Source organism: Strix aluco, chromosome 2 (assembly GCF_031877795.1).
Source record: "Strix aluco isolate bStrAlu1 chromosome 2, bStrAlu1.hap1, whole genome shotgun sequence".
Lineage (NCBI taxonomy): Eukaryota > Metazoa > Chordata > Aves > Strigiformes > Strigidae > Strix > Strix aluco.
The window spans coordinates 114,191,628-114,331,387 of NC_133932.1; the positions used below are offsets into that span (position 1 = coordinate 114,191,628).

General features: G+C 45.4%; 1 protein-coding gene across 1 annotated transcript; it reads left to right on the forward strand.

Annotated features, from left to right (window-relative positions):
* The first annotated feature begins 62,842 nt into the window (after positions 1-62,842).
* Positions 62,843-106,076, forward strand: KATNAL1 (katanin catalytic subunit A1 like 1). The gene is made up of 11 exons (XM_074815891.1): positions 62,843-62,921; positions 71,948-72,123; positions 80,855-81,015; positions 82,986-83,154; positions 90,702-90,826; positions 91,332-91,437; positions 96,199-96,357; positions 97,215-97,341; positions 98,292-98,426; positions 100,746-100,872; positions 102,373-106,076. Exons 2-11 carry the CDS (start codon positions 71,962-71,964, stop codon positions 102,569-102,571), a joined length of 1,470 nt encoding a protein of 489 aa, XP_074671992.1. The 5' UTR covers positions 62,843-62,921; positions 71,948-71,961; the 3' UTR covers positions 102,572-106,076.
* Positions 106,077-139,760: the final 33,684 nt, after the last annotated feature.

A 139,760-nucleotide genomic window follows, 5' to 3' on the forward strand; every position in this document is an offset into this window, starting at 1 on the left:
TGCTGCAGGGGACAGAGGTCCCCATCTGCTGACGCAGTCTGGCATCTAAGGAGGTTTGCTGCTTGCTGGGGCTCTGGTTTTGCTTTTCCATGAGTCCACCAATGAAATGGCCAGGGGAGACCTGGAGCACATCAAGCATAGCTACCTGTCTCTGGGGGTGAGGGCCAAGGGCATGGGGTCCCTGCTGTTTTTCTCCTCAATCCTGCTGTTGATGGGGAAGCGCTTCAGGAGGAGTGGATGGATCCTGTGGTGCCACTACTGGTTGTGCAGCTGCTGTTAACAAGGATTTTATTACTGTGGGTCTCTTTGAGGACTGAGGACTACTGGGAGGGGATGGGATCCGCCTCACCAAATGGGACAAAAGTGGGCCAGCAGACTGGCCAACCTGCTGGGGAATAACTTCAACATAGGAACAATGGGGGAGCAAGTTGGCAACCCACCATCATGTGAGGAAGTGCTGGACCAGGTTGGCAAGGAAAGGGTTCAGTGTGATGTGGACTGGAGACACATCATAATCAACAAAACAGGGCTGAAGGGGGAGAACCTCAACACTGTCTACATAGATGAGGAAGTCCCTATGGGAGAACTTCATGGTGGAAGCTCTCATACCTACTCTGGGAAATCAGCACGACTGGGTGCCCCTCTGAAGTGCCTGTACACTAATGCACATGGCATGGGGAACAAATAGAAGAAATTAGAGGTCTGTGTGCCATTGCAGGGCTACAATCTCATTGCGATCATGAGTTGTGGTGGAATAGCTCACTGCTATGGATGTTGCCAGGAATGAACACAGGCTCTACAGGAAGGATAGGCTGGGTAGACAAAGTGGGGGATTCCCTTGATTTGAGGGAACAGTGGGAATGCATGGAGCTCTGCCTTGGATGGATGAGGAGCCAGCTGAGAGCTTATGGGTCAGGATAAGTGGGCAAACAAACATGGGTGTCATTGTTGTGGATGTCTGCTGTAGACCACCTGATCAGGAAGAAGTAGTTGAGGTCTTCTTGAGGCAACTGGAGGAAGTCTCATGTTTGCAGGCTGATGAGGACATGGGAGACTTCAACCATCCCAATACCTGCTGGAAGGGCAACACACCAAGGCACAAGCAATCCAGGTCTCTGGAGTATACTGATGATAACTTTCTGACACAGGTGATTGAAGAGACAACAAGGGGAGACGATTTTTGGACCTCAGAATCACAAACAAGGAAGAAATGGTGAGGGATGTGAAGGCTGGGGTGGCCTTGCTTGCAGTGACCGCGAGATTGTGGAGTTTAGGATCATGAGAGGAGGGAGTATGGCAAAGAGCAGGATCACAACCCTAGATTTCAGGACACTTTAACCTTTTCAGACTGCTGCTTGGAAGAATCCCATGGGATACAGTCCTGGAAAGAAGAAAGGTCCAGGGAAGCTGGTTGATCTTCCGGGATCACCTTCTACCAGCTCAAGAATGGTCTATGCCCAGTTACAAGACATCAAACCAAGGCAGCAGGAGGCCTGCATGGATGAACAAGGAGGTCCTGACAAATCTCAAACACAAAAAACACAAGGGTGGAAGCAGAGTCAAGTAACCCTAGGAATATTATAAAGACACTGTTGGAGTGTGCAGGGATGGAGTTAGGAAAGCCAAAGCCCACCTGGAGTTGAATCTGGTGAGGGACATGGAGGGCTTCTATGGCTAGAAAATGTGGGCCTGCTGCTGGATGGGGAAGAGGGGACCTGGTCATGCAGAACATGGAGAAGGCTTAGTGAGGAGAAGGTGATTGGGAGAAGTCATTTTGTTTTTATGAAGGGGAATCCATGCTTAACCAACTCCACAACCTTCTATGATGAGATGACCAGCTTAGTGGATGAGGGAATAGCAGTGGATGTTGTTTATATCAACTTTAGCAAGGCTTTTGACACTATCTCCCATGACATCTGCATAAGTAAAATGATGAAGTATGGGCTAGATATGTGGACAGTGAGGTGGATGGAAAACTGGCTGAACTGCCAGGCTCAAAGGGTGGTGACCAGTGGCATGAAGTCCAGCTGGAGCCCAGGCACTGGTGGAGAACCCCAGGGTCAATAATGGGTCCAATACTTTTTAACATCTTCGATAATGACCTGGATGATGGGACAGACTGCACCCTCAGCAAGTTTGCAGAGGAGGAGGGAAGTAGGGGTTGATGCACCAGTTGCCTGTGTCACCATTCAGGGGGACCTCAGCTGGCTGGAGAAATGGGATGACATCAATCTCATCAAGTTCAATGAAGGGAAAACTCCTGCCCCTTGGAAGAAATAACCCCATGCACCAGTCCACACTGGGAGCTGACCAGGCTGACAAGCAGCTTTGCAGAGAGGATCTGGGGCTCCTGGTGGACAAGCTGACCATGAGCCAGCAATATCCCCTTGTGGTAAAGCAGGCCAATAGCCTCCTCGGCTGCATTAGGAAGTCACTAGCAGGTTAAGGGAGGTGATCCTGCCTATCTGCTCAGCACTGGTGAGATGCATCTGGGGTGCTGTGTCCAGGTCTGGGCTCCCCAGTACAACAGAGACGTGGACATACTGGAGTGAGTCCTTCAAAGATGACTGGGATAACTGACATGAGGAAAGGCTCAGTGAACTGGGGTTGTTGACCCTTGAGAAAAGAAGGTTCAGAGAGGATCTTAACTATGTTTAAGTACCTGATGTTCGGAGAGAGTAAAGAAGATGGAGCTAGGTTCTTCTCAGCAGTGCCCAGTGACACGACAAGAGGCAATGAGCACAAACTGAAATACTTTTTTACTGTGAGGGTGGTTGATCAACAGAAGAGGTTGCCCAGAGAGGTTGTGAAGTCTCCTTCCTTGGAGATACTCAAAACCTCACTAGACATGGTCCTGGTCAACGAGCTTTTGCTGACCCTGCTTGAGCAGCGGGCTTGGCCTAGGCAATCTCCAGAGGTCCCTTCCAACCTCAACCATGTTGTGATTCTGTGAGATTCGTTTTAAATCTCCAGCATAAAGCACAGTTATTTTCAAGTATTCCATCAATTCTCACCTCAGTACAGGAAATTTGGCTTTCAAGTCCAACAGCACATTGAACCTTTGCCAAACCTGTGAGCCCAGGGTTTCAGGAGAGCTTTAACAACATAACAAACCAAGGAGGTACAAAAGGTGCCATGCAAGTCAGATGCTTCTACTACAACAACCATATGATCAGAAGTTTCTCAAACAAACGCATTTGCTGTCAGGACAGAGTGGAGCCAAGTCAGTGTGATTCAGGTTTTTAGAGTCAATTTTGTAAAGTGTCAGAAGGAGTTACTTAGTGCCACCCAGTGTTGGCAGCTAGAAAAAGGAAGGTTTAAATATGGTTACAACTGGGTGTAGCCCAGTGAAATGGGAAAAATATCCCTGCTCTTGCTTTCTGTATCAGGAGTGAGTAATTCCACAGAAGCTCTGCAGCACCGAGGTCCAGGAGATAGCTGTCCTGCAGCTGAAATGTGGCTTATCTGTCTTGTTAAAAAAAAATCTTCCACCTTTTATATTCACTTTTCAAATCAGCTAATCAGTTTGAGAGGTAGATGGCCTCTTTTGTCACAAGACTCACTCCTCTAGTCTGACATCAGTCTAGAAAGTCGTGCTGACTTCTCTGGTTAGTTGTTCAGAAATTTAGACGAGAAACAACTATGTAAGAGGTGTCTCTTTCCTAGGATAAATAGAGTACAGTTAAAACATTACCTTTTTCCCTCTTTATCTCAGATGTTGCATGTGACCTGCCTTTTCCTTGAAGTCTTCCAAATTACACAGGATCTCACATATATCAGACATGGAAATAAATACTCTGCCAGTTATGATCTTTGGATGACTGAATAATTGCTCTTACACTTTTGTCCTTCAAAGGATTATATAAAGCTGGTTAAGTGTCACAGTCCCATTTAACAGACACGGAAAGTGAGGTGCTGAGCAGGCACTGTCCTCCCCATCACAGCGGAGAGCTGGGTCCTGGCCAGGAGGGGATGGAGGGGACCCAGAGCCCAGAACCCAAGTGAGAAAGAGAGGAAGGGGAAAACAAGGCACTGAGATGACTCAAACCTGCCAGACACTGGTGGTTGAGGGGATCCCAGGGTTGTGGTTTCACCTGTAGTGGCCACGGCACAGAAATCCTCCTTCTAGGATTTTCGGGTCCTTTACTCTGCCCTGAAGTAGTCTTGTTGCCCAGAGAAAAAAAAAGACAACAGCAGTTTGAGTGGTTCTCTGCTGGGTTTTATTATTTCAGCCCCTAGAAGACAGAGGTTCAAGGAGAAACTGACACAGAACTTTATCTCACTTTGATACAACAAAAACCAACAGCAAAGTGAAGGGTGGTTGCCCTCTGAAGCAACCTCCCCTCCATGAGGTGCCACGATGGTTATCCATGTTTCTGGGTGGGAGGAATCCCTACTGACATTTTTACTTTTTTCTCCCACCCATGGAGCCATCTCCCAGTCACACAGCCAATTCCTTGGATTTGTGCCTGCTGAAAACAAGCTTCCTTTCTCACTTACCTTTCACTGAGCGCTGGGAAACAGGCCAGGCAGTGAGGCCGCAGGTCATGTGCTGAAAACTCCTCTTCTGTGGGGCCAACACACTCGGGGTGGTTTTTTCTTCTCTTGCCAGTCCCACAAGGTTCCTGGAGGACCTGGGAGCTGGGCTGGCTCTGCTGGCTCCTGTAGGAAGACCTCTACAGTCATTAATTACATCTGCATGTCTCACTAGGGCCCCACATGTCCTAGGTGCTCTCCACAGCTATGAGATTCCCTGTCCTCCTCCGACAGAGCTCACAGTTTAAAACCCAAGGCGGAAAATCACTAATTCCTGTGACGACTGCTCAGATGTGCCTCAGGAATTCATGAAAAAGAGAATTTTCCCAAAGAAGGGCCACAGGACACAGTGAGTACAGAAAGAGTTGGGTGGAGGAAGGAGACCAGACACATACAGCATTCATGGAAATATATCCGTGTGCATCCCCCGAGTTAGGAAGGTTTACAATGACAGACAGTCCCTGCTCCAGAGGTTTTACAGTCCCAGTGATCAGGATGAAATAGCAGGAAGGGGAAAGGCAGAAGCAGGAGACCTGGGAGTCCCTACGTTACACAGAGCAATTCTGCTCAGTTCGCAGGTCTGAGGCATTTTTAAGCCTATAAATAAACTGGGGACGTTAATGATGCCATTAATCTCCATTGGCTGACGTCCCAGCTATTTTCAGTGGCGAGGTTACCTTGCCTCTCCCAGCAAAAGTAGGTCTCGAGGGGAGGGTTGGGCGAGCCGTGGGGACGGATGCTGTGTGCCCGAGGCCTGGGGCCACCGCCCTCGGTGGGAGGACACTGCTGCCGTCCTTGGCAGTGCATCAGGAGGAGGTGTCCCAGGCTAGCCGCTAGCCCTCCTGGCTCCCTGCCTGGAGGGAAACACACAAAACCAGTTGTCAGGTAATAAATGACGAGAAAAAGTGCTCCCAGCTGCAGAGGGAAGTGCATGACTGCTCCTGCCTGCAGCCCCCACAGTGGAGACCCCTTCTTCATCTCCTGCAAGGAGATACCCCTGATGGAGACCCTCTGCTCCTCTGGACATCCTGGGAGCCTGCTCCCTCACCTCTGCCTTTCCAAGGACAGAAAGTGGCAGGGCTCATAGCTACAGGAGATGGGGGAGCACAGGAGGGGACAGGCCAGGGGGCCCCAGCACATTAGCTGAGGGCAGGGAGTGACTGGGGTGCAGGTCCCTGGGGAGAACAAGGTCTACCCTGAGAGAACATCTCGCCCATCACTCACACTGATAGTCAGTACTTCCCTCATAGTCAGAGAGAGAAAAGATGTCCCTTTCCTTTCTACCCAGGGAGAGCAGGAATGTCATAAATTTAGACGGTAAAAGGTGCTTTTCCTCCTTCCCACAAACACCAGGGGAAAAAATAAAGAGGTGGATACATGTTGCTCTTCCATTCTTGTATAAAGCTGATTTGAGGTAGGTCAATATATAGGTGCCCCAACACATCCTTGCATTGTCATGTATTGTATGGCAGAAGAAAAGCTCTTGTCTCTGCTCTTTGCTAAGGTCTCACTGTGGGATCCCCTGAGGAGACCAACACCAGGACCACACCTGCCAGGGACGAGAGTGGCCCAACATCTGCCCTCAGTGCTCACACTGCCCCCAGAACTTGTTTGGCTGTAGATGGTATGAACCCAAGGTTCATCTTACAAGTGTACCTTGCTTTTGCTTATTTTATTATTTCTGTTACAATATGCCAGGAAAAATGAATTCCTAAAAGAAAATGAAGGTCACATTTACTGGAAATAGATGCCTTTGAAAACCAAGTCTGCACGCTGCTTTCCTTTGACCTACCTGCTCAAATTTCCAAGATGGTCAGATACTACCACATGTGGTTAGAGAAATGAATGCTCCTGTACCACCAGATAATAATGCTGACCAAGATTTTCTTTTATCTTCTGCAACAAGCTCAAGAAGTTGAGACATTCGCTACGTAATATCACAAAAGAGTTGCTCACACTCTGGTCCCAGGTGACATTTGGCTACTGTAGCTGTTAGAACTTACTCTCCTGAAGCACTCAGTGGCACTGGACTCAGTTTCCCTATCTTCTCAGAAAGCACACACTGGTTTTTGTTCTTTGTGTTGCTCAGTGTTGTTTCCCAAATTCTTAACACCTATAGTGGTCTGCATGCCACTTCCTTATAACATATCAACTAGGAAAAAATAAGAGATATTTGGGTGTTTTTCTCACTGTAACAATGACATTTTCGGGCCAATTTCACTCTGGAAGATCCATCCCTCTTGACCTAGCTTGCAGCTCGCACATAATGCAACCTGTTCTCCCTCAGGAACTGCTATGAAACACATTTAATTTACTTGAGCTTTGTTGTTTTGCCTCAATTATATCCAGTGGATAATCTGAAAGCACTGTTAATGCTATAGCTTCCACGCTGCAACTGCTGTCTACTCTCTTTTAGGGGTCATGCAGAATATGACCATTTGAAGGTCTCCGGAGGCCTGGGAAGCATGTGCATGGCATAAGGAGGCAAGGTTTGGTGCTGCATATAGACAAGCAGAGACATAACTGGATCCCGCACTGTGCATTGGATCTGTGAAGGGGAGCTATGGACTCACATGCTGATGGCAAGATCTGAGACACCAACCCCTGTGATATCCTACTATATAGTGAACAGGAAGTTTTCCCCCCCTTAATGAACTTCCATAGTGTTAAGCCATTTTTGCTATGCCTTTGCAAAGGTTCCTTTTTGGTCCCTACTGCCCATATCTGGAACTCTGGGGAGCCTCTCAGCCCCATCGCTCACTCAGGACACTGCCCTTTTGGATGTGCTAATGCAGTGCAGCAGGGAGCAGACACTACAACAATTCTTTGTCTCCACGGAGGTGTCTGTTAGTCACATCTCCAGCAGCTTTGGCAGACTCGGTGCAGTTATTATTAACTCCTAATCGCTACTTGCCGACTTTGCTGGGTGGTTGCCAGGATGGGAATTTTCTTTATCAATGGAATTTCATCAGTTGGGTTTGCTTGCCATGCATCAGTTTGCCACATTTAGAGATACAGCCATCTAAATTCTATTGGTATAAACTGGAGCAACATCAATCTCAGTAGAGAAGTGTGGAAAAAAGCCCCTCAAAAACCCTGTTTTACTCCTGGTATTCTGTGTCTGGAGAAACAGCATGTTCAATAAGAAACCAGCTTGCAATTGCAATCTGGCACAAGATGCACAGAGATACTCCAGACAGACTTAACATTCACCTTGACAAAGTAATCAACTTGTCAAGCAAAGGAAGTCATTGTGGCCAGAGTGGTGATGGAAGGTAACTAATATTCTCCATCTGCAGCATCAGGCAATTAAGGATTTAAAATATTACAAGAGAGGAGAGCTGAAATGTTAGAGAAGAAAACATATATACAGAAGTGGAGACATTAGCAACATGTAAAGGCCAGAAAAATGGAAAAAAAATGCCAGAAATGTTTCATATTCAAATGAATAACAGCCTCAAATGAAGTGGTTAAAGCTTGTTGCATATGGTAAAAATACAGGCTAAGCCAAGCAAACGGTCTCAGGCTAGTAGCACAGAAGATATTATCTCCCTAGAGCAAAAAAGGCATCTGTTTATTTATCTTGGTTATGAAAATGTCCTTGTCAGATGTTAACCATGCTGAGGTCTCTCTGGGCAGGTCACTTACTTCCTCCCAGCTGCAGAGGAGACTGGTAAACCAACACATGATGCATCTACCCATCCTGAGCAGTCATCCCCGCTCTTCCCAGAAGTGCTGAGCTCCCCGAGCGGTCTCAGAAGTCCCAGTCCTTCCTATGCCTGGAAAATCCTGCTACAGGAAAATGTGGCTGCTAGTAGTAGCAACATTGGTAGCCTGTGCTCCCCTGAAGCCTCACCTCTACAGAATCACTCTGCAGGGACGGGGTTACATAAAAAGTGCCTTTAATGGCAATACCGGCTAAAATAATTCCTTCCTGCTGACCCCGCTGCTCATTCACCCCAGAGCATGGTTCCTGCTGGCCCAGCCCTTCCTGGCAACAAGAGGGGAGTGCTGAGAACTGGGGCCCAGAACTGACCAGTCTTAAATGAAATCCAGCAAAAACTTGTTGCTGCTTAGAAAAAACCCACCAAACAAAGAAAAAACCTAACTCCGGGAGTTCCCTGCTTGGCACACCAATGAAGAGGTGATGCACTGCAGCTCAGAGGTAGGAGGGAGCAGTTAGAGCAGGGATGGGCATTGCTGCCAAAGGTTAGTCTCAAACTATGTCCACTGTTTCCACATTTCCAAAAGGAAAGAGTGAAGGGTGACAGTGTCTCAGACAGGCAATAGCTGGAGTGAGGTGGAAAAGCTGAGCCCCACACCAAGGCTTAAGTGAAACAATGCATGCAACCACTGACTGACAGCACTCGTGTCTCCAGAAAGGTCTGAGGACCCACACCTGATCTGCACGTTTCAGAGACCAACAAAAGCAGTGATTCATCAAAGTCTCTCTTGTTAATGTTGACAATTAACTCTTATATTTGCCTGGGAAAACAGGTCCTGGTGTCTTTCCTCCAGGAGGCTCAGGTACACCCTGAGTAGGAGCCCATTGTTGCCTTCTGTAGGACCAGGATGATGCTGTGCTGGCCAAGCAAGAAAATGAAATTGCTCCCCTGGTCCTAAGGGAATGTTGAAGAGACTACGGGATTCAAGAACCCTGGAAATGACCACAGCTATATAAACCTGACATTTCAGTATGCCCTGAAGCAGCAGAGCTTCTTACTGCTGCTGGTCTGAACAAGACTGCTTTAGCTAGTTTGGGTTTCTCAGTGTACTAGAGGAGACATTAGACAGTTGTGAGATTCAGTCTCTAATTAGGTCCCTGTAGTGGTAAGATTGCTTCCTTTATAATCACTCAGTGGGAACTCGTACTTTATCCTCTGTACTCAAATTTTTATTTCTTTCACCCTCGTTTTCTATCCAAAGCCTGCAGTCTCCCAGTTCACTGGATGACAGCTGCAAAAGCCTCTGACATTCACTTTAAGGACATTTCGTTTCAGCTGCTTCACATTTCTTTTTGACAAGCTCTTCTAGCGATATTTACTGCAACTAATGAATTAACTCATGGCTGGACCACTTGCTAGTCTTTTCAATCCAGCACTGTTTTAAACCTTGATTAGCTGGTTTGATTTTTAAATCTCAGAGAACTGCTAAGTCCAAGCTGTCCTGCAGCACAGGGTGATCGGGAGATGGTTCCCAGTTACACAGAGCAGCAGCCATGGGCATTAGGCATTAGGGGGGACTCCACCTCTTCAGCAGGTAGCAAACCAGTGTATTAACCAGAGGAAGTAGTTCAGTTCACAGGGAACATTATTTGGATAGCTGGAAAGAAAGACTCTTACTAATTTAAGGGTATGTGAAAAATGATGCAATGCAACATGCACCACATTTCACAAGCATCTTGCACAAGTGATATTAACAAATGCACCTTTCTCCACATTTTTGCAGATCCTCTTTTCTGTTTCTAGCTTCTGAGCACATCCTTAGCAATGAATAGCAGTCCAGAGTTTCAAATTAGGATCCTTATCTGAGTTCCTGCATAAAGTTAGTCTGATCTGTATAGATTCTGTCCTCTCAAGTCCCAAGATACTGACGGGGTCTGCAGGTGTTCAACCGTTGAGGCAGTCAGGTCATTTTTATTTTGGCCACTAACTGTGCGCGTAGGCACCTGATTTTCAGTGATATGACTTTCAATTTTAAAATTCTGTCTTGAAGGTAAGCAGAAAACTGGAATTTGTAGCCCAGAGCCTGGGAACACAGTAGTCATGTAGTTGCCTAAGTTCAGGCTGAAAAGCCAATGCACATGGAGGCAACTTGTCAGACAACTTACCACAAAACAGGAAGTTATTAATATCAGAGTCTCAACTGACTTGAGAGTCAAACAATATCAAACAGAAGGTGTCTCCCCTTTTTCCTATTTATCTCTTGCTATTTTAGAAACCGGGGGAGACAAAGAGTTAAAGAGTTTCTCAGTTTGGTGCTACAAGGCAGTGAAATCGAACTGGCAGACTGCACATCACCACAGTAAAGATATGGCATCTCTCTCCTCAAGACTTTAAAGCTTTTGCTGTCTTTTTAAACAAATAGGCAACCTACTTTGAAATGATGGAGTGGAACACGACAAAATAATGCAGTGCAACTGCATGCAGGAATTTAGACATAGTGAACAATAAATGAAACTACAGGGGAGGGTAATAGGCTGGCTTGGTATAATTATCTTAGGAAAACACTGGAACTAAAGAACTTTCTCCTGAGAAAGTGTCATTTGATTTTTAATTAACACAGGTCATTAGGACTACAGTTCCATGTTGTGTCTGCGTGATGGTTTACCAAAGCAAGATCAAATTACTGGCAGGGTCCTAGGAGGAAGCTCTAAGGTAAAGGGAAAATACCGTACATGTTGGCTTACCACTACACAGTATAGAAATGAGCAAAACTTGCTGGACTCATGGCCCAGCCTCATCATATCAGCACAGCACACGCCAGAGAGCACTTAGCTCTCTGTTTTCACTGCTGCTGAACACAGTATTTTCTTTCAAACAAGGACAATTTGAAAAATTGCCTTTTCTAAAAGGGAACTGGACACAGTCCCTTCTTGAAAGGTGAGACTGAGCAGGAAACCCTGCGCTGAAAGCAGCCAGCGAGGGCAGAAAAGGAGAGCCAGCCTGTTGGGATGCAGGTTCATTGGCTGCTGGTGCTCTTCTGTGTCTCATCAGCCACTGTGAAGGTGATGGGGCCAGGGAGCTGCCTTCCTGGCCCCCACATTCTCAGAGTATTTCACAGAAGACCCATGTTGGTCCCAGGAAAAACTGGCATCGGACAGGAAATTAAATGCAAACCCAAGAATATTTTATTTTTTTCAATTTACAATTGAGCAGGTGATACTTTGAAGTGTAACTTGGCTTTTCTTTGAAAAACAAAACACAAAATACTTAACACTAGCAGTAGATATACAATGTCCCTTGGAAAGATTTCCATTCTCTTAGGGAAGCAGGAGATGTGAGGATGCATTTGCTGGGCTCTTCCACTCTTTCAGAGTTATTTGGGGGTTTGGGCCTGTTTCTTTTTTCCCATCCTATCTTACTTAGCTACTCACAGCCATGTGAAATAAATTTCTAGAAGCTGATCACTCCCACAGAGCCCTGTGCCTCTCAATTTACTCCAGAAAAGCACTGTTTGTAGCTGCAGAAGACAAAAAAAAATTAAAAAAAAGAGGTGCATCTTCTTTCCTGTCTTGGATAAGGCTTCAGCTGCAAATGCAAGGCAAGAGTCACACTGTTTTCTTTCCACTAGGGTTGCAGATGTCAAACAAAAACATTGAGGATTTCATTGCTACCTCAAGGAAATCTGCTGTAAATGACTTGCAGGGTCTGGCACCTCTGACAAGATTTGTTACCTACAGCATTGATGTAAGCAGCATATTTCTCACAGGAAGGCACAGCAGTCAGCTGTCCCCCAACACAGCATCTTTTCTCTCACTCAGGACACTTTGGGGAGTGTTGAATGAATATGGGTACAGCAAGCAGCTGCCAGGCTCCTAGCCAGGCACTTTTGTGATCATTGCTACAGCCCTTACTAGACTTTCATTGTCCAGGCTTCATCCCTACAAGGGGAAAAAAAAAACCTGTTCTCTCTCAACAAGAGGGCACAGGAGCACTGGATGACAAAACGACTGGCCCCACCAGCTGGCAGATGCAATTTCACATTACAGCTGAGTCAAACAGCTTCTTCCTGTAGATGAGGACGGGCTCCTCTCTGGCTCTGGTCCCATGCTCCCACTCCTGCCTTTGTCACTTCGCTGACTCCCACCCTGAGGACACTGTTTCAAGGATCTAAACCAAAGAAAAATAACTCTGCAAACCAAGTAAGTCTCCTGAGTCCCATGCTACTATCTTAGCTGCTAGTCTCTTCCTTGCAAGTAGGGAAAAGAAAAAAGGTAAGGAGAGGGCGGAGAAAGGCTTGAATCCACAGCAATCCCATCCTCTTTTCTTTTTTTCCCTCTTTCTCTCTCCAGCTATCACTCCAGCAAGCTCCTGTTTTGCACCTCAGTGCTTCTTGGAGGCCTGGCCTGTTGAGGAGACAAGCTGCTCCCCGGCTCCTCGCCCAGCACACACTGGCCTCTCCTGTACATGGCAAGCACAGCTCAGAAGGAAGGAATAACCACTCACCTCAGCCTCACCTGGGGAACCGAGTGGGATGCAGGAACTGGGAAGCCCTTCCCTCTTGCAATATACCCTGAGGCCAGCACTAGCCAGCCACTCCTCACTGCAAAGGCTCTGTAGATCCTGTGATTTACCTGCCTGCATGGTCCTAGCAGGTATCCCAGTGATGGATGGCTCCAGCCTGAGCTTATGGATGAGGAGGAGGAAGAAGGGAGGAAAAACAGTTTCAGATTAAGTGGAATAAGTCAAGACAAAAGAGTGGTTACTAGGAAAAGAAAATGAATGATATAAAAATAGATATGAAGAGTTTTCATATTTTAAGCAAGAAATGCAAGAGACAGTGAAATGAGGCAGAGTGGAAGGAAAGCGTTCTGCAGAGTGAATTAGAGAGATTTATAGCAGAACATTAGTTCCCTGTGTAGCTCATGTCAAACGTTGCTTTGCATTTGAAAGTTGGCTACACTGAGTGCTCTGAAGGATTCCCTTTGCTGTCCAAGGCATACAGTCAAAAGCTAATGCAGAGTGAGTCTCTTCAGGGCCTGATATGGCTCTCTCTCATACCATACCTGAATGCCTCACAGACTTTGAAGTATTATTCTCATACGCTTCAGGGGTATGGAAGTGCTGCTTTTCCTTGGAGGGGCAAAAGGCAGAGGGGATGAGAGCAGCTTACCCAAGGGAGTCACTGGCAAGGCAGAAACTGGACGTAGATCATCTAAGTCCCAAGCTAGCACCTGAACTTCCAGACACACCCTCTTCTCCCCCAAAACGTGAGAAAAGAAGAAACAAAACCAAAGCCATACCACAGTGGTTTAAGTCATTTGAGAGTCCTGGCTGCAACCTCCCACACAGCAATCACCGCACAATCCTGGCTGGTTCCACCACTACCATGTTACCTTTCCCCTCTCAGGTTTTCTGTTGCATCTTGACATAAGCTGGGAGCTGCCTGAGGCAGAAACTGTTTAGCCTTCCCCATTACTTTGCATGTGGCACGCAGTATCATGGGGTATCTCGCAGTTTTGGACTCTGAACTGAGTTCTTGACTCTGAGAGTCAAATTATTTAATGCCTTGTGAAGCCTTTCCATCTCTGCAAGCAGCTAAGAGAAGCAATATGTGTGAGCCAGAGCCATCCATGCACACCACTCAGGTTTCTCCCTCTCTGCTCATTCTGAGATTTTTGATATTAGGGAGATTATTTTAGGTTGCAGGCAATAGCTCTTGAGGGTGACAAGAATCTGGCTAGTGAGTCAAAACAAGCCTAAAAGACCTGCACACAGCATAGATCACTTTATCGGAATGAGGCCCTGCAAATTTGTTTATGAAAACTCCGATGTCCAAAGTGTTGCTGTGAAGGATTTACGCAATAGAGATGTGAGTATGTGTTCCTGTTCCACTACTGACTATTTCTATGTATCTCCACTCTTCCTGCCCTTCAAGGCTTTGCTCTGAATATAGGGATGTATACTATTCCTGAGGAGTCTTAGGAGAGAATCTACTGGGTAAAGATTTGCTTCAAAGCAGATCTTCAAACATCTGTTTGTACTTATGGCAAATATTTAGCACACTACAGTGCATAGCTGCCTGAAGCTTCAAGGCAAACGCAAATGCTAAGAGGTATTAAACACTCATAAACATAAACAACATAGCCTGGAGTAGCTTATCGGTTAGGTGGTAATGGGTGGGGAAAGACTCATTGTATATTTAAGGGCCAGTCTTTTTCCCACTGATTTTTTCTGTGTTAGTAATGGGCCAAGGAGAGAAAAAATCTTGTGCATTTTAGCCTGGCAATATTGCTCAGGTCAGAGTCAGTCCTGACTCGCTCCTGCAGTGGCTCCTGCTTGCTGCTGCACCAGGGTGCAAGGGCAGTCTCTGGCTGGCCACCCTGTGAGTTGGGAGAGGAAGGAGACAACCATTAATGGCAACTCCATTTCTGACAGCAGTATCACCTACTCAGCAGGTTACTCCTATAGCAGAATGGAGATTACAGCTGAAGGGTAAGGGGTAACTTCCCTGGCAGCAGAGGCCTTACTAGTTGGCCATACAGGAGCATTGGGGTGAGCCTCTGGCTTCAGAAGACCATTTGGTTGGAAAACAGATGAGCAGATGAAGAGTGATACCACTCCACCACCAAAGGCTAGAGTGTAGCTGAGACACTAGGACACTTGTACCATTGTCCAAGAGAGAGGTATCATGATTAAGCTGATAGACATTGGTGGTGTTTTAGCCTCCCACACTCCCTCTAGGTGAATGAGGAGATCATTTGGCTGAAGTCTCTGAATCATCTCCTGTGAGGATCAGACAACTGCCAGCTTTGGTGCAAAGAAGGGACAGAAACGTGGGGCAGAAGCTGTAAAGACCTGAACCATGGCAGCAGTGCTGGTCTTGATGGGCATAAACCATTATGCACAATATCTCGGTATCTCTAGTTCACAGTCTTTTATCTAGTCTAATCCCACCTCCTTGGAAATTTCAACTCAAATGCCATTTGGAGCAGCTCTGCCCTGGACATATGTTATCTTCTGCCAACTCTGCTGCAGGGACAGTAATCTGAGCCAGTGGAGCAGTAATAAACAGCTGGGTGGGTCACCTCTTCAGTCACCTCACCATCATTTCCTAGAGCTCATTTGTCAGAGCCCTAAATCACAACACAAACACTAAAAATCAGTCCAAAATGGATATGCCTAGACCACAAAACCTGCAAATTCTCTGAAAACATGAAGTCTAGCCCAATAAATAGCGTCTTCCCCAAGAGAGCTAATTTTGGTTCTCCAAGTAAAACAGTGTCGACAAGAAAAGTACTTTTACACTGATATTTTTGGCGGTATGGAAACATCCTTGTATATTACAAGGTACTTAACTACATGGGCAGAAGTTTCCAATGTAGATCTGCATTCACTTCTGCGTTTCTGGAGGTGAGGAGGGCTTTTCAGTCATGTCATGCAACTGAGCCAACAGGGATTAAAGCTATGCCCTTTTCTGCCTGTTGAGACATGGTGAAAGAAAGCAGCCACCTTAAATCAAAGGGTCCAGATTCAGGGAGGTGCTCCAGCTAGAAGTCAGAAGGCAGTTTACAGATACTTTGATAACTTGAGCTTTTATCATTCCACAGGCCCCCAAGATCAGTTGGTGGGGGCTGAGTGAGTTTCCTCATATGGTGTTTGAAGGCAAAGTCAATCTACATTTGCTTCCCAACAGGCAAGCCCAGGCAGTTACAGCATGTTAGAAAAAGAGGAGATTAAACACAAGTTTTGCAGTGCTACTGTCTGAAAAGATACAATCAGTTCTATCGTTAGGAGCTTAGGAGTTAGGATTTTAAATCTGATGTAGGCAGCTTTGAAGCACCAGTTTTGTCAAGAATATCCCATGTTTTGTCCTATCTTGAAAACTGAATTGTTTAGCTATTAAAAGAGATTAATGTAATCTCTGTGTCTATGAAATTGGATTTTGAAACCGCTTGCTCACTGCACTATCTCCAGTGCAGTGAATGAAACCTCTGCTCCTATTCACATTGCTACAAATTATGGGTCACACCTTGTTTGGACCTAGGGCATGCTGGCACTGCCAATGGGACAAAGTGCCTGGCAGGCTGCAGGATGAGGCGCGTAGCCGGCAGGGTGAGGGAAGCTGTTATTCCCTGGAGGCCGCTGGTGATATACCATGTTGCTTTGGATCTCTCGGTGTGAGCGGGCCCAGTAAGAGGGATACTGAGATGGTGGGAGCAGAGCACATAAGCTAGCAGAGCTGGGTGGGTTTAGTCCAGAGATGGGGAGGTGAATGGATGATCTAACAGGAGTCTACCACAAAACATGCCTCAGCTCGATGGGAGTTACATGAGTGACAGAGAACAACACCTCCTGCAAGTGGCAGATGGAAAAATGAGGGGCAACAAGCCCAGGCTGGAGCTTGGAAGAGGAGAATGGACATTAGGGAAAACGTCTCCCAGAGAGGGGGATTCTCCATCCTTGGAGGTTTTCAAGACTTGGCTAGACAACGCCAAGGCTGATATGACCTAGTGTGATAGTCCTGTGTTAAGCGGGAGCCTGGACAAGCTTGGGCCTTCAGAGATCTCTCAGTCACCCAGGACTGCACAGTCCCTCCCAGATGAGGCAGTACCAGTTCTCAGAGTGATCCCACATCTTACATGGGGCCATGGTGGCCACAATTTTGAACTCCACCAGGTCAGTCTGGGCTCCAGGAAGACAAACATATTTACACAGGAGATGTGCATGTGCACAAGCTGAAGTCCTATGCATCCACTCAGAGCAAGAGAATCTCTTAACCTCAAGAAGAGAATTGACTGTATGCCTAGCTCTGTGAGGACCAGATCGTAACAAATGCCAATGTGTGCAAGCTGGGTGTAAAGCAGCAACAAGTCAGGCAAAGGACCTCTGACAGTTGTATCACTACATTGTTTCACAGCACAAATATTCTCCAACATCTTCTGTTCCTCCTGTAGGACATAATGTGCTATCAGAGATGGGGACAACCAACCACCCCAGCCTCATCATAGACTCCTTGCAAGGTATGTCATGGGATCCCCAAAATAGCATCTCTGAACTCCACGCTGAGAAGGATGCTGGGACACAAGTGAGAAATACGAAGACTGCTGGCCCTACACCTGCCTTGGGAAACTGGGGAGCTCAGAAAAGCTGCCTTTGAAATCTGGGAAACCAAAGCTGAGGCTGGTTCTAGTGAATCGGGGGCAGCAAGGAAAGGCAAAGTAGTTCTGCTGTGTGCTGCATGGCTTCACCTCCTGCTCTTCCACCATTTTTCTGTTCTTGGCATTCTCTCTTGCCTTTCTAAGGAGAGTAATTTAAAATGGGTGTCATTATCGTGTATAGAGTGGAAAAAAACCCAGGTTTCCTCTGCTGGTTTAATAAATTGGCAGCTTCCAAGAAACTAACAGTCAAGGTTAAGAAATCCAAGTCCCTCCTCCATGTTGCCTGCCCCTCCCACAGCCAGCAGCAGCATATTGTACTCTCCTCCAACCCACTCTCCACCTCTGAAACATGGCTTGTGGTCCTGTGAACATGGTTTAGCCATGAGTGTTGACAGTCCAGTTGCTTCACTCAGAGGTAAATGGTAGAAGAAGAGATATCCCAAGGCAGGAGTGCTAGAGAGATTTCTGCTTGTCGACAACTAACCCAGACCATGCCTCCTTGCAGCAGCTTCTGTTGACTTGAGGTTCCTAGCTATAGTGACTTTATTACTGCTTCCACCATGGTGTACCCATGCACACCACTCCACGGGCACTTCAGCAGGCTCCTCTTCTGGTAACAGACAGACCATGAAGCATCCTCTATCTGTCTGAAGCAATTGTTCTCTTTGGCCCTTGGGTATCCCTACCCAGAGATTAGCAGCTCCATGCCCTAAACTTTGTAATGTTTGCTAGCCCCTTGCATCCTTCGGATGTCCCCTGCTCAGTTCCCCTCTCTTGGGAAAAGGAAACCTATTTGCAGAGTAAATTCATCATAGCAGCACTGGCTAGAGTTTGTGCTGCGGCTCTACAGTGTTGCCCTGGGTGGGTGGTGGGTAAAAATAGAAACATAGGGTTTTAAAATGGTTATTCATCCCTTTTTGCAGCAGCTGAAAAATGAATTTGTTTTCTGTCTTTCCCAGAAGTATCTTTGACTGCAATGTCTTGAGAAGTACCCTGTCAGTAGCAAGGTTGTTGTTAATGGCTGTGGAGGATTTGATGCTCTTGATACAGGGAAAATAGCAGAAGTGAAAGAAGTCAAATGAGTGGGTGCCTGTGTTTAGTTATGCTTCTGCTGATGCACCTGGCAGAGACTGCAGAAATGGCTGGATAACTAATGGAAGTGCTTGTATAATATGGGGAGCCCCACACCTCAAAGCACCAGAGTCACAGGGCATGTCACCACCAGCAGCAAACTGCCCAACAGTGGTGGAAGGGACAAAGAACTAGCGTCTGCGTCCTCTGCTTTCAGGCAAGAAAAAAAAATCTTTTGTATTTTCTCTTTCTTTTGGACTGTGTAAACAGTTTTAGAGACTGTTTATACACAGCTTGTTTTGTCCAGTTGGATGCATCTAGGTTACTTGTTCTGTCTGTCTGTTCTCTTCAGTTTTAAGCACTTCCCCACTAATTGCTGTTTCCTTGACTAAAAGCTATACTTTTGCCCTCTGAATACCATAATGAATTGACAGCACATGCACACACAGCCCCAATACCACCCTCAATGGGTTCCGGGGCTCTGAGATGTCCCCAAGACCGGATCTGAACCTTAAAGTGAAGACATGGCACAAAGTGCTGCCTCAGGGCTTCTCTCCACCCAAGAGCATGCTGGCAGCCCAGGTGTCTGTGCTAGCTTTCTCACCCCAAACTATATTCAGCCCATGATGACTTGCTCCTGGCAGCTCCATTTGTTCTCCTCACCCAGCAGACAGCAGCCCCACAACCTCTGCTCACTGTCCCAGATACACTGGCAGGGCCAGTTCTGGGGAGCTCCTTGCAGCAGTGGTATTGTGGTAGCTATGATGGTCCTAATTAAAACAGACTGAATGGAGACAAAAGGGATGGCAAAGATGGCATCATGGAAGGATGACACGGAGCTGGTAGAGTTCCCTCAGGGCTGCACTAGCTCCAAATACTGCACCTGGCTGGAATGTGCTGCAATTAGAAAGCCCACCTGCATGTACCACATTTTCAGCTGGTGGGGAGACTGGCATGAGGGGTGGAGGGAGCTGCTACACATACTGGGTTGTATGTATGCTTTGGAGCCAGAGGAGTACCCAGTCAGCACTGGGAACTGACAACTTTCATATGTACACACAGCTTTACATGGTCTTACTGGTATCTGAACATCTGCTACTGCTTAAAAGACAACTCAGTCCTGATCTGCCTATGGAGAACATCTTGGGTACTGTTTTGTAGAGCAGTGGATAGGTCAGAATGCAATGATACTAGGAAAAAGCCCAAGTGAGCACTGTATGTTACATTTGGCTCTACTTGCTCCTGGTGCCACTATCCCGCCCATATCCATCCATTATTACTCACAGTCAACTCACTCGGAGCACGTGTGTTTTGTTCCTTGTTCAGAGTCCAGTGCAGCATGATCCTGGTTATGAGTATTAGCTCCTGGGGACTGTAGCAGTGACATTAGCAAAGTTAGTAGAATTCCTCTGACAAAATGCCTGGTTATATTATTAACAAAAGCCATCCACATATCTACAGAATTATTAGTTAATGCTTCTCTCTCTTTTGCTAGTGTAGAGTATATAATGAGAGATTTGTATTGATAAGGCTTCTAGAGTGAAGAGTTAAATTATATTTGCTGTCAGCAATGTGATGATAAATGTATGAACTAAAAACTCACTAGCCACCAACCAACAACACTGTCTAAGCACCAGAAAACATGGAAAAGTTCTTGACTCTGGCCCAGTAGGGCTGCCACTTAGATATTTCTGAAATTTAATTAAGCAAATGTCATCATTCCTAACACAAACCATCTTGCGGTGAGCATGCTTTTGAATGCTCAGAGCAAAGCAGAAAGGAGCACTGGAACCCTGAGGAGTTAGGAATTATTCCCATATTAGGTACTATTTCCACAATGAGCTGCATTCCCAGTTTATCCATTTTCATTATGCCAATTTATTATATATTATGTACTAGGGATGTGTGTTTAAATTAAAACCTCATTTTTGTAGGTGCTACATGAACAAGTCCTGCTCCTGCAGACTCCAATGTAGTGTCACAGTGACCTGGAAGCAGAGGATAAAGGACAACGGGGAGAAGGTGCAAACTGATGTGTCCAGAAAAAAGCACATTCTTCAGAGTAGGCAAAATCTTGCTTTTCAGGAGAAAAATTGTATGGCATGAAAGTGTACATGGGCTATGCAGACATCTAATTTATATTTAAGGGTGGATGTTGTGCTTATGAAATGAGACAGATAAACAGCCTCAGAAATTTCAGTCCTCTCCATCTAGGGAACAGATGTATCAGGTGGCCATGTTCCTCCACAGTGACCTGCCAAGCCTAAATTTAAAAGGATCTGGGAAGGAGAGCACAGATCAGGCTCTGCACCCGTTGCAGATTGAGCTCTCTGTTCCCACTGCTATCAACAGCAGCATCTTCACCACTGCGATCTCTCCATCCTCTGAAAAAGGGGCTAAAAGAACTAACACTTGCAGACCTCAGATGTGACAATAAATCCACCACTGCCTGCAGCGATTTATAATAGTAACTTGCATTTTCCAAAGAGATTTTGGCATGGATGGGCCTGAATGTCACTGTAAGTGTATGGAAGTCTCAAGTAAATGAGTCTGCTTTGAAAACAGGGCCCAACCATGTAGCTAGAAATCCATGAAGGACTTCAGGCCGTACATACACCATGCCAAGCGAAGGCGGCCTGCAGAGCCCAAGCTGCCACCCAAGTCTAAGATCAGCATAGCCAGGTTGGTCAAAACCTGGTTGAACAAGCTTTGCTCTTTTGCTGCCACATAACCCCATGTTAATGCAAATATAGTCACTCATTAGCACCTCTGCATGGCACTGCACAGCAGCACATGGCGATACCAGCTGGAAACAGCTGCTGCAGGGTGCAGTGTGGACACATCTGCAAGCACTTACACCACCCCATCTATGCTGGGACCTCGGTCACTCTTTACTTCACAGAGATGGCTGAGGATCCATTTTAAAGGAGCTGTTAGGGCCCGAGGGGGCAGGTGGGACAACTAATATAGCTTTAAATTCAGGGAGGGAGGGGAAGACAGCTGAGATAGCAAGCAGAGGTGATACCAGACAGTGGAATTTGAAGGTATAAGGCAACAGATTATTAATGAAGAGACTTGTTTAAGTGTCTTGGTAATTTGGCAATGAGAAAGCTCGTATTACTGCTTCAGTAAACAGCACATATACAACAAGGCATTGTGAAATCTTGAAATCTTTGTACACAAGTACAGTTAGGAGAAGAAAAAAGGAAAACTTGGCCATATTTCTGAATATACTTTCTTCTTCGGGAAATAATGTTGACACAGCCAGAACAGGCCTGCTATATCCAACTCTCGTGCACATGTCCTCATTCCTATGGCTTAATAATCATAATGAACTATGAGGGGAAGGTAAATAGTCTTCATTCCACATCTCCGAGGATAATAAGAAGAGAGAAGAGATTTAAAACATTGGTAATGGCATGTAGAGCTGCTCATTGCTTAAAACATTGACCACGAGCCAAGAAATACCCCTCAAGGCTCTAATCAAAAACTGTTTTTGGCTCTGCGCTGTGAACAGAAATTTTATTTGATCAACAGAGTCATTGCAACAGACTTGCTGTTTAGAGAGTCTGGAAGCTCATCTCTAAAGTGGCACCCCTCACTGCAGCTAAAGCCTCCTGCATGGCAAAGCTTTGGGCTCACGAAATGCAGCTCTGGCTAACAGCTTCAGGTTAATCGTGATGACGACTGAGAATTGTCTTCGACGCTTCTTCCTTTGCTAACTTAGAAGTCTGCATAACTTTTCATGGGGAAATAGGAGAGATCTGAGAGTGGCAAAAATACTCCTCTCTCTTTTTGTGCATGGATGTTGCTTTGGGAGAATGAAATCATCTGGACTGGTTTTTGTGAAGAGGTTCAGCTTTCTGGTCTCAGTAGCTGGACAAGTTTAGTGGCAATCCCTGGCCTATAGACCTTGCAGGCTAAGAAGAAAACAAACGTGTTTGTGTCCCCTCTGCCAGAATAAAACAGCCGCCTGCCAGAGAATACTGGCAGGGAGAAAAGGGATGAACCAAAAACTATTTTTTAACAAAGTTTCTCAGAAAATGACAGACCTTCTCAAAATATTTTAATTTCTTTTTGTTGAAATGTAAAAAGCAGACAACATTTAAGTTGGAATTTGGAAAATTGAAGGTCTATTATTTATATATATATCTGCCATAATAAATATGTTTCCTGATGGTATCACTACGGAAAAAGAAGTTTTGAGAAGAGAGATGGTTGTTAAGAGCAGAAAGTTACTTTCAACAAGCAACAACAAGCTATACTGATCTGAGGAAACCAAAGAATGATACTGACTACTACTGAATACCACACACTGAACCCTATCCAGCTAATTACTTAGGGACATACGGATAATTGGCATCTCCACACTGACAGTTTGGTGATCTGGCAAAACAGAACCATGGGGATATTCTCCAACCATGGGAATAAGATTTTTAAAAAAATAAATCACAGGCTCCTGTTCAGTAAAAAGAACCCAATGGGGCACAGAGCCCCTTATCTGTGTCAGAGACACAGGAGCTTCAGTGCAAACCAGACATGAGCTGCCTGAGATCCTCAGGAGAGAAAAAGGAATTTCAGACAAACGTGCCATAGGAGAGAACTCTAGAGCCCAGAGGAGCAACTGGGTCCTCACACAGGCCATGAGCAAAAGGGCCAGAATACAGCAAAACTAAACAAGCTAGAAATAGACATATTTTGGGTGTGTGATGTATGCTGACTGGCACTTTTTTTTTTTTACAAAAATTGGGGCAACTCAAGGAGTTTGCAATGAGTTTTAGAGTGATAAATTGTTATTATCAAAGATTTACCTTTCTAAGAAGAAGGAAGATAGAGTGACAAAGTACAGAAGAGGGGAGCCACAGGGGAAGAGGAAAAGCAAGCACTTTGTCCACTGTTGCCTCCAGGCTTTATGTCTGACAGAAACAAAACAAACCACCTACAGGAAAATAGTATGTTTATTTCCAGTCAGAAATACACAGCTTAAGGTCACAACTAAAGCCACACGGCAGGGGGAGAGCACAACGGTAGTTTGTATCCTTATCATATGGCCAAGGTGAGCATTTGCTTTCTGCAGAGTGGCCTTGGATGGGCAGAGAGACATCTTCTGTGCAGGGGAGATAGAGATCACAATCACTGTATGACTGTTACACTCGATCACTACTTCAAAAACCATGTAGTGCCTCCATAGTGTGGTGGTGTCTGGAGGTACAAGCACCACCAGCAAGCTAACAGCAGTGAGCCCTGGAGAAAGAGTGGAGGGGCCACCCCGGGCTGCTAGGAACAACTGCTTGAGCAGTTCAAGCCCGTAAGAATGGTTGGCACCTACTACTGTGAACAAAAAGTTCGTTTGTAATTAAAGTCAAATCCCAGGAAGGCTGTGCGTTGCATCACTTGGAAGCACACACAGATTTGGGGCAAACTGGGGAGATCAGTAGTGTTGACACTGTATCTTTCGTCTTCTGCCTCAATAAGCCAGAGAGGTGGTTATCAGTAATTACCACCACGGTAAACATGGGCATTTCACACCTCCTGTGCTTCCTTGCGGGCATGCTGAAGACAAACAGTGCAGCACTGGTTCCCATTCATGCCTCTGTGTAACCATGGACCTGTGTCTGGGCTCCAGGATCATAAATACTTCATCGGAGATCAGGTGCTGGCCTGGCCCCAGGCCAACTCTAGCAGCAGAGGATTGTGAAGGTATCTCAAAGGCTTGCCCCTTCTCTTGTACCAAAGGCACTCGCTGAAGCAGGGGCTCCCTGGAACTACTGAGACCTGAGAAGCAGCCGGGACTTGGTGCAATCCAGTGCACACTGGTCACAGAAGGACACCCCAAGTAGGGCCATGGTTATTTCTACTCCTTCAGTAAAAGTGTGTCCCCTCGCTAAGACGCTTTCCTACCAAGACTCTGCGTGGCCCTCTTCATCCTCTGGAGCTGCTGGCTGCCAAGGAGGGAAGGGGGCTGATGACAACACGGTGGCTCCCCAGCACGGGTAACATTTGACCATTCAGGAGAGCTGGGAACAAACACCAGTCCTGAAGCATACACCCCCATCCAGTCCAGCCATGCAACGTGACTAAACAGATCTGCACAGGCAGAGCCGTGCAGACTGCGAGTGGAAATCAAATACAAAGCACACTGCAGGTTGGCAAGCCCAGTCTTTTTCTTTTTTTTTTTTTTTTTTTTAATTTGAGTGGAGGCTCATCCTTCCCTTTTATTTAAGCAACACTTCCAATGGGAAGAAAGGCTGGAAGAAACTACTGCCTCATCATGGGGGCCTCTCACCAAGCTCCACTGTGCAGCTAAGAGGAATTCTGCCTGTTTTCCTAAAAATGAGTGCAGCCCATGCCTTTACAAAAGGACAGAGGAGAAACCATGCATAAAGGGAGAAGGTAGAGATAGGTAGGATACCCTGGGGCAGGGAGAAGCTCCCCAGCTTGTGTAACTTGCCAGGGTAGAGAATTGCTCTGACAAGTTACACAGGCTTCTACAGCAGCTATGAATTTGAGCCTATAAAAAAACAAGTATCAACAACTTAATCACATGCCTGGGTCACATGGCAGCAAGGGCAACACACAGTAGCAAATGTTGACTTTTATTTTGGTTTTGTTTGTTTTTTAATATAAAGTGGGAGTGAGGAGTGAAACTTGGGTGGGGCTTTCTACTAACTGGGAGGAAAAATAACGTCTTTGCAACAGCTCCTGCCTTGTTTTCGCTCTCCCTGAAGAGCACAGGGCGCTTTGGGCTCCGCCAGGGCTGGTAATGCCGCAGTTTTTTCCAGGGCTCACAGACCCCAGGTTGTTCTGCAGCCCGGGCCAGCTTTGATACTGTCTCACCAGGTCTCATTGAGCTGAGTCGGAGTGGGCTGAGGGCAGGAGCTTTGGCTCAGTGCCTGACACAACCGTGAGCGGCAGGCAGCGGTCCTTGGCAGGGCTGTCTTCGGGAAAAAGATGAAGGTACCAGGAGTGGGAGGTGTCAAGATCGCGCCCCGGGGAGGGAGGCTGGAAGGCTGGGAGGAGGGCTGTGCAGGAGGCTGCGCGGCCAGAACCTGAGTCATGCCAATGCGCCGCGCCTGTGCGATGGTGCAGCCCTCTTAACCTCCCTACAGCCGGGAGCACAGACGTGCCGAGGTGGCACGCAGCTGACAGGGCTCCCATCAACACCGACTTCTTCCTGGCGGCGGTATGAAAGAACTCCTGGCTGGCGGGTGCATCCTGCAGCCAGCGGTGAGGCAGGCCCCCCCTGGAGAGGGAGGTCTCACCAGCAGCTCCGCGTCAAAACCAGATCACTGCCTGGTCAGATTTTACTGGTCACAGTTGGTTATTTTTTTCCAAAGACACATGTCAAAATCATCTTGCCTGAAAGCGTCTCAAAGTGAAACAGTTTGTTTTAACTCACAGAAGCCTCTGGGTTTTGTACTGTCTCCACCTCTCTTCATCTTCTGTGGTGGCAGAGACCCCAAAGACTCAAAGCAACCAACAAACCACTTTGTGTTTCAACAATTTTCAAATGCAAACCCTATCTTTACCCACTTCTCTCACGCAATATCTAGTTATAGATCTGCAGGTCTTACACTTGGGTTCCATTTTCAATAATCCTGTTTACGTCAGTCAGGTTGTTGCAATGGGCCAAAATAACAGCTTCAGCAAATGGTCTACCTGCCTGTTTCATCATAGAGAGTGCAGCAAACCAGCCTTCACAGACATAAAGCAATCAAAACTTTGCTGTCTTTCTTACACCATGAGGTCCTCATGTAGATGCAGCTTTTCCTGGCAAAGCTAAGCTTTACTGATGAATCTTGTGTGCACACATGTAAAACAGCATAAACGTGCATACCCAAGGCTGGAAGAGCTGCATGGGTCCTGCCTTCTCACACCCCGACCCACACGGCTCAGCCAGCAGCCAGCTGTAGGACACGCTTGGCTCAGCTCTTTCCTTTTAACTCCTCTGGTACAATTAAAGCAGCACAGACTCAAATGTGGCTGCAGTGATGCTGCTATAAAAATACAGGAAGGGAAACTAGATTTAACAGAGTACAGCACCTTCATACTAGCGTAACTATTCACACTGGTAGTCATACCAGCATCAATCTCCTTGTGAAAATATAAATTATCTCCCCAGCTGAAAGTCCTGTACGGGCATGGGTGCTGTGGGGAGATAAGATCCCTGTGCTACTTGGCAGGAACAGATTGTGTCTTGCAAAGTATCCTTCTGGTTTAGAGGAACCAGAAATGTAAAGGAGAAAATTTGTTTTCCTTTTAAAAATACCTTGTTCTTAAGGAATGCCTTTTTCAACCACAAGAGGATACAAGATGGAAGGGATACAGGACCTAATAACCCACCTGGAAATACTTTGTATGGAAAAGCAGTTCAGCAAGTTTGGGGATTTTGCCAAGGAATTATCAAACAGGCCTTGCTTGATATGATTCGGGTTTGTGGGCAGGTTTTACAGCCCAGCAGGATCTCCCAAAGCTGAGGTGCTTTTAAGCTGCTTGTGTATGTGCCTGACCCTTATTGCAGTTCTGGCTGTTGGCCAAAGCGATTCTGTTTGTGAGAGAGTGAACAAGTGAGGATCATTATGACTTGGAAGCAGCTCAGTTCTTGCTCACTGAGGACTCTGGAGACACAGAACAGGACAAAAAAAGTAGAGAAATGTATCAGAACGTGGGAGCCAGTAAGGAGGCAGCATGCTTCTGCAAATTTCAGCTATTTAGGACATGGTTTGCAGTCTGTGGGACAACTCATATGCAGAAGTAGGTGAACCTGGATGGAGGAGAATAAGAGGCTTCCCGCAAGATCTGTGTGTATCTTCTACTCTGAGTTGATCACACGTCAGAAGATTTTTATTCTGATCATGGAGTGGTGGATCCACGGCAGAGCCTCCACTGCGCTCTCTTCAAGAGGAGGGAAAAACAGTTCAAGGAAAAGGTAAAGATGGGGACACCCCCCCACACACCCCACCCCATATTTTTTCAAGGTAAAAAAGGACTACTAAAGAAACCATCCAATCTTCTGCAGAACAGGACAACTGAACTCTGACACCCATGGGGCCCCTGGGAAGCACTTCCAAATGAAAATTTATGGATTTTTTAGCAATCTTGTTTTGGGGGGTAGGGGAGAAAGAAAGGAGGAAAGAAGGAAAGAAAAGTAAATTCCATGGAAAGCTGCCATTCTTCATTGAATCAAAAATAGAACTTTTTGGAAGTTTACCAACCAGGCATTTTTGTGTGGAAAACACTAACTCTGCAGATTGGGCACTGTCCAAGGAAAAATACACACCAGTTTTGGACAGGAATAGTGTTAGGGGTCTAGATGTGTTCACTCTAAAATACCTGCCAAACAGTCGCTGCTATGGCAGGACGTGAGACACTCGCAACGCCTGTTATTTTTCTGTAGCACATTATAGGTCTGGCTTTTGGTCTCTGACTGTGTATCCACAGGGTTTTTGAGAGGTGCTGGTGAGTCCTGGAGTGCAGCTTGCCCATTACAGTTAGTGGAGATCCAGTCAGTACACTTACTGGAGTCTTGGGAGCTTTGTATCTGAGTTTGACACCTGCACTTGGACAGATGACTTATGCTTTACACCGCGCTGCAGTGAGGGGACTGAAGGGAAGGGGTGTCAGAGTGTGGTTTTCCAGGGGTGGTAACAGAACTGTTCTGTTTAGTCCAAGTGTCTTTTTCTGAAGAATAAATCCATGTTTAGCATGAGGCAAGGCACAGAAGAAGCAGAAAACAAGCTGGGAAACAGGTCATGCCCTGGGCTGTGATGGATTTGACGTTTGCCTGAATTTGGGGATTGCTAAATTCATATCCACTAAGGTTGGTGTTTCACACTTGATATTGCTGCTTGCCATGAGTCTTTGGGCAGTGGATGAGGACAGGAAATGGGAGCACAGTTTTAGCTTGAGGGGCTTCCTCCTCCCACTGAAAAGTCCCAGACCTACCCTTGCTCTATATTTGATCTCGTGCATGGTAAGGAGAATTTTGAGTTTTTTCCTAGCCCTCTTCAACCTCCCCCTCTTTCTTCAATGCTTTCCATAACAGTATTGGTGCACCCACCTTTTCCATCTGCTTGTCTGCGTACACCTGCCCATGCAGTTCCTCTCCCCTGTGTTTCACCTTGTGCTGAATGCGATGATGTTCTCGGTGAGTCAAATCCAACGAGGCATTGAGATAACCTAACTTTCACCTAAGGAAGGCACAGTGCTGAAATTCCTCTTTGGTTCTGCACCATGAGCAAACCCTTGATCTGGGTGGGTTTATGTTCCATTGCTTCACCTGTCCCCAGCCTCATGTCATTGCCCTTGGAGCCACACACTGTATGTACCCCCAGCGAGCAGGGCCTTCCACCTGGGGCTGCACTGAGAATACCTGATCGTTTCACTTTTATTTGGAGGGAGAAACCTGTGTTGGTATTCTTGCCTGGGGCGTAGCACAGCTCTTGAGCAGGACTAGTATTTCTGGTTTCTTCACAATACCGACTTTATCAGCCAGAAGAAAGCTGAACTCTTGAGTTTTTCCAAAGAGGGTCACAACAAGCTTGGCTAGAGCCTTGTGCCAGTTGGCTGTGTCCTCTGACTGCCGGGGGCTGGGACTGCACTGAAGAACACGGCCACTGGTGCAAGCAGTCTCTCTCACTCATAAACACATAGAGCAGCTCAGTATCCTCTCCCTTCTGTACTTTCATGCTTCAGTTGCTCAGAAGGATGCCAGAAATCGAACAGGAGTCAGTAGAGCCAAAATATGCATGTCTGTATGTGTACGTAGGTAGGTATGTATCTGTGTGTGAAAGGTGGGCTAAACGCAGTTCTTGCTTTTGGATATTTTATACTTTGGATAGTATAAAGCTAACATTTTCACTGGTGGTAGCTTCCACAGGGTAAAGAGAAAGCACAGCAGAGTGGACCCCACATCGTGTCACCACTGATGGGGCAGGAGAACTGGCCTCAGTCATACCCTCATCAGCTCAAAGCTGCATTCCCTGGTGGAAGCCAAGTGAAAGGTTATGTGCCCATTTGGCAGCCTGTCACTTAGATAGGGATAATCTCAAGGAAGACTAACCCAGAAGCTAATGAGAAGGAAGAGACTGGGAATGCACTGCAAAATGCCCTGAGAAGGGAGGAAGAGGACACAGAGGAGCCAAGCCTGTCCCTCTGTCCAAGTGTTGGAAGTATTTAAGCTTGCAGTGTCGGGGAGTCAAGTGATCTGTGCAGGAGTGCAGGCACCTCTCCTGCAGAGAGGGCAGATTCTGCACTAGGTCAGGACATCGCATGGCACGAGGTTGAGTGCAGGGAGAAGGATGGGGGGTTTCCAAGGAGCAGTACAACCCATAGAGGATGGGTCTGGCATGAAGGTATGAGCAGACTGGGATTTTAGTTGCTCTGGAAGAGGTAGAAAATAATGACCGATCAGAAAAGATAAACTAAGTAATTTTTATCAACTGAGAAAGCACTGGAAAGTAATGGCTGACCCTTAGGAATAGGGTGAGCCAGAAAGAAGCTGTGATAAGGGGGTGGAGGTGCTATTAATGTGTCCTGTTGAGGCCTGGCATGTGCTCCCTTGTGTCTGGGTATCTAAAGCTTAGGGAGCTGATTCCCTCTTCTTTTTTTAGGCTGGCAACTTACACTGGTGTAGGCAGGCCTGTCTCAATGTTATGGTAATGGCAGAGGAGTTTTGGGAGAAATGCGGTGTAGGAAGAAGTTTTCTGAAGTGGCCCATGCATTTCTGAGGTGTGAGGATAAGCAAGAGTCAGCTGGGAACAGGTGATATGGTTTTGGGGACCCTGGGTGAGTAAAGGGTCTGGAGGACATCAGTGGGGTTTTGAATTATTCTAGTCAGGTAAAGGCATATCCAGATGTACAGGGATCTTGACAGCCTTGGCATTTGGCTGGAAATAGGGATTGTCTGTTTCTCTCCTTCCCTACATCTCCCAGCCCTTGCTTGATGCCCATTTCCTTAACACAAGATTTCCAATTTCCCATCCCTCTTCCCCAGCAAGATCACTCCTTTCCCCTTTCCTTCTCCCCACATAGTGGCTCTTTCTGCCCTCCATGAGCTGCTGGGAATAGGCAAGGGGCCGGGTGTCTTCTCTTCAGCTGAGGGCAGTAGGCACAGATGAGCTGTTTACACCAGAAACATCAGGTTTTGCCTCTCTGGGCATAAGCAAAATAGGAAGTCTGCCATCTCAGGAGGTGACTTTGTCTGTGCCTTAAGCCAGCTCTGGGCAAAGGAAAGTGAGACCTGCTTTTGGGAGTTCCTGCTGGAACTCCTCCCATGGCTGCAAAGGCACCATCATGCTTCTTGGAAGCCACTGAAGCTACTGAATGCTCATGACAGCCGTGTGCAGAGGACCCTGAGGTCAGGAGGACATGACAGGAGCTGTACAAAAGCTCTAAGTAAGACCAGCTTTCCTCCAAAATGCCTGACATCCAGGAACACAGTAACTGAGAGTTTGGTCATTTGAAGTGTGACAGTATGGGACAGTACGGGACTGCTTCAAAGACCAGTCAAGTCTGGGACCTTGGCTGGGATCCACCAGACACAAGAGGGGCATGCCTGCAGCAGGGCTAATAGTGCCTGTGCTGTTATCTGATGGTGGAAAGGGGTTTTGCTGCTTACCAGCCAGTCTCTCACCAGCATGGGGATGTCTATGCAAGGTGATGTCTTTGTCAGAGAGGGACCTGGGGGTGCTGACTGATGGCTGGCTGGACATGAGCCAGCAGTGTGCCCAGGTGGCCAAGAAAGCCAATGGTATCCTGGCTTGCATCAGAAATAGCGTGGCCAGGAGGGACAGGGAAGTGATCTTACCCCTGTACTCGGCACTGGTGAGGCCGCACCTTGATTACTGTGTTCAGTTTTGGGCCCCTCACTACAAAAAGGACATTGAATTACTCGAGCGTGTCCAGAGAAGGGCAACGAAGCTGGTGAAGGGTCTGGAGCACATGTCGTACGAGGAGCGGCTGAGGGAACTGGGGTTGTTTAGTCTGGAGAAGAGGAGGCTGAGGGGAGACCTCATCGGCCTCTACAACTACCTGAAAGGAGGTTGCAGAGAGCTGGGGATGAGTCTCTTTAACCAAGTAACAAGCGATAGAACAAGAGGGAATGGCCTCAAGTTGCTCCAGGGAAGGTTTAGACTAGATATTAGGAAGCATTTCTTTACAGAACGGGTTGTTAGGTGTTGGAATGGGCTGCCCAGGGAGGTGGTGGAGTCCCCATCCCTGGAGGTGTTTAAGAGTCGGGTCGACATAGTGCTTAGGGATATGGTGTAGTTGGGAACTGTCAGTGTTAGGTTAATGGTTGGGCTGGATGATCTTCAAGGTCTTTTCCAACCTAGATGATTCTGTGATTCTGTGATCTTGCAACACTGCAGGGGCAGAGATGACCAAGCAACCTGAGCTAAGTGTGAAGTAAGGCATCACAGGACAGTGGTGAGATGGTCTGGCACATCCTACACAACCCCCAGAACCAGCAAACTCTATACCAAATAGATTTACTGTAGCTCAAAGGAGGATTATTTACTAAAACCACCTTTTTTTTCCTTTTTAAAGGAAAAAGTGGTGACTCATCAAAAGATAGTGTAAGGCAAACAAATGCAATACAGTAAGCTGCTGTGTCAGGAAGTACAGAACAAACCCACATCCCATCAGAACTAACCCGCTTGTAGCTTTGCATCCAAAAATATTAGTCAATTTATTGCCCATTAAAAATTCCCTTTGTCTCTTCTGAGTTGTGGTGCATGCTTGAGATGTTAAAGCTGGCATTGTCAGTCTTTAAAGTAATGTTTGAGATCTATTTACTCATTAACTTTCAAATGCAGGACACTTTCAAAACCTTTTCCTAAGGGCATCCCTGTGTTCTGTTTGAGAGAGTTACTGTTGTTTTCCTACCTACCCTGAAGGGCTGTTTATGATACCATCTCTCCCTTTTAATCCTCTTTTCCTTTCATGTCTAACAAACAGTGTTAAACAGAACACAGGGGGGAAAGGCAGATCTCACACATTATAATCATCTATAGTTAACTGAAGAAAAGAAATGCTTCGCAATTAGAGGTCTCATTTTGTAAATTAACACTCAAGAAGCTTTTCCCTATGTATTTTCCAGATAAAAACCTCCGTTCTTCCAAGACCTAGGTTTATGTGGATAGTAACTTGGATGAAGGGTTTCTAGAATTGATCCTGTGAGTCAATGTGCACTTTGTAGTGACTGGGCTGCCACAAAATGGATTTTTCTTAGGAGACCCTACACAGAGGGATGTCTTGAGATGTATACACAGGAATGTGGGCAGTACTGAGATGTTGAACTATGACAGAAAATGTTACATTTCAAAACTGGCCACTGTTTCTGGTAGTTTTTTTACAGGATGCCTTGATTTCCCTAGCTCTTTTTGCCCTATATCTGAACATTTTAAGGCTGTGAACATATTTATCTTCACAACTTTTCTGTGGGGCGGTGTGGGACTCCATGTTATACAGATCTAACAGTCTATTGCTTGAGGAACATTTCTTTCAGCAGCACCAACACAAGCATCCCCTGATTTCCCCTTCCCCTCTCCCACCACTCACTCACCCCTCAGCTGTGCCAGTTTCAATGCTGTGTGGGAAACAAATTGCAGAACACATCCAGGTTAAAAACAGCTGAAAAAGAGAGAGAGAAATTAATTCCAGAACCTGGACTGATGTTTTGCATGTACATCCAAAGCCAATACAACAGAACCTTTTTAACTCAGATTCAGTCAGTCTGTCTGGCTCCATCAATAATTTTTACCTGCTTTCACACAGGACAGAAAGGTAGATGTTTCAAAAGCTAGCTATCTCCTTTCTAGATTTTGTGCAAATTGATGGTTCGGTGTAGGATAGAGACCTTAATTAGAGAAATGCAGCCAGCAGCCAGCTGGCTAGTGGGTGTGTGCATGCTGGCCGACCGTGTAGGCATTAGCTGGTCAGCCAATATATATGTGCCTGACAGCTGCCCAGTGAGGACTCTTAGAGCATATAGGGAGGGGAGAGTTGGGCTTGTTGCAGCTATTTTATTCTAGGAGGAGGGGGGAGACGGAAGGCAACTATGAAGCAAGTGTCACAGACCCACAGGAAACCAAGAGCCATTAGTTCCACTGCTCACAAAGCAATGTTTAAAAAAACCCCCAAAATCCTATAAAATAAGATCTCTTTTGCCCATGAGCCTGTAAATCAAGTGAATAGTTTCTCATCCAATTTGGGAGGAAGCTGAGAGCTCAGCCTCAGAATCCAATTCAGACTCCAGCAACCACTTCTGCTTTTAGCACTCTGAACACCAATGGAAACCACAGATACTGATTTCTTTCCCATACTCAAATGTCACTTAAAGCCCTTGCTTCTCCTGAATAACTCTTTTAAGCACTTGCTTCATCTCTGTTCCTACCTGCCTCCTTTCTAATCTACAACAGTTTGCCAAAAGCTCTGCTCCATTCTCTTCTTTCATCCCCTTCGAGCCTTCCCTCTGGCTGATCAATGGCCTCAAACGTTGGTACAGGGTGGTACACAAAATATTCAGCATATTGTATCTTAAAATGATGATTATTTTGGTGCAAACAAAAGTTGGCGCTTCCTGCCCACCTCGTCTCAGGGGAAAGAGACCTTGGGCCTCCTTGCCACTTTTGCTGACCTGCAGAGGGGTCTGGGTGGGATGGGAGCCACAGCGTGGAACAGGAGCCATGAGACACCCCGTGAGCCATGGCTGTAGTCCATGGACAGTAGTGGAAGGCTCTCGATGTTCCTGTGCTCATGTCTTCTTTTCAGCAGCCCTCCCAAATGAGGCTCTTGCCATCAGCTCTCCAGCACTTCAGGGTGTGCCCTCTGCCATGCCCAGGAGACCAAATGCCAAGCACACAGCATCTGGTTGCACATGGGAGATGCAAGCTGAGCTGTGTGGCTGCTTGCCTCTCTTCTGGGGAGGAGAGTAGCAGACTGCCTCTGTGTCAGAAGTAGACACTGTCTTTGATAGGAAAAGCTTTAATCAGAACAAGTCTCTGGTAAAAGCTGGGTCTATTCCTACCATTTGTGGGTTTCTGTAGTCTTTGCTTTTCCCAGTAGCAGAAATTATCATCACCATGGGCAGGTCTTGGGCTTCTCCAGGTGGGAAACCAGAGGTTTTGGGCAGCTGGGGATTTTCCTGGTCCAGGAAATCCCTGTGTGGCAATAATCCAGTCTAATGGGCTCTGTGCCATCACTGCTGTAGACACCCAGGAACATTACTGGGAGTTGCATCCAGTGTGATCTGTTTGCAGATACTCCAGTCTCACCACAGGTATGGAGCAAGGTGAGATGGGAAAGACCTGAGACAGCTGCCAGGGCATCTGCCTGCGTTAATTCCCATGCCATTGCATACCTCCGGGTCTGCTCCAGTCTGCGCACTGGGGTAGCTGCTAGAGGTCAGCTCAGCTTCTGCAAGAGAAGCGCCTTCACAGACCTTCCTAGCATGTCCAGAACTACTTTCTGTAGGGATTTACTTTTTCCCCAAATGGAATCATATAGCCATTATGCAAAGGTGCCACTGGGGATCTGTAAAGGAGATCTAAAGCAGAAGCTAGGGCTGCCTTGCTGGAAGGGAGCGCTAGAAGGTCCCATCCCCTGTCCTCACCACACACAGGAACATAGGAGGTGCTGGTGAATCCTTACCAACATGGAGCAGCCACATGCAGAGCAGAGCAGCCCTTACATTGCTGTAAGCGATGTTAGGCTCTGGCTTTATCCTTGGGCAACTACAGAATTTGGGGAAGTGGTGGCAGGGGGGAATGATCAGAAAGCTGGCAGGAATTGTGTAATTGGTGTATCAAAGGCCTTTCTCCTCTCCTCCAGTCACATTTTAACAGTACCCTATTTTATTCTACGTGTCAGTAAACAACAAAATCATTACTGATAAAACTTGCCTTAAGCAACAAGACACATGTGAACAATAAAGCACTAAGAGCCACATTTTCAAAAGTGTGTGTGCAGAAATGTCTATTGTACAATGTATAAGCAGCATGCGGTCTGGATGTGGCAAGCAGCAACGGGAGAGGAAAAGGGGAACAGATGGAACCTGTACATGAGTGACAAGAGCGGACGCAGGCTCAGATCTAGTTTTGTAGTGTGCAGAAGCTGAGCTTTTGAAAAGTCTTAAATAATAACCACATTTTAAGGAGGACTGCACTAATGGGGCATGCAGATAAGCACGCTGAATGGTGAAACTGCAGAGGACACAGCAGTGGAGACAGTGATATATACAGAACATATGAAAAGTTCCGTCTGACATGCCAGCCATGCATACAATCAAAGGTGTGCACATTTTAGAAACATCAGCCTCCCTGAAACCTCAATGACTTAGCAATAAAACATCAGGAAACGGTAAGTCGGGGTCAGAAAGGTCTGAGAATTCCACACAGCTGAAATAAAGATTGAGCAAGAGGAATTAGCATCAAGAAATGAGATTCAGATGTTTAAAGCTGATTGTCTGAACCAAGTTAATATAATGCACCATGTTTCACTTCAAAACATTTGGATCGTGCAGCTGGGAAGCCCTTCCCATGATTGTGAAATGCAGCAGCTCACTGTATCTGAGAAGGCTGGGATAGATGTGTCTGTCTGGGCACAAGCAGGCTATAAATGATGAATTGGGATTACAGCCTTTACTGTTCCAATCCAGTTTTACCAGTTCCCTGGGCCACTAGCATAGAAAACAAACCCAGCAGCAAGGCTGTATGAAGCTCCTACCTTCACGTATTCTGGACTTGCCCTCTCTTTCCAACTATCTCCCCATGGACTGAAAATGCTCACTCTCTTTTTTCCAACTGCAAAGTGCTCTGACAATCAGCGTCCCTTGCTCTCTTTCAGCATATTCAAGAGAACACCTATTCAGCTATCCAAACTTTCCAAGGGAAATTATCCTCTCTCTGTCACTTCCACCAAGTCTAGTGTTGCAGTTCATGGCTCTAGAAAATTGTATTTACAAACATGCAATGGTCTGGGACAATCACATTTTCACTCCTCTTTGCACACGCACAGAAGGAAGCCTTTACCTGCATTAATGCAGTCCAGTGCCATGACCATCTGAGTCGGACACTGCAAGTTTGCAAAACTTGCATATTTTCAGTGCTAAACATTTTATTCAGGCAAATCTCGGATGGGTTTATATCTATTTACAGATACAGACATATTGCGTAAACTCCTTCAGCCTAGCAAAGCAATCCAAGAATCCAAAAGTGCCCACCTGAAAACCACACCTCACAGGGAATGAGAATCACATAGGTATGAGCGTTTTGCAGGCTGGCAACTCATTTGGTTCATAAGCTTTGTTAAATTATATTGCTGGTGGGAGAGGCTCTTTCTTGGGATAACACACTTATCAGCCCTTGGGTAAGAAACTAATTAACTGGAGACGAGCATAGATTCTGTAACAATACTCTGTGCACTATCTGCTCATGGTGACCAGTTCTCAGTTGGAGTGATGGTGTACAGAAAAATTAGACAATACAGATATTTAGCTCTCATATTGTAGATCTTTTCTCCTGCTTTATTCACATGTGTTTTCATGGCATCTGGACATGTGTGATGCCGTTACGGGCCAAAACTCTCTCTGGTACATCTCTAGTGAAGCTAAAGACAAATTTGACACTGCGATTTATGTTGTGAGCTAAACAGACCAGGGTGCATTCTCTCAGCCATCAGCAAGTGCACAGCAGAGCTCTTATATATGGCAAGCTCCCATCCCACAACCACCTCCCAAGCAAAAAAGGGTGGTCAGTCTGGAGGAACAGAGTCACAGGTTGGGCACAGAGGCAAAGGGCAGGGCTGTGCCAGGGGGTGCTCAAATCTGGGCCTAAACCTGTCCCCTCTCCTGGGGCAGATACAGCCAGGACAAAGTCACTTCTTTCACAGTATCTCCAGCACTTGCTGATTTCAGAAGACTCTGTAAAGTTCAGCGTCTGCTATCACTTGAAGCTGCATGGCGTGGGTTTTCCACCCATGCTATGGGAAGTTGGTTGGGGCTTGCTCTGTTGCTGACGGTTTGGAATTTCCATTTGCAGCTCCTTCCCGTTTCCTTTTCAGACATGCATCATACAGACCCAGAGAGGCTGCACAAATTTAAAAAAACAGTGAGAAGGGAGGACATTCCTTACCACAATGAAGCTTTTAATGTGCCTAGTCAACACTGAAGCAGCAGAGGTAGACATAAGCAAGCACTTCCTGATGTCCTGTCAGACGCCTGTACCCAGATCCTGCGGATATGAACCTTGGTGCTGATGGCTACCTGAACTCCATGTCCACAGGTCCCATCCCTCCTGGGATGCACCTGGCATACTCAGACATCAGCACTGAGGAGCTGGGAAGCATGCGGGGACATTTTGATTTAAAACTTGCAGCACTGCTGCTGCCTCGTAGAGAGTTGGGTCATTTACTGCTAATGGTGAAACGGACTGCATGCATGCTGGGGTGGCATATGTCCCTGTGTGTCCCCAGCACAGGATGAGACCTTTAGGCTTGATATAAACAGGTCTACTCCTACTTCATATGTGGGCCACATGGGAAGGAAGGGCTTGCTGCCTGGGCCCATACTTGCCCACAAGCCTCATAGTCCTGAGACTTCCTAGCCATATGGCACCTGTGTCTGGGGACCTCCTAGCCATACAGCACACAACTGTACCTGGCAGAGAGCTGGTAGAGCCTGTGGCACTGTCCCACCTTGCTGCAGCTATGCACAAGAGCTTTAGTTGTCTCTAGTACCTCCTCTCACCCGACCCCATCAGCACAGAGAGTGACTGGTGCCAGCCACATTGCAGAGGAGCAGGAGATGAGGGATCTAAAACAAGGGAGGGATTTTAACCCCATTTGCTTTCCCCTAGCCCCCTCCATACTGCACCTGCCATTAGAATGACCAAAATTATCCAGTGACGTCACTCATTAGCCACAGAAAAGCTCAAAAGAGGCAAGTTCCCTTGGAAATCACGGGAGGAAACAGGATTGTCTCAACGCTTAGAACATCCCTGACCGGTTACTTCTCTCCCAGGCCTGTGATTCACTCCCCACTCAGCACTAGCTGACTGCATTTTGGGTGCTTTGGGATAAGAATCATGTTATTCTTTGCTCAGATCCAGAAAGGCTCTGATGTGCATTGGAATGTCTCTGGCTTGTTACAATTAAAATTTCTGCTAATTTCATGGGGGAGGCATTTTCACGAACTGCCTTTTTATAGAGGTCTTCAACAGGGTCCACCCAAACCACCAGAGTCACAACACAAAGAAATCAATAAACACCTTGGCATGGTGCTTTCCTTGCCTAAATTTGCATCAAGCTTGTTTACAACCAGCAGGCCAGGAGAAAAGGGTAATTTATAATATGTGCTGTGGCATTGCTTGCCTGATTTTTAGGAGTCAGCAACTTTGATAAATTCTTGACGCAGCTTGCAGACACAGTTAAGAATGTCTCTTCCGCCTACTGCAGGAAGCTGGTCACTGTATCAAAGATCAAAGTTGCTCACACCAACGCAGGAAGGTTATATACAAGCAAAAAGGAACTACAAATACTTGTATTTGGATGTGGGGTTTTGCTGCTGTGCATGTATTGGTCTCTAAACTTGACCATAGACCGCTTGAATCAATTCAGAAAAAAAGACACTTGATGCAGCACCACCCATACTACTCACAGGCTAATCCTCTTGCTGCAGAGACAAGATACTCCTTTATCAAAATGTTTGATATGATTTTGCAAAGATGGATTTATTGAAAATTGTATTAGAGACTTATTTAGAGAGTGTAATGACCTTAAGTGGCTGTGCTTTAAAAAGGTTAACAAAAGAGTATGTAACCTGAAATGGGCATATATCGCAGGGAAGTAATTTCCCTCTGTTACACATACAGCATTTGCAGAACAGGCAAATGTTTATTAAGAACTGAAGCTCATCAAATCAGTTAATTGTTTCATGGAAATAAACTAAGAGATGGCTTTTTATAAATCTCAAAAAATCACAAAGGTAGATAGGACCTTTTCAGAAGTTGTCCCTGAAATCAAGTGTCCCTGGGATAAAACACAGCTAAGAATTACTGTTAAGAAACTTTTGGTTGGCTCTGGCAGTTCTGATGCAAACCTAACTGCTGCTGGAATCACATGCCCAACTGCTGCAGGACTACCATGGGAGAACAGACTGGCAGGGAAATGCAACCAAGTGTGTCTTCCCTCTCTTCTCCTCTCTCTCCCCCTCCACTACAGGATGGGAAACTGGAGAAAAGAAATATAAAGCAGATTTTTAAATTGTTTCAGTGGCTTTAGCAGGCTCTTGCACACAAACAGGATTCACGAGCATTTTGGGTTGACTTCCTTTCATTTCTGGTCTTTCTGCATCTCTACTCTGTTCTGGTTTACTATTCTCCAGCTCCCTGTACAAACAGGATCTTTCCTCAGTGTTCTGCCACATCATCTTCCTTCCTTTGTATACAGGCTGATCCTGCGTGTTACACACCACACGGCTTCCTAAGGCACCTCGTTTCTCAATGCTAGCAAAAACAGGAACCAAAAGCAAGGCAGCAATAAAACACTAAATTCTTGCCACAGTTTAAAACTGAACCCTTGAATGTTTCCGATTCAAGATGACTTTTCAGTTAACGGATTTTTTCTAGTTTAGTGCTTTGTGTGCCGCACTGCATAATATGTGCAAATGAGGCACTCGTACTTTTTATCAGATTCAAACGCCTCTCCTGCGAGGTCTGCAACACTGACCCATGGTTTTCCTCCTTTTTTTTTGGTGTTGACAAGTGAAGCCATCTGAGCAAAGTGCACATTACTTCACTGTTCACCTCTTTTCTCCCGTCTTGTAAGGCTTGCTGTCTGATTTTTTGCTCCAGGGAGATTAGATAGCATGCCTTCAGGGAGAAGAGAAAACCACAGGGTGCACTGCACATTGCACAAATGCTCTTGTTATTCTGAGGCCTGAAGATACGAGGAAGGAAGCTTGAGGCTGGTGGTTTGGCAGGTGTGGGGCCTTTTTTACACAGACATCTGTTTTAAGTGGTAGCTCTGGGCTTGGGGATGAGCAGGGAACGCCTGTTGACTCCCACCCCTTCTCTGTGTCACAGCACAAGGGGTTTTGGGCTCCTCGAGAAGCAATGTCACCCACTTGCTCAAGCTGTACTTTGGGACTCTGCTCTCTCATATTTGTGGGGCAGGGCTGCAAAGTGAGACGATTCCTCCCTGCAAAGTGGCAAGTGGGTAACGCAGCTGCTCCTCTGCCGCCAGAGACAGAGGTGCTGCTCCTGCTGCCGCACCAGCACGCACAAAATGGATGGGGTTAGAGTTCACAAAATGGGTGAACGACAACACGTACGCTAAGCTCGATGCAAAGACTTGATGAAAACAGTCTGGATGATACCACGTACACCACATCAAAACAAACTTTTCTAATCCCACTAGATTATTTCTAGTGGTTTAGGTAACTGTGCTAGTGATCCCATTACTGTTTTGAATGAACTGCTTCCTTTGGCAGGATCTTACAGCACACTCTCTGCTAAGCCTTGCATCATGTTTGAAGGAATTCATTAGTGCTTGGTGGTTAATTATCTATGGAATAACAAATCTGGGATCCCCACTTTAGAAACAATCTAGAAAGAGACTGCAGTTTTTAGGGCTGGATCCTGCTCTGCTAAAACACACGTGTGGGGAGGAAGATAGGGTTTGCATAATACCCTCCTCGGTGGGGATTCTCTGGGACAAGTAAGTGTTGAGCTACATTGTTATTTTAAATGACAATAAGTTCTTTCTCTGGTAGTTCACTGCCAACTTTAATGAACATTTAGCAACTTAATTATCTTTAAGACTGCTGCTCCTCTGTTACAGATTGCTGAAATTGGTCAGTGAATTCTGAAGTTACTGGGGGAAGGGCAGATATGCAGAAAAGCACAGACTGAGACATATGTGTACAGCTGCCCATGCAATCACAGACCCTCATTTCCATAAGAAATCAAGCTGAAGCCATTTCAAGGTGAGGGACTGTGGTTAATCCCTCCCAATGCACTCATTAATACATCCCAAAACATGTCTCCTTGTCCACTGACAAGGAGAGTAAGTCAAGTACCACTTTAATCTGAGTAGGAGAGGAGCTACAGTTTCTGAGATGGGCATCATGGGGACTGCTGGGCTTTATGGCTTCTTCAGAGGTTTTAAGTTGTGCTGTGCTGACCTGCCTTCGTTCAGAGCTGGGTAAGGAGTAGGCGACATGGTGGGAGAACTCGGCTTCTGTCTTTGCTTCGTGTTGCAAGGCACAAAATAAAATCTGCTAATGACCATACCAGAATGGGCAAAATCCTGTCAAAATGAGAGCTAGGAAGCTTTTTGACATTCTTGGAAAGGAAGACAGAATTTTTTACATGAAGAGTCCTGCTGCCATACTTAACGTGGTCTCTAGAGCCACCATGCCATTTGTGTTGGTCACCTGTGAGGAGCATCATTGCAACGCTCGCAGAAATCTAATAAACTTTGGAGTTGGACTCCAAAATAAAATTGTTGTCTTCTGAGGATTAACATAAAAAATAAGAAAAGCAAGCCACACAAGGAAGCCTGATGTTCCAGCTTTGGTATCTTAATTTTTATTTTTTTTTTTCTTTTTCCTATCTGACAAATATCAGCATGACAGCAAACAGAACCTTCCCAGTTCGCATGGCGGCACAGCTTAACTGTGCTGGTAAGTGGTGAATTGACGCTTCGCCCTAGCATGGCCCTAAATTGTACCATTAACATGTGGTTATAGTCAGAGAACACATTCGATAGGAAATGGCACCTTGTTACTTCCCAGATTATCTGCTCCCTATGGGGTAAATATTTTAAACATCATGCAGGGTTTTAGCAGCAACATTCCTATTAAAAGTAAATGGGATTTGAGTGAGGGTAAATCCAAGCACGCAGTGCTGGGACGTTACACCTATAAATCTGTGTCTTACGCTCTCTGCTTTATTCGCTGACAAAACACAAGTGTTTGCTGCCTTTGTAAGGTTCATAAAGCACAAAGGGAGGGTGTGTGCTCAGCATTGCTTCCTGTAGCACTTGCTGCAGCTACAGTGCGACAGCCCGAAGCAGGAAGGACTCGGAGGGATTCCTCAGCTACGCCGCGCAGGCTGCAGCCTTAATAATGGGAGGATCTGGCTTTCGGGTGCAAGAAGTCCAGTTCACTTCCGTGCTGCAGTTACCAAGTGATAAAGTTACTTTTATAACAGCGACTACCTTTAGCAAGGAAGTGTTTTAGGCAACAGCTACCTTACAGGCCCCGTCAAGGTTACTGAGCATGTATTAAGCAATTTTTCTGCAAATTTTGTCTTTTGTTTGTATCTATCCCATCACAGTAGAGGTCAATAAGTGCCCCAGTTTACATAACAACAAAGTTGAGAAAGGCCCTCTCCTTAGGATAGCTACCTTTTAAAACAAGTAACTTGAGCTTGAAAAAAAATAGCCTTCTCTCCAGTAGGCATCATTTCATGGCTTAATACGATAAATGTAACCTACATGTGCACGATATGTCAGGCAGTGTTCTTTGTTACTTCACTAGATGGCGTGTGGCCGTGCCTGGTAGGGGGGAGAGAAGGGAGAAGAATTAATTCAGTGTGTAACTGGCTGGCTGCGCTCCTGACCCTGATGTGCCTTTAACAATGTGGATCTACGAGTTAACGTTTCAAGGATAAGAACTAAATTTCCAGAACCAGGAATAGGATGTCCAGCTGAAAACAGCTTAATTTTCAAAAAGCTACAACTTTTGCCTTAAATCAGCAGTGGGGCAAGATTGTTGGAAAAGAGGTTTATTAGACCAACATATTTTCCAGGCAAAACATGCTTTCATAGACACAAGTTCTTCAAATCTGAAACAGGCCTGAAGAAGGGCTTATGTGTCTGCAAGGGTGTCTGCTTTCTACAATGCAGTCAGCTGGTCTACTAAAAGACCTTATCTCCTCCTATAAATTCTGCTTATAGCCTGACACCATCACTGCTGCAACACAACTGAAACAAGGTCCAAAACTTTGTGTTGTTCTTCAAAAGGCAAGCCATAAGGTTAATCTGTGTTCTCACTTTCCCTGGTGTAAACTGCAGCATAGCTGTCCTCTTTTGTTCTTCCATTAACTATTTATGCCTCCTGCTTTGGAGGAGAACAAGACCCAGTTCTGCCCCGAGGCACTTACTCTCACGGGATAACATTAAATCACCCTCACAGGGCATTGGCAGTGCAGGTGCTGTAAGAATCTGCTCCTTTCTTGCTTGGGAAAATGGGCATTAACTCTTCAAGGTCTCAGACATGAATTGCAGAAGTACCTGGATCCAGTAAAGATGCTACCAGTTCCCTAGCACACACACCAACAGCGAAGCTTGCCACGGCGAGGTTTGGAGGGGTTGGCTGGCTGGCTGGTGGCAAGCACAGCAGTTCAGGGGCTGAGTGAATGTGCAGTTTCACAACTGGCCTAAGCTGACCTACAGCTGGGCTCCTGCCAAAAGGCAGCTCCCCTGCTCTGCTGACACTTGTGCTCCTTTGGCTGTAGGGTCAGCGGTGCTGGGGGCTGATTGGTCTTGGTACAATCCTCCCCTCCTTTTTTTTTCCCTTTTGGTAGGGTTAATTTTCAGTCAGCTCGGTTTGCTGAATAGGCTGGGTGATGAGATGGAAAGTGCAAGACTGGCCTTCCTGACAGCAGTGTGGACTCAGCTGGCAGGAGTCAGTGAGGGCTGTGCACCCACAGTGGGCTTCTGTGGTACCCTGCAAACCTCCCCAAATGCCGTGGGGGGTCGGGGCAGGCAGCTGCCTTGGGATGGGATGCAAACTCTGCTCCTTTGAACATAGAGAAAAGGTGTTTAACAACCATCTGTTAAGGAATGGTGCCATGAGGAAAACACATCTGATACACATCAGTGAGGGGTTTTCCTGTGGTATTTAGGTCTAAGGTGTTTGCTGTTTTACTATCCAGCTATGCACTCAACCTTCAAATGTGTTCAGTGCAACACAGGCACTAGATTTAATACCTGCTACACCATGGTTATACCATGTGTTATACACCAGTGCCACAACATGGGCAACGCTCTCTCCAAGGAACAAAATGATTCCCAAAATCAAGCAGCTTTCCTTGTTGTTTATGGCTGATGGCTGTTCCTGATGGGAGAGTGCATTCGTGGTAGGTGGCTGGCTTGGGGGAGGGTGTCTGGTGAAGTGCCAGTGCTGCAGCTGCATGGGGAGTTGAGGAGAAGAGGACCTAGTGCTCTCACTGTGGTACTGGGAAACAGGGACAAACACTGGCAACTGGATGAACAAGAGGCCTGAAAGTGAGAGCTCATTCCTCCCTTGTGTGTCAGGTTTGTGCGGCCACTGTAAGTTGAAGCTACATGGTAAGACAAGTTCTGCCAGGGTTAACCCACAGCAGCCTCTCCACTAACTATCCCCTGAAGCAAAGGAGGATTAGAGACAAGATGTTAATGGGAGAGGAAAATCAGGGTCATAGGATGGCTTATAATCAGTTCAGCAGGAGAGGCAGATCTCCACCTAACTTTCTTATTATGTATTTCCATGAAATGCACCTTCCTGTCTTTGATCTGCTCACTCAACTACCTTGGCCTCCAAGTGCAGTTGTCTCAGCTAACTCATTTGGTTCCCATTTCCCCATGCCATCACTCAAATTTAGTAAGTTGAAACATCTGGATGAACCCAGAAAAAGATGCAAGTGATGTCCTTACTGTATCTATTTGAAACAGCCTATGCTTTGAAAATCACCATACATACAACACTTCTCTGCACCTAGCCACTGCTTTCCCCTCAGCCCAGACTCCTGGTTCTGTATCCCCTTCTGCTGTTCTTTAGCTCGGTCACTATTGGGCTTCCAGGGTTTAAACCTGTCTTACTGTCAGTATTATTTTGTTTGAATTCCAAAATTTTTCTCTCCCTCTAGTAAACTTACAGCAATGAGTAAAGATCCCATTAAGAAAGAACTGTTTGGGCTATAGAGAAATGCTGCCAACTACTGTAACAGAAAAACATTACAGGTCCCTTTTGCCCCAAAATAACATTTTCTTGCTGTGGGTAAATAGCAATTCCAGTTCTTCTGGGAGCAATAATCGCAGCCCTCTCTTTCTCCAAAGGGAGTGTGCAGTCCTCCGTCCCAGAGAGAAGCTCCTTTCCACGAGGCACGTCCAGAGGGTGTCGGCCTCTGCCCAGGAGCGGGGGCAGCAGAGGACAAAGGACACCGGCAGAGAGGAAACCGAGGGTGACGCTCTGAGGAAGTTGCTCCTTCAAGAGGATCACATGACAGAAACTAAAAAAGCGCTCCTCACTGGAATGGGACTCAAAGGACTTCATCTGGGCTCCTCTCTGGCCAGGAAGGGATCTTATTTAATTTCTTCTCCCTCTACTCCATGCCCTAGAACCTGTAATTCTGAAAGTGAGTCTGTCCCTGTAGATGCCTGCGGAGAGGCAGATGGTGTCTGGGGATCCAGAGACCTGGGCTGTGTGTCATGCAGTGCCTTCTCATTTCTGTTTCTTGAGGCAAGTCCCCTTGCCTCTGCTGTCTCCTTGCCTAGGCTTATTGCATCTGCTGCTCAGGAATGTCACAGAGCCCTGGGACATTCACTGTGTTTTCAGAGCACCCAGTGAACAAGTTCATTTTAGCTGCAGTTTCCAGGTACAAAATAAAGTAACTGTAAAATAAGGAAGGTAACGTCATTTATCAAACTCAAGTTATACCATGAAGAGCAGATAAATAGATACCATAATCAGAAGTTAGCCCTCCAGCTACGGTCTGGTTTTAGTTTATGTGAGTTTTGCCCATAGGACCTCCTTCCTCCCCAAAAATCCACAGGTCTTCATCCTCCTGACTTTCTTGAGGTGTCAACCTGTAGTAATTTCAAAGCAGCTACTTGAGTTCCATTAGTACTGATCTACTTTGAGATGAACATTGGCCTCATTTGGCTTTGCTTTGCTTCCTGCCCCACTGTTCATTAGCTAAGGTTTGGCTGAGATAACACCTGAGAAACAATGCTGGTGCTTAGAGCAAAAAATCAGGATGAGTGAATCCAATCCCAGTCCTGCCACTGACAAGAGATGAATCCCTGACCCTTTTGTTTTCCATCTTCCTCTCTGTAATGAGAGTAATCTCTTATGGCAGAGGCACAACTGCTACTTCAGTTTATAGAACGCTTTGAGATGGTCAAAGCACATCTCAACAAAAGTACAAAGTGCTACTGGTGTTTCTAAAGTGTGTGATGCATTTCCTAAACTAGCCCTTTCTGACCTGACACTTTGCACGTCTGGTCCTCTGTCACATCTCTACTCTAAAACAAGCTGTGTTTTGGGTGAACTATTTACTAAATGCACAACTTTAAAATAAATAAAAAAATACTTTTGAAAGACTCTGCTTATTTTTAAATTGCTGCATATTGCAGATTTGAGCTAATCTGAGAACACCAAATGTATGGCCACAAGCAGAGTTCATGGAAGACTCTCTGACCTTTCTGTAGGTATGCACCATGTTTAGTGCAATATAGCCCAGATCCTTAGTGCTTCTGAAGGCCAAGAAACTGTGTAAGATCTTTTGTCAGAAAAACTACTCGTAGATCATGCCAACAGCATGAACGAGTGGGTTACATAACTGACGAGCTAGTCACATCTTGGTAGGCATAAACCCATTTATTTTCTTGTCACCTAGCAATATGACAACAGATTATACCTGCTTCTTTCAAGTCTTGCTGCAAAATGTGCTTTGTCTGTGGATGCTTTTCCAGCAACAAAGGGTGTACTGTAGAAGGGCACATGGCTCTGGATTCCTAACGTAAGGCCCTGACTCTGAGGCTGCAGATTGCTGCTGTCAGCAACAAAACTTGTTGAAGGTATACCCACCTCCCTTATAGCCCAGGCTGTGCATTTGCACATACTGCTGAACCCGACCTCCACCATGCTCTTTCTCCTCTGCATCACCTTAGCAAAGCGACAGGATCTCCAGCACAAAGCAGATTAACCAGTCAAGTCCGGGATGGGTGTATCTGAGCAGGTCCTCAGCACTGTCTTCTCATCAGCATCATGGGGTGCCATACAGCTCCTCATCACAGACACGGCAGTGGCCAGGGAGCACTTCCATGCCCCTCTCCCTCAGATGTGACTGCATTTACAATAGGTCTTGTGGACATACAGAAAATGTGTATCATGTTCCTAGGAGACACTGCTGAAGCAGGAAATGCCTTAAATATGTATCTGGTCTTGCACCATGCAGTACCAGAGCCACGGTGGTCTGCAGCACACTGGTATGCATGTTCTCTGCTCATCCAGAACTGCTCCACGTTGTCTGTGCACATTACAGCTCAGCCTCTCCAGGGAACGCTGTGTTTGCTGTTACATTTGCACACCAGCCAGCGCTTTGCTTTCTGGTCTATGAATGGTGTATCCAGAAATTGGCTGCTATGCTGGTACGCTTCAGAGAGGATAATGCTGTCCTTTTCCCTGCTGTTTATTGTTTACCAGAGGTGCCTAATTTCTGACAAACAAAAGAGATGGATTCTGGGCATTTTAGCAATAATCAAGAGCAGGATGAGCAGGATGGCTTTACAATATGTACAGTGCTGTGTATAGGGCTCAACAAAGGCCTGCAATACAGGGCAGCTTGCTGACGCCAGGCTCTTACACTGCCGCATTAATGATAATAGCAACAACCTTGTCTGCCCTGCAAATCACAGTCAGAGAGCATAGAAACCTCCAAACTAGCAACAGAACAACCAAATAGGAAGCCTATGACATTAAATACATGAAAGGGAAGCCTTGGGACTATGAGAAGGAATCGAATACATTCAGCACAGAATGGGTACTCTTCAGGGGACTGTTTAAAAATCATTGACTAGTTTTGCCTACTAGCGTAGCTCTGTCAAAGTCAACAGAGACATCAAAAGTTTGTGCAGATGAAGTTTACTCGGATACAGAAGAGCAGAGCAAGAATTTCCACTTTGATCAGTCTCCTGGCTCTGCCCCTTGGTGCAGAAATCCTTCAGAGATTTTTTGATTCTTCTGTTATTTGATGGGCTTGCCTCTGACATATGAAATCATGTGAGCGAAGCTGTACAGCTGAGGCAGGGCGGTAATACTAGGTGCAGTTAAGATGTGTGTGGCAGGGTTTATTTCATGCCAGAGCCATAACACGCGGTGCACTCCCTACCTGCAGCACAGCCCCGGGTGCTCTTGCTCCAGGACCCAGGTGAGAACCCAGGTGATCTGTCCCTCAGCTGCATCACACACGCAGAGCTCAGGACTGTGAACTGCACTGCCCTGCGGATGCCCCAGATACAGATTGGGCCACTATTACTTACCACAGCACATAAAGCATCCTGGCCCGCCCTCCCTCCCTCTGCATGCTTCCTTCCCTCCACCAGCCTCCTCCGCTCCCATTCTGTGGTGCCCACCATCCCTCCATCCTTACAGATAGCTGCTCCTCAGCCCCTAATCTGGCTGCAGTGCTGATGTGGAAGGTCTGTCAGCCTAATGCAGAGGAACGGTGGCAAGAAAGGGAAGAGGCTACAAAAAGGTAAATATACTGCACCCTCTAGCCCTCTCGTTACTGTTGGGACGTAAGCCAAATGGTTTCAGGTAATTTGTCTTAGTCCTAGATACAGAGTGCATGAAGGCATAGCCTGAACACAGCAGAGAAACCTCTACAGTCTGCACTGGTGTAATGCTAGTTGTGTGCATAGAGTTCATTGAGCAAATGTAGATGTTCAAACTGTAGGTGTCCATTTGTGAGTTAGTCACCTTAGGATGCCGTTTTAAGTCAGAGAGAAATAGGTACTTTTGGCATACGATAGAAATTCACACTCAGTTGAGCTAAATTGTGCCTTGTAAGCTCCTGCTGCTCCCCGCTGACAATACAGGGAGTCAGGCATGACTAGCTCACAGGTAAATGTCTGCACGACACACATCAAAAGATGGGCGAGATAAATCACATTTTGTATGGCTTTGTTTTGACACAGGGATGCTACATGCTATGGGGCTGCTAGGAGGGGGCTTTGTAGGGTGCCGGGTAGGGCATGCTCTGGCACGTAACTGCAGAGGCCAGGGAGCCAGATTCAGAGGAGGAACAGAGAGTCGCAGTGACAGACACAGCAAAACCCTTTGGGAACGTGGCTGCTGAAGCAACCATGACTTCATTAGACTTGCTCAAGATGCCCTCTAGCCTAGACCTTTCACCTCATTTAATGGTTTCTTGGCCTCAATCTCTTATAATTCTGAAATGAAAAAAAAATCTCTTTCGACTCCTGTTTTCAAGCCAGGGCTGTTTGATTTGGAACACTGCATTGAAGTCTGTGCTACTGATTGATTTCAGGTTTATTATATTTTCCCCTTTGAAACATGCTACAGGAAAAAAAAAATCTGTACACTTTGTCGTTTTTCATGTAACCCCTCCCCCCCCCCTTTTTTTTTTCAATCTTAGCAAATGCTCAGTCTTTTCCACTTCAATAGCTTGAAATTCTCCCCTGGGAGCCCTAAGCTCTTTAAATATTTTTAGGTTGCCAGATTTCTTATGTTCTCTCTCCAGGAAGCCAATTTTGTTTCTAAGCTCTTGAGAGTAGTCCAGCTTCATCTTTTGCGCACTCACTGCATCACAATAAAATGCTGCCTAATTGCTGCCTCAGCTGAGTCCCTAAGGTGCTGGAGTTTGTCTCTAGGCTACAGTTGTGGACAATAAACTCTTCTCAGACTGGAGTTAAGCCTTTTTATTATTTAAATCTGAGTCATGTAAAATTAGTTTACTAGCAAGTAACCCACAAAGATCTACTATGGAAAGAAACTCCCACATATTGTTTTCCAACACGATGAGAGAACGATCAGATATAAAGATTTGCAAGCAGCTCGTAATACAAGATGTAATAGAAAGACCAATATTTAGTTCGGCCAAAAAGACATGAGAATATTTCTGTGAGCCTAGGAGTTACTCTCAGACCTCAGCTGTTTGGTGTTCTTTAGCTTCAAATTGAAATTGGCAGTATGAAAAACTCTCTTTTTTCCTCTAGCTTATCCATAACCTGAAATACCTATGAAAGAGGAAAGGCAGCTGGAGATAACAAATGCCAGATGAGCAAGAGCTTTCTGTTCTCAGTCTAGCACAACAGCCAAGAGGATTCAGTGAGCATTTAGCTAGAAAATCATCAAGAATATACTAAGACTGGGTGGCTACACCTCCATCAAGCTTGAGAAGACCCCTGCAGCAAGGGACAAATGGACAATACGGGGACTGAGAATGAACAAATCCCCTTTTTCTCACCAGGACCATATTCAGCCATCTTCAATAGTAGAAGAAGACATCTGTGCACTACATACACAGGCATTTTCTCTCTTCATGTTCCTTTTTTAAATCTGTATTTTAAAGTGCTTATATTTCTGTGGTAAAGTATGGCTTCTGATGATAGTGCATACTCCACAGACATTACAGTAGAAAGACTTATTGTTTTTTGAGACTCTAATTCCTTAAGACAACACTTGCTTTGAGAGCATTTGGTGCTATGTGCCCAGATCCAGTCTTAATTAAGCAAAAATGAAGCTGGAAGAGACCCCTAGATTTTCTCAAAACGGTTAGACTGTCCTTTAATTAGAAAAGGTCAGACATGATAGCAGAGACCTGACACAGTCTTTACGGTGGTGTTGGCAGCACACTTGCAACCTGGGACACTTGTGAGCAAGGACAGCACATGTCCACATCAGGGCAAGCCAACTCAAACAGCTCTTCTTAGGGCTCCTTTTGTCAGCACAGAGTGCGTGCATAACAGCCAGATGGATCCATCTGCAGTAACTGCAAAGAGGCTGTTAACCACACACCATACACTCACTGTGCAGAGACCCCTCCTGTTGCTGGGGTCTCTCATTCCTCGTTTAGATTTGTCTTGATCACTTCTTGAGAACGTAATGGCAGACACGGCGTGGACCACAGAAACTTCATTGCTAATGGTGACGCTTAAGACAGAAAGGATGCACAGGTCTGAAGTCGATTTTGGCAGGCAGCAGTTAGAAAAGCTAGGACGCAATTTCAGCCTTATTCAGATCAGTGGGAATTTTGCCACTGATGTCAGTGGGATGAAGACTTCGCTCCACGTCTGCCTGTAATCTGAGAACATGTATTCTGCAAGTCCTGGAGACTCAGTGAAAACGGGACCCCACAGAGTTCATCTTAGATTCATTGTTTGAAATAAAACTACGTGGATTCTTTGTGCCCGTTTTAGTTATCTGTAAAACAAGTATGATAATGCTTTGAGTGTTAAACAATACAAGGTGTGTAGGAAGACATAGTATCTTTTATTAGGCCAACTGAAATAGTTGGGGAAAAACAGACAAGCTTTCAGGCTTGTCTGAAATGCTTTGAGATGCTCTGGTGAAAGGTGTTCGAGCTGTGCAAGGGATCATTAAATGACATTCTTCCTCTCTCTGGAAATCATTTAGTGATATTTCAAAGGAAAGATGCTGTACAGAAATAACTGATTTCTATTGCAAGTGCTGTCTGGAGCTAAATATCTTCCTTCCTCTCTCTTTACGAACTAATCTAAAGAAAAATATGTTTTAAATTAACATGTTAAGAATAATTTTGTGGTATAATGTATAGTCCTGTGAAATGTTTTGTGTTAAGGGTAACTAACTCACCAGATCCTTAAGCATATTTCAGTACACACAAACAAAATGGCTGGATTTCTGTTTAATGCATTGCAGAAATTATGAAGGTATCACCGTAAAGAAATTAGAAAGCATGAAGCTCTGTGAAAACAGCAAATGAAAAAAAAAGGCATGTGTGAGTCAAAAACTACATTACCTTGTAAACACTGCCTAACAAGGCCCCCAATTCTCATTATTGAATGTGGGCATCATGCCTTCAAAAGCTGTGAACCAGTTAGTGTCCATAAAAGAGTGACAGAAACAACCAAATGCTTAACCCCCTCTTGTCCCCGATTTACCATCAAGGACAGAACGAACTGGGAGTGTTCAGTTGAAGTTAGCCAGGGGTGACAGACTAACGGCGTTATGGTGTTGCAACTCTGAGTGCCCCAAGATCTATTAGTGCCACCATGGAGCCAGTGGACCACTGAGGTTACTGGGGCCATGAAGGGGTAGGTGAGGGAAGGTTTAACTGTACATAAATCCTACTAGTATCACTTTAGTTCAGTGTCAAGACACAAATGATGTCAAGAACAGAGAAAACTGCAGGGGGAATCTTTAGATATGTGAAAAGTAGTTGCAATGAAGAATGACAAAAACTGTTGTTTGTGTCTATTAGAACAACAAGCAATGGGGATAAATTGCAGAAAAGGAGATTTACATTAAACCACTAGACAACTGTCCAGGATTAAGGAAAATTAAACAGTGGTATAGACTGCTTAGAGAAATGGTGAAACTTTCATCACTGGAATGTGTCAAAAATGGCTTAAATAAACATCATCAAAAGTTTCACTACTGATGATTGTCCACTGTAGCAGAGAACAGACTTGGAGATTCATCTGAGAAAGTTTACAATGTGGGACCAGGTTTTCCTGGATGTATTCTCTTTTTTCTCCCTGAAGATGTTGAAGATTTTCTGTTTGTGTGAGATTTTGAAATGCATTCCTCAGAAAATATTTGTCTAAGACTGGGGGAGCATTTTTCTTCTGAAGTGCCTGTTCCTCTCCGCTTATCACAGATGCAGTCACAGATGACTGGCTTGGTGTGGACACCTTCTTACCGAATCCATAAAGTCAGATGAGACAATTACCATCCTTAATGACAAACTGTGTCCTTTCTAATATATTCCTAGATATAACACTCAAATCTCCATTATTCATTCCAACTATAATTACTTGTTGTGCACGTATGAGGTGGCACCCATAACACATAATCATAATGTTATTTATTGTCCTGTATTAGTAATTTTATCCCATTATACTTAGATGCCATATGGTGTGATGAAGAATGTAATGAAGGTTTCCTATGCAGTGGATAGAAAGCTTCTAGACAACAATTAATATAATCTATTCCACTTTTGCATTCCATTCCTACTGAGAATATCACTGAAGTGTATGTTATCTCAGGAAGGAAAATTTTATTTTTAGATCTGAGAGCCAGCCAAAGCTCTGCTGAGTTGCAGGTAGAGCTACTAACTGGGAATGTAAGCGGCTTTATTTCAGCAGTATGTATGAAACACTAAGGTGCTTCTGATATATGGTATTAACCACTTCTGTTTTCAAAGTCTGTATACAATTAACATGTGTACTCAGCTAATCTGTATGAACCTATGTGATTGCATTGTACTCATCCCACCACAGGACTAAAACTGGGCACTTAAGATATGTCTACAATATGTCCTACACCAAGGTCAAGGGAAAATGCCTGAGCACCCAATTGTTCCCTCTGCTTAACTGTCACCTCTCTTCTTGGGGACCTGTTTAGGTACAAGATAAGGCATGGATCTTGGGTAGTTCACTCTTGGGATTCCCCCAAATGGTAGCCCTAAGCAGCCTGGTGTGAGTCAGCATGCACCACTGAGCCTTGGGATGGAAAATTGCTCCCTCTCTTGTGTGGATACACACTTTGGAGCCACTTGCAAATAATGGCACAGGGAGTCTGCCCGTATCAGCCAACACTACACCGAACAGTGTGCTGGAGGCTGCTTTTGTAATGTAGGAAGGTCCCAACTGTCTCAGTAAGAGGGTTTTTTTTTGGTATCTTGGCAAAACAGAAACCCAGAATACAAATGGCCAAGGTGACCAGGTGAAACAGCACAGGGTCACCTTCCCCATCTTGAGAAAACAGTAGAATATTATTCTACTGTGCTGTTGTTCTTCTTTTCTAACCTGTAATTATGGAAACCCCAATCTTGTATCTTCTTATGCACAAGTACCCTCATTATACAGGTATTGCTCCACTGTAAAAGGATGTGAAGAGTTAAGGCTCTGTACTGGTTTTGGCTGAGATAATTTTCTTCATAGGAGCTTGTATGGGACTATGTTTTGGATTGTGATGAAAACAGTGTTGATAACACAGGGATGTTTTCGTTATGGCTGAGCAGCACTTACACAGCATCAAGGCCTTTTTGTGCTCCTCACCCCACCCCACCAGTGGGGTTGCACAAGAAATTGGGAGGGGACACAGCCAGGACACCTGACCGCAACTGACCAAAGGGATATTCCGTTCCACATAGCCTCATGCTCAGCAAAAAAAGCTGGGGAAAGAAGGAGGAAGGGGGAAGGTCCAGAGCTATGGAATTTGTCTTCCCAAGAACCGCTATACGTGATAGAGTCCTGCTTTTCTGGAGATGGCCGAACACCTGCCTGCCAACAGGAAGTAGTGAATGAATTCCTTATTTTCCTTCGCTTGCGTGTGCAGCTGTTGCTTTCCCTTTTAAACTGTCTTTGTCTCTACCCAGGAGTTTTCTCACTTCTACCCTCCCGATTCTCCCCCCCATCCCACTGGGTGGGGAGTGAGCGAGCAACTGTGTGGGGCTGAGCTGCCTTCTGGGGTTAAACCATGGCAGGATCATTTTGTAACTTTATTACATTTAAAAATGCATTGAGCATGAAAATTAAACACAACATTTCTCCTCCCCCCCCTTTTTTTTTTCTTTTAAGGTGATATGAAAAATTATTTGAACGAGGAAATGCACACAAGAAGACAACAGCATACATATGTTAAGCTCCAGCTTAGAATATAGAAGTTTAGCTTCAGTTATGCTTCCTAGTGGATTTTAGCTTCTTCCTTACTTGATTCTTTAGGAATATTTTCATTCTTACTTTCATGGAGAAGAACCAGAAAGGAGTGAGTACTTCATCTAAAAGAAGCAATTAGTCAGGTTGAGCTATGGAAGGTCACAGAAAAATACAATTAAACAATCTTTTCACAGGTTATTAAGAAGCCTACCTGATGACTACTGAACTTTAAAAAGCAGCACAAAATGTTGTGTAAAAATTAATAACTATTAAAAACTATTAACAGTTCCCTCACCTCATTGCATTTGTGGCCAGCATTCCTAATACATACTTGTTTTAAAAGATTACTGTTTTAAAACAGGATAGTTAATTCTGTAACAACATGAAATAACTACCAGAGACTGGAAAGGTGTCCTAGTGGTGGTCACTAGTGGCACCAAATGCCTCTGAACTGTAATGGCTTTTAATGATGAGAAAATGAAGTTTTAGGCCATCACATGTGCAGCTGTGTGTGAGTAGTTTTAGAGGTTAGTACACAAGGCAACCGAACCTAGCTTGTTGTAGTCTGCATTTCTCTATGTACAAGGTGAAGCCGCGTAGCCTGTGGGTGAGATTCAGCTGGTCAAATGCAGATATTTCATATCTAATATGAATATCTCATACAGTTCATATGAAGCACCATCTAAAAGGCCAGATTTTCCAAAGATTTTGAAAAGAATCTAAGGCAACTAGCTCATGTGCAGATGTCTGCACTGCAAACCATTCAAGTTAGGTAAACTGCATCCAGCGTGTCTGTTGAACCACAGCAGCTCTTGCTGGGGAACTTCTTAAGCTACTCAAACTTGATTGCATTTGCTCTATGTTAGTGGCAACACCACGCTTTTAGGCATATTTATAGTTTAGCATACCTTGTCATGGTACATTTGTAAATCCCAGAAGTTATTTTGTTTAAATTAGGAGTATTTTTACATGAATAAAAGAGATACAGGGATAGATTATTTCTTTCTTACAGTGAGTGATGCAAACCATAATAAACTTCCATGATATCTGTGGAAATGTAATGGTATAAATATCATGTACTTCAACAGAACAATGCTTAGATACAAGACTCAATCTCCTTAATTTACATCCTGAAGCTGAATGTATCTTTTTCTTGGCGGCACGTTCAGCAAACAGGTCCCTGAGTTCAACAACTCACTTCTGTCTCTTGCTATAGCTCACCACTTCCTCAGGTATGCAGGTTTAACTGTTTACAAGGTCATGCGATAAACCAGATCAGAGACATGATCTAGGTTAAAAGTAACACCTTCTTTCTCCGGGTTCCTTTTAACCCAGATGATTTCACCAACCGAGCTGACAGTGCCACCACATCAACAGCTGTACTAGCACAAGGAACAGAGTGATACTGAAAAGCAGAGGGCAAGAAGTGTTGAGGGGTGGTGACCAGTTAAGTCACTTTTGTTGCCAAGGAAAAGATGCAAATAGCACAGAACAGCATTCAAAGTTGAAGAGGCTCCTCCAGATGATAATTCAGAGCAGAAGCCTAACTAAGATAGTGTGAATTGCTCTCTGGAGGAGCCTCTCTCACTCCTTCAACTATGCAAGGCATCTAGGGAGACAAGCCTCCTAATTTAGGCATCTAAGTTAGATGTTCAAATGTAGGCAGTGAATATTCCCCCCTGAGAATGTGAATGGGATGTTACAATAATTTAAAATATGTTTAACCAAAGCTGTGATACCAATGCCTGTTCTTTTATGACACTGTTTTGTGCCACTGTCCCTCTACTGACATAACCGTGTTTCTCATTTATTAGATAAATGAACAACAAAACACACATCGTCCAAATATAGTCCAAATTTTGAAGTTAAAAAAAGATTCCCAATTTTACTCTCAAAATATGAACCAGATTAAGTTGTTCACATGGAAACCACTGCATGTTCCCTATAGTAATCGCATTAGGGGACCAGAAAAGGAAAAGAGATTCTCACAATGTTCACCAGCGTATCTTATTTAACTTTCCTGCTCTCCTTAAACACTTTTTTAAAGTTTTCAATTAGTAACTTTGGCTAAACTTTCATCTGTAATCACATCTTGCCATTTACTACATTTTCCTACCTATTCAGAACTTTTTACACATTCAGTGGTGGGGGTTCAAGAAGTTATTGATAAGTGACAGAAGTTGTTCTTCCAATGCAGATGCATGGCCTCCGGTGTGCTTACCTCCTGCCCTGCAGGATCTCCCTACTTAGGCACTCACCAGAACACAAATTTTCAGTGCATCTTTCTCCTACATAACCACCTTCATTGCCATTGATCACAGCACTATTCAAAGGACTGTTTGAGACAGTCCTGGGAAGCATTACCAATATGTTAAAGAATGCTCTTTAAATGTAGCTATCTTTTGTCCTGGATGAATGTGTTTACAAGAGTGGATTGTTACAGACAATTCATCTTCTAATATCTCATACTGCAGAACTGGAACTAACATGCCTAAGAAATCAAAAATGCTGGGCAAAGCATTAATATGTATTAGACTGTGCTTTGTTTATTCTAGTGGTTTGGGCATCTAAATGGTGTGTGCAGAAAGCTGCCCAACAGCTCCCTTATTTGAAAGGGGAAGGAGAATAATATATACCAGCATGACTTAAAATTAATGGCTGTGCCTGAGTTAACAGGCTCAACTGATGTAACAGTTTGGTTCAAACTATCAAAGCCTAGTATCCTATGGTTTTATATCCATTTCCACTTAGCCCTCATCAGTTCAATAAAACAGCTGCCTATGGGTCATACATGGTATTGCAGCTGTGCACAGAAGAAGATGCTGCATGTAGCACTAAACGTGGAGCTGTCAGTCACTTCATGCATGCAGACTGGGCAGCTTGTTGCCAGATGAAATCTTTATCAGCTAAGTTCTGCCTATCTTGTGCTCAGCAGAGGCACCAGCTGAGCCCATCTTTTCTACCATGCTACTTACTACAAAACTAAAAGGAACTCAGTTACCATTAAGACCTCCACCCTTTTGCAAATGTAGTTGAAATTGGCCACTGAGGTTCAAAATTAGTGCAGTGGGACAGTGTGCAACTCCAGAAGTGTCTCATCTTTAGAAAACCAGCCTAAAATTCATACCCTGCCATGAAAGAGTTATACTGCCAAACATTTTTTGCTTAATTGTGCATCATGGGAGATTTCCTCTCAGTTGTCAACCCTAGCAGACAGATTAAGGGAACTTTGCCACTTGATACTGTCTAGTGGTCTGCCACAGAACTGAGATGATGTCAATAAACTTTTCTTTCCGTGTCCCAGTTTTCACTTAACAGTTGCTGACACACAGCTCCTTGGGCCTGACTCTACTTTCTCTGAGGTTTCCCAGTCTTCCTCTCTCTTTGTTTTGACAACTGTAAGCTACTTTCTTATTCCTTCTCCAAAGAGTAATGCTCCAACACATGAAAAATGCTTCTGCCTGTTAAGTATACACTGAAAAGAAACTCAGAAAAGAAATATCCTAGTTACTGTTAATTAATTCTTCTAATTTCTGTGCACGGACTCAAAGCAGAAGTACTTTTTTCAACCTACCATGGGCTTGCTTCAACCCATCTCAAAGATCTGTCTCCTCTTCTACCCGTATTTTCTATTCATCTGGCATTGGCTTGTTCTTCATCATTTTAATTAACCTAGTCATAACTGCCATGACAGCTTTCTCTCTATATGGCTCTAACAATGCAACAAACACATCAGGTGGGACTCCTCTCACCTACCTTTAGGCATGTACAATGCAAACACATATTTATGCTGATCAGTTAAGTCTGCTATAAGCACTGGAAAAAATTGAACACATTCAACGCACAGTCCACCCTGGTCAAAGTGGGAATTGTATCCCTGAAGTACCTCTCTCTCTCTCTCCCATGAAAAAACTTAAGAGAAAAGCTAACTCAGAGGCAAAGGTCTACGAGACAGATGTCTACATTTGACCAGAGAAATACAAACACCCATGTCTATTGCTACTCTCACTTTCTGGCTTAATTGAAATCTCATTTGAAAATCAACTGGTTTCCCTTGAACTGTTTTCTATTAACAATTCACAGCATTCTGAGATGTACCTTGTGTGAAAGACGTTGACTAAATCCTTCTGTGCTGCCACTCCATCACAATTTCTCAAGGTTCAGACTTTGAGGTTCTTTCCTAGGAGAGAAATTGGTGGATGTGTCACACTGATAAATATCATACCATAAAAATATCTACACAGAACAATTACACTGTGTGTATGAAAATTAACAGTGTGTGTCTACTGATGCCTTTACGGAGTTGTGCATAACTTCCCTTGGAAGGTTAATGCCCATGAATATGTAACATGCACCTTCTTTTCCCTATTGTTTTTCACCTTCCATTATTACAGCATTTCTGAATGTAGCCTGTAAGACCTTTGGTAAAGAGTTATGTTTGCATGTGAGCATTAAAGATTATTATGAAGGCACAATAATTCCTGTAGTCTAGTTAAATATAATTGCAAGGGGAAGGGAAGACACAAGCAAAGGGCAGTTCATAATTCATAGACATCTCATATGTTTTCAACCTTCTCTGCGGAACTTTGTGTGCAGGAGGAGGTTACAAATGAAGCTCTGCTTTGTGCTAAAAGCCTGTGCCAGCCATCTGAGTTAGACACAGTCTATGGAATTTATGTAATGATAACCAAATCAATTCAGAAGCCAGTTTTGTTAATCTGACACAGACCCTAAGAGTGGATAGCTTTAAACTTATCTGCCACTGTCTGCAATTACTCTAGCTGAAGAGACACTTTTGAACCAAATCAAATGTTCACAGTAAAAGAGTTTTATTAATTTGTATCAGCTTCTGATTGAACTGACTAGAATAAATCAGAGAGAGAGGGCACACAATCAGCTCTGCTGGCAGATTTGCAGATCGCTGGAAAGGGGCATGGTAAGTCTCTGGGGTTTGGCTGTGAGTAATGCTGTTCTCCACCAACACAGCTGGAGTCTGCCTAACCACAGCCGCCGACACCCACCAACATCATGTCTTATCCAGAACTGCTAGGTTTATAGCCTCTATAAAAAAATAAAAAGATGTAAGCTGTGAGAATATACTCATAGTAAAACAAGTTTCAGTGGCTTAAAGTGTCACATCCCCTCCCAGCAATTTCTTACCTTCTCTTTGCCTGAGATTACTGCCTCACAGTCAGAGTCCGTGGAACAAAACACATGCCCTAATCCCAGCTGCTTCAATACAAGGACCAACAAATTAGCTTAAACTGCTGATAAAGATAACTTTAATGTCAGTATTAAAATGGATTAGAAACATTAGTGTTTTCCAATCCAGGGACTGTTGTGGAGGCAGGAACCTTCAGTAAGGAGGCAGAATAGACGGTCAGGGAAGCCATATATTTTGCATCACTCCAGCCAGATTTGCTGGAGTTTATCTGACTGCGGCATTAGGAAAGGCTATGAAATTTCACATTCACGGCTACCATCCTTTTGCCTTTACTAACAAGTTTATGAACTGATTGTCTGGCTGGACTAGATGACCTCCTGAGGTCCCTTCCAATCTGAATTATCCTATGATCCTTACATATACCTAGTGTGCAAGGCTTGGACCCCAGAGATGTCATTTTCTTCCAGCCGATTCAGTCACTTAGCAGATCTTGGCAAACTGTGTAGACCAATGCTTACCAAACTTTCCCTCTGAGGGGCCCAACTAAGGTGACAAGGGTATTGGTCTGGTGTTGAGCTACTTTTCAAAGGGAGGTCAGTGGTAGTATGGGTACTCTCTGCCACTAGGAAGCAGACCCACTGGACTCAAGCATTACTAAAAAAAGGGGTGGAGAAAAAAATCCCTAAACAAACCAATAGAGATTATGACTAAATAACCAGCCTTCTCTGTGTCACAATTTCTTAGCTGGGGGATACAATCCTCAGACAGAGCAGTTAAGGTGTTTCCTAATGTGATAAGCAGTATATAGTCTTGTGGGAAGGGATATTATGGTGGTGCTGGGAGCAGGCTGCTTATGATCTGCTCTTCCCAAGCAGTGTTGGGCCCTGTAAGGTCTGCACAGCATCTATGCTTTTGGGTATGCGAAAAACCAGCAGGAATTGATGTCACGGGCAGGCAAGTTCGAAGAAATCTGGAAAAGGGGGGAAGCCAGAGTTGCAGCTGGTATGAATTCATCACGATTTTGGCTCCAGTTCTAAAATACTCACAAAGGCATAAGAATCTCCACATGATTTTGAGGGAAGCAAGATTTGTAGATGTACGAGTGACACATTCACACATGCTGTATTGTTTAAGAGGCGCACTGAGCTTTTAGCTTCAATCCCTGCTCTTTCACTTGTGTCAGTTAACATTTCTGAGAACCTTATTGTGAGATACAACCTCATCCTGCTACCTTAAGGTAACTACAATTGACATTTTCCAGAGAAATCACGTGTCATTATTGGGAGCGATCACGAGATCATCATCAGTGGGACACTCTCAGAGCTGTCACAAGGCAGTTCCAGCAGTAAGGAGTCACTGCAGTGGTGCAGCTGTATGCAGAAACACAGCTCGGATCCGCCGGGATCTCAACTGGCAGCTCCTGCCTCCGTGTCTCCTCTGCCTTCTTGCGCCTGCAGCAGCTCTGCAGAGTCAGCTAGTTCAGGAACTTGATCCAGCTGAATACTGGTAGTTTTTTGGAGGGGCATAACTGGCTTTCCACTGGATCAGATCCCAGGCTTGCCTTGCCAGATGGCAACATAAGCATTGTTACTGCTGTGTAAGTAACAAAGAGGAAAGCATAGCTATGATCAGAGAGGAAGGCAGGACTGTCCCTTTTGGTGGCAACACAGACATAGACCAGCTTGCATTAACTGTGATACATCCTTAGAGAGGTTTACAACCGCACTGCTCCTCTCGCAGAGACCAGGCTGTTCGTCTTAACTGTGAGATTCACCGTTCAGAAACATGCACCCTCAGCCGAGGATACAAACTGGGTGGTGCCGTCCTGTGAAGCTGTGTGATCACCAGGTACCACTGTGGTCCAAAGAACAGACAAACCCCCAAATCTGTTCCTTTCCTGCTACATAAAAGCAATGAAACCCGCTGGGAAAGATGGTGTCAAGTCCCCTTCTCCGTGCCCATGCAGGACAAACGCACGTTTTGCCTTTCGTAGCCACTCCCCCAGCTGAAGTGGAAGCAGATGAGGTTTGTATTCTGAGCGTGTTCATCCACTAAACCCTAAATACAGATGAAAGAGCACCCAGACGACCGGAGGAGGCTGCACACCCGGCACTCAGCAGCCGGCCGGGACCTCGTGGCGTTTTGCTCTTGCACTCGCTCCGGCCGTAGCGGGCAGAAAGGGGGAGGCTCTCTATTGTATTATGTTTAATACCGAGATCTGCCAGGGGCTGCCGAAACGCGGGCGGGGCGGGGCGGGGGCAGGGGCAGGCAGCGCCCGCAGCCATCCCCGGCGATGCAGCGGGATTTTTCCTTTGTTTTAAGCTCGTCGGGAAAACCCCACCCTTCCCCCCAGCCAGGGCCAGGCCGCGGACGCTCCGGAGAGGCCGCAGCCCCCCCGCCCGAGGCCCGGCACCGCCCGGGGCCCGGCACCGCCCGGCGGCGGGGGCGGGGTAGCGGGATGCGGCGCCGTCCCCTCCCCGCGCCCCGCCGCCGCCATGGCAACCACCCGTCGCCGCCGCCGCGCGCGCGCACCCCTTCCCCCGGCCGCTCCCCCGTCCCCCCGTCCCCCCCCATGTGCCGCTCCCCCCCCCCTCCCCGGTCTGACAGAGCAGAAGGACTGCGCCCCCTCCCCGCGCCGCTCCCGTCCGCGGACACGCACCCCGGCTCTCCCAGGTAACGGCAGGGCCCGGCTACAGCGCGGCCCCTCACGGCGCTGCCCGGGGCGGGCGGCGGCTCGGACCTCGGCCCAACAGCCGCCCTCCCGCCGCGCTGAGAGAGGCGGCGGCGGCGGCGGGGGCGGGGGGGGTAGCAGCGGGCGAGGCCGGCGGAGGGCAGCGCCCCCCCTCCGCGGAGGCTGCTGGGAAGTGTAGTCCGCGCCCCCCGCCGGGCGCTGGGGGCTGAGGGGAGAGGCGGCGGGGGGGAACTACAAACCCCAGCGCGCCCGGCTGGGGGGGGAGACGGGTCCTGCGGCTTTGCCCCCGCAGAGGAGAGTGTTGTGCGGGGGGGACGCTCGCTCTCCGCTTCTCCGGAGCCGCCTCTGTGGGGATGGTGGGGCGAGGGAGCCCCTTTAGTGGGGGCGGGGGCAGGGCGGAAGGGGAACCCGGTGTCTGCGGGGGGCACTGGGGGGCGGGCGGGTGCTGGAGGAGGGGCGGGGTGCGAGGGGAGGGGTAGCGGCAGGCCGGGCCCGGGAGCGGGGCGCGTTGCCGGATGAGGGAATGGAGGGTGGGCGTGTGCGGGGGAAACCCCGGCGGGCGAGTGCGGTGAGGAGGCGCGGCGGGGGCAGGGTGGGCTGGGGGGCGTGTGGGTGCAAGTGGAGGGCTCTGCCGGCGGTGGAGGAAAGAGCGCAAGGAGAGGGGCACATGGGAGCCGAGGGAGAGGGTGGAGAGGGGAGAGATCTGCTGGAGGAGGAGTGGCTGAGCAGATGCAAGGGGAGGGCTGTGCAGCAGGCGGAGGAGATTGGAGACCGGCTAAATGGGTCCGGAAGAGGCAGCGGTGGAAGAGAGCCGGGAGCTGGTGGCCCTGGAAAGTTTCCCCAACCAGTTCACTTTATAGTTTGCAGTTTCATGTGTCCTACGACGCTTGGGCTCCGTTGAGCTTGTTGCGCTAGGTGATCCTTTACATGAGCAGACACACCGTTACTTTTAAAAATCATTTTGCTTCATTTCTGTTGTGCCCACATTTCTGTCATGATGTCACTATTGGCTTTTGTGACTTTTTCCCCTCTCCATTGCCTCTGATGACAGTTCTAGTCTCCTTTATCTTGTATTCTCCAACAGGCATGAGGCTGAATAAAATTACAGTTCCTGTTCCAAATCATATTTAAAATTACATATTTATGATTGGTATTATTTTTTCTTCCTGGAAATCTGTATCTTAAAAGCATCAGTGCATTAGTACTCCCTTGTATATGAATATTGAATGTTTATTCCTAATACAGTTTCAAATGTCACAGAGATGGGTTTCTTTCCAATGGATGTTTGATTTTTATTGCAGTTGAAGGTTTTTGGTCAGTTTCTGGTTTTTTTTTTTTTCTTTCTCCCCACACTGATGTCAGATACATCCTAGGCAGCCTTAGGCTTCTTGCAGCTCCCGGTACTTACCAGACTGCCAAAGTGAACATCGCTGCTGCAGCATGCTTCCAGGGTGCTTTGCTCTTGGAGACTTGGGCTTTTGAGCAGGTAACAGAGAGGAATGGATCCTGCCCTGATCTAATCATAGGCTCAAGGTAGAAAAGTAAATGGAAGACAAGGAAACAACAATAAGCCTTTATCTGGTTTTCTGTGTAAATAATTGCAAACAAAAAAAAGCTGATTCTTCTGGGAACAAGCTGAGAAATCTGAAGGCTTGGTGTCTGTAGTACTAACAGCAATGTACATATAAATGTATGTTTTGAAGAATATATACTATTCATTAGAACAATTTAAAAAGCAAAATTCTGATTAAAACAATGCACATTCATAGTCCTAAAGAGCCAACTCTTTGGCATTCCGAGGGGAATTCAAAAGGTGGAAAAGTATTCAGGCCTAAATTCTGACCTTATGAGTCAGGGTTATAAACACATGTGTGAGTCCATTAAACCTGCAATTATTCATGGAAAGTTTATCTGGGTTGCAGATTGGCTGCGCTAAGAATGTAGCAGCACCAGAACTGAATCTTTGTGGAGCTGACTATGGTCTGGCAGGGCTCACGAGCTGCAGCACTGTGGGAACATGGATATGCTAGATCCAGGGCCAGGTGCAGAAGCAGTTTAACTGCCTTTCTTGGCACAGAGCCCAACCTAATAAACAATTTGAACCCGAGCGGGCTCTGCACAGACCCATCTTGGGAGTCTTTGGTGGCATGTTTGCTCTGCCAGAAGTGCTTACACACATGGTGTGCAGAGAAGCAGGTGACTCACAAAGGGTCAGAGGGATTATTGATTTGGGCCAAGTTCCACTTTGTTGAGCTCTGGACAGGCCCTACAGAAGCCCTGCATCCTGTCAGAGGAGGGATCGGTCACCTCAGGGCTGGTGCCACCTGAACACTGGCTTGGGTTTGATGTGGTACTAATGCCAGAAGCCCTGGAGACTGTGCTGGAGAGAAGAGGGATGTGTGGACCCAGCCTGGGTCCAGCAGGACTAAGATGGAGAAGAAGCTAGCAAGCCTCTCGCTGCCTAAACTGCGTGTGTAAGGAGTTAGGTTCCCTAGAGTGCCCCACAGTGTTTGTGTTAGCTGTTTTTACTTCTTTTACGCAGCCTAGCTGATGAACACCTCATTACCGTGAATAATGGTGATGTGACCGTATGGATATGCCTGAAGCTGGTGGTACATGAGGTGCTCTGGAGAAGGATACATTTTGCAGTCAGGTTTAGGTGAATCAGGTGCATCTCTGATTCTCCTCTTTCTCATTCTTCAGAAGATTGCAGTTCAAAGGCTTTGCAAATGGCCATTTCATTCTCCAGGGTGCTTTCTGTTCGGTGCAGTAGTATACAATCTCTAATTAAAACACCGGCCAACTGTTTGGTGGTTTCTTATGTGTTTGTGTTTACTGTTAACTTGTGGTGAATGTCTTTACTTCATTTGAAGAATTTTTTTTTCACTTGCATTTAGAGTAACATTCAACTCTCTGGTTCAAGTTAGCTCTCAGAATATTCCACACAAAAATAGATCGAAGGCCTGCATGCATGCTGCTTCTCCTTTCCACTTCCATATACATTTCCCCATTAACTCCACGTTTGCTATTTCAAAACAGAGTTTTAGTGCAAAGAAGCCAAAAACTGGTTAACGGAAAGCAGTTAACTGAGTTGAAAGATCCCTTGGTTCTGGGTTTCCTGGACCATGGTGTGTGCGTATGTTTTATCTGGTGTGTGTGCTGCTTTGAAGTGACATGTCGAGTGGGGAGTGAACACTCCAATGGCATTACCTGCTGCAGCCCCCAGTGCCACTGCTGCGGTTGTAGCCGTTCTTGTCGCTGCTGATGCACACAGCAAAAGGAGAAAAAGAAAAGAGCATTGGTGTAGCACACTTCTCATCTTTGATTCAAGAAGCCATTTAAATGTAGTTTAAATTCAAATCTGCTGGAACTGAGCCACGTTCGTATTTATATATATATATTTTTAACAGGAGTTGTGGTCCTGTGAGGTATTGATCATTAGCTTCCACACCAGTCCGTGGGACCACAGCTGCAAGTTTAAACAAAGCCAAGTTAACAGGGAATAGATTGGCTGTGGAACTTGGCGAGCCTTTTGTTTGTTTGTATTTTATCTGACAATGATCAGTTAAAATGTTGTTTTTGTCATGCGAACGTAATGCCTGATAATTGTCTGCAGCATCAGTGATTGCTTCTGAACAGGGAGGGTTAATTATTAGAAATGAAGACCAGTTGTTCTGCATCCAAGTCCAAAATAAAAGGGATAAACTTTCTAATAAATCAGGCAAGACTTCTTTAAATTTTTGGAATAATTGCATCTTTGAATAACTTATTCTTAAAAATCAACTAAAATACAGCAAGCACATGAAAAAGAAATGCAGTCTGTATTTCAGTCATAACTAGAATTCTGTAGGCTTCTAGCAGGAATCGCATGCCACACAGGGAAAAAATGCTTTTTTCTTCCTCTGATAGTGTTCCAGTTAGTGTTGTAGTTTATGCTTTTCCAGGTAAGGTATTGTCATATTGTTATATGTCTCTATTTGAACAAGTTTTAACTTTGAAGAGAAAATGGAAAATAGGATTGTTGTACTATTTTAAGTGAAAACATAATCGAGGGAGAGGAAGCTGTTCGAAACGAGTCATAGCTGGCTTACAAAAGCAATATGGCCTTAAACTAAGAAGGGCAGGTTTGAATTAATTGTAAGGAAAAGCTTCCAAGAAGTAAGAAGAATTTGAGAAAGGAACAACTTCAGTTCATTGCTTAGACTCTGCTAATAGAAATGACTGTACATGAAAAGTGGATAAATCCAAAAATCGAAACCTCTTAACACTGGAATTTGCTTCCTTGCTTTGCTCTGTGTGGCAGTGACCTGTTCTGGGCTTGTGCAGCAGCAGAGGGCCATCCTGGCTCTGTTTTGTATAAATGGAAAATGTACCTCAGCACTGGATTCAGAAGATGGTGCCTAACAGCATGGCGCTCTGTCTTGTGATGTTAGCCCAGTCTCTTACATTGCATTTCAGGATGCCCGACATCATGCTGCACGGTTGATTTACAGAAAATGAGAAACAGAATTAGTAACCAGTCTTCATCTGTATATGTCCAGGCCTTTCCAGCTGTTCAGTTGTCCAGTCAGCAATACTGCACAGCTGCTATGATGTGAGACCATATGTCCAGCAATCTCAGGGAACTGTAGAAAATTTTTGGTCTGCCTGGGTAAAATTTTGGTCAGAAAAAGACACATGTCCAGAAAGAAACAAGTATATTATAGCCCTATCAGTGAGGAATTAACAACTGATTTGAAGAAAAGTATGATTAGCAGCAGTAAATCAGGCTTGATGTGACTACTGAAACAATGGGAGTAAAGCAAAAATGAGTAATTGCTCATTTAGTGTCATCCATCCTGTGCATGAGTCGAGTGCCTGTGGAGAAAATGGGATGCAGTTGTGTAACTGATTGTGTCAAAACACATAGGCATAAAAGAGACATGTAAAGATAGCAGAGATGCCTTTCGTTTTGACATTTGCAGAGTCAAATGTTCAATATCAAGCAGTAGGAAAACCGCGGCTACAGACCCCATCTATAGGGGAGGGCATTTATTGCCTCTGGTAGCACCGTGGTGAGGTTCAGCGGGAGACAGGCTGAAGGGAGGCAGTCATCCTGCATTCCCACTGGTGTTGCACACAAGTTTGAAATAGTGTGCTAAACAAACTGTGTCCCCCCTTTGCTCACCATTCACACAGTCACTGTATCTGCCTGTGGATATGTTTGTACAGTGCTTTAATGTTAAAATAGACTGTCTTTTGGATTTTGCTCAATTGTGCACTGCTTTAGTTCTGGGAGAAAAATTCTTTTCTGACCCCAGATAGGGATCAGCTCAGCTTCTGTTCGAAAGAATGGAGATTAATGTCCCCTGTGACCTTTTAGCCTTGCTGCTGCAGGGTTTTTAACAAGTGGGCTTAAGACCCCATGTGTGGCAGCTATGCCTATATGAATGTGTGTAATGTCTCTTCTTGTCAATGATCCGTGAACTAAGGAATCTCCAAGGATATCTTGACGTGCCGCGGAGCTGTTATGGTCTAGTGCAGGAAAGAACCACGCAATGATAGAATGAAAATCTGGTGTCACAAGTAATGTGTAAGTTGTTCTAAATGCACCTGGCAGTTGTCCCTGGCAGTGTATTTACTTAAAAGATGTGTCTGTGATATGGTAGGAAAAACAAATATTTAAACAAAACCCCAAACAACAAAAGCACTATTTATGACTCAGTTATTTCTCGTTCCTTAGATGTTTGCAATGATGTATGAACTCTATAATGTAATGTAGAACAGATAATAAAAAATAAGTACATAACATGAAAAAGCCCCCATCTAGTTCAAGCTACCTCTTCCTCCCCAGCCATGGCACTGAAGAGTGGGGTTGTCCAGAAAACAGTCGAGGAAGGAATTCCTTCCTAAAAATAATTTTTCCTTAGTTTTGGACTTATTTATTTTGACTTGTTTTGGCTATTCTGAACTAAGGTTACCATCGCTGGTGTGCCTAAAAGGTCTGTAGTTTGTTTAAACCGTTTTTAACGATTTGCTTAAAATAGCCAGTCTTTTTGCAATAGGACCTCAAAGAACAGCCTGGGGGTCAAGGGGAGCACTGATTTAGGACTGAGGTCTACAGTGGCTGTTTCAAACATGTCTTGGGTATACGAGTGATGTTTTGGTGTCAAGGGTAGGTGATAAGTGAAAATTGAAGTGCCTGAATCCAAAAGAAAGATCCAGAGGCTTTTGTCAGCCTAGCTCTGGAGGCATTGACTGCTCAGTAGGTACATACGTGTATATCCACCAACCTCCATGTATGCTCCAAGTTTCAGTGCCCGTCGATGTTAAGAAGCTCTCCAGTGTGATGCACCAGGCATCAAGCTCTTGCTTAAGCTTCGGTGTCACCATCCTGAAGTCCCTAAACTCTTGGTTGCTGGAAAAAATGGGAGAGTCTCATTTGGGTTCTCCCTGCAGTTTGAAGACCATGTAAATTTTTCTGCCTCCCACTTCCCAGCTCGCTGCACTAACCAGTCTTCTGAAGTGACCATGTGTTTGCATGGCTGCTGTGCCTTGCCTCCTGCCCATGGGTTGGCCCAGCTTCCACCAGAGATGAGGTTGTCTCCTTTGGTGAGCAGGGCGCTCTTCTGGAGTTAAGGGAAGCAGGATGTGAGTGTCAGCCCTCTTAAGGCAAAAGGGAGTTAAACTCATGCCTGCAGGGTGGGAAGTAGCTGTAATAAGCAGATATAAGAGACTGTTAAAGTAAGTATGTGTTCTGTTTAATGGATTTCTAGGAATTGAATGCAGCAGTTCCTTAGAAATGTTCTATTTACTCTCTCTGTCTTGCTACATGTGGGGAAAACCTCCAGAGATTTGAGGACCATTTTCCTTACAGGGACAAGCTGGGTGTGTAGCAGATCCTAACCTGGATGCATTTGAAGATGGGGCAATGGATTTTGCCCCAGGTGGTGTTTTGTTCATTTATAAGTTGACTCATCAGATCTGTATGGGATGTAATCTATATTCAGTTCCTATCTTTTTATCCATTTCCAGTGCAATGCAGGTGACATCACTTTTTCCTATCAGTTATCATCTTCTGTATTTTAAAATTAAATGGTCTTAATTGCCACAGAGCTAGAGCTCTCCAGTGATGTATCCTGCCCTTCCTTAGAGAAAACAAAATTAGGGTCATCGCCCTTTCCACCTTAATTCTGCTTCTGCCCAGAAGTTTATAACAGCCCTTGGGGATGATCTGCAATCTGAAATTTGCGGCACCAGCACAAGGACAAGTAAGCCCCAACGCATCTTGCTGCGCTTGGTGGAGTGCCAGCTGTGGGGTAGCAGCGTGTTCTTGCCATCAAAGTCTTCAGCCACATGGAAGCTGTGTGGCCTGTGGGTTTACGTGTAGCCAGTTTCCATGGCTTAGTTGCAGGGAGCAGGAGTGAAGAAGTGGTGGAGCAGACCTGGTGTGCAGCTGCAGGCAGCAGTAAGGACCATCAGTTTGGCACCGTTGAGAGGTAGAGTGTGTGTTTGCTATAGGCAGTGTTCAGGGAGGGCAGAATGGAGGTTCTGTGGATACATGTTTGACTTGTTGTCAGAGGTTTGAATTTTGCTAAGCATGAGGGAATACAAAATCATAAGATACATCCTTCTTAATGCCATCTTGATCTTGTCTTGTCTGTTCTATAAAAATGACTAACATTTTTATAACCCACTAGGGTGTAAAAGGTTGTTTCTCCCCGTTCTGGCTTCTCTCTGCTAACACCTGCTCCGACTGTATGCACCCCCGTTCACGGGCTGTCTTCAGCTGTGCAGCCTGAACTGTGTGCTGCGCCAGACCCCACGCCCTGCTCTCTCCCCATCTGGTTGTATCCCTTCTTCCCTGTTTCTTCTTCACCATCTTGGTCTTGCCAAACCCTTGATGTGCAGTGGACAACCCTCCCGAGCTGGCCTCCTCCCCCTTGGTCAGTGCAACTCTCTGCATTGCATAGCTGTGTATCATAATTTTTAATTTTTGATTTCCAGGGGTTTATATCTGGGTAAATGTCAGGGACTCCACCCATCCTAAGTCAGAGGACAAGGGAAAGGAACTGATGCTCTTTTTCTATGGTAAGGACCTAGACTTTGGGTCATGTGGGATTCAGATAAAAGCGCAGGCACTGCTTTGATCTTGAACCTTAAATACAAACCTAGTTGTACACCATAGCTTACTTTTGAATGTGTGGTTTAATGCTTTCCTGAATGGTTACTGGGAGAAGTTGGACTATGGGTTTGCCTTAAAGTCATGCTGCAATTTACTACTTGTATAAAAAAAGTTAGTGAAATCTGTAAATCTTAAAGTGTTTTGGGAACTAGGGGAAGGTCGTACTTTGGAAATCACTGTTTTAAGAAATCTTAAATTTGGATTGCTAACTCTGCCATAAATCCCAAAGTGACATGTTAAATTTAATGAAAAAAATCCAAGTCAGCATGTGAATGTTGGAGTACTTTGAAAGAATATTTAAACAGAATGAGGCTCTCAACTTTTGTCTGTAGTAGAGCTGTCATTCAACCATATCGTAATCTTATTAGGGTGAGGGCTCTTGAAAGTGCTAAGTGCAGACTTTCCTGATACTGGTTGGCACATTTAGGCACATATGTAATACAACAGTATAAAAAGCAATTTAATGCCTCGTGTGATTTGTGATTCATGGGTTGATGGCTGCTAATATATTGTGGTGATCTACAAATTAAAGTTTGACTTGTTAGGTTCAGTGTGGGCATGACATTTAATTTTCTTGCATTAATTTAGCAGGATTGGGGCCAAAGGCAGAAAAGAAGTTGTGTTTTTTATCACTATAAAAGAGTTATGATTCATGATCTCAGACCTTAGTCTAGTAAAAAGATACTCCAGAGCTAAATGATTGAAAAAGAGGGGGTCTGGATGGGAATGGGGGGTGGAAAGACACAATTCAGCTATGAGAGAAAAAACAAAACTAAAGTGTCACAGTCTGAATTATTCTACAGCATGTAAAATTCATTTTTTGATGGTTATGTTCTCTTTTAGATTTCTGAGTGAAGATGAATTTAGCAGAGATTTGCGATAATGCCAAAAAAGGGAGAGAATATGCACTGCTTGGGAATTATGACTCTTCTATGGTATATTACCAGGGTGTCATCCAGCAAATCCAGAGACATTGCCAGTCAATCAGAGATCCAGCAATTAAGGGCAAATGGCAACAGGTAGGGTGAAATAAGGTTGCCTTTATTCTACTATTTGACACTTGAAAGACACACGATACTTCCCAGACCTTTTAAGATGTAGGGGACGTATATTTCAGTTAAGTTTACAACATTTCTTTTACAATATTTTGTTGATTTTTATGGGAAAATAATTTTCGTGGCATGTTCAAAAGGAATTCTTTTGTTCTAATTGAATCAATTTTTTTCTTATTTTCACTTAGGATGTCTGGCTAATCACTAGTCTGTTTGTGTGTGGTTGTATACTTTGGAAAAACTGTTTTGCTGAGCACTTCCTTTTGCTGTTCTATCTTTTGACCCTCCAGTAAACTAAGATGTGAGTGGATGGGTTAGCGTCGCTAGGATGGTTGTCTGAATAGCAGTTAACTATAATGCTGCAGTGTGCAAATTTGGATCAGGTTTCTAAAACTCCAAGTAATACTCTTAGCCTGAGTCTTGCGCACATGCATCTCCCTGCTAAGCAGAGTACTGTCGAAGCCAAGGAGTAATCCACAGGTGAAATGTAAGAACCCTCATTTAGCACTTCCAGTATTTAAGTCTTCCTTACATTTTGTGGTCCCATTTTTCATTGTACAAAATGTGTTCCATCAAAAGAAATAAAATTGGAGGCTAAGCACATAAAGGTGTCTTCCAGAATAAAGAATTCATGTTGCATAAATATTATGTTCTGAAAGAAGAACATATCTCCTATAAAAGGTATAATTTTGCAGTAAGTAGCTGAAGAGATGATTTCAAGAAGAGTTTTTCTAAATATCGTATGTTTAACTGATGTCACTTAAAACAAGCAAATTTTTCCTTTTTATTGCAGCAGGTTGCTTTGGTTATGGTTTTGTGCTTGAAACATCTGACACTAGCATGCAGTTTTTTGTGTACTGATAGGTGCAACACTGTTAGCGATCATTTTGTAATGACAGTACTATTGATAGGTGTTTATCATAGAACTGTAGAAGTCTGTCTGCTTATTAAGAGCTTGTCTGCAAAGCATAAGTGTGTACAAGCAGCAGTGATAGTGCCTACCTTTCCTGGTGATGTAATAAGCCGAATGTTGTGTAGGAGATATTCACGTTCAAGTATTTGTACTCAAGCTCTTCCCCACCCCAGGGCATGCTGATACAAGGTGTTCATGCCCCGTGCGTATCCTTAGTTCCCGCCCAACTTGTAGCTGACCTGAAGGTAGAACATGAGGCTTTCCTTGTTCTGCAGCTGCATCACTGCATTGCCTTCCCTTCTAGTCTTTAGTGTTTCCTCTGATGACATTGCTTCTTCCATTAAACTTTTAACAGCTCTTATCTTGTGAATTTTACTTCAAGTCTCCTGATGTTGTGTGTTGTTTGAAGTGCTTCAGAGAAGCTTGTGCACCATGGAATGTGTGCTGTACATTGGAGACAAGCCTCGAGTAAAAAAGGATCATTAACACAGTTTCCAGGATTATTCCCTGGGGAAGGCAGCTGGCTCCTTAGCAGAGGATCTGAAGTTGGCACCTTCTCAGAAATTATCCCTTTTAGGTAAAAACAGAATGGCCCCTGACAGTGTCCCATAAATGCTTTAGAGAACTGTCCCCAGAAAGATCAGCAGCAGGTGGGGTAGCGTCTGTCACGCTGTGTGGTCATGTTAATTCTGAAACTTCCCAACACAGCGGTGGCAGATGAGCTTTGTCAGAATATTGCTTTGCCATTACTGGTGCCAGTCTTGGCTCAGGGACAAACACCAAAAAGTAAGAAGTGTGTTTAAAAAAAAAAAAAAAGAAGTGCTCATCCCCAGGCTGTTTGCCTTCTCATTCATTTATGGGGCTTAGCACAGGGAACAAAATGATACAGCCCTGAGAGCAAACGATGCAGCCCTGAAACCACTAGTTTTTCCATACCTGCACCTGAATGGTTTGGTAAGACCTATAGAGGTAGACCTGCTTTCTTACCCACTCTTGATAAGTAATTGTTGTGCTTTCTCACTCCTTGAGACAGACTAAGAGGGAGTCTGATGATCTGGATGTTAGCGCTGTTTTCCAGCTCTAACAGCAGCTACATCCAAACTGTCAGTCACATTCAGTAGTTGTCTGACAGACAGCCTGTTCTGAAAAAAATTAAAGCAAAAGTTGGATCACAAGAAACACTCATTCAAAATATTAAAATAATATTTAGATATTCTTTTAGATCATTCTCATGAAAGAGTTATGCCATACACATTACGTAAGTTTAGCAAAATTCAGGTCTAACCCACTTGGTACCAGTAATGTGCAGAAGCAAAAGATTCCCATACCTGTATGCTCGCAAGTGGCACGAGAAGCAAAGCAGCTCTCAGGTCATGGTTACGGGGATGAATGCAATTGTTTTTTACCTGAAATTCTGTCTCCTCTGGTGTATAGAACTAGCCTATTCTTTAGGTTCTTCAGTTTCTCCATCCTCTGAGGAATCTGAGGACAATACCACTGGTACCTTTTGGAGGTGGAGTTTAGCAATCTCTACCAGACACTGGGTAGGTAGAGCTTTTACTGTTGGAAATGGTCCACAGTGTGAATGTCCATGTAGATAAGTATTCGAAGGAGAAGATTGTTACTTAAACCAGTTCTTCTCTGAGATGTACTGTCTGCCTGCACATTCACAATCTTGAACCTCCTGAAGGATTCCTGGGACACCAATGCTGAGGAGATCTGGCAGTATGAAGCATGCGCTTCCTACAAACAGGGTGTTTGTCCTACTGGTACTTCTGAGGCCCTGAACTCAGTTTCAGGTGTTTGCATACATGTTCCCTCATAAAATAGGAATGTTCATACAAGTAACATCTAAAAGAGTAGTTACAGCTGTGGCTCTGCAGCTGATCAGCTCATACCTGTTACATGAACCATTGTTCTCCCTCTGTGGTCACTTCTCTACAGTGGGTACTCCATCCTGAATAGGTACCTCACGCTAGGTGGATCTGTTTTGTTGCCTTGTGTACTATACGGGATTTTTCCAGCAGTTTACTGAGCAATGTAGAGCAGAGGTGAACCAGAAGTGGTTGGGATTTTGGGTCAGACTCCCAAACACTCTTGATCTACCTGTCTTTGCTTAGGTGTTATTATTTTCAAATTTCTACATGTTGGTCTGGACCGAATGATATTTTGTGCAAGTATTTGGTGGCTTGTATTTCATGTTGCACAGTCAGACAGCTTCAGGTTTGCAACTGAGCACCCTGATTTCAAGGGTTGCTCATGCTTGGTGCTGATAATTAGGAAGAATATGAACACGTGTCATCTGCTCCCCTGGGAACAACTGACTGGCTCAGTTCCACTTGATGCAGTACTGCTTCTGAGACTTCAAAATCATCACTGACTGGGGGAGAAGAATTGTGTTACTAGTCTGGGCACAACCTGCAGAACTTCAAAAGGGCGAAAGATACATCCTTGAGGGTCCACCAGAGCAGCAGTGTGACAACATAAGAATTCCTCTGTCCCTTTGGAAAATTCATTGTCATTGATCGTTTGTTAACTAGCTTGAGGATATCAAGGGTGACCTGCTCTTGAGACCCTTATGTGTTTTGCATCCAGGAAGCTCCCAGCTTGCTCTTGGGTGGCTAAGTGTAGCTCCATTCTTATCCTCACACCTCAGCCTCTAAGCTCATTTGAAAAAAGAAAAAGTTACTTCTTTGTTGTGCTTTGAAGTTTGGCTGACATGTGGGCATATTCATCCACATTAAGAGCAGGCTGGGACTGAAAAGATTCAAAATGAGAAGCAACTCATCTCTTTTTCTACTTAACAACATTAAAAGGTAGGTTTACTGTCATGACCGCTACTGTGAGCTTTACGTGTGTTGACATTCCCCCTGTTTATTCTGAGAGAGTTTCTTGGCTGTTGCAGTCTTTTTACTAGACAGCTGGCTTGTAGGAAAGAGCTGCCTCAGTGACAGTTCAGCAGCTGCAGAATGACAGCAGAGCGTGCCCCCAGGAGATAGTACTGGCTTACGACAAGGCCAGCGGCTGTCGAGCGAAACCTGCTGCATGTTATAACCGTGTGCTCTGTGTAGCACAGTATCTGAGAGTACAGGAGCCTCAGATGGAGCTGAGGCAGGAGTTCAACAATTCTCAGAGTGCTTGGAGCAGCCAGCAAGGCACCCTTACTGACCATGGTCACTGGAGCAGGTTATTAGGTGCACTGTATTCTTGCTTAAAGAATAGAGGATGGTTTTTACTTTTTAAAAAAACTTTAAACACATTTCAGTCAATCTCTGCTTATATTGGTTTTGCTTCATGCCTGTTTTATTAACTTTGCAGGTTACTTCATGTGTAATTAATGCATATTCTGCAGGTAACTCATGAAGAATTGTGATTACAGGAGCTGTACTTCGACTCCATGGGATCAGGCTGGGTTACAGGGCATCCGTTTTGGGGATGGTTTAGGGAATTGTTTTTTTCACTTTTTTAAAATGGAGCTTATTGGAAAACTAACACTAATTGCAGGCAGTAATTTCAGGTTTGGAACACACTTTTATAGAAACTTGATTGGGTTTGTTCCAGCATGATAAAATTTAAAAAACCCCAACCCATTTCTATTTACCAAGGTACAAATACGCATGCTTATTGCTATGGGAAGTTCGGTAGAAGTCCAAGCTCTAGCATAGCAAATAAAGGCTGGTGATGCCAAAGGTGCAACAGTTGACAGAGAGTGAAATACAGAGGAAGTCCCTGAAATGCTTTTTGGGAAGTACCACTGAGAAAGAGTGAACTCAACTTTTGGTCACTGTGTTTTATACCCATATGTTAGGATGTGTTTTCTGCTTGGTTACTGTAAATCCTTAGGGCTGGAATGTCAAAACAAAGCTGTGGGGCCACCCCCTGGGCTGAAAGGCTTTTCATTAGGCTTTCCAACATCACCCAGTGCCCACAGTGCTGCTTCTGTTGAGGAGGTGATGTGGCTGGTAGGGGTGGCTGACGTACCAAAGCGTGGCTCTGGGGAGCAGGCAGTTTCACGTGGTAGCTGAACCCGGTTAACACCTTGCTGTGCCCAGAGAGGCCAAGTTCTTCACACCTAGTCTTCCCTCCAGCTGCACCAGCTTCTCTCCCTCCTTGCACCATGCCATTGTTTGTCCTGGGATTCACCTGATCACAGGGTTGTGAGCCAATGCAGCTTGTTAACCCACCAAAAGTGTCCTTTATTTTCTTTTTACCCTCCTAGACTAATTTTCTGCCATTTACAAAGCTGGGTCACTGTATTGAGATGTCAGAATTGAATACAGAAGAGCAGTGGCAGAGTGTGGTTGGGGAGAAAAGTGAGGAGAAGCGAGATCTTCCCATTTGGCAGTAGTGAGCTGCTAACTCAGCTCATGCTATCTCCTGAAACTGTTTAAACATGAGTAACCTAAAAGCTTTCTTCAGGCTCTCTACAACCTGAGCTGGAGCCTGCTGAGGGCTCTGGCACCCAAGGGAGGGATGTGACGGGGGGAAAGAGACTGGGTGAGTCCAGACCAGTGATTTTTGCAGCCTTCTGAAGTTGCTTCAGAGTAGCAGTGAGCACTTAAAGATGGTGCTCAGTCACCTTGGTCATTACGGCACAGCCCTTCTTGGCTCACATCTAGGTTATTTGTTTCTCATCTGCAAGAAACTCTTTCTGCACCTGTTTGATCTGACTTGGTTTCTTTAAGGCCTCTAGGAACTTATCAGCTGTTTTTCCTTTGTGGTCCTGTTGTTTGAGTACATTGAGGGGGTTTTGTTGGTTGGTTTGCTGGCTACTGACTAAGCAGTAAGGGTGTGTATTTCAGAGTTTGGTCTGCTCAGGTTTGGGTGAGAGATGGCCAGCAGTTGTTAGTCTGTTTTCAGCTGCCAAGGCATCAAAGTCTCACCTTCTTTCAATTTTCAGATACCTTTCTCCTTGCTGGTCCAGAGAGCTGAATGACAACACTCCAGCCCTCAGTGCTAGCAAGTTGTTTTCCACCAACTTTTCTGCATGTGTTGGAAGGCTGATAGGAATCCTGTCTGTATTCCTGGAGCACTGGAGTAGGAAGCGGCTGTCTCTCGTGGAGCAGTGCCCTGGAGGATTTGTGCTGTATCATTCCTTTATACCTCAGAGCAGCTGTTTGGCTGGATTTATTTTTGGACAGAAGGAATGTGTGTTAGACAGTTTGAAGGAACCAAGTTAGTAATCAATCACATTTGTAACTCAGCTGGAAGTTCTTGCACCGGGGGAGGTATCTGCTGTATGTGTGATGCGAAAGCAAAGAAAGCAAAGCAGGGCGGGGGGGGCCATGTCAAGCATTGACTGCCTTTACCAGAGCAATCCTGCCTGAGCTGGATGGCCTGTGTGATTGGAAAGATACAGCTACCCCATCTGGAACAAGCAAGAAGGCTGCTCTGCCCTGTGAAATGATCAAGTTCTCAGGCTCCTTTTGTACAGATGCACATAGAGCTCCTGGTGAAATAAATGCAGTGTTGCAAGAACTCTGTAGGGCCTTGGGGATTTACCCTTTGCTTTGCCTCTGTCCTTGCTGGTATCTTGCTGACACAGTCATATATATTATTCTCCTTAAACAAGGTTTAAGTTTTAAACCAGAGAAGAATTTCTCTGTGCTGCTGAAATCTCCTATTTTGTTTTTGTGGTGGGAAAATTCTTGGAAAAGATTACAGAGCAGAACAATACATTGCTGTGGGATGTACCTGATAGTATTTTAGGAGAACTGAACCTTCCAGAAATAGGTGATGTATGCTTGTTACTGAGTGCTGACCATTTAATCATTCAATCTTTTATACACCATACCCAGCAAATGGTTATGTCAGATAGTGCTTCCTGTCTTGAAGTTGTCCCACCAAAAGTGGGGGGCTGCTGCTGCTGTTTTGAACATGTAGAGCAGAGCAGGTGAGGAAAGATACTGTACTGAGAGGGGAAACAAGAGTGGGATCAGGCTGGAAGAGGTGTGCTTCTGAATGTGTACTGACAAGACACCGCACCCTGCACGTACCCATTGTGGTTCCTTTCCAAGGACACAGGGAGATGGGAAGATCTCAGGCTAGTGACCACATCTTTTCACCAGTAAGCACCATTAGGAAGAACATTCGTAAGATGTGACGCTGTTAGTAGTAGTTTCCTGATCTGCTGTTGCTATATTTGTAACCTCAGCAGACAGGCTGGATGTGCAGACTTCCATTCTTCTGATCCTCTTGATTACCCGGAATCTTCTCAGGTTATGCACAGCAAAGAGAGTCTGGATTTCAGGCAACATCATTGACATCTGTTGATACTGTCCTCAGTTGCCTTCCTCTGCTTGCCACAAAATGAAGCCTGCTTGCAGCATTCCCAGGCAATATTTTTCCCAGCTCTTTTTCACGTGAACGCAGACATGAGCACAGCTGGGTGCCTGGTGTCTTTCCTTGGCTTTCTTGTAAGCTGACTTCAGATCCTGCCTTTTGATTCAGCCGTGCAGTGTATGCTAGTTGTAGCCTCGCTCAGTAGTGTGCCTCATGACAGCCTGCAAACATCCTCACCGTAGTGGTTCTTCACGAGAGCTTTTAGAGCCGATGTGCCTTTCCAGTGGATGGAAAGGTTCAGGACGTCTCAGTAGCTCCAGCTGTGAGCCTGTAACAGGCAAGATTCACACTGGCCTGAGGTAATCTTAGCTGCAGAGTGCCGATACTGATTTCCAGGCACGCACAGCAATGCATGAATTGGTTTTAGCTGTGCACCAACACTTCAGTGAAGAGGTGACATCTGGGTGTTATGACCCTCAAGCAGGTAAAAACTGAAGTCAGCATGGAGGTTGATCCCACAGGATGGAAAGCATCATTGAGTGATAGGTGGAAGACTGGTAAGATGCAGTACAAGTGCACTCAGGTGAATCCTAGCACATCTTAAGCTAATGCACTGAAAGCTTACGCTTCTGAGCAAGAATGTACAATGTAGTTTTTGGCTGCTGGTGTGTACTAAGAACCAGTGACCTTAGCATACAAAACTTGGGCTTGTAACAAGCCATATCACTTAAAACTTAGCAAATTTCTACACAGATTTTATTTTTCCTAGGCTTCATGGAATAAAAATGAAATGATCAAGTATCAAGTAAATAATCTTGGAATTATTGCAGTAGTTCTAATTCCCTGACTAGCGGCCATAGAAACTTCAAGTATAAAATTGAGCTGTGTAATTCTGCAATCTGATTTCTTTCTGAGACATAATATCTTCTCATTTCGCTTACTTTACTTATCATTTGAACTTATGCCATAGGCTGTTAAAGTTCCCGTTTCCTGTTCTAATCTTTGCAGTCCACTAAAGAATAGGCTTATGCTTTGACTGTATGATGATGTTGTGCCCCACAAAGCTAATCTTGTAATATTACATTTTAATGATTTAGCTAGTTTTATAACTAGGACCTTGGAGACTAATCAGAGAAGTTCTTTTATGCCAGAATAGATCTGCCAACAGCACCCTTACTAGTATAAAAGTATGTGTATGTGTGCATACATGTCAACATGCACACATAAATCTAAGCATCAGCACATGTTATGGAAGAGCGATTCCTGCTTTAGCAATCATGTCTGGTCATGACATTGACAAGCAGGAAGATGAACTCAACAGAGATTCAATTGTTTATGCTGTTGTTAAAGATCTATTGTCAGCCTGATAGGTCTGGGGTTTGTGAATGGAAAAGTCTGGGAGTCCCTGCTTTTGAGGGTAGCGTATGTTTTGAGGTATTTTCTATGTTTAAAAAAAAAAGTTCGAATTATAACAATTTTTAAATAATGTATGTATTTCTCAAGGTCCGACAAGAACTAGTTGAAGAATATGAACAAGTTAAGAGCATTGTCAACACTTTAGAGAGTTTTAAAATGGATAGACCTGCAGATATTCCTGTATCCTGTCAAGATGAGCCTTTTAGAGATCCTGCTGTTTGGCCCCCTCCTGTTCCAGCTGAACACAGGTAATGAGAGGCTCAAGCAGAGTGGGTGGAATAAAGTTGGGTTGCCATAATTTTATGTTATTTTTTGAATGCTTCTGTAACGTGAAAAGCACATTTCATTCACCCCTTAGTCATTTGTAATAAAGAATAAATATAATTAATTAGGGAAAATAGTAATTAACCTACAGTTGGATTTATTGCTGAAGTTCTAAAGAAAGCCACTCCTTTATTCTGGTAGGAGTGACTAGCTAAATGCCTGGCACTAGAGTCTGCTGGAGAGGTAAGTAGGCTTTTGGTGACAATTGCCTTTCTTATGTGCAGGAAGAAAAGTTTTCTATTTCAGCTTATTTAAGCAGTTGAATTCATTGATGGCTGAGGAGTCAGTAAGGAGCTGGAACTGAAGGATCTTGAAGGACATGGTGGTTAGAAATCACTCCCTAGCTACAGATAATATGACCTGTGTTTAATCCATTGGTTAGTTTTATTGCTAAGCATGTTCTGTATACATGGTGTTTCTCTTCTGTAACCACTTTAAGGTAACTTTGGTTAGCTAATAGTTTTCTCAAAATAGATGCTTGTGCATTTTCTGAAGTCCCTATTTTCACCCTAATAGAGCCTGACACAGGTTGTTGGAAACAACAAATCCACTTTAAAAACAAGAATAACATTTATCATGCCAACATTTTTCTAACATTAGAATAGCAAAGAATTTTACTGTGTGTATACTCACATAAGCAAAGGAACAACATAAAATGAAAAATCTTGCTTAACAGAAAGAAATGCCAAGTTTGTTTGTAAATTTATGTGCTTTATGACTATGAAACAAATGGATCTTCACTTTTCAAAAAAACCCAAGAATGTAAGTGTAGAATAATATTAATGCTGATTACTTTTGTGAGTGGTAGAAATGATTATCTGAATTTTTGTGGTAATGTTATGTGAAGTGCAAGATGTATTTATTCTTGTACCTTTCTTAGAGGTAAAGGCCCAATAGTTCATCTGCTTTTTTAAGCTGAAATTTAAATCTTGTCCAAGCAAGTAAGGAAAATTAGTTGCTCTTCTGTGCTGTTAAGTTTGATGAAAATGTATACAAAGCAAAATGTAGCAGTAGTATTCAGCAGTGCGTTTAACTATGTACTCTTTTTAGGCCGTATTCCAGGGAGCTGTTTTTGGAGTTAGCAAATTTTGAATTACTCAAACCAAGAATCAGTAGATTTAAGAGCGGACACTAATTAAAGTTGGATGACATTCCTGGACGTTTATTTAGTTCTATATTTCAGGTCCAATCCCTAGAGCAAAATGACTGTGACACCTTGTCTTAAAACCAAATCCTTTCTCCTCGTGCCACTGTTGAGTTCTCTTTGACATTGTGGGTGATGCACACAAGTATAGGTGGTTGCAGTTTGGCTGTTTGCATTTGCTTTCTAGATAATTTTACATTTTGACATCTTCACAGAGGGAAATGAAGTCAGAGGTAGGATGATTGTTTTAAAATTCTCCCTCATTTGTTTGGGGGCCTGTCAAAGCTATTATCCAGCTTTTTTTTTTTTTTTTTTAACCAGGAATGTCATCTGGTTGTGTAGAACTTGTGCATGTGAATGTGGCCTAATATAATCTCCTGGTTGGGAGTCGGACGAAACTACAATTTGAAGATTTATACTATATTGTTTCCTCTTCTGTTACATGCGTGTTGGTTTGTTTTAAGCCTGATTAGGAGTACTGATCTAATAGTATTGTTCATTTTGAAACTTTTTTCCTGTTGAAACTGTTGAAACTTTTTCTTTCTTTTGTATTTTTTCTTACTTTGAATGTCAGACAGAACCATAAATATGTTGCTGGATTTGCAGATATAGGGAGATAAGATTTAGGGGCTTGTCAGCTTTAGCAGTAACGCACTAAGGGAATCAATGAAATACTAGAATCCTTCCTTCTTAATGTTGCTCTTTTTTCACTGTTTTTAGCAAGTTTTTGTTGTGGTTGCTTATTGTTAGGGCTCCACCTCAGATAAAACGTCCCAACCGAGAAGTAAAACCTTTGAGGAAAGAATCACCAGGACTGCAGCCCCGTGGGCCTGCGGGCAGAGCACACGCAGTATCCAAGGCTGAGAAGGCTGCAGGCAGCCGCGAAAGGGAATCTAGAGCTAGAGGAAGAGATGACAAGGTAAGAAGTGGGAAGGAACATGATGGGGAGGAGTTATGATGCAGCAGGTGGGAAAGAGAAGCATTCTTAGTTTTAGTTATTTAATACAGATAATAATAAAAAGCCACAAAACGGTGCTTTCCTGTTGCCTCATGGACAAAGCATGTATCATGGAGATATTTTTTTTGATTTGGAACATGGTAGCCTGTTGGGAGTTTCTTATCATCTCAGTTAGACCATGGACTTGACTCTAATCTGTCAGTGTCAACCAGGTATAAAGTCCCTTCTCCTCCTACTCCCCCACCCTCATTTTGTTTAAAAAAATTGAACACAATTCAGGCCTTTTGTAAAGTTTTCTGTGTAAAAAGTGCAATAGTGACACCAGTGCCTTTCTCTAGACTTTATGAATGGAGTTCCACAGCACCATTGCATCTGTCATACCATAGTAAAATTTAGGTGTGTCTGGAAGTCCAGCACAGTTCTGTAAATGCATTGATGCTAGGTAAATCTGTGCCATATTATTTGAAGTCATATCTTTGAAAATTATGTGAGAGAGTCGTAGTAAAAGCAAACTCTTAGCAACTTTCATTTTCTTTAGTTTATGAAAAGGGTTTTGTATTTATTATAGTGTTTAGGAAGATGCTTCTTGGAAAGGCTTTGTTTTAAAAATATAACCAATGAAATAAGTTAGAATAAGTTGGAGATTCTTTCCTCTGAAGACCCATGAAAAAGAAGCAGTGCTGAAGTGAAAGAAAAAGAGAAACAGTGACTCACTATCAAGTAGTGATGTCAAAGGCAGGACTGTTATGTGGCTGAAAAAAATGTCTGTGTGCAAACTGCTGTTTCTGATACACTTGCATTTTTAAATTTAACTGCAGAGTCAGTGCCAGGAACCCAAGGAATCTGTGGTATAAATGATCAAGTCAAGAGTGTACTGAAGCGGTTTTACTTTCCTGACAGACAGAGATACGAGAAGCCCCTTCCTGTAGGGGCACACAGTATTGTGCAGATCTTGATAGATGAATAAGAAAATATTTAGGCCAGTTTTCTTCCAAATTAATTTGGTTAGTCCCTTTGTGGCCTTTCTATTACAGGTTGCTTCTTCACAGCACAGAAAGAACTCAAAGATACACTTTTTCCATCATGAATTGCTTTTCTGATACACAGGAAAAGTATTAAGTAATCCCAGCCCTTATTACCATCAGTAGGTAGGGCCAGGCACATTTTCAGCAGTGCCACTGAGTGAGTGCACAGATCAAGTTTAATCATTTTAGAAATCTCTCTACCCTGGATCAGTAAGATTTAAAATAACAAGTGTGCATCCTGCAAGCTATAAAAAGCTTGTGAAGATCTGTGAAATTATTTGCAGTTCTGCCAGCTATACGGGGAATTGGAGTTGTGGTGTGTGACAGGTTCCCCAGACGTGCTTATGTAAGGCAGCCTTCAAAGTCTTAGCTCTAATGAGAGTGCACTCTGCTCTCAAAGCTTTCTGGTGATGAGCATTATAGGGCTTTACTATAAGGAGCCCACAACAACATGACTTGTACAATACTTGTCTCTGGGAATATGTGATTAGCAACACTACTGCTGTCAGATGGAGAGGAGTCATGAAGGTGTTCCATTTAGTATGGTACATTTTAGACATGACTCTTATCTGAATAAATTGGTCACTAGGTGGCAGAAGGAAAATATGTCTACTCTTCAAAAAATACCAACACGTGCTCTTCTTTTTGCCTTTGTCTAGTTACTTGGTAGTTATTTTACTTTCTTTGTCTGGGGTATAAGTGCAAAAATCACACCAGGTTACAAATTCTCATGTGTTGTATGACAATTTTGATATGGGATCCATTATTTTCTTTTGAAGAAAATTTTGAATGAAAGAGGAAGTAGCCAGGTGTGGGAAGTGAGAGGAGTTAATGCAACTTTCCATGTTTTACACATAGGCATGAAAATAGGTTTAATTTCCCTTGCAGTTTTATCCTTTCTTAGTTTGCAAGTGTTTTAAGTTCTTCAGTTCTGAACAAAAGCTACAAAAGGAGCTTACCTCTGTAGCCTAGTATGTTGAATCAAAGGGGTTTGGTAACTCTTCATGTTCAGTTAAAAATAATAGGGCAAAACTGAAGCTTCAAACTAGGCAGGCAGATACCTCTTTTCTCACAGTAAATGTTTCAGCTCTGTAGTTCTTGGGTTTGGGTGGTTGGCTAGGACTACTTAGAACATGTAATGAACTGGGATGCCATATCCATTTCCTAAGATGTTTGTTGCAGTTTAATAGGTTGTACGCTGTCCTGGCTATAATACCACAATGCAATATGCATATTTATTTGTGATGTTTTTCAAGATAAATATAGCTATAGTATGTATGTTTTAGAAATATTTTGTCTCGCTTTACATGTGATGCCTTCTTTCACTGTTCCTCCTCCCCAGACCATATAATCTTTCATTCTGACTGTAACCATCTTGGGATAGGAGTTTTAACCTGACTATGCCTGTAAAATGACCTTTTGTAGTGCTGTATAAAATAATTTTGAACTGCAACCCACCAGATGGTGTTTATCCACTAAAACCTTATATTTACGTGTTCCTTTTTCTAAAATACTGCTTTCAAGTGCTTCTTTCTTCTTCCACTGGAAACTATTAGTCTTGTTCTCAAGGTACCTTCTGCTGGATCATTGCCAAGAATTTTAGCTTCTGTTCAGTAGTTCAGCTTAAAGAGGCAGCATGAATGCTATCTGTATGTCTTTTAGAAATTGCATAATACCATATCTAAGCACTAGAACACTTTTTTAGGAGTACTCTTTAGATTATTTCTTATTAAATAATTATTATTTAGATTACAGGCTGAGAGAGCTGGGGTTGTTTAGCCTAGAGAAGAGAAGGCTCCTGGGAGATCTTAGAGCGGCCTTCTAGTACTTAAGGGGGGCCTACAGGAAAGATGGGGAGGGACTCTTTATCAGGGAGTGTAGTGATAGGACAAGGGTTAACAGTTTTAAACTGAAAGAAGGTAGATTTAGATTGTATGTAAGGAAGAAATTCTTTCCTGTGAGGGTGGTGAGACACTGGAACAGGTTACCCAGAGAAGTTGTGGCTGCCCCCTCCCTGGAAGTGTTCAAGGCCAGGTTGGACGGGGCTTTGAGCAACCTGGTCCAGTGGAAGGTGTCCCTGCCTATGGCAGGGGATTGGAACTAGATGATCTTAAAGGTCACTTCCAACCAAAACCATTCTATGATTCTATAATTATTTTAGATTGCCAGTGGACAAGGACAGTAGAGACTGTGAAGTATATGAAATAGCCAAGGGCTGTGATGCCATATCAGTGAAGTGAATACTAATATTGAGAAGATACGACTTAAAATTTAATTTTTTATGCTTGATTATTCTGATGTGGATTATCAGAAGGCAAGGTAGATTACAGGCATATGTATGGGAGATGAGGTAGTTGCATTTAGGTGGAGGCATAGACCTCCATGCATTGGGACTGGAAGGCTGCATTATCTCCATCCAAGAACACTGAAAGAATTGGTAGGTGGGTTTTTTTTTTTTTGCAGGGTTGGGAGCAGAGGTTTCCAGTAAAATTTTTTGGGTCTGCTGTTGTCTCATGTGAATGGTGAGTTGTGTTGACCATGCCTGTATTTAGGAGGGGAAAGGAAAAGTGATCCAGGCAACTGGAGTTGCTAATTTTATCTAAACAGTGTGCAAAGTTTTACAACATGTTTAGAATGGACAAAAAGTTAAACACTTGGGACTAACTGGAAAGTGGAATACCATGAAATACAGTTTCTTAAGCAAAGGTTTTGCCTTTGCCACCACTTTCTTTAGAGTTAATGTCTTAGAGAAAGAAATTAATCTACCAGGATGCCACATGGGAAGCAATTAGTTAATCTAGTGAGTGTGTGTTGTAGAAGAATTGTAAGGTGGGGGGGAATTAGGCAACAAGAGGAATGTAAACAAGTGGTACTGAAAGAAAAAGTGTCAGTCAACTGGTAAATCATTTATGGATTTCCTCAAGACTAGAGACTGACTCTTGGTTTATATTTAAATTAAAGACCTTGGCACAAAAAAGAGGCATGCACTAATTAAATTTGCTGACACTGAGTTGGGAAGCACCACCACCTGAGAGGCGATAGAGGCTGTTGTACAGGAAGAATGGATGACTCTGTGCTGGAGTCATGGAAATAGGATAATGTTCAGTGGTGCAGAGCAGCAAGCTGTGTACCTGGAGACTACAACAAGAATTTCTGCTGGAAGCTGGGAGCTCAGCAATGGAGGAGAAGAAAATGGACGTATCAGCAGAAATCAGATTAATGTGAACTTTAATTTGTCACATCACCTTTTCCTGGTGGTGATGGGAAGGGCTGGCTGCTGGAGTGAGGCACAGCCAGATGCCACCTTTGGCTTTCTCAGCAAGGAGTGGAGAGTACACCTGGCAGTTGTTTGGTGTTTGTGTGTAGTGGGAAGAGTCTGCAGGAACACAAGGTGTCTTCAGAACCCAGTTCTGGTCACTGCAGCCACCAGGGTTATCCTACGTGATTGAGCTGTCTGAGGCTAAGTGTGAGGTGGCAGTATGATATAGCCGTGGAAATGAATGTAAATGAAATCCTAGGCCCAGTTTGAGGTGTTACCAGCAGAGAGAAGAGCTACTCATGCTGTTATAGGAGGCCCTGGTGGGAGAGCAGCTGGAGTATTTTGTGCGCATTTCTACAACCATGCTCAAGAAAGATGTGTTAAGATTAGAAGAAGGAAATTAAAAAAAAAAAGAGTTGCCAAAGTGAACAGGTAATTGTGTTCAACTTGCGTTGCAAGAAGAGACTTCCTTGGTTTGGTAAATGAAGGCAGAGCACACGATGCTGCAAGTACATCAGAGTGGTGGAGACATCGACGGAACAACTGCTGAAGCTAATGCACGAACTTAGTACGAAAGTAGAAAAACATTCATTTTAGAAATGCTTTTTGTTCCAGTGGGTTAGTGCAGGTCTGATACCTCTTCCTGATGGAAAGCCCAGCAAATCTCTTTAACGTGTTCAAGTCAGAACTTGGTTGACTGAGGAGAAGGTTATGCGATGGGATTGCCAAGGGGACTGGGCGGGAGCAGGCTTTTGCAGTCCTGTATACCTGGACTCCCAAGGCTACTCTCCTCTCCAAGAAGGTGTCTGTTGGCATACCTTCTTAGAGAGAAGCCATCACAGCAGCTTTATTTAAAGCTGTTTTGGGAAAGTAATACCACAAGAAGAGATGAGGATATGACTGGAAAAATTATGCTTACTCCTGCTGCCTGAATTCAGGTGACCTTTTTTTAAATTATTTTTTCTAGCCTCTGCTCACTGACCTGCTGACTGAGGATTTCATATTGGACCAATTTGGGACCAGCATTAATAACCTTATTACATGTGAAAATTGTAAATACTTTAAATCTCGGTTTAATTCCGGACCAGAAAAAAAATAGAACCATTCACTAAAATGACAGCCAGGGCGATGCTGAAGGCACACCTCCCCGTTGGCCGCCCTTCTCCCTCTCTGGTGGCGAGCCGTGCCGCAGGGAGAAGCAGCAAAAATCACTGTCCCGGGAAAAATTTTAAGTATCGCCGGGCCGGGTAGCTGGGGCTGCGGGAATCGGCCCCGGGGCCGCCGGAGGAGACGCCGCCCTGCCCCGCCCCGCCGCGCTCTCGCCCCGCCCCTGGACCTGCCTTTCCCATGTTATTTCAGCTTTTTTTTCCGCTTCGCTGAGCTCCGGCAGAGCCACCCCGGTGCCGGCGGCGTTGGCAGCTTGGCGGGCTCACTGCCCTGCTGGCGCAAGCGAGCGGGCTGGGCGCCAGCCGGGCTCCGGCCGGGGGCTGGAGCTGCTGGTTCAGCCTCCTCCACAGTGGGCTGCAGCCACCCGCCCTGCCTTCTCCTGCTTTTTAAAGCCTGCCTTAACTCCGTTTCACCCAGAAAAAACCCAAAACATCCGATTTGTTTTCAAATGTGCAGAAAAAGTCTTCCACTAGGAAAACCAGTCCCTTGCGGAGGGATAGAAGCGTGTAACAAAGACAGCAAATACTTTTCGCTTCATTGTCATTTTTTCCCCCTTTTTTAATGGTTACATTTGGATTCCATTTTCTCTCTCCTGAAATTTTCCAAGCTCTACAGGGCTTTTTTCTCCATTTCCTTTTTACACCAGACCATTACATTTTTGACACTAGCTCTTTATCTAAACGCAACTTTCAGCTTCATTTCCATTGCAAAAAACTGATCTGGGAGTACTAAACAACAGAGTTCACTTGGAAGCAAGAAATAAAAATAGTGGAAGATAAACTGCTCCCTCACCCGCCTCATGGGCAAACGGCAACTGGGAGGGGTGTAATCGCTACCTTTTCTTTTTCCACTGTGAGGTTATTTGTGTGTCTCCAGCTGCCTCTCAGCCCGCCTTTGCCTAGGCTGCTTTTGTCCAGCCAGCTGGGATTCTTTAACTTGCTGCTGATAGTGTTTAGAAGCTGAGTTAAGAGGCCTAAAGTAGCTCCCTAGTCAGCTTCCTTCCTTAAAACAGCGCAGCTGCTTTTCAGGCAGGGCCAAACGTTGCTGTCGAGTTGGGAGGGGAAGCGGTTTCCTTCTGAAGTGGGAGAGGAGGAGTGTGAGCCCTGATGCTTCAAAGGGAAAATGTTACTTCACCCCCATAAGCTTAACGGCACTGTGGAAGTACTAACCAGAAATTCTGGGCCGTCTGGGGCAGAGGTAGTGTGTGGCTTGGTTGCCGAATGAGCATTAGCGTGCTGCAGAAATTACCGTAGTTCAAAGAAGCCTGGGTGACTGGGGAGCTTCTTTAGGGCTTTTGGTGTGGCCCTTAAATAAATATGACCTTTAAAAAGCATTTTAACTGTTTATGGAGCTGACCTTTGAATGAGAGGAGGGAAATAGATAGTTTGCAGTCGAGGAAAGGAGAAATTGCTGGGCCGGAAGGCTTCAATTAAAGAAGGGGAGAGAATCTTCTTGGTTTTCCTCCATTAAAAACAATGGGTGTAACAGCTTTTGTGTTCCTTTTCAGTGGTGATGGGGTGCCAGTTGTTTAGCTCCGGTAGGTAGTGTGGCAGGTGTAGCATCTTCAAAATATGCTTTGGATGCTCTGGTCTTCAGCCAGGAGTTAATGTAGCATTAAGTCGTGACGCAGCCTGCTTTGTGAGGCTGTTTCTGCATTCGTGCCTTCAGCTGGCCAGGAAGTGTGTCGGTTGTCTAAAGAGTGGTTCAGCTCTGTTAAGAGGGTCTGGTTTGCTGCTTTAAAACCAACCAACCAACCCACCCACCATAATATGTAATGAGCTCTGATAGGGTTTTGTCACTGTGAGCTGCATCTATGAAGGAAGCATGGTGCTGTTGTGGTGGAAGCAGCCACAGGTGTTTGGGGAAATCTTTGTGGAGTGGAGGATGTAAATGTGTTGGTTTTGCTGGACATTGTGGTGCTGAGATAGCTGTGTTAAAGCTTGATACCTTCTTGTGGCATATACTGACGTGAACCAGACAATATTGCTATATATTGCTAGTAAAGGCTATGCTGAAAGAATAATGTCCTTATGAGCCTGTATGACTTTCACTTCTAGGGAAAGAAAATATCCCAGGAAGTTGGTGATGGGGAAATTCCAAAATTTGATGCAGCGGGTTATGACAAAGACTTGGTCGAAGCTCTTGAAAGGGACATTGTATCAAGGAATCCAAGCATTCATTGGTATGAGGATTTTTCCAATTCAAGTGTTTTTGCTAGTGTGGAGAAGGAGAGAAATTATCCTTCTTCTGACTCTTAAAACAGGGAGCCATCATAATCTTCTACAGATAAGCAAAACAAGGTCTTTTGGTTTTAACAGTTTATTAATACGATTACCGTTAAGCTTTTGTTGCTAACTGATATTATGTGCGGTACAAACATAACAGGTACTGCTGAAATGAAAGTACGCTCCAGAGAACTTTAAAGATACCGCTTTGGTGTTCACATTGTCCAAAACAATTTTTAATTAAGCAGCTCTGGGTAACTTGAGTTGAAAATGATTTTTTCCCTACCTTCCAAAAGTGGATGCAATTTTAGGTCACAGGATTATAGAAGTGCTCTCAGGAGGCATATACTGGCATGCTGAAAGAGATGGTACTAAGTGAAAAGCTTTTCTATTTTTCTTGTATAAAAATGGAAGAAATATTGTTGTACAGGAATCTTATACAAGTTTCTTCATCTTGCACAGGGATGACATAGCGGATTTGGAAGAAGCCAAGAAATTATTAAGAGAAGCTGTTGTTCTTCCAATGTGGATGCCTGATTTTTTCAAAGGGATCAGAAGACCTTGGAAGGTGGGAATTTATTTGGTGTTTTAGCAAATGGCAAGCTGTAGTTATGTGTGTGTGTATGTTATGTAGTGTATGTGTAGTTACCTGCTGCTGTAATGTGTGTGGATGCCTGTAGCAGAAGGCTAAAAAGGCAAACGGGAAAGATCAGTAATTTGTTCATGAAAACCTCTCACAATGATTCATGTAAAATGCACTGAAAGAAACAGCTGGAAGTGTACACAGGCTTTACAGTAACTAATAATTCTTTTGTATTTACTCAGTCATAGCTTGTTGACTTTATAATATTTTCTATATGTCATCCTATATGCCTGCTCACATGTACAGGCTATATTGACAGAAGCAGAAATGCTTAATAGACAGCTCTGCTTAGGACTATGGTGGCCACTCTTCAACACTTCACAGAAAAAAACCAGCCCTTGGACTGTTTTATTCTGCATGTGCCAACTATCACTCAGACTGCAAACTACAGGCTGGATGGTGCAAGGAGGCAGGGAGAAGGGGAGCTAATCTGAGCGATGATTTAGCTTTGCAATTACACTTGTGGCTGGGCATAGTTACTGCTGGAGTGGGAGAAATTCCAAGTGGGAGAATGAGCTGCAAGTGGGGCAACAGGAAGATTATGGGACTGAGATGGCCTTGCTGATGGACCAGAGGTGAGCCCAGTCTCAGCCTTGCTTAGAGCTAAAAAGGAAGAGGAGGGTGGAGGTTGCTGAGCATTTTAGAATTATCTTGCTTTTGTTGTGGGATGGATTGACACTTGTTTTTGGAATAACTAGTCACAACACAAGGGTTTTCTGGGTACTGAGAAGGATTACTGGGAAAAAAAGACTGCAAATTTTCTGTTATTCTGAGTCTGCAAGGCAATGGCATGTGAGCTAGTGCTGTGTACGTAAGTAGTTTCTGTGGTTTAGTATGCTGGTTCGGCAGCATGTCAGATCTTGTGTTACTAGCACTTGTTCTGTCTTTTCCTGCTTGATTCTTGTACTTCTCTGGCTTATACTTAGGTCTGACCCTCAAAGTTGTCCTCCTCCAGCCTGAGCCAGTCCTAGATCCCCGTTATTCTGCTTATTTACAAAACAAAGCCCTCCAGGAATTGATGAGTAGAAGACTTGTCATTCTTGGGGCTTGCATCTACAGACAGTAAAGAGGGGGAGTCAGAAAGAGTGGGAGCTGACGGTGCAAGCTGGGAGATTGCTGCTCGAGGGCTTTTCATGGAGGTTTTAGTGAGTTGCAGGGGGGCAGCCCAAATCTAGTCCCAGGCTATATGGTCTTTGGGGTTTAGAGTGCTTGTGGTCAGTACCAGTGGCCTTGAGGTTAACCTTAAGGTTAACCAAGCTATCAGCTTGGATAGGGCCTAGATATTGTGGGTTACAAGTGTAGGGTGAGATTTTAGTGTCTTGAACAGCTGAATCTCTCTTTTCCTCTTGGCATAGAGGAAGTTGATCCATACCCTTATGATAGACTATGGGGGGTCTGTCTGTCCAGTCTTCAAAAACTTTATGGGAGTGAAGAGCTGCTGTTTTCTTTCACCTGTTAACATGCCTAGAGGATGTAGTGGCCATCTGTTTTTAAGGCAAGTATCTCGGCAGACTGTAGGGAACGTGAAGAGTGCCACTGGCCTTGTCTCCCAAGTATTGTGGCAGTGAGTAAAGAAACAACAGCCTGCAGTCTCCATCTCTGCGTGAGATTATCTCTTCCTACTGAGCAGTGTAGCCTCTGAAAACCAGGTGGTTGTAAACATGGAAAAAAATTCTAAGATGATTTCCTCTCTTCAGTCTGAAATGCAGATTGATTTCTGACAAGTCCACGAAGAGTGTTCATTGTTGTCCTTTTCCCTGGTGACTTGTGAAGCTGTAACTCTCCTGAATTTATTTTTCACACAGAACAGCATGTATTTTCCCTACTGTTGACCTCTGACTGTGCTAGAAGGATGAGAAGTTTCGGAGGGAAGACTGTTTCTTCCAGTAATCAGTGTAGCAGCAGGCATTTGTTGAGCCTAGGCATTCAGGACAATAATTCAGGGAAAAGGCAGCCAAATCTGTTTTCGGATGTTCAGACTCTCCTGAGAACAATTCCCAAGACAGCCCTCACAGTTTGTGCTTGCATTCAGAGGACGGTGCCTTGTGTGAAGGAGCCAGCTGTCTTCCCTGATTCAACGCAGGTGCTGTGTAGTTTCAGCCACGGGTTTCTGAGTGTCCCCGGGCTTGCTCTTTCTTTTTCTCTGAACTGTTTTGTGCCAAGAAGGCCCAGTTGCTCACTGTGCTTCCCACTGCTCTGCTAGTGATTGTTACAACAACAAGAAGTAACCCTGCAGTGATTTCATCAAAATACTTACTCCCTGCGGAGCATTTCAGCTTCTTATTGGAATACTTTGGATTAACAGAGCCTTAGAGGAAGAATAAAGAAGTCTTTGTGTTTGTCAAGGATTTTAACTAGTGAGTAAGTGGCAGCCTCCTAGTTCGCAGAGAGAAAGAGCAACGTGATCCTATGTGTTTCTGTTTGCAACCATGCACATCTTGTTTTGCTGAGAACTCGAGTTTGGGTTTGTTTGGTTTTTTTTAACTGATATTTCTATCACCTTTATCCCCAGAGAGCTTGGTTTTCCCCTGGCTTTACACCTGGTGTGGCTGCTTTGCACCTGTGTTAGGCACGTATACAATGCCACCAGTATCATGTGCAAGGTAACGCTCACTATAATAGTTACACAGGAGGTGCAAAGCGATGGGCTTCAGTTTCAGCAGTGAGCAGCATGTGTAACTGAAGCCAGAATTTGACCATCCATAATAATGGAAGACCAAAGCAACACCCAAAAAATGAGTCACTTGTATCACCAGGTCCTGCAGTGAAGGCAGTTTGTCAAACACAGGGATCAAGTCTGGTTTGAATTGAGGTGCAGCTTGTTTTAAAGTATTAAATAAACACATTTGAAACTCAGAGAGAACAGTAAGTCATCTCTGACCTGCATATCACATGCTGAGTAATTGTTACCCAGTCACTCCAGGGTTGTACTTGCAATATTATTATAATATCAGTATGACTATGCAGCAACTCATATCACAGTATATGTCTGAATGTTCATGGGGAGAAAAAGAGCCCATTTACTTTTTACGCTTGCTGCTCTGGAGCTTGGGAAACCTTGGGCAGCCTGAGGAGTGACATTGGACTGTTAGCTGTATGGATGGTGTGTAAATGTTTCTAACTTAATTTACCAATGAATGTATGTTGAGCTTGCATTAGCTAAGTGTTAAATGGCAATAAAGGTATTAAGAGTTAATGGAAAATGGAGTACAGAGAGGCTATTGCTTTTGAATAGTACATTTTTGAATAATTGTGTTCCCGGTTGATTTGTTTTTATAGATCTCTTCCATGTCATTCTTTGTGCTTTTTGAAGTAAATTTTTGCGAGGAACAGATGAAATCTAATTTGCTATGTGGCTTGCATTTAACAGATATTTTATTGCTGTGGCATTTTATGTAAGTTATTAATTGCAAAGCACATTATGATGTGCAATTCTAATTCTGGCTAATTTGATTACCCTTGCAACACAGTACAGCTTTACTTCAGGAAACTCTTGTTAGCATGTAATAAGATCTTGCAGTTGGGAGGAAAAAAAAGCCCAAGCTGCTTGAGCACTACATTTTCATAGTGCCATGCTTAAAATCACAGTGCCCTATTCTAGTGCTATATGGGCATGGAACAGTGTGGTGTTCCTCCCTAGCACTGCTGCTGGAAGGGTTGAAAAGATTATCCATAAATATAACTGTATTTAGAAATACTATCAAGAGTGATTAACCAGTCTTAGTGCTACAATCCTAACATGGGTCCTGAGAGCACTGTGTGTCTAGCAAAAAACCTGCTTGTGTAACAATGGGTGAATGTGCTGAGCTGCAGAGGTGTGTGCTCCTTACTCTCAGATAGGCCACAGGTGGAAGAACAGTCTGATGAGGTGGATGCCAACCTGGGACTTAACAACTGAAGTTCAGTTTTCTAGTGTAAAGCTTTCTGAATAATCACTGAGGTTCATATTAGGCTTTTGTGGGACTGAGAGGTAGTCCAAATGAGCCACAGTTGCTTATCCGTAAAACAGAAATAGCAGTGCCTTTCTACCATCCGACAGTGTGGTGAGGATGGTGTTTCATCTGGGAATTGCTAAGATGCAGTAGTATGGCTATAGAAGTACTGAGATAGAGAGATTAAACAGTATGACAAACCGTTGTATTCAGTGAATCCTCTTGTGCATACCTAAATGTAAAAATCAACCGGATTCATACATACACATAGTCAGGATTTTTTGGCAAAATGTTTTTCTACAGAAAAATGCTCTACTGAGGGAACACAACTTTCTGCAAAAGTATTTTGGTTTCTGTGAAGGTCTTTGTGAAGGGGCCTTTGTTCCAAAAAGAAGAATTCGCTGTCTTCATCTGCCTGTGCACCCCCTTGTGAGTTGGGAAAGGCCTAAGTTCAAGTCCGGGCTCTGTCTGATTCAGAGCAAGGCTGTAAATCTGTTGTCTGCTTCCCAGGTGATAGGTGCAGCAACAGTTACTGGCTTTTGTGATTTGGACTCAGTGGAGTGGTAAGAAGAAATCTCAGAACACTTCTGTGCTGTTCTCAAAAGCAAGATTCTTGTCTTTTGTTTTCCACTGGTGATGATTATGTTATTAAACAATTTAAATACAGATCTTGGTTCATATTGAGATGTAACGTAGAATACCAATTGCAGAGTTTCTTTATTTGTTGTTCATTACCTTTGTTTTCACCTTTCAGGGTGTGCTGATGGTTGGTCCTCCTGGCACGGGCAAAACAATGCTAGCAAAAGCTGTTGCTACAGAATGTGGAACAACATTCTTCAATGTGTCTTCCTCTACACTGACATCTAAATACAGGGGCGAGTCTGAGAAGCTGGTCCGCCTCTTGTTTGAAATGGTATGTCCTTGATCATACGATCTGGGGATCACTAAGGTGAGAAAGGACATCTCTTTTGGTTTCCTGCCCCTCCAGTAGCATGTTGGAAGCACAGAGTTCATTGAACTGACACCCCCTCAACCTGTTAGAAAAACATAATCTGCGTTTCCATCCTTTTCTGGTATGTTGTTGAGGATTAAGAAGAAAATGGTTTATCACCCATGTTTAGGATAGCATTTTCCAGACTAAACGTAGAGTTGTGACCCTGACAGAAATTCAGTTCTTACTTGGTTATGGGATAAGAAGCTCATAGGAAGTAGACTTGAAATTGGAAGGGGTTTGGAACTGTTATTGTAGAAGCAGTACATGCTTTAGTTCTGTTTCTGTTCTGAATGATGAACACAAGTCTCTCAGTAAAGTTGTGGGTGTGGTCCATCGTGTGTAGTATATGAAGGACATGCCCATGTGGACCTATACTGAACAGTCATTCACCTCTTTGGGATCCTCATTGCACTTCTACAGTACTGTCAGTTAAAACCTGTCTCTGTTGAGATAGGCTGAGCTCCTTTCTGTCTGTCACCAGCACAAAAACCTGGACATGAAAACTGCCTGTATTCTGGTTGTGTTCCTTTTCCACTTGCAAGACTGGTTGCTGAGAAACCAACCAACACTGAGAGACCCCTGACCCAAGGAGTACGATTTAAAGTGCATAAACTTCAGCATACATGAGACATTTTGTAAATCAGATCTTGAACTACTTTCTTGTGACAGTCAGGGAAGATATGTTTCTAGTATGTCTAGTGGGACTAGGTTGTGGTCTGATGGGGACTTGTGCTTGCTGCTGCAGCCTTAATAGTGATGTTTTCATTTGAATAAAGGCGAGGTTTTATGCTCCAACAACAATCTTCATTGATGAGATAGATTCCATCTGCAGCCGCAGAGGCACGTCCGACGAACACGAGGCGAGTCGCAGAGTCAAGTCAGAGCTGCTTGTGCAAATGGATGGTAACAAGTGTTTAGATCTGAGTTTGGGGCTGGGTTGCTGTTTCTTTACAGGTGGGAATGTAAGAACATGAGCAATCTGGAAAACCTGGCTTTATGGATAGGGGAAAGATAAGGCAGAACTTGAGAGTAGTGTATTTTTGGAGTGTTCGAAGGCAGATAACTGAAAAGGGTGTTCTGCTTCCAAAATGGCCATTTTGATGGTAAATTGAAAACTCATATTTAAGAGACACAGACTCTAGGAGAAGCAGATAGTGGAGATTTGTGCAGTTTAATACAGGTCTTTAGTTTTGGTGCAATCTAAACAAATTTCTCCCCTTTGCTAGAGTCTCCGGCTCGGGGACCCCACTGTGAAATCTGATTTTGCTGTATTCTGTGGTGACAGCTGATACTACCCTTTTAGTCAGATTTAGGATCTGTTCTGTGCAGGTGCACATAACGAGGATGATGATCTGAGGAATATTGTATAGTGTAGTGGTATAATAACCACCTCTGTATTGCAGCTATTGTTTAACTACTATTTATAATGTCCTCAAATGTGCAGGTTCATTGTGGTAAACTCAGGATAGGCAACTTTTTGCCCCAAATGGGTAATTTCTTTGCAGTCCTCGTTTGTGAGACCACGAGGTGATTCCTGTTTCTTCTATGGCCAGGTTTGACAGAGATAGCACTTCTGGTGGGACTAGTAGGGCTACACTCACATATGACTATGTTATTAGCACTGTCAAAGAAAGCCCTCCCCTGACTCAGCAAAAGAAGGAACTGTCTCTCTGTGCCAATGATGGTCTTGTCACACCTAAGCAATGGGAAGTTTGGAAAAGGGCACTAGGACTACATAGAGCTGTTGCTTAGCTTTGTCCAGGCTTTTGCAGTGTTTGTGCAGTGTTTCTTAGCAAGCAACTCGATCAATAAGAGCTGTGAAGTGAAATTGCTCTGAACTGTTGTGCTTGCAGGGGTAGGTGGTGCTCTGGAGAATGATGACCCTTCCAAGATGGTTATGGTATTAGCTGCTACAAATTTTCCCTGGGATATTGATGAAGCTCTCCGACGGAGACTGGAGAAGAGGATTTATATACCTTTGCCCACGGGTATGTTTGCTACAAGCGTTTTCCTTTAAAATGGCCTTTGCAGGATGAGATTAGGATTACTGTTGGGTTTGGGAGGAATCTTGGATGTTTTTGTGATGAGTGGTGAAATTCAGGGGTTAATCATTTGGCTGGGTCGTTTTATTTTTAAAGAGAGTGAGAGAAAGAAGAAAAAACTACTACTTGCTTGGAGGCTTAAAAACAAAGAGCTGCGGCATTTCATTGCAAGCCCATTGATGGGTTCTTACATTTTGAAAGAGAGTTAGTTTTAATGAGCCTGGAATTATTTTAAATGTTTAACAGTCAATCCTTGAGTGATCATCAAAGGCAGCCTTTGGACATGTTCAGAAATATTGCAAATGCACTCCGTGCCCTTGCAGACAACTGCAAAGAAGTGGATCCATGAATTTTCACTTACAGGCTTAGTTCATTGTAAATCACTGCTTGCTTGCCTCTGTGACTGTGCTTTGAGTCACTCAGAATGCAGCAGGCTGATTGCTTTCCTGCCCTAAGACATCTCGGCTTGTATTGTCTTTCCTAGCTGTCATTCACCTGTCCTATTAATTTTGAGATTCCTATCACTTGAAGTTTGCATAGCTTCGTTTCTTTGTGGTACAGTGGATGCCTCATCTCCTTGCATGAGCACTCAAGATAACAAGATGCATGTTCATGGTGACAGCAGTTGTGATTGAGTTTAGCAGGTATAAGGATGCTTAATAGTTCTACAGCTTGTCTTTGCAGCTTACAGGCAGTAACAGCTCCTAACAGGATGCCTGTCTTTATGACCAATTAGTTTAAAATCCTATCAGCTTTTGCTCTTGTTTCTAATTAAACCAGATTGGTTTTTGACACAGTATATAACATGCTGGACAACATACGAGATGTGCTCCAGTTTTATTTCCAGTCTTGTGTTCTGTTGTGTCTGTTCTGTAAATAAGAATGTTGAGCTGTTCTGAGCAAGTATAAATGATGCATTTATAACCATGCTGTGTGGTTTGATGTGGTCAGGCATTTTAATTGAAAAAGTGATATGATATGTCATATATACACCTGTATGTTGTGGAATTTGATGCAAGTATATATTCTACCATGTTTCATTTTCAAAATACTGCAAGGACTTGCTTAGCCCCATAACAAAGATCAGAAGAATGTTCTCTGATACAGTATGCTGTCTGCAGCTATGCCGTATGTACATTGTGCTCTGTAAATAATAAATCCCCATTTTATAGCTAGTGCCAGTTGTGTGTGATTGATAACTCTATATTATTGACAGTTCTGCAAAGCACACAAAACCAGCAGCTTTAGACAAGCTTTCTAACTTCTTTTATATTTCCCCTCCCCCCTAAAATAAAAAAAAAAGTAATTTAGGGACATCAATAAATAGAAAGTAAGTGTGGACATTTCCTTAAGACTTTTAGCCCGTCCTACTGCTGTTTCTTCTGTTGTGGTTATCCTCTTTTCTAGGTCATAAAAATTGGTCACTGTGGAAATAAAGATGCTGAGCTGGTATATTTTTCTGTGCAGTAAAAGCCAGGAAAGCAGTCATCCTCTTCTCTACCACGGTTGTGCAGAGTAGCACTGAGGCCTAAGCTGCCAGATGTAAATTCCCTCTTACAAGCTTAGGCTGCTTAACATATGTACCCATATGCACATGCCCTCTGCAAGAAAAATGGTTAATTGGCTGCATAAGTGCTCGTTTGTACAGCTGGTTATCACTGTGTGCACATTGCATCTAGGTCTGAAAGTGGGATACCAGGACATTTGTATTGTAAATATATTAATATATGTTTACTGTATTAATGTATCTGTTTTCTGTCAGGCTTCAGCAGCTTTCTTGGGTCCCAACTGAGTACAGTGCTTAAACATATGCTTAAAGTTCAGCCTATTGTTAAGGGGGTTGTGCTCTGTTAATAGAATCCGCATTGTGGTTCTAATGAAACTGTGTGAATAATATGCAATCAAACACTTGAACAGAGAGTGAATCCAAAGGGATGTGAGAAGAAGCAGACGTTTGTAGGATTGTGGTTTTGTCCCCTTGGGTAGTGTGTGACCAAATGCTTTGCCACCTGAGACATAACAGACATTTTTAATGACGTATGACTTTGGAAAATGTCTCTAGAGCATGCTCTTTTCATATACTGGTTTTAACCATATACTTTACTGTATTTGATTGCACACTTTACTATGATTTGTTCTGTCTCTTTCCTTTTCTTATATTAAACCCTTTTGTTTGTAGTTTTCACTGTAAAACCTAAGTTGTGTTTGTATCTTTTTTTTAATGTTACTCCTGCAAGTCTTCAAACAAGTATTTTTGTGTTGTAGCAAAAGGCAGAGCAGAACTACTTAAGATTAATCTTCGGGAAGTAGAACTAGATCCTGATATCAGCCTTGAAGAAATTGCTGAGAAGATTGAAGGCTATTCTGGTGCTGACATCACTAATGTTTGCAGGTATCTCATTCCCCTTAATTTGCAAATAAAACTGCATGGAAAGTCATCATTTGCATTATGTGATAAAAGGCAGTACCCACTACAGCTGAAGCTGTGTTAACAGTGACGATGTCTGAGGCCCAAATCTATTTACTGGAACCACGTGTTACTGTCAGGTGGAGCAGTCTAAAGACTATGGAGTCCTTCTGTGAGATGTGGTTAAGTTTCCCTTGGATCTGAAGAGAAAAAAATTCTCTGAGCAAATCTCAGATTACCATTGGTTGCATTTGTCTGCATTTGTTAATGTAGTGCAAAACAGGTTTGGATTTTTTTTTTTAAATCCCACGAGTATAAGAGCTAGAATTTTGTGATGCAAATAAACCTTTTACAGCATACTTCTTTGAGACTTCTATATGCTGTATGTTTGGACAGCCCTCAGTGCAGCATAGTCTTGGTTTCTGCCTGAAGCTTCTAGGTGCAAGGGTGATACAGATAGCATTAGTACTGGATTTATTTCCATCCTGTTCCCACAATTTGTTTCATTTTTTGACAAATGAGTCTTTTCTCGTGGATAGGTATTTGAAAAAACTTATCAGAAGGAAGTCTATGTCCCTTACAACGTTAGGATCCTTGCCAAGAGAAACTGATTCTTTAAGAACATGGCTTGGGATTTGTATTTTTTTTTTCCCCTGCTGCTTTGCTGAAATTGTGAAATGACTCCCTGGTTTTGAAAACCTGGTGTGTGTCATGCAGTGGAATAGTTAAATTACCTGTTCTCCCTGAGGCTTGTGTTATCCCTTGCTGGGAAAAACCTGGGGAAAGAAAAAATGTAATTTCGGACTGCATGTGGGCCATGGTGTGAGAAATGAGCAGTGTTCTCTGTGCCAGTGGGCCACACTGGCAGCTCCGAGCTGGAGAGGAGTCACAGAGCAGGTAGAGCATGAGGAACCACAGGCATCGATGGCCTCAGCCCCGCAGGGCCACATGATGCTGGTGTCTGATGCCTCCTGCTCTGCCCTTTACTAATACAGGTGCTATGTGTGAGCAGGCGACAGAGCTGGACTGCACTCTGAACACTCTCTGACTGTCCTTTTGGGCTACGTGGTGGAGAGAAGGTTGAAATCTAAGAGGATGGGGGTGCAAAATCCATATTACTTTAAAAAAAAAAAAGTCTTTGAGTGCAGTTCCTCTCCCACCCTGCCCTTTCCTGCACTGAAGTTGTAAAATTTCATCTCTATGAATCATTGTAAAAGGTTTTCAGTTTTATAGTTTTAATTATCTCTGCACATTTACCATATGCTTAAATGGGTTTTGGTGCAAATGCATTCTTTACGTTGAATTAATGTAGTGATCTGGGAATGTGGAAGCTAAGAAATATGTGAATTGCATCTTCTATGGTAAATAAATGCTCTCTTAAGTGTTCCTGCCAGTGGTTTCTAGCAAGAGAATACAATCAAAATTCATAGGCTTACAGCACATGCTGCTAGCAATTAGCTCCCATACATTGTCCTGTATTTTCAGGGATGCCTCTTTAATGGCAATGAGACGACGTATTAATGGCTTAACTCCAGAAGAGATTCGTGCGCTTTCTAAAGAGGAGCTTCAGATGCCGGTTACCAAGGGGGACTTTGAGCTGGCTCTGAAGAAAATCTCCAAATCTGTTTCTGCTGCAGACCTGGAGAAGTATGAAAAATGGATGACGGAGTTTGGATCTGCTTAATCTCAGTGACAGCTCTCCTTTGCTAGTTTTATGGCTTTTGTTGTTTTCACTTGCAAAATGAGTTAGAAATCTTTTTAAGGTTTAATAAAAGGTCTGCCTCTGCCCCCATCCCACCCCCTTCTGGTGACAAGATCTTTTAAACTCCATTTGCCTTTAAAGGGAATGAACACAATAAGGAGCTGATATTGTAAAAGATATTTTATCTCTGAAATAGTAAAATAAGACAAACAGGAAGGGGAAAATTAAGCTTGTGAGGATAATCTTTTTATTTTTCCAATGAAGAGCAGTGTTACTTAACCTCCTCATAGTCATCTTTCATGGCTGGAATCAATCAATCAGCGGGGGGATGTGACTCCAGAGGAGCTAACAAGGGCTTGCTGTACCCCCTGCTCTTAAGTGCTACATTTCTGTTGAGCTGCTGACTCTGCCTCCCTTGAATGTGGCATCGAAGTTACTGTTTTCTCTCTCTCTGCTCGGATATTCGGAGCAAAGCCTGTGGATTAATTGCCATTACACAGAGGAAATGAGGATCAGTTTTTCCATCAAGACATGGGCTTGACTTTCCTCTCATGTACACCCATTTGGAATTGATGTTACTTCAGACTGGATTGATGTTACCTGTGACGATTTCTGATGGAAATGAGAGGAAAAGAAAAGGGCCTTGATTGCTCTTAGTCTGGTTTATGGTTTATGTCTGAGCATAGTTTGTACCAATTTGAGCAGTAGACACTTTGAAGTTTGACCAGTAGGCACTTTGACTCAAATTACATCTTGCACTTTTATGCTAATGTATCATCCTATACTTTGTCTGTGCTATCTAGATATTACTATTATTATTATTTAAGTACCAAAAGTTTAATACAGTAAAGACACTAATATCAAGGCTGTCTTTAAGATATAAGGCTGTCCTTAAAACACATGGCTGTGGACTTCCACTTCTTCTGATTAGACATGAACTCCATCCTAGCTTTACTAGGCAATGGCATACACACCTGTTTACGTTGTAGAACTCTTCATGCTTAATTTTTTTTAAATGAAGATTTCTTAAAAATGTATAAATGTTACTGATTTAGGGGACAATATACAATCTGTTCTTATCTGTTTCTTCCTTTCCCATGTACAAGTACAGGGATGAGAAGGGTTGGGTTATAAACTCCAGCATGAGAAATCCCCTCGCTAGAGTATAACTGCCATGCTGACTATATGAGCTTTTCACAGACTTGGAAAGCGAGCCTGACATATGAAGGTTTCCCGTGGTAGGAATGAGAAGGAGAGGTCAAATTTACAGAAGAATATGGAAGCTCTCAAATTTTTGGTGATTTTGTGAGCTAGTCCTGAAGTATCTTGGTGGATGTGAGTTGCTGTGCAGTTTGGTAGGTATTCTGTCCTTTGGCTCTCTGCTGAGACTCCTAGTGGCATAGCCAGATGTGGCAAACTGGAGTAAGAAACAGATAATACCTCCTCTTGAATGGGAGTATATCCTTATTTGCTCATTTTTGCTAGTTCTTGGAAGTTCCCAATAATGTCAGTAATTCAGCACACTGGTCTCTTGGACCATGACATGTGAATCACTAAGGCAAATGCTGCTCAAGTATGTTTACTGTTCAATAGCAAGGATAGTCAGGATACATGCATGACAGCTCTGCAGCATATATCTGATTACATGAGCGACTTTTTAAGCTGTTTTACCATTGCTGCTTTGTCTGTCAGTATTCCGTTTTATTTCTTTGTGTGTGAAGACCATGTCTCAGATTGATCCTGTCATTATAAAGGGCTGCTGCAATTTACATGGAGAAGCACCATGGAGATTCTGTCAATCTTGCATTTGACGTGAAACCCAGTCAGGGCTTTAGAAGCATGTTTCCATGTGGCACGCCAGAAAAATACCTTCTGGGGCCTCCAGACTGGTTGAGACACAACTGCTGTTCATATCTTTCCAAGGACAGAGCATCTTCACTGCCTAACATTAGGCCCTGTTACACTCCTGGACAGGGAGGTTAGTGCAGAAAGAACACCAGTTTTTACCCTCTTCACCTACAGGGAGAATAAATGCTTCTTTCCTGACCAGTTTGCACTAACTGCACAATAGAGCCCTTGGGATTCACAATACCTGTAGCTGTCAGACTAAAAGGAACAGTTCTCTTTGCACTGGAAGATGAGCAAGCAGTGTTGACTCTATAATTTTTGGATAAATTTCTGCCAGAGCTACGCTGTTCCTCCCGGGGAATAACTGGACCTTTATAGAGAGAAAGTTTTGCAATTGCTACAGTCTGTCATTCCTTTCTTATGGAAGCTGCACGCCGCAGCTGTTACTCTTCTGTTTATTTGTTTTACTGCAGTAGAAATTAGTAAAGCTACGCGAATCTTTTGTGGCCAGTGCCAGATTAGCACTTCAGGATCTCTCACTACAGAGGCCATTGCTGCCTGAGGAGCTTAGTCTACACAAGCAAGATCTAGAAGGGAATAGACATGAATGCCAATAACTTACCCTGTTCAGCTGTCTGAGTGCAGTGCTGGGATTCAGCAGTTGCTGCTTAGAAAGGTCCAAGGACCAGTTTTCTCAGTTTCATATTGCAAGCAGCCGTGCCCTTCTTGCTGATGAAAGCACAGCGTTTAGCAAAAATGTTTTTCCTCAGCTTTTTGATGAACCTTCTACCTTAAGGCGTTAAACTTCCCTCTTGTATGTTAAGCAGAATTCACTGTACTGGACATTCCTTCTGGTAGGAATTATTCAGGTGCTGCAGTCTTTTTCTCTAAAGGTCATGATTTCTACACCAAACACGTTTTTTTCTGTAGAAGTCCATTCATCCTTGACTGCTGCAGAACAGAAAAGCAAAAGTTTCTAGGCTGTAGATGTTTATATGTACGATGGTTGTGCCCAAGCATTACACCCGTGACTCGGGCCCCGCTAGATCAGCACTCTGGAAGGCAAAGAGACCATTCCTTCTGTGCTGAGACTGTTCAGGGTAGCGATCTGACCCCGTACGCTGACCCTTACATTTTACCAAGTCATGCTGGTGCACTCACCTGGGTGGGCTTGGAGATGGGGTTGTTAACTCAAGAGGGGAGCCGGCAGCGAGGTGCAGCAAGGAGCAACCAGGGAAGGAAGGCCAGGCCAACAGTGGCAGCAACTCGAGGCCCTAAGGATGAGCTTACGGCTCGGCATAAGTCCAGTTTGTGTCCCACAGGTAGACACACCTTGTGTAGGGATGTTGGATTCCTCTGAGAGCAATGTCTGAGCATATCACAGCCCTCTGCGACAGTTTGTTCAGTTTGTGTCTGTATGTGTATGGACATGTGCGCGCACGTGTGTATGTGTATATTATATACGCACACAATGGATGGTGCTTCAGTAGTTTGTACCTAAATTACATAAAAAACATGTTTTAAAGCTGTGTTTACATGTCTCTTTCTAAACATCTGTGACAGCCCTCTTGGGTGGCACTGTTAATTTTTGTACAATAAGCAATCTGGTTGCATGAAGTAATAAACGTTACGTGTAGAGTGTGTTGTCTCGCCCGGGTTGGTCTGTGAACGCTTTGCTGGTAACTGTTTCCAAAGGCTGCCATACAATGCAGATCTTTTCAGCATGTCACGGTGGTGTTGGACTCACCAAAATCCTGGATGGAGAGCTGTTAAAGCAGAGTCTGTTTTTTTTGGATAACACTGTCAGCAATGCTTTCCCTCTTAAATTGGCCTTTCATTGCCACAAGCTATAAAATGGAGAACACTCCAATGCCCAGCACATGGAAGGAGGGTGGGGGAGAGGACAGCAGAGGCCCCAGCAGATGTTCAGTGTTAGCACCTGATTCAGACCTCACAGAGCAGGGCAGGCTTTTTTATTACTTGCCCCTGGGCTGGAAGTATAATCGGGCTCCAGAGAAGCTATATCATCAGCTGTCTGCTAACCAGAAGACTTTCAAGAGCAAAACTTCTGTTAGGAAAGAGCTTTCAAACTTGGAAAGAGACCCCAAGTCTCCTGGGACTGAGTTGATTATTTGAATTTTCTCACTAACTTCCTTATGAAAGAATGTGTAGTTTCCAGTGTTTCATAATACCTCAAACATGAAAGAGCGAGCAAGGGAAATTGCTGATCAAGGGATTTCAGGAGAGGTCGAATCTTTGCATAGAAAGTTCAGCTCACCCCAGTTTAAAAGAGACTCAAATAGCAAAGGCGCACTGACTTGTTCTGATCATGGTAAAGATGAAAGCACTTGTGTGCTGTAAAGAAGTCCTCCATCAAGCGAGCAAAGATTTAGCTGTGCAATCCAGGCTCAAGGAGGTGGAAGCAGCAGAGGAAATAGTGAAAAATTCTCTGTTTTTGGAATAAGCCACCCTGAATCAAATTGTGGACTGAGATTTTTTTCAGGTCTGTAGTGACAGATAAGTACGTGATGAATGTGCAGGTGACACTGTGCTGCCAGGGAGCAAGCAAGGAGCCCGGGAGAGCCAGAGCAACTCGCTGGTGTAAAGTGGGTGTGTGCACCCAGCAGCCTAGGCCCACTCTGTGTGAGCCACCCACAGAACAGCGCTGTGGGTGCAGACGGCAGGCGAGCCAGGCAGGAGTAGTTTCGGTAGCGCTCTGATGGAATAAAGCAGACTGCATAAAGCCACGCGTGTTGGTGATAGCAAGGGCAGAGAGATGCTTCAGTTCAGAGAATGTGGCACATGGTCTTTTTCCCTGCTCACGTTGTTTCATGAGAGTGCTGTGCGAAAGCTTGGCCATGGCTGCGGATGCCTCAATCACCCGTGTTTCAGAGCCCGACTTCCAAACAAACCTGAGCTAACAGAGCTGCAGCAGCCAGTGATGTTCCCACCTCCCACAGCACAGGGGCATTTGACCTTCTCTGCTTTCTAAGCCAGCCTGCTTTTGTATGCTGGCTGTGACCTGTGCTTCTGACCCACTTACTGCATACACGGTTGTTCAGTACTTGTAACAGAGGAGCTCCTTTTGTGCCATACAGAGCTGCCTTTTGATCAGCTAAAGCGCCATGCTCCTACACATCTGCACCTAGGTGTCTTAGAAAGATGCAGGCAATTTTACTCTTCTTTAGAAAGCAACGACTGGCATTAAAAGCATATGGGATGAGATGTCTTGGCTAGCCTGGTTGCCCAGTGCAAGAACACTTACCTCAAAAACCAAGGAGGTGCCATAAGGAAAATTCTGGTTTTGTTTTGAAGAGGCAAAGTGTGGGGATGTTCCCATTCCCACTGTATGGGCAGAGTTAGGTTCATACCATGTCCAAGCTCTGTTTTCTGGCTTTTGTGTATTTGTGACTTCTTTGTTGTAGTAGGAGCATTTTTCTTGGAGTTAGGGAGAAGCCTTGGGGTTTTTTTGTTCAGTGTCTGGGTTAGGGTTTTGGGGATCTTGTGATCTGGTCGGTACATGAAGCTGCTGAACCCATTCCCAGCATGCTTACTTTTGGAGGAAAGCATCATGTATCCCACTTGGCTATCTGGCTGTCCAGTAAGCAATGTAGCTTTGTGCAAAGTGGCTTAAATATAATGTTCAGAATATTAGTTTGGCAAAGAGAGAAATTCTTACTGCTAGTTTATAACTGTATTGCTCCCATTCGTGAGAAGTCCCTTGCATAAGTTATTCAACTGGTGTAAAAGAAACTGTCTTGGAAGTAATGGTTTTTAGAACTTGACTTTGGAAAGCAAGAAAGGTAGAAAAATATTTGCCTAGAGGAAGATACCGGAGTACCCAAGACATTGAGAGCTGAAATTTCTTCTTTTTGTGGCTTTCCTTTTTGTCTAGCAGTTAACACTGCTGGGTTGTGCTTTCTGGTTCCAATTTGTTTTGAAATAATTACCATTGTTTATCCATCTCAGACAGCCTTTGCAGATGAATTGGTTCCACAGAGCCCTCTTTTGCTTAGCGGTTGGTGTTCTAGCACAGCATGTTGTGTGACATCTAATTGAACAGGCTGATGGCATGAGATCTTCCTTGTGAAGTAAAGGTCACCCAAATGGTGAAGGTGAGAGGAACTGCACTGAATACCGATTGGACTGGCGGTAACAGAAACCATAGCAACTCTGCACAGGGTTTATAAATATAACCAAGAAGAAAAAGGGACTAACCTTAAGGAGCTGCTGACAACACTGCAATATGCATGTTGATAAAAAAGGTGGTCTTTGCATCTTTGCCAGTGAGGAAAACGTATGTAAGAGGGTGGAAGTGGCTTGGTGAACAAAGGAAGCCAACTGCTGACAGGTTTCGTCGCCCAGTCTTGCTGCTTAAAAACATGCCAATCTCCAGGGCCGGTTTGTTACAGCCTCTATAAAAACTGCCTTTTAGGTAATCAGATTTGACTTCCTAATAGCTTGCTTCCCATCTTGAAATGTCTTCAAACTTTGGGATGTTCTGGGGCCAGACTGGTTTTGGAGAGCTAGAAGAATAAGGGGATGTTAATAGTGAAGTGTTTCTGTAGGGTCCTGGGGCTTTGTTGTGCTGGATACTCTTCAGGTGCACAAGAAGAGATGCTGAAAATGCTTATGGGTAGTTGAGGTGGTAGAAGGATGAGGAGAGAGGTGGAAGTGAAGTCACTCAACCAAGGTCCTGGGATCAGTGGAGGAGACAAAACTGTCCCTCTGACTCAGTTCCTGATTCTAAAGTGTAAATAGTATTTTTCAGTTGCTTTTGATTTGCAGCCCCCTAGCATTTTTTCTACTGAGGCCAAAGATCCCTGTATTGTGAATTAAACACAGCAAGTTTGTTTTTCTTAAATACCTTCTGCAGGACCTTAACAAATAGCCTGTGGTGCTCCTGGGGGCTGCAGATGATAGTTTGAAAAGCACTGGCCCATGTCATCCTAAACTTCCCTGAATTTCTTATGGAAGAGAGACTATAATGGATGCTGTTGATTTTATTTTCTTGTTAGTTTGCTCAGAAAGATGAAGCTCTGTGAATGTGAGGTGCTTCTGGGGAGTTTATTTACAGTGTGTTTTTTTCTGTGAAGATTAACATTTCATCAGCATATGGCACAGCTATTTAAAATAAATATTTGGCTTTCCTTAATTTATGCTTGTGTGGAAAAGTCCCTGAGTATGCATATCTATCCCTCTGTTGTATCTAATTAGACATTTCTACCACGGTGCTGGGGGACTGGGCTCCTTCCCCCTCGCCGAGTTGCTGAGAGCTGTGATTCACGCGCCTCTCCCCTGCATGATGGATCCGCATGCCTCAGCTCAGGGGGGAATGGGCAGGTGGCGGGCCCCTCCGTTGGCAGGGCTGCCAGCAGCACACTGGCCACTGCTGGGTCAGCCTTCCTCTCTAGATCCTGGGAATTTAGGTTTATTTAAACTGGGAACCTACCCAGCTTAAGCAAATTCTTGGTGCCCTGTCTGCGCTCACCCCCGTCACCTGCCAAGGCAGCTGTGCTTTTTGCAAGACACAACCCCAAGCGAAGCGTGTGAGAGCAAATGGCTTCGGCTGGGGAGAAGCTTGAGGAGGAGGTCAGGCAGTGGCGGGGTGGGACGGCATGCTGGGCTGCGTCCCTGGGTGCCCACCTGCTCTGGGCAAGGGAAAATCAATGGGGAGGAGAGGGAAAAGCACTCCCCCAGGTATGCAGTATGGACATGGATGGGAGAGGAGCAGGAAACTTATGTTAAAACAAAGGAACAAATTAAAAACTAACCAGTTTTAAGGCAGAGTAGAGCCCACTGCAGCCAGAGACCCAGGAGGCCTTTTCCAGCTCTGTGGCATATCCAGATGTTTTGTGTTCCATAGATGATTTGGAAACTTTTTACTAGTTTTCAATCTAAATAAGTTCACATTTGATTTATATCCCTCTGATCTTGTGCTAATGTCTTCTAACAAACAGTTCTTACTCCCTGATATTTATCCTACATCCCTGAATGTATTTATAGAATCAACATGTAAAGCAACACCTTGCGCTTTGTTAGACTGCACAACCTCCTTCTGTCTCTTTTATAAGACAGATCCTCTTCAGCAACCTTTCTTTTCACCTGAGCCACTTGTTTTTTGTAACACAGATCACCAGAAGTGTACACATAGGGTCCATAAGCTGCACACAGCAAGGTACCCAGTAAGGCAAGGAGAAAAAGAAATTGCCATCATGGTATGTTGCTGTAATCAAGCAAATAAACCAAGTATTCAGTTGTATAACCTACAGGAGGGCAGAAGGCTTAGGTATATTGTTGTTGCACAGCAACTAGGGCTCATTAGATAATGATGGTTATGATGGCAGGCAGTGAGATACATAGGGAAGGTGGAGGGAGAAGATGCAGGAGCTCTCCAGGTGATGGCAAGGAAAAAGATTTGGGTATTCTCTTCACAGGGGATGCAGCTGGGTGCACCCACATGGTTTGAGACCACAGCATTTCTGGGGATGTTTGTATGCTGCCCAGACAAAGGGGAAGAAGAGATTTGGCACCAGCTAGCAAGCTCCAGGGGTAGCAGGGCCACCAGTAACCAGGGATGAGTGTGAGTGTGGAGTGACAGGATGGATCACATCTACCTTCTGCCAGTCTCTCTGTCTCTGCCTTTCTCCTGTGTACGCACAGAGCCTAGCCAGACCTGGGTTACCCTGGTGCTCACGCTCTGGTCCCCACTGCCACAAGTACCCAGTTGCTCTGTGCAGGACCCTGCTGGTACATGGTTCTCCAGGGCATGCTCCTTCCTCTTGAGCTGTCAAGAAGTGAAACCAAACTGCAGCCTCCCAAAGGGAGCCATTAAGCATTTGGCACCAGAAACCCTATTACGTGAAAAATGAACCCACTTAGACTGAGTCTGTTCTGCAGATTCCCTTCCTACCTGGTGGTGGTTGTTGCAGCCAAGGTGGGAATAAAGCTATTACGCTTCTGCTCCTCGGTGATGGGGACTGTTTTGTGGTTTTTTGGCCATGTTGCTCTGCTGGGACTGTGTATGGGTGTTCCAGCAGCCCACAGCAGAATCATAGCTTGCATCCATAGCTTTGCTGCAGAGGGTTTGGGGACCCTGGGAATGTGAAGGCTTCATCTCCCATTAGAGACCCAGCAACTCTGCTTCTCAAAGACTTCTTTCAACTAGAGGTATTTTATACCTTGTTTCATCTCTCAGACCTTCTGCTAGGAGTTACCTGCAGGCTGCCTGGCCAGTATTTTCCTCTAGTGGTGCAGAGCAGTTTTAAGAAGGAAAAAAAACTGTCACACTTAAGAAAAAAATGCCTGGCCAGATTTGGTAAAGGATGGGAACAAGCTTGTGTCTGAACACAGCTGACAGAGCCCACTGCACAGCTTTCCAAAGGGGAGTCACACTTGCTTGAGACAGTGTTGAATAGGATCAAGGAAGGACTGTGGGACAGGATGAGGAAGAGATTGGTGGTAGGAGTTCCTGCTGCTGGAGCTAGTCCTGGGGTGATGATGCAACTGCCCAAGTTAGGATCCATGGCTGCTTTTAGGGAGCCAGGTTTGGAGCTCCTCTCACCCAACTGCAGATATTTGTGTCTGAGCTGGTCACCCAGACTCCCTATAGAGTGGGTGGAGAGAAATGGGCAAGCTTAGGCTGAGAGTTCTCTGACACATCTGAGATGCCTTCTCCAGAATCAGAAGAGCTGCCCAGGGAGGTGATGGAGTCCCTGTCCCTGGAGGTGTTTAAGAGTAGGGTCGACTTAGCGCTGAGGGATATGGTGTAGTTGGGAACTGTTAATGTTAGGTTGATGGTTGGACTGGATGATCTTCAAGGTCTTTTCCAGCCTGGACAATTCTGTGATTCTGTGATTCCAGAATGCCATTTATTATACAGGGAGTCAAGGAGAAGCAGTTTAGATGATGAATTTTGAGTGGGAAGAACCTCTCTGTGTTGGTCTGTATCTCCTCAGTGCCCCTTGCCCTCACTGTCCCACCAGCATTGCAGCCTGGTGGTTGCCCACCTTCAGATGTCCCGTGGTTCCTCATTGTCTTGGGTGCAGACACAGAGCACATGCACCCTTGACCACCCTGGTATCTAAATCCCAAGCTCTGTCTCAGTGTAGTTCTCCTTTGCAGACAGTAAAACATCCCTCCTCACTCACTGGAAAGATCCTGGTTTTAGTTTTTCCCAAGCCAAGTTTAGCCCAGCCTGGCCAAGTGGGACCAGCACACTCAAAATAGTGAGACTGAGTTGGCAGCATTGAAACCTTGAGGCTGTGCACCTTCATCCTGGCCTCTCCTGGCAAACACCATGAGCAGGAGGAGATGGGACAGGACAGAGACTTTTTCCAAGTGAGTTGTAGGTACTGTTACTAATTAGGCAGGATCTGCCTGGAGACAGCAGAGGGGATTCTTCCTTTAGCAGGAGAGAGAGGAAGGCATGAGAAATTTAGGAGTTACCAGGGGCCTGAAGAAGGCTGAATATCCAGAGGTCAGACTGTTGTACAGATGCTACCTCTCATAGCTTCTGCAGCATCTTTCCTCAACCCCTTGGATGCTGAAACAGAGTCATCTTTCTCTCAGACCACTCCCGCCCAACAGTTGCCAGTGGATCTGCTGTGCAGATACACTGGGCGGTGGGCAGGGTGGGGTACAGCCTGGCTGTCACTGTGCCTCAGAGTGATTCCTAAATGTGTAACATGGGCATGGTCCAGCCGGGGTCAGCAAGCAGCTTTCTGACAATACCCTGAAGTACAACACCCAGGCTAGGAGAAGTGGTAAGAGATGGACACTCCCATGTCTGCTCCTTTCTTAACAAAACTTATAAACAAATCTGAGCCTCAGGAGGGGAGGACAATGGAGAAAGAGGTGTTGGAAAGAGATGTTTCTTTGCACCATGCTTTATTTTGTAAATCTGTCCTGCATGTCTTCTTCTGGTTGCCTGTGAAGTGCTTTTTTTCCCTCTTTGATATATGTTTGGGCTCCTTCTCAAGCTGTGGACTTTTGGCAAAATATAGGCAGGCTGCACTTGTGCTCCAATCCGCATAAAGATCACTTGGGTTCCTCCTGTCTTCTCATTCACCCTGGGGGGTGAATGAGGGGATGAAGGTTCAGGAGCGGAGGTGCCAAGTGGTGCACTTGAGGTGATGCATGAAAACAGACAGGTTTCCCCATACTTCAGGGTGGTGTCAAGCTCATTTCTAGCTAGATCTACCCTGCATAGGGCTGAGGGTGCTCCTGGAGAAGGTGACTGGAAATACTGTGACTTATACCAAATGCACTAAAAGGAAAATGATGAGTGTGCTCTGACTGTGGTCTATGCTCTGAGGCAACAGATTCATGGTTTATACAGCTTTGGTGGCTAAGTTGTAGTTTCTCATAGCTGGTGAGTTTTGCTTATATGTAGTTAAACCAAATCCCTAGATTTAGGTTGCAGAAGGACTCAGATGCCCTCACCTTCTTCTGCTTGGATAGATGGTTGTGCTTTGCAGCTGGGGTAAGGTAATTCACCCCAGAAATCCCCCTGCTGCTGCAGAGAATTGGTTGCCCCCTTGTCTCTCAGTGCAGCACGCTAGATTTTGTCTCTTACAAGAGGTTTGAAGCTGATTCAGAAGAGTGCTTGAAACAGGTTTATTGCCAGGTTGCCCGCACCCACCCATCTTCTCCTGGCAATGCAAACCCATCTCTGAAGGAGCTGTGGTATCTTCCCTTCCCTTTCACATGCCAGGGATCCTCTGGACCTGCCCAGTGAATGCCTGTAAAGCATGCGTACAGCCCCTGCCAAAGTCCACGGGCTCAGCAGGCTGCGTGGCTGCCCTTGTACTGTGCTAGAGCGAGGTGTCTGTGGGGTAAGAAGCTGTGATCTCTTCTGAACTAACACTGGAGGAGAGTGTCCTGCAGCAAACCCACTGGGATCCCCCCCATGCATGAAGACTTTCAGCCTTTTGGCTTCCCCCTGGCCCTGTTAAGCAAGTCCAAGATGGAAATTGAAGCTGGCCGCCAGCAGGGACATCAGAGCTGCCGAGTGAGCTGCTGGGAATGAAATAATGCCACTTGGTCTACGAGCTGATTCTTTTCTTAAGGCTCATTATTTGTATTTTCCCATGCCCTCTCTTCTAGCTCACCATGAAACCTTGAACACCAGGGCTGTCACCCACAAGATCAATCCCTGTGCTGAACACACAGTTTAGAAAGGAAGGCTGAAGCTGGGGGAGGGATTAGTTGCACATGGTGGGGGCCTGCACCAGGAGCCCCTGACAAAGAGTGCCTTTGGTGTGTCGCTCAAGGCCATGCCGTGGACAAGGAGGCCAAGAGTCCATCGCCTGCTGTGCGGCACGGGGGCTGTGCCTTCTCCTTGATGCACAGGACACCCTTAGAGGAGGAAGGGGAACACAAAGGAAACACTGCCACTGCCAGAAAATGGGCAGTTGGAGGCATGAGGTGGATGAAAAAGTGCCACTTGCTGGGGATCAAAAATCTTTCAAACTCTCCTCCCGGACTACATACTTCTTGCCAGGCTGCCTGCTCCCACCCCATCTTCCCTGCAGTGGGAGAAGGCACAAACCTACCAACCTCACTCTTCTCAAGGAAGGGGGACAGAGGGTCCCATTACAGGGATGTTGCTAAGAAAGTTGATCTTCCTGTGGGCACAGCATCCCCTCAGAGACCTGTGGCAGATGAGTGGCCTGGTTGTGCGAGGCGCTGGACAGGCATGCAGGGAATGACCACCCCAGCGTGAACGAGAAACCCAGGATACCAGTGAGACAGGCCAAGATGGGCAAAGGAAGAGGCAAAGGCAGCGATGGGAGATCTATCATGGATACAGCCAGGGTGTACTGATAGTTTGTTGCTGTCCCCGATGCTGGTTAACAGACCTATGGATGGTGTCCTCCAAGAGGCTGAGATCAAACACAGCCTTTGCTGAAGGAAGGTGTCCAGACCACTGCCATGGGATGGCTTGTTGGTTGGCCAGGCAGCTGCTGGAGCCAACTGGGGCACTATGGGGCACGGGCAGCTGGGCAGGGCTTTGCATGCTGTTTGTGAAGACGAGGCTGGGACCATTTCCATTTGCTCCCAAAGAGAGATGGTAACATACCTCCTGGATCAGCTTCCTGAAGGACTTCTGCTCCCACCGGGATTTTCCAGCTGCTGTTGCTACATGGCACAAAACTGGACCACTTGTGTCTCTGGGAAGCTCTTCTCTTCATGTTCAGTTTTACCTGGAGACAAATTATTTTTTCCTGAAGAATGAGTTTAGCATGCTATGAAACAAATGTTTCAATATCTCCTCCAGTCTCTCAGGACTCATTATGAATTTACATTTAAGCCTTGTTTTTTGTTTAAGCCTCAGAGTTTTCTGTGTAATTTTCCTGTACAGAGAGGAATACACAGCTATTGAGTGTGCAGAATCCGCTTGCTCAGCCAGCACAAATCCCTTGAACGGGGTTTTATACACCATGCACGCAGAGCTTATAACCCCTTTGATTTAGGGTTCCTCGGGATGTGGTGCTTGCACCAGATGATTGGTAAATATTGAAATTTCTCAAGCCATGCAGAGGCTGCAGAGCACAGGAGCTCAGCTGGAAGGATTCAAAGTCCTGGTGAGCTCTGAATTCTTGAAGACCACTTGACTCCTAGAGCCTACAGAAACCTCCCAAATGTGTCCATCTGCAGAAATATGTCCTTAAGAGAGCGAGAGATTATTGGGAAAAGAAAGGGTTCAAACTGCTTTCTAGATTCATAAGCACTCAAGGAAGTTTTAAGAGCTAGGATAGCTTAATAGTTGCTTTACATGCCCAGCAGCTTTCTGTTTGTGCCTCTAGCAGCTGTAGCTGGGGGCTGGATGCAGCTCCCGGCCTCAGGGCTGGGTTCAGGGTACGTGGCTGTTGCTCAGAGCAGTTTTAGCCTTAAAGCAATTGCAAAAATTTGTGTGCAAAGTGCTGACTGCAAACATCCACCAGGAGAAAAACCAAGAGGAATGTGTATGCGCCAGGCTTGTTTAGAAACCGCAGATGATTTACAAAGTGAGCTTAATTGGAAGTTTCTCTTTGCGGCTTTCTGACGTGTTTTTTTTCTGATGCAGACGTGTAGGAGCCTTTTAAAAGGTCCATGTTTACTAATGAGGAGTTGCGTAATTGGGGATATATTTATTAACTGTACATGTGCAGGATGGGGAAATGACTTCAGCAGCAGCAGCAGTGCAGGGAAGGGTCTGCGAGTCTAAGGGCATCACTAGTCAGGCATGAAGGACCAGCATCCTGCTCTCCTGGTGGAAGAAGGGGCCTCTTGTCCTCATCCCCAGTCCTGGCACTGCAGTTAAGAGAACATGGGGGATCTGAGGGCCTCCAGAAAGGCAGTAAGAATCAGAAGATGTGCAGAGAAACATGGTCTGTGGAGGAAGGTGCTCAGAATGAGGGTCGCTACATTTTAAAGAAGAAAACTTTAAGGGGGTTAACTTGATAGTTAAAAAAAAATCCATTAAAAAAAATCTTAAAATCTAAAAAGGAAAATATACTAAAAATTTATAAAGAGGGAGAAGTTATAACATTTTTGGTGTCCACTGTGGGTGAGGCAGAGGGAAACAGGCTCAAGTTAACACATGGGATATTTGTGTAAAACGTCAAGGGAAAGAATACAAACATCCCCACAGGAAAAATTGGATGTGTTGTGGAGACTCCATCCCAGCAAGGTGTGTCTGAACTACAAACTGGAGGAGCCATTCTGCCTGTGAGCAGGCGAGTGGACTGAGTGATCCTCTAGACTTAGTCCTGGAGTTCTGACACAATTTCGGCTTTACAACCTTTATCCCCTTCTCCTGTACACTGAAGACATGAGTTTATAAGTGCTTCATGGAGCTGCTGGCACCCACCGACAGTGGCAGTGGGAAGAATTCAGTTTCAGGAGCCTGATGACATTTTTCTCACTAAGTTGCATGAGCATCTCTGGGTATGACCATGCTGGCAAGAGCATTGCCATGTGGAGATAGTGGGGCCAGCTGGGTGCTGGCATTCGCCCCCCCCAGCTCCACGGTCCTGAAGACGTTCACATGGGAGCAGCTTCCCAGCATCCACCCTCATATCCCTGTGTGTCTGAGAGCCCAAATTCTCCCTCCCCATATCCCTCCCCAGCCTTAAAAGTGACCACTTAGCTTACTAACAGTTTATTAATACGTTAGGGGACTGAGTTGCCTCTCCAAGAATTTTCTCCAAGAATGTGATGGGCAGCTGGAAAAAAGGGCATATGAAATGAAATGTGAAATTTTTTTTCCGTAAAGCTGGATTCTGTGACCTCCCAGGTTGTATTCAGGCAAACTCACCTCTATTTCCATGCAGCAGGAATCCCTGCCTCTATCCTGACATGCAGAATTAGCATCCAAACTTGTCTCTAACACTGCAAGAAATGCAGTACTCATCACTCACTTTGCAATTTTCTTCTGAGGGTTAACACTGTTACGGTTAAAAAGTACACTTGATTTCTAATTCAGCTCAGTGTGTTCTCCGATGCTCATCACTATCTATCTGTGTGCCTTTTTCAGACTAAATTTTTAGTACCCCCTTAGCCTCCCGTATTTTCTCTCCACACATGTACTTATACACATCATCAAATCACTTCTCGGTTTTCTTTCTGACAAGTTACAGAGGCTGACCTCTAGAAGTCTCTCCCTGTAAGTGGTTTTCTTCAGCTCTCAAACCATTTTTTATGGCTCTTTTCTTCACCCGCTCCAATTTTTTGATGTCCTCTCTAAAATATGGCACCTCAGCAGGATGCAGTATTCTAGTGTCAATCTGACCAAGGACGTACACAGAGATAAAATCGCCTTCTATTCCACTTCACAGTCCTGTTGCTTATACACAGAAGGACCAAATTAGCTCTTTCTGCTACAGCAGACAGAAAAATAGGTCCCACATTTAAGAACCAGAAGGCTAGATAGTGGTATTAAAAAGAGAAAAATGGAGCCAACATGAAAGCAGAATTACAAACCAGGGCAGCATTAACAGCACAGTGTGATACTAGCCTGAACACATTAGTTGAAATAAAATGCTGAGAAAACAGTTTCTTCCACTTCAGAGCCTATTGCAAGCCTGTGCTGCTGTGATGGCTCCTGTGTGGTGGGCAGGCTGTGCGCCGGGGCGGCTGTCAATGGGCAGGGGTGGCCGGGGGGAGTGCAGCGGGGAGGGCGAGTTACTCCTGTATTGCACAGCTGCGCTTGGGAGACCCTTGCTAAATTTTGCTACCAGGCTCTGTGGAGGCGTGAGGCAACCTCTGATCTTTCCCGGGATCAGCCCGCAGCTGGGTGCTGATAGATCAGCCCTGCAAACATTGTGGTGCCATCAGGACTCCACATACATGAAGGCGCCCCCAGCCCTTTATACTCTCCGTCTTCTGCATGCAAAATCTTTCACAGACAGGAGGTTTTTTCCTAAATTCCCTAATTCCCGTGCCTGGTGACACTTGCTGAAAGCAGAGTCACTGTGTCATTTGCAGATACATTTTCAGTACACGTCCTCAGCAGAAACCTCATCTTCCTATATTAGAGACAGTGACTTGACCCTGATTGCTCTAAAATCTCCGAGGGATTCCCTGAGGCAGCTCGAGGGTAGTGTGGCCTGTGCCCAGCAGCCAAGTCTTCTGGACTTTGAAGGTTTTCTGTGAGATAGTTCCTTAGTCTCCTTCTTCCTCATTTCTATATCTGTAAAATAAGCTTAACTGTTTTGGGGGCTGCTAAGATGCTCAGATCCCATCCTAAGTTTTCTTGTCGAAGTGGCAGTTTGTGCTGTTGCAAACCCTGTCGCACTGCTTCTGCTCTCATAAGAAGGGTGACAAGGTGTCTCCTTCCTGCTAACCTGCTGGTGCAATGCTGGGTTTTGACCCCTGGTGCTTGGGCGCTCCGGGAAGCTGGACACTGAAGACACTCTTAGTCCTGTGCTTGCTGTGTGCTTCTTGTTCGACCCATGTGGAAGTGTGTCCTTCCCTCAGGGGAGGAAAGAAAGCCAGGGAGAGCAGCACTGGTATAGAGAGACAAGTGCTGGGGGACTGATGGACTGGAGAGAGCCTAGTGGAGGGTCACCAAGATGGCTGGAGCACATGAAGTACCAGGAGACGGTGAGAGAGCTGAGCTTATTCAGTCGTAGAAGGAGAAGGCAAAGGAGAGATCTAATTTTTGCCTACAACTACCCTATGGGAAGTAATAGGGAGTATGAAGCCAGACCAGGGAGGTGCATGGTGAAAGGATGAGAGACAGCACAGGAAATTCTGTTTAGATATAAGACGTCGGGTTGGCACCAGGAGAGTGGTCAAACACTGGCACAGGTTGCCCTGAGAGGTGGTAGTGTCTCTGTCCTTGGAGGTGTTCAGACACATCATGGCCCGGATCAACTTGCTGTAACTGGACCTTACTTAGAGCTGGGCTGGTACCTGATGACCTCCAGAGGCCCCTTCCAACCCCAGTTATTCTGTCATTCTCTGGCACATTTGAAGTAACCTGGAGGGCAATGGCAGCAAGCTGACAACAGCCATGATCTCTTGAAATCGAGGCTGTGAAGATGGCTTATTGGCATAGCAATAGAGTAAAATCTCATTCTCCTGCAACACCAATTTATTGAAGAAAGCAGCGTGATCTCAGCCCATGAAGCAGTATTTCACCTTGGACAAGGTCAATGCACAGAGGAGCTGAAGGGGGAGCTGTGCTCTTGATGGCTCTTTGTCCAGATATGTCCCAGATTCCCTGCAAGTGCTGATGGGAGCTCTTGTAGTGGCAGCACCTGTAGTGTAGTCAGTCCAGGACACTGACGCTCCATCTTTGTGACCTCTTGGCCTGTGATCCTAATTAATGTTCGGGTCACTGGCAGTGATAAAGAGAAGACTAGTGAGCATCATTAGGCAAGATTGGGGTGATGTGAGAGGATGTATGAAGTGGGAGTCATCTCACCTAACTTCAGCTCTTGGAGGCAGGGCATCCAGCCCAGCTGGCTGACTGGGCTCTCCCTGTCATCAGTGGAAGGAGGTGTACTCCCCTGGGATGATTCAGCTCATCCTAAGGCGTGTGTCTAAGGTTGGGGAGTTGATGGTGTTGATGACGGTATTTGGAGTTTACTGTCTTTCTTTATTGGCTACAGAGTGGGACTCTGATCAGGAGATTAGAGGGCAACCAGCTTAGACTTGGCCAGTGGAAACAACCCATTCTGGTGTTCAATTACAGGTGTATCTTGAGAAGCCACATGGCTCCACATCACTGGGAAGGGACCAAGTCCCTGTGAGTGCCAGGTTCAGCACCAAGCTAATGTCTTGCCTTCATAGGATCAGGAATCAGAGTTTTAGATGACTAAAGCTAGGGAGGAAAGTCCCATTCCTGATACAGTGTTCCACTATCCTGAACTTCTGCTCTTTCAGAATCCTTTTTTGCATACTGGGGAGTTGAAGAGCTGTGCTCCCTGCTGAAAAAAGTGGTTGCCTTGGGTGGAAAAGCAACACCTCAGCTTGATTTGCACTGGCCAGGCTACTGAAGGCATCCATATTCCCCATTCTCTCCCCATTTCTTCTTCCATTCCCCAATTCCAGACACCTCCCCAGTGCCCCCACATCTCTCCAAAATGATATTTATCATTTTGTTTGCTGACTCTACCTCCTGTGCTAGCAGAGGCTCCTTCTCCCTCTCCAAGCACATTACATACTCCAGAGCCAGCCTTGTGAGACTTCAGAAAGGCTTTCCCTGCTATTCAAAGAGAGAGGAACATGCTGCTACTTCATTCTCAAAGACAGTCTGTGTTTTGGTCAAGAAAACAACTAGTCTGGCCTATCAGTGCAATAAGACTAAAGCCAAGACTATTGAGCTACATCTAAAAAAGATGTGCTCTGTCAGTGCAAACGTGAAAGATATGTTTTGTATCTGTGGATGTTTTGGAGGATGGTTTGGAGGATACCTGCAAGAGTACAGGCAAACCACTGTGCAGAAGTAAGCTGTTTCCAGGGCAGGCTCTGTCTCCCTCAGTACTCCTAACAAAGCAGCAATGCTGGTGACCCTGACACCCAACACGCTTTAATTTGTTGTAAAAAGGCATTGATGGAAAAGCAGATCTGAGCTTGTCCACAGGGTACATGAAAAGTTGTTACATACAGCAATTGTTCCACCATTGCAAAGCTGTTCCTGTTTTTTTAAGTTTATGATTATGCGCTTTCAACCCCGCATAATGTCATGAAGAATGACAGCATTTCATCTCTTGTTCAGTTTCTCACATCTTTGTAAACAGTCAGTCTTTTGGTTTTAGGTCATAGGGATGGAGCCAGTGTCCTCTACCCATGAGCCTGTTTGAAGGAGGACAGATGTTAGTTCATTTAGTTCAGCTACTATGTTGTCTTCACCAAGATTTCCTATTCCCCCCCATGCTCCCACTGAATTACTACTCAAAAGCACTTCAGCCCTAGGGCTTCTGCTCCATACCAATCTCCTAACTGAGACGCAAGACTGGAGAACTACATATATCGTGCTCCAGACAGCAAACTGCCAGGCAGCTCCGTCAGAAGCATGTCCGTGGGTCTGGCAGGTCCTGAAGCCACAGATCACATGGGGACCGTTGATTGCCAGAGCCCAGGAACTGCTCTGGAGGCGGTGTCTCAAAAGTGGAGCCTACTGAAAAACCTCTCTTCTTGCTACCATAGAAACTGAACAGACTTAACAACTTGTTACTTCTCTCATCTCCAACAGCTCAGTATCTGAAGTGACTTGACCTGTGAAGATATTTGCATTAAGTATCACACGATAGCTGGAGAAATGGGACTGAAGGAAAAAAAGAAGAGGAGACTCCTGAAGCTCTTGTGAAAGCTGCTGAGCAAAGGGGAGGCTGCTGAGAAGTGGAGGCATTTCTCTGGGATGAGAAGCAAGGGAACAGAGAGGCCAAGAAGAGATTGTTGGCCAAGAGGAGTTCACTGTAGATGTGGAAGAAACCCAGCAGGTTGACTCTGAGCTTTGCTGTGACCCAGCAAGCTGCAGGACCAGCGGAACTGCAGGCTTCATGGCTATGTTGCTCCTGGACAGCGTTTTCCATCCAGGACTCCCATTTCTTTCTGACAGCCTCACCAGTGTGAAGCTGCACTCCCCAGGGAGCAGCAGTTGTTGCTGGAGTCCCATCTCACGACGAGCCTATGGGAACTGGTCCTTGGTCCCCCGCGCTCCAGTCAGCCCCACCATTCCCAACATCTGTGAGAATATCAGGCCAGCCACAGTGAGGGAGAGCTTTTGCAGTGAGTCGGCTGCTTTGTGAGTCGAAATGTCCTCTGTCATTCAGCTCAAGCCCCTGCTGCTTATGCTTTCAGGAAAAAAGAAATACCTATGTATTAATTTTGTTTTTTAATAATTTTTGCATATTAGCAAAGTGCCCAATACAACGAAAGCCTGTTTGCTGTTGCTTTTAAAGCACTGAGACCTACAAAGGATCTGCAGAGCTCTCAGACTGGCCGGGGACTGGAGCAAGTTTTGTAAGTTCACAGAGGTGCAGGCAGCAGGAACAGTCTCTGGCAGGCTCCTCGCTCCATGGGAGGAAGAGCAGCCACGCTGCAGTTTAATTCTTGAAGATACAACCCCTGTGCATTGAACCCAATGTGACATTAAGACACAGTCCTATCAATGCCATTCAGATGTTTTTTAATGCTCCTGGCATCTCCCTGACAGAATCCACCACTCTGGGTATCACAGGTAGTAGCTTTAGAGCATTTTTACAAATATGTTCCCTGTTTTAACTAGCTTTGATCAACCTGTGTAAAGAGTTAAGACAAGCAGATTGTGACAAACTAACAGTACAGAGTAAAAACACCCCTTGAAACCTAGAAAACCATGGCAACACTGGAGTTTTACCATGCAGCACAAGCCAATCACAAACAAGTGTCAGATGAGGCTTGTGTCCGAAGCATTTCCTTCTCCCGTCAGACAGCTGTACAGGGCACCCCAGCTAACAGCCTGGGGTGACTGTCATTTAGGGGTTGGCATCTCAGGGTTGTTGATTGTGTCCTGAAAACGTGTGAACTTGTGCATCCTCTGCGCCATGCTCTCATGGCTGTGGTGCAAAGCTGTGGTTGCGGTGGTTTCATGATCCAACCGCTCAGTGAAATCTGGAGGAGTTGAGGAGTCAGGGGAGAGGAGGGGAAGTAAAGTCTCCAAGGCCAGAAGGAATGATGACACTTTGATGCCCTTATTGTCAACCATCCTGGAAAATACGACATTTCCTTCATTTTAGAGAAACCAGGTGAATTTTCTAGCATCAAAACTTTTCCAGCCAAACTCTCTTGATGTTGGCCTTGCTAGCTTCAAGGGCATGAAGCACGAGCGAGGAGCATCTCTCCTAGTTATCAGTGCTCCCTGTATGGCAGGTCACAGGCATTTGGGTTTTATCATCAAGGAGATCCTGTGCATGGATACAGAGTCACTGACAACTTCCCGAGCAAGCCTTACTGGGCATGGTGATAGTTCCTTGCTGTGGTGGTGGTACCTGCAGCTTCCTGACAGGAGCTCCTGCAATCCAGCAGCTTAGGCTGCTGCAGTTGGTGGCTGCTGAGCAGAGAGCAGAGCCACAGATGTCTGGCAGCAATGGTCACACACCTGTGACAGAGGAGGGACCTTCCCTGCAGACCCTGTCTGATGTGTTGTACTCACTGCTGGTCATATCAGGCTGCAATCCTCTCAACATCTGCTTCTTCAACATAAATTCAGGGCCACAAAGAAGCAAGTGACATCAAAAAATGGTGTTTTGGCAGCAGGTGCTCCAGCACCACGTCTCTTCTTTTGTTATCTGCTTGCCATTTCCTATCTCAGTGCAGCTACAGGGTGCAAAGGGAGGACATAGATAGCTGCAGCTGCTGCTACCAAAACCAGCGCTAAGGGGCTCCCACAGCAGCGCTTGGTTTGCAGAGTCATGTCACCTCCCTCCCTGTGCTGGTGGGTCGGTGGGGAGCACCAAGAAAGGCCAATGCACTGCTGGGGGTTGAGCTCTGTGGTGGGGACACGTCCTGGTTTACCAGTGACCTACCACACACCCACAAGCCACCGTTCCCTACCAGTGGGGTAGGGGTAATCGCATCCCCTTCTTCCTGCTTTCACACTGGATGGTTTGAGGAGCAGTGATCAGCAGGGCTGGCTCAGGGCCACAGGGACCCCCAAGCATGGTCACTGCCTGACTGCTCCTGTGTTATGGGATGTGCAACCTGGTCATTGTGTCACCGCGCTGGGAATACCGCAGCGGCACTGCCAGGGAGCGACGTGCCCACAACTTGTGCTGTGGGCTGGGAAGGAGGTGGTGGTGCTGGCAGCGGCAGGAGAAGGTGGAAGAAAGTCTAAAGGCACTTCGGGTCAACACTGAGCCTTAGCGGGCTGCTGGGTTTTCCAGGGCTCGGCAGGGACCACGCACTGCAGGGAGGCTGCCTGCCGGCATGGTGTGAGCGGGTGCCTGTCACACTGAGGACAGTTTGGAGAAGGCCAGAGACACAGCTGCTGTGGTGCTGGTGTGAGCCTAATGTTTGTGGACTGGGGGTGCCACTGTATTTTTGGCTGGAAGAGCTCTCGGAGTGAGATGGCTGGCAGTGCTGGAATAACCTCCAGCATTCAGTGCAGCTCTTGCAGGATGCTGCAACAGCTTAACTTCCCCTGGGAGAGATTATAAAACAATAAGTTGTTGTTTTATATGTTTAATGTGGTAGTAAATTAGATGAGGAGCTCAGCATTTAATTGTGAAGCTCAGAAAGCCAGATATTATCCACAAGCCTTGACATCTTCCCAATGATATTTTGCAACCCCGTGGCACAGGCTGGTCAGAGCCGATCTCTTTCCTCCCAACACATCTTTCTCATAACCAGAAACAATGCTCCAGTGCCTCCGGCAAAGCCTTCAGGAATAAACCTTCCCACCATGTCCCACTGGCACCATACCCTGCTTCCCTCTGGCTCTTCTCACTCCACTGTGGCTTTTTTGCAGCAGGCACTGCTCAGGGTTCAGACACGTGGAGCCCATCAGAGACTGGGATGCAGAACCTCCCTGAGCACTGCCGCAGCTCAGCGCACTGATGACAGCCTGCAGAGCAGTCTGGAGGCTGCAGCTGTGATCAGTATGGGCAGGGCTCTGGGCATCCCCCTTTTAGTTTTTCTGTTTGCCCCAGCTGGGCTCACCCACCCATGCCCTGAGTGAGCCTGGCCAGGCAGGAGTGGGCCGGACCCAGAGGCTGTTGCTTGATGAAGCAGCGCCATTTATTTGGCTGAAGAAGTTGCCCCACTTGCTCGTCTGGGTGCCTCCTGCCAACGCAGTGGCATCACTGCGTGCAAGTCCTGTCTTTTTGCCAAAGGCCAAAGATCATAAACCAGAGTGGAGCTGTTTTGGGTGGGACAGCCCAGGCAGGTGAGAATTATTCACATACATGGGGCACCTTCGACAGAATCACTATTTACTGTGGGTGTCACATTACCCCTTGCAGATCTCACCCTGCCTCCTTGCAAACACAAGTTCAGAAGCAGCAAACCCCACAAGCCCCTCGGCATGTAGCCATCATCCTCGTCCCCTTCCCTCCCTGGGTTGTCACACCAATTTGGGCAGCATCCTGGCTGCAGCAGGTGCTGGGAGGATCAGCTGTGATACCCTGGTTCAGTATCACAGCTCCTGGACCTGCTCCGAGAGGTTTTGGTTCTTGGTTTTTGTGTTTGGTTTTCTTTTATTTTTTCTTTTATTTTTGTTTTGATTTCTGTGTCTTTTTTTTTTTTTTAATTTTTCCTTCCTCCATCTCAGTGTGTCTTTTAATCTCATGTTGAACTTGTTGGCACCCATCCACAGAGGGCTGGGCATACCTGTAGCAGAATAACCCACTCCTAAGCAACTTCCACACAGACTCTCTATTCTGAAGCAAAAGGATTTAATTCTGAATAAACGAGTTTTGGGCTAAAATTGTTTTTACTCTACCTATTCAGCCAGCCATTCTGGAAAAGTTTCTCCAGTGGTGGTTATTTCAGTCTGGTTTTCTGTGAAGATACTGGATGCGCGTGCAGTTTAATGAAAAATGATACTGGCACCACGAAATGATCTTCTCTGGAAAGTTTATCTTTGCATGACAAATTATTCACATGCATGGGGTCTCCCAAAACACTGTGTCCCAAGAAGTGTCTCCCAAGACAGTATTTCCCAAGAGAGTGTCTCTCAAGCATCTAATGCTTGGGAGACCCTGTCTTCTGGCTGGACTGAGCTAGGAGTGTAATCGTAAGTGGTTTTATTGCTGCTGGACGGTGTCTTTGTCTTGGATCAAACATTAGGAGTTTGGGGCGTGTTTTCAGCATAGCAATAGCACTTCATAAAGAGGAAACAGATGACAGTTCTTTTCCTGTGTTAGCTTTGGCATGGGTCAGTCTTCCTCGCAAAATAACCTCTTAAATTAAGCTAACGAGGTTTCAAACTAGACAGGCTATGACAGCATGGAGCGGAGGGGAGGAAGAAGAAGGTGTGACCCATTGGCTGTGCTCAGCAGTGGAGAGGGGTACGTACCAAACAGCTACACAAACACACCACAATTACACACAAAATAATCAAGTCCAAGTTGTCCCTGCCAAGACCCCCCCATGGCGTTTGCCCCAAAGCTCCTGTTCTGGCATGATCACATGAGAAAGATTGTGGACGCCCTGTTGCCTGGGGTCAGAGACCCTACAGGGACCTGAAAGTAAGTGAACTCCCCAGAAGGGTACAGGAGCTACCCTGTACAGGAGGTGACCTGTGGGCAAATGCCACCCAAACACATGCCTCCACTTCTCTGGGCAGGGAGCTGACATCAACCCACTGAGTGCTGGGGCACAGAGCCGAAACCCACAGCTGGCTGCTCGTCAGATGCTGCTGCCTGAGGTACGGTCCAGATGAAGAACCACAGCCCTGACACAGACGGGGGTGCAATATGACATGCTGGACCTCACACATGCTTGTTTTGGGTGTCTTCAGGATGTAGGTCATGGCGGTGATATCTACATCAGTGACTGGAAGATGCCCTGGGCTGTTCACTGGCTCTGTGGCAGCTAGATTGGGATGGCCCACACCTGTGTGATTGAGCTCTCTGTCCCCCAAAACAGGGTGGCTGCACTCAAGCTACCTACTGGGAAAGGTCCTTATCCCGCACTAACTCCCAGAAGGTTTGGAAGAATCATGGTCAGCATAGATGAGCCATGGTGGGCCACTGAGGTCTAGCCCCGGGGAATGCTGCCTACCATGCTGACAATGCTAACAGGGATGTAGCTAACGAGTATCTGGCTGACAGGATATTTGAAGGAATAGTCCAAATTTCTGTCCAGTGTAGGTGCATTTTTACTTGTTTTTATGAAAACCGTGATGAGTGCTAATGTGTATTTGCAGAAGAGGTGCAAAGGGTGCTGGATTTACCCTGGCACCACAGATACTGAGAGGGGCTGCTGGAAGGAGCAGAGCTCTGGCTGTACGCTAGATAAGAAGCTCTGCTTTGCCTTAAACTGGGCAGAATCAGACCCCAGCAGACTGTCATCATTACGTGATGGGAAACTGGCCATCTGAGCAAACCATGCATTGTCCCATGAAGCATATCAGCCTGCCAGTACACCAGTAACCTTGAAGGCAGCCAAGTCAGCCCATGCCAGCAAGCAAATGGTGCCCAAATCCAAAGACATTGCATGTGCCACCCTGGGACTTTCATTCTACATGCAATTTTTTTCGTGGAAAGCACTACTGACTGCTGCCTCCCCAGCAGCACCCTGGTTTGAAGGGCAGCACAGGGTGGGTCCTGGCAGGGGCTGAGGCTTCAAATGCGTTAAGTAATTTGTGGTAAATTAATTAGGGAAAGGAGGGAGACTGCAAGGGTCAAGCGATGGTGCCAACAAACTTTACCATCACTCTGCCCTACCTACCGACCCGGCAGATCTTCTCTGAGTGCCTGGGAAGGGAGCTCAGGCTGCCCCATTCGAGACATCCCCACAGCATCAGCCTGCACCTCATGCTTATTTAAAAGCAAACCAGACAGACAGCAGAACTGCTCAAGCAAAAACCCGCAGCGTGCATAGCTCAGGAGGTGCTGTGTTCCACATACCACCAGTTGCATAGCCAAATAAATAGCCCTGGGGTGCTGGTGACTTGAACGCTGCTTTTTTGTGGCTGAAAAATGATTCTATTTGTTGAACATTCATCTTACACTTGAGAGCTAAAAACTTCCTTTTCCCACCTTCTGTAGGAGACACACGCACCTCCAGTGTGTAACCAAGAGTGAGCTGCTTCCTGGGGGAGAGGAGCTTAATGACTCATGGAGACTCACTCTTTGCTCAGCCTGTGGGCTGTGATGTCCATGCAGAAGCAGCTTGGTTCTTCAGGAGTAGAGCCCCTCTAAAACTGCAAAGGTCTCTGGCTCGGTGCCTTATGGCAATTGCATTAACAGAAAAGCTCGAGTACAGTGAAATAAAAGTGTGTGTCAGATGGCAGCAGCGAGCAGGTGCTTGGGCAAGGTGGTCGGTGGGTGCACAGTGGCCAGGGGAGCATCAGTGGGGACTTTGGTTTGGGTTCAAGGATGCATAAGGAGCCTCCAAGAGGCTCCGCAGCTCCCCTGACCTCAGGGATGGGATTATAACATTTCAGCTGATCTCTGCATCCCCCCACCGGGGTTTGTTTGGTAAGTGCCTTGTGGTGGTTTTTGGTCCTTCTCAAAAAATATGCTGATATTTGGGATATCTGGCTGCCCCAAGGCAATCACCCCAGTTGGGCAACGCCTGCCTTGCAGCAACCATGAGCAGACCCCCCAGGCTCAGGCACACCAAGAGGAGGGTGACCTGGGTTCAGTGTGTCCCTTTGGGTAAACCTGAGCTGCACAAACCTCTATTAATGGACTTGGGGCTGCGACTCTGCAAAATGGAGACAGGCACAGCAGCCCCTTAGGGATGGGGCATGTCTTCTCACCAGCCAAGGGGAAAGGGCATCTTCAGTGGACCCATCTGCCAAGGAGGGCTTCTGCTTCCCTTTCTGTTTTACTTTATGAGTAACTACAATGTGTGTGAGACATCCTGACAGCATTGCTCAGCAGAAGCCAGCCTGTGTTACTGCTCCCTGAGATCCTTGTCCCAGAGGTGATGGGCACTAATGGAAACAGGAGGCTCTACCTGAACATCAGGCAACAGTTCTGCACTCTGAGGGTGACTGAGCACTGGCATAGATTGTCCTGAGAGGTCATAGAGGCTCCATCCTTGGAGATATTCATAAGCTGTCTGGACATGGTCCTGGGCAACCGGCTGTAGGTGTCCCTGCTTGAGCAAGGGGGTTGGACCAGATGACCTCCAGAGGTTACTTCCCACTTCAACCCCTCTGTGACTCTGAGATAGTCCACCTTGAGTTTACTGGAGACTGGGGTGTCCCAGTGGGATACTGGGCAGGCATTGCCCATCCCCAGCTGCACCATCACCACGGAGGGCTGCCCACGGCTGTGCTGTCACAGCACCCTTGTCCATCCTCACTGTGAACCAGGTAGAAGCCCGTCATTATCTTGTTCTAACGGATGAAATCTGATGCTTACTCCCCCTGAAGCAGAAGCCTCCATGCTTTTATGTGAGCTGTCAGCACTGGGCAGACAGCAGCAAGGTGCAGAAGGCCGGCAATCCCCCGCCAGCAGGCTGGGCAACACTGTGCACTGGAGTTCTGCAGACATCTCCTGTAAGAGCGAAGTGAAAGTTGCAGTTTTCAGCATTTCTCAAATATTGTTGGATGTGTACTGCTGCAGAAATACATGTCCTGGATTTTAAACATCATGCTGGTCTCTGTTAGGAAAAGCCATGTTGCATCTGCCAGGTGCGTGTGTCACTGGAGGAGACCCAATGGTGTTGCAGCCAAGCGAGCTCCTTGTGCTGTGCTGCACCTGGGCTTGCTCATGGCCACGATGCTCTGCCACAGCCTGGGCCAGGAGCATGTGTGTGACGTGCCTCTGGTCCCACTGGTGTGCACAACACCTCTGGGATGAGCAGCATCTCCTTCCCTCATGTTTTCTGATGAACACAGTGGAGAACCAATGCAATGATCTGCAGGCATTTTTCTATCCTGGAGGCACAAAATAGCAATGGAGGTTACCAAATTAATTGTCATAGTTAATTATTTTTCTCAGTTTATTCATGCTTCAAGGGATTTCTTCCCTGCTGACTTTTCAGAGTGGAAATGTGGGCTGTCTCCACCAGCCTTCACCAGCACTGGGGGAGTCAGACTGTGCTGCAGATGGAAACATGATGGCTGTGGTCGCTGTTTGCTGTCTGATTGCTTCTAGAGTCAAACCCTCCCAGGAAGTATCGCACATGCAGATAAAGCGTGGTGAAAGCCAGGATTTAAATTCTGAAATGGACCTCAGGAGAGAGGAGAAAGAACACACCTGCAGCAGAAGATGGACCCCATTGGTACTTGCCCGCCTTTGCCTTTGGGAAGATAAATTACTGCTGAAGCCAGCAGGAGCTTCCGGTTTGAGTTTGTTTGCCACACATGGGTGCTGATCACCTAACAAATTGTCCGGGTCCCGGCTATTGGGAAAGAAAGGCTATAAATTATTTCTGGGCTAAAATTTCTGCCAGTGACCCTCTTCACTGGTGTTTCTGTAAGAGCCAGGACTTCTCTGATCTATTTACGGAAGAATGATTTGCAGAAAATACATTTCTAACAAGGTCATGCCCTTTCTTGTGGCTCTGTGATGCACGAGACAATCCTGTCCCAGCTCACCGCTTCACTTCAATGTGACAGTGGCTGTTTGGGTGGAGGGGGCGGGGGGGCGGTCGGGGCAGCCTCCCCTGCCCGGGGGTTGAACCCATCACACGAGGGAAGGTGAAAAGTGTTCACCCAATTTTTAGCATGGACTGCATGGACTTTTTCCAGGAAGAGTTCAAACCATCCCCATCAGGGCCAGAATGAGGCCAGCATCCCTGCTGCCCTGTCACCCACCCTTGGGTCTGAGACCCTACACAGGCATGGAGGGGGGGTGACATCTGCACACCCCATCCTTCCCTGCAGAAAAGCAGTAGCTTCAGCAGGAGCATCCCAAGGGCCAAATCGAGCCCTTACCGGACAGCTGGACCATGCTGAGTCTTCAGCAGCCCCAGAAGACATGATGGACCCCAGAATTTTTGTCACTCTGATCACAAGTTACGCTGCTGAGAGGACAGGCGGGCTCCGCACTGCACAGAGGCATTGAGGATGGGGAGAGAGGGCAGAAGACGGTCTCTGCCACCATCTTCCCTGTTCCTTTCATGATCCTGGTGTGCAAAACTATCTGTCTGCTTCACCTTTGCATGCAGCGTGTAAACAGCCGCTACTTGCAAACAATATTTCCTGCGTTAAGCAGGGTGAAGCTGCCCTCTACCGACTCCCCTCCGTACAGCTGCCGCTTGGTTATTCGGTAGAAAATAAAGGGCCAGCGTGGACACGCTGCTCTGCGGCGAGCAGGGCTCTTTGGGAATGAGCCAGGCTTCCCTGCCATGCCACATCTGCTCGTGGCAGTGTTCAGAAATGGTATTTCTGCCGTCTGGCAACTTCCCCAGCCTCAGTCATCCATTGTATGATGAACGATTTCTCGCTTTCATGAAATCGGAGCTGTAAGCACCGGAGCACCAGTGTTGCACGGAGAGGGTGCGAGGACGGAGGTGCTTGGTGCCCATTCTCAGATGCTTCAGTGTCCCTGGATGCAACTTATGCTTCTGGGTTTTCTGATGTTTCTATGTCCTCCTCAGCCGTTTCTGCTCCCAGCAGGGGCGATCTGATGGAGGGCTGGTTTAGTCAGATATAAATCTGAAGTCCCTTGAATAGAATTTTAAAAGCACATTTAAACGCTAGTTTTTAAAGCAAATCTCCTTTTTTATCACAGAGGAGAATTGGCAGTGTCATGCTGGTGTGTTCAGCAGTCAGTGTTGCATGAGAGGTGAACACCAGAGAAAGCAGAAGGGGTGAATACCCTTACACTTGCCCGCATCGCTAGTAGCATTTTGGGGTCTGGAGGCTCAGTGCAGCAGAACAACATCAACTACGGGCATGTGGTCAGCAGAGCACCCAGCCCTGGTGTCACCACACAGGTGACAGTGCTGCAGTCTGCATTCAAAACAGCTGGCTGAGTTGGCAGGGCTGGTCCTGATCACACACATTGCTTGGATGGTGGCAGTGGGTCTCCAGAACCCAGGTTTATTTATTCCCTATGACCAAGAAGCAGTAGGACAAAGTCCCAGCTCTATCTGTTTGTTCCTGGCTTCCTGAACACTGCTGAGTCTTCTCAAGGGATTTCTCAAAGATGCTGTGAGAGATGCTCTATCTTTCCATGCCAAGGCATGAACACAGATGGGGAACATAGGGGACAGCTGTGACTGTAAGCCAGGTTTTGAAGTTGCACTGCTGTTTAGCTTCACCTGACACAAGGATACAGTGTTAGCCCAGGTTTTCTGTAAAGCCTTTCTCTATTAAAATGTCAGAGAGAGGCTGGAATGAGATACCACGTGAAAAAATATCTGACTTTTTAATGCCCAGGCGGGTATGATCTCCAGCTGTGCACAATGCCAGGTGATGGCTATGCAAGGAGAGCTCTGGAAATGCGGTTTTCACTTATAAAATGATGAGTCAAACCAGGAAGGCCAGGCACAGAAAAAGGCAGCTGCTGCCATCAGTGCCTGTGGGCTATGGAGGAGTGGAGGGGCAGGAGCACCGCTGAGCCAGTGAGTGTGGGGGTGCTTGGGTGAGGTGTTCAACCATGGCATCCCATGGAGATCTCAGGCCCACTATGGCACGTGGTGGCATCTCTGTGCAGGCAACTTTCTTCTGCTGAGCTTCGGTTTCCTTCTGTTTTCCCTCCATTGCACTCCCCAGGGAGCTCAGCCGCCGCTGAAGCTTCATGGGTGCCCCAGCCTGCCCTGCTGGGTGCTGGGTGGGCAATGCTATGGCTTCTCCTCCAAACTCTTGTCATCCTCAGAGGAAAGTCCCCACACCTGGAGATGCCTGCAGAGAGCATCAGCAGCAGGAATGGAGGGAAAGTGGGGTGCAGTCTGGGGGTGCTAATAGGGAAGAATAGAAACTTTATTTCTCTTGCTCAACTTGGGACAAAAATGATGATTTAAAACTGAACCATCCCCCTCATGCTTTCTAAATTAATGTGATTGATGATACTTTGGTTAGACAGCTGCAGTTCTTACAAATACCTTGGTGTCATTTCAGGGAATGGAAAAAGCACTATGTTGATTTGAGCTGCAGAATTACCAGTGGCCACTGAAGTGTACAAACAAAAATAACACTTCCAGGACAGTTTGGGATTGGAATATTAAAGGCAGCAGTGGTTTCTGCTTTCAGGAAATTGCAGATGAAGTAATTCAACATTAAGTGTTTTAAACATAACTAGCAATACAGCAGTGTTTTAATTAAAAGTGCCCAGAAGTAATTATTTTAACAATTCAAGCAGGAGATAAAAATGAGGTTCTCACCCTTTTGTAAATCACTGTACTACATCGTGTTAGAAGGACACTGTTAAGGAATGGTCTTTTTTTCTGGAGAATTTAAGTATTATTCTGGTTCTACAATGGCAAAAAGGCATAGATGGAATTATTATTTTGCCCAAGATCAGACAGCAAGTGAGCACAGAGCCTGGAATAGAATAACATCCCCCCTCCAGCTCCTGGGCTTTGAGGCCAGGGTATCCTAGTCTGGCAATTTTGTGAGATGCTGCAGAACCGGGGTCTCCATGACCCCAGCACTTGGCAACCATTTTGCCCTTGTGTGTTGGAGCAGCTACAGGAGATCCCTGGCAGGGAAGGCCTGAGCCCCAAGGCCAAGGTCTGGTTAGAAGACACATGTATCAACATCCTTCATTGCTGAAAACAGGTCTTAAGGACAAAATCCTTTTAAGAAAAGAAAATTACTGCCATCTCCTGCCTGGTGAACCTCCATCAACTCCTGATAGCCTCTGGGGCTGGTGGCAGCCCGTACATGGTCTTGCCGTGATTGTGAACCACAGGTCCCATGTTTTTGCTGTTGCTGGAACCTAAGCCCGTGACTGAAGCTGAGCATCAGCTTAAAAGCTTGAACACAGGGCTGTCTGCTTGAGAGCTGGATTTTTTGCCCCCCTCTTCAGACCTCACAGAGACTCAGCCTTTTCTGGCTGCAATTAACACTACATGGGACTGTATATCCACCTAAACCTGGCAGTGGTTGCTGCTCTGTTAGCATGGATTTTGGAAAAGAGTTCTGATCCTAACTGCACTTCCTATCCCAGAGATAACTGTAACTCTCTGGCACCATTTCTGCCTGGACAACAACACTGCAATAGCAGAAGTGATGGAAAACTGAACTAAGATGCTATTATTTATGCATTTGTTGTCCAACTCTTGTTTATGAAAGTGGATATTTGTAGTCATTTCCCACCAGCCATCCATAGGGAGGCACCAATACACATTGTGAGAAGTTTTCTACGCATGCCAGATTTCCCATTCAGCTGAGCTCTTGCAAAGCCTCGCTCTTTTGGCTCTTTGCTCATGCTAGCGGCTATGTGTAATGCTGTGGATCCCACTACGTGCATAATTATCAACACAGATGCCTGTGCCAATGTAGCAAATTACAGGACAGATAGCACATGACAGCTTCTAATTGCACCGCCAGCCTGGGCACCAGCACAGAGGGTTTCTTGCACTTAGTGCAGGTATCGCTGCCAGAGAGGACAGCAGTGGGGACAGGAGAGCAAGGAAGGTTTTGCTGTCCATTAGTGGGACTTGGTCCCCAGTGTTTTTTCATTTTCTAATCAGTTCGTTTGTTTTCTGAAAAGAGTCAGAGGAAGAGTCGGGTGAGAGACGGTAAACTGCTGGCTGGGCAAGCACATGCTCAAATTTCACTGCTACAACAAGGCTGCTCCCGTATCAGCCTCAACGATTTTGGGGGCTGTGAGAGGAGCTGAAAGGCTATAGCAGTAAAGAAAAGTGCTCCAGGCTCACCCCTTCACTCAGGGACCTGTGAGCCATCATGCATCGCCTGCCAGGCAGTGGGATGCAGGGCAGAGAGGTGTTCCCCCCTTCCCAAGGAAACCCCACCCTGAGCCCCAAGATGTGCGGGCTGCTCCCCACCCCTACCGAGGCCATGCAACAAGCGGTGAACTGGGTCAGCCTGGGGGGTAACCCAGCTGATGGGAGCATCCCTGATCACAGGATGCTGTGGGGGGGCTGTGCATCCCCGCTCCCCCATCCGCTGGGGACCAGGGAAGGGAGCATCCCTGGGGCGTTTCGCTTGCAGACTGCTCCTGCTCAGTCTCTGCCAGCTGATGGTGCCAGCAAAGATCTCTGTGGACATGCTCAGCTCATCCTGCTGTGTTAGGAAGATTTTTTCAGACATTCAGCCTACATTTCTACTTTCTTAATTTCATTCTTAATGTTCTTTACTTAAGCCCTCGGGGCAGTAAATAGGAGGCAGGTTAGCAGGAATAGCTAAGTAGCTGTAATGAGATTTCTGCTCAGGCTGTCTTGCCTCCCCATTTGTCTGCATCCTCCTGCTTCTGCCTGAGTCAGCGTCCCCTGGAGACGTGCCGCTTGCTAAGGTCTTCCCCCAGGATTTATTTTTAGTTCTTTCAAATCAGGACCAATTAGCTCCGTATGCCTCTCCCTCTGTTTCCGTGCTTCACCTGCGGCTGGATGTAGGATCTTCAGCTCCTAAGAAAAACTGGAGACCGTAGGTCCTTCCCAGCTCAAGTCTGTCCGTCCTCAGTTACAGCTATACCTCATGGTGAGGTGGTTTTCTGCGGCATTTCTGAGTGTAGGAGTAGGGGCGGTGATGTATTCGCTTTGGCATTGACTTCTCACAAACACGGAAGAGCTTTTGTAGCTCTCAGGCTTCCTTTCTGCTATAAAAGTGACTCTGTCCTCTTTCTTTCCAAGATTTACAAGATTCCTTTAAGAATCCCACAGTTACCGTTTTCCTGTGACTTTATTTACTTTTCACTTTCGCCCTGCCTCATTCTTTCTTACTTTGCAGTTAACTTCTCTGAACTTCTGCCCAGCTCCTCCTCCTCCCCTTTCATACCTCCTTTTTCCTCCCAGAAGTGAGAGGCTCACTGGGGTGGGACAGCTGCTGCAAAGGTCCACAGAGACTAGAAGTTGCTCTCAGCTCTAAAATGCAACCCTAATGCTCTCAGCCCTAAAATGCAACCCTAAATGAGGGCTAACATCCTGGCGGCCCCAGTTTCACCCAGCTGATGGGAAATTTGCCTCTTGAGCCTGCTCCAAACAGCCTGTACTTGGCTATGCCATGTCAAGCCTGATGGTCCTCCAATACTGTATTCCTGCATCCCTTCTGCCCTCGGAGGCGCCCCAAAGCCCTTTTGCTGCACCCCAGGGCATGCAAAACATACTCTTGGCACCCACAGCTGTGAGAAGGCACCACTCCAGCAGGCTATGACGTGGCTCTCTTATTATTTCAGACCCTTTGAACTAGAAAACCACAGACAAACAACAATTATACCTAATGGCCATGGGGGCACGGTGTGGGGCCTCTAGCCTGAGCGAGCTCTGAGAGGCCAGGCCACCTCCCCATGGGCTGGGCACAAGCCACCCTGTGCCCTCGGGGATGGGGATGCTCTCCCTGGTGCAGGGAGGAGGTTGAAGTGGCTGCCATGAGATGGAGAGATGCCTGCATTGCACAGCCACGAGAGCTCAGTCCCGCTAAGCAATGGCAGCAATATGGGCTTGAGCAGCAAGAGCACAAAGTCTCCTGAGACCATAGGGTGCTAAGACGTGCTGCTCTAGTTAGCTGAGATCACCTGGACCAGCTTCTCCTGCAGTTTGCAGAGCTCCCCCCAAGGTAGCCACCTCCCCCGGGGGGGCACGTGGGAGTGCAGAAGGGCCGATCTGGTGGTGTAGCAACAGAGAGGTTTGCTCTGTAAATGGCGATGAATAGTAATGGATGTAGTGTCATCCACTTCTCCTCCAGCACTGCGTAGTCTTCTGCTGACCTACTAACTGAATGGATCCTGCTGTCACCTGAGCTCTGAGCATCTGGCTGGAGAGCAGGATGGATTTGTTGAAGAGGGCTGTCAAGGAGAGGGCTTCATGCAGTATTAAGCATTTTTTATACAACATATTCCCTGTTATTGCAGGAGGTTTTGACACGGTGGTGTGCTTTAACACAGTCTAGCTTTGAATTTGTTTTTTACAAGAGGTCTACAGTTTGTTATAAGATGCTGGAAGATTTTATTGGCCTGTGGTGTGCAGGGAGATGTGAACAAGCCTTCCAGGGGGCTCTGTTGTCCATGAGTGTACGGTCTCTGATGGATATTGTCCCTTACGGGTCTTTGCCTTTGCCAGTGTGTTTTCAGCCTGAGCCCTGGCCTCCTCCCATAATGTTTATCACCTCTGAAAACACCCACAAGCATTTGAATCAGTCTGTTTGGGAGGTAATTGATGTTATCAGGTGTATGTGTCAGAAGGAATTTGTCCCTAGAGCAATTAGGTTGCTTGGTTGTCTTTCATGGGATCTCTCTTGATTTATATAAATTGCAGTAAATATAGGCTTGGTCTCCTGTTAGTCAGGCTGCGACTGGTCCGACCAGGCTGATGAAAAGCTCCTGGGTTTAATGTCTCTGCATATTTTCTCGTAGGTGAGTTCCTATATTTACTGCCTGCACATGTGCACGGATGGTCATGAGTGGTGCTCTCTGACCCCTGCAAGCAGTGGTCGCACACTGCAACGCGGAGTGAAGCATCTTCACATTGCCCCTGAGCCAGCACATCGGTCCAAAGTGGGCATGTTTGGTTCAGATTTCTCCTTGGAGCAGCTGGCATGAATACCCCTTTGGCTCTTCCTGCTATGCTACAAATTGATGTTCAAATAATAAGTGACTCAAAGAGAAGCCTTTCCTTGTGACAGCCATGGAAGAAAGCTGTGCTTGTTGTATGCAAACAGGCCCTGATCCAGGCACTTCAGGGTTGGAGAAAGCCTATTGATATGCTTCAGATTTAGCATGTGTGTTAAGTGCTTGGCTGGGTCAAACCCCAAGGAAATGCTTGATGGTCCTGGGAAAAAAAATGCCTTTGGGATGTGCTGAGGCAGTGACCAGGGGACAAACCCACCCCAGGACGAGAGCGTACTGTCGCCCCCAATTAGACAACCAAAATAGCTCCTGTGGGTCCTGGGTCTGGAGACTCTTCCCTTGTGAAGCCTCTGCTCTGGCAGAGCAGGGAAGTCACGTCTCTGGTCACAGAGCAGAGCAAGATATCTCTCCTCCAGGGAGTGGTTCTGGAAGAGCTGAAATTGTGCCAAGCCAGAGCTGTCCCCTCCTGGCAAAGTCAATTTGCCCTCACTGGCCAGACCTCAGACCTGCCCTATCCTTTCATGAGCAGGCAGGTTCCCCCAAACCCTCCTTCTCTTGAGATGCCTCTTGATGGTGAGGCCACCCCTCGCCCTGGTCTGGGGTGCCCCATGTGGGAGACCCCACTTGCGGGTACTTAAAGAGGTGAGCTGAGGTCTTCAGGTCTGGTTCTGCTGTCCCAATGGTTTGAAGAAACATGAACCAACCAGAAAATGAAGCAGTGCTAAGGGCCCTGGCTGTCGAGGCTGGGACAGCTCATGGGCATGCACTATCTCCCAGAATGACTTCCACTCCAGCAGCAATCATGATGAGATATGCCTCCTCCGTCTTTAATTACTTCCTTCCGTCATGCCCTCCCTCGTTGCTCCTGCTCCCCGGCCCACGTGGCGCAGCTCGCGATGCCCACCGGCACGGAGGTGACTGCAGGGATGGGTGGGCGCACTCCCCAGGACCAGGGGCTTTTGCACAGCCTGTTTGCAGCATGAAGGGGGGGGCTTCAGCATTTCCACCCTTGTGCCCTTCCTCCTCCTCTCCCTGCTGCTGCTTGATAACCCAGATGTGGGCACTCACCACCAAAAGCTGTGCCATTGCCACCGGCTTAAACCCAGTGGCACTAATCTACATGTGTGCCCTTGGCTTGCCTGCTTGCACCAGAAAATATTCCCATTTAAACTGATTTGGCGAACGTGATCACAGTGAGTAGTTGCAGCACAACTGACAGGTACAAATAACCTCTTGAATCGAGGTGCTGCTGTCTGAAATGCACTGTATCCGATACCCAGGATGAAGAATTATAACATGTCCAAAAAGAGGCCATGGTCAAGTGATGCTGTAGGTGCCTTAGTGAACATTGCTGATGGTGGTGCTCATGTATCTTACTTCATTTGAAGATAATTTTAAGCATCCTAAAATGCCTAAGAGGTTGCATACATAAATATTCTAGACAATATTCATGCCTCACATGTTAACACAATTGTTAAGCAACAAACATCAGGTGAGTAAAGAGAGGAAGATGCCTGATTGCTGTAGGGACC

Bases quoted from the DNA above. Each gene is read 5' to 3' on its own strand.
- KATNAL1 (XM_074815891.1), top strand. From the start codon at position 71,962: ATGAATTTAGCAGAGATTTGCGATAATGCCAAAAAAGGGAGAGAATAT. The intron at 83,155-90,701 runs GTAAGAAGTGGG...TTTCACTTCTAG, and splicing joins CTAGAGGAAGAGATGACAAG to GGAAAGAAAATATCCCAGGA. The intron at 100,873-102,372 runs GTATCTCATTCC...CTGTATTTTCAG, and splicing joins GACATCACTAATGTTTGCAG to GGATGCCTCTTTAATGGCAA.